General features: G+C 43.5%; 1 protein-coding gene across 1 annotated transcript; it reads right to left on the bottom strand.

The window, feature by feature from the left end:
* Nucleotides 1-51,965: 51,965 nt before the first annotated feature.
* On the bottom strand, nt 51,966-113,780 carry LMBR1L (limb development membrane protein 1 like). The gene is made up of 17 exons (XM_073663776.1): nt 113,539-113,780; nt 93,169-93,253; nt 90,844-90,877; nt 71,452-71,591; nt 69,498-69,601; nt 69,200-69,326; nt 67,899-67,967; nt 67,587-67,651; nt 67,378-67,450; nt 67,209-67,292; nt 65,695-65,771; nt 64,988-65,065; nt 64,826-64,899; nt 64,555-64,645; nt 63,267-63,333; nt 60,065-60,226; nt 51,966-57,858 (listed from the first exon to the last, which is right to left on the bottom strand). The coding sequence occupies exons 1-17, from the start codon at nt 113,602-113,604 to the stop codon at nt 57,803-57,805; spliced, it is 1,452 nt and encodes a 483-aa protein (XP_073519877.1). The 5' UTR covers nt 113,605-113,780; the 3' UTR covers nt 51,966-57,802.
* Nucleotides 113,781-144,179: the final 30,399 nt, after the last annotated feature.

Below are 144,179 nucleotides of genomic sequence, written 5' to 3'. Positions count from 1 at the left end.
AAATTTTTCAAAAAAATTTTTTCATTTATTTCTATTTTCTACAGCAGTTAAGCTATTCATATTTCATATTTCATATCTATATACTCAGTGTTACAGTGTGCTACTTTATTTGTTCATTATATATGGAGGTAGCTGCTCTTAGTAAGCACCTGTTCACACCTAGTTTTTGTAGTGGAAGTGCCGTCATTTTCTTTGTTACTAGATTTAGCGTTGACTGAGCACTCCACCCCCACCCCCATGCCGCAGGTGGTTTTAAATGCATCAGGATCTGTCTTTCCCATACATAAGCAGACGGAGGTCTCTTAGAGAGGTATTCACATTATAGGTCCTGACATCGAGAAACGCCTTACCGCGGCTGTCAGGTACACATGAATTGGCCAATTTATGCGCTAAGATTTCTCATTTATTTACAGCAGTAATGCTATTCATTTTCCATACTTCATATTTACATGCGCAAAAAAATTTTTCAAAAAAATTTTTCCATTTATTTCTATTTTCTACAGCAGTTAAGCTATTCATATTTCATATTTCATATCTATATACTCAGTGTTACAGTGTGCTACTTTATTTGTTCATTATATATGGAGGTAGCTGCTCTTAGTAAGCACCTGTTCACACCTAGTTTTTGTAGTGGAAGTGCCGTCATTTTCTTTGTTACTAGATTTAGCGTTGACTGAGCACTCCACCCCCACCCCCATGCCGCAGGTGGTTTTAAATGCATCAGGATCTGTCTTTCCCATACATAAGCAGACGGAGGTCTCTTAGAGAGGTATTCACATTATAGGTCCTGACATCGAGAAACGCCTTACCGCGGCTGTCAGGTACACATGAATTGGCCAATTTATGCGCTAAGATTTCTCATTTATTTACAGCAGTAATGCTATTCATTTTCCATACTTCATATTTACATGCGCAAAAAAATTTTTCAAAAAAATTTTTTCATTTATTTCTATTTTCTACAGCAGTTAAGCTATTCATATTTCATATTTCATATCTATATACTCAGTGTTACAGTGTGCTACTTTATTTGTTCATTATATATGGAGGTAGCTGCTCTTAGTAAGCACCTGTTCACACCTAGTTTTTGTAGTGGAAGTGCCGTCATTTTCTTTGTTACTAGATTTAGCGTTGACTGAGCACTCCACCCCCACCCCCATGCCGCAGGTGGTTTTAAATGCATCAGGATCTGTCTTTCCCATACATAAGCAGACGGAGGTCTCTTAGAGAGGTATTCACATTATAGGTCCTGACATCGAGAAACGCCTTACCGCGGCTGTCAGGTACACATGAATTGGCCAATTTATGCGCTAAGATTTCTCATTTATTTACAGCAGTAATGCTATTCATTTTCCATACTTCATATTTACATGCGCAAAAAAATTTTTCAAAAAAATTTTTTCATTTATTTCTATTTTCTACAGCAGTTAAGTTATTCATATTTCATATTTCATATCTATATACTCAGTGTTACAGTGTGCTACTTTATTTGTTCATTATATATGGAGGTAGCTGCTCTTAGTAAGCACCTGTTCACACCTAGTTTTTGTAGTGGAAGTGCCGTCATTTTCTTTGTTACTAGATTTAGCGTTGACTGAGCACTCCACCCCCACCCCCATGCCGCAGGTGGTTTTAAATGCATCAGGATCTGTCTTTCCCATACATAAGCAGACGGAGGTCTCTTAGAGAGGTATTCACATTATAGGTCCTGACATCGAGAAACGCCTTACCGCGGCTGTCAGGTACACATGAATTGGCCAATTTATGCGCTAAGATTTCTCATTTATTTACAGCAGTAATGCTATTCATTTTCCATACTTCATATTTACATGCGCAAAAAAATTTTTCAAAAAAATTTTTTCATTTATTTCTATTTTCTACAGCAGTTAAGCTATTCATATTTCATATTTCATATCTATATACTCAGTGTTACAGTGTGCTACTTTATTTGTTCATTATATATGGAGGTAGCTGCTCTTAGTAAGCACCTGTTCACACCTAGTTTTTGTAGTGGAAGTGCCGTCATTTTCTTTGTTACTAGATTTAGCGTTGACTGAGCACTCCACCCCCACCCCCATGCCGCAGGTGGTTTTAAATGCATCAGGATCTGTCTTTCCCATACATAAGCAGACGGAGGTCTCTTAGAGAGGTATTCACATTATAGGTCCTGACATCGAGAAACGCCTTACCGCGGCTGTCAGGTACACATGAATTGGCCAATTTATGCGCTAAGATTTCTCATTTATTTACAGCAGTAATGCTATTCATTTTCCATACTTCATATTTACATGCGCAAAAAAATTTTTCAAAAAAATTTTTTCATTTATTTCTATTTTCTACAGCAGTTAAGCTATTCATATTTCATATCTATATACTCAGTGTTACAGTGTGCTACTTTATTTGTTCACTAAAAAGAGATGCTGTGATAAGGCCACAGACTTTCGTGGGACCTTGGGTGTTTTAAAAAATGGTGGTGGGGGAAAAAAAAAAAAATAATAATATAAAAAACTAGAAAAAAAAGGTTTGCTGTGTATTAAGTTTTGTTTCGGCCAGGTGGCCTATTTCTTTGTTTTTGGCAGTGGGCCAGTTTGTTGTTTTGTTTTTGGGGTTTAGGTATGAATGTGGAGTGAATGTTGGAAGGGGATATTTTTGGAAAAAAAGGTTTAAGGTCTTCCCTTGCTGGGGGGGTTTTGGGAAATGGACTTTATGTTATGAACATTGTAGGACATTTTTGCTTTGCTTTATAATTTATACTGGACATTATAATTTTGGATTTGTTTGTGTTTCGTTGGGGTTTGTGTCTTGGTTATTTGTGTAGTGTGTTTTTATGGTTTGTTTTATATTTTTATAATAAAAGAGCTCCAGTTTCAGCCTGTTGCAGCTTCATTCAGGAAGTGGTGGAGGTGGAGCCTGCAGCGAGCTGTGCTGAGTGTGCTGTCTGGACTGAGTGCTGCTGTGGAGAGAGCTCCTGGGAAGGGAGGTTTTTTTTTTTTCCATCTGGGACTTTTTGTCTGCCCCCTTCCCAGGAAACAAGGCTCAGAGTGGGACTGGCCTCCGGGGCTGGGCCCCCGGCTCCCACCTCCCGGTCCAAGCTGGCGGGGGGTGGGAGAAACACCAAGCCGGCTAAGGCGACAAGATCTGGCCAAGGCAGCAGGGGTTCCAGCATGAGGACCCGGAGGACCCCCGAGGCTGCGACCGCGGCGGCTCCTCCCTCCGGAGGTAGGTCGAGTACGAGCGGAGGTGCTGCAGCGGTGCCCCCTGATTGGGGTACCAAGGCGTCGAGGGAGGCAACCGTCACCTATGCCTCCCGTATACATGCGCACCTCTGCGAGTATGAGGACGCCACAAAGAAGCTAAGTTCCCTCTGGGGGTAGTTGAGGGTGGCTCAGGAGAGGTCCGTGAGGGCCTCTGGCAGTAAGAAGCCTGAGCTATCCGCCGCGGTCCGGAAGATCAAGCGGGCCATTCAAGACCTGGAAGACCGCAGGAGCACCATCTTGGCGGGCAGTGGACCCTTCATGGAGAAGCTGCTTAATGATGACCGGTTCAGAGCCATGACCGGTGGGGCTCTGGAGGGGTCGCAGGGCCCTAGCCAGGCGGTGGAGGAGGAGGAAGAAGAGGTATGCGTGGAGGAGGTCGCACCCTACCCACCGCCTGGTGGCCTGGTAAGTGATCTCCAGGCATCGCATAGCGGGATAGCCCCTGAGCAGATGGCTCTCCCGTCTGATTCTAGCCCTTCAGAGGGCAGCGGGAGCGAGGGGGAGGATGAGGAGGATGGGAGCAGTAGCAGTGAGGGGGGCTGCCTTATCATGCAGCAGATCCAGCAGATCGAGTCCCCGGTACGTTTTGGTCAGCTTACGTTCGGGGATGAGATCTGCGAGGATGAGGCACCCGTGAGGGGGATGAAGAGAAAAGCAAAAAAAAAGAGAAAAACAACTGTTGCGCACAAATTTGTGTATGTCCCCCTCTCTGGGGCCCCCCTGTCCCGTTGTGCGGCACCCGCTACCCACCCCGGCTTGGACTCTGTTGTGGGTCCACAGCGAGGGAGCGGGGAGAATATAGGCCATGGCACGCAGAGCGCTGCCTCTGTTTGTGGTAATGGAGGCAGTGGGTCCAAGGTGTCTGATATGGAGCATGGCGCGGAGGGCGGCCCGACGGTGGGTGTGATCTGTGGTGGTGCTCAGGCTGGATCCCCTGTAAAAGGGAGGTCTGGCCTGGCACCTGGTGCGCCTGCTGGCGTGCAGGGGGCGGCTTGTACATCTGCCGCTGCCTCCTGCTCTGCTGGCGGCGCACCGACAGCCGGGGCCGCATCTCCGGCGGCGTGTGCTGGGGTGTCTGGGTCCCTCACGCACGGATCCACTAAATCTGGATCACTTTCAGGGACCCAGAGACCTGGTAAGGTGAAGGGCGCGGGGCCTGCGGCTTTGGCAGAGCCGGCTCATAAAGGAAAGGTGGGGCTTGCTCCCCTGGCAAAATCCGTGGCGAGGTCGGGGCCCCCTGCGCAGGGGCCCAGTAATGGGTCAGCGCGGGGGGCTCCACCGCCGCTGGGTGCCGAGAGGGAGTGGCCTAGCCTGGGGCCGGCCGCCGGAGCTGGGGTGGCCAGGCTTTTTGTCGTAAAGGGTGTGACGGTAGGGGGTGCTATGCCCCTGAGAGCTGGTGTCGCTGGTCCAGGGGCCCCTGTGAGTAGACCCGGTTCCGGGTCGGCTTCGGGGGTCCCTGCGCGGCCAGCTTCGGGGGGCGTGGCCTCCCAGCCGTCCACGGCACCAGTGGGAGTGGCCTCTGGGGCCCCCACCGTGCTGCTTGGTGCGGGGGGCGTGGCCTCCCTGTCACCAAAGGCGCCGGTGGGAGTGGCCTCTGGGGCCCCCGGCGTGCGGCCTGGTGTGGGGGGCGTGGCCTCCCTGTCATCCACGGCACCGGTGGGAGTGGCCTCTGGGGCCCCCACTGTGCTGCCTGGTGCGGGGGGCGTGGCCTCCCTGTCACCCACGGCGCCGGTGGGAGTGGCCTCCGGGGCCCCCACCGTGCTGCCTGGTGCAGGGGGCGTGTCCTCGCGGGTAAATCCCGCACAAGTGGGCGTGGCTTCACCCAAAAAGGGGCGGGGCTTAGCGCCGGCAGCTGCTGGGAGCAGTAGTGCTACAGCTGTGGCTAAAAATGGAGGTGGTGCCTGCCTGCCGGTGTCCTCTGTGCCCACGGGCTTATCTGGGGCAGGGGTGCCGGCAAAAATAGCTGCAGCACCAGGCTCCCAAAACCCCCCGGCAGGGAAGGTGCTGCCAGCAGGTGGCAGCAGTGGTAATGCTGTTGAAAAACCTGCTGGCAGAAAGTGTGTGGAGAAAAAAAACAACTGTGACCCCAGTGTGCATGTGAGTGGGAGTGGGGCAAGTGGGGTGACTGTCGGTATGGATGTGTCTGTGGTGGAGGAAGCGAGTGCTGGTGTGTCTGTTGCTAGTGGTGGGGGTGGGGGTGGGGCTGGTCCATCTGCCCCCCCGGCTGCTGGTCCCCGGAGTTTTGCGGGGGTAGTAGCCGGGGCCTCGGGGTCTTCTCGGGGGGCTTCCTCACCTCTGGACCTCAGGGATGGTGACTTGCGACGCCGTTTCCTGGAGGCCCTCAAGAAGGGAGAACGGACGATCCAGGTAGAGGGAAGAGAGGTGGACCTGGCCTTTTGGCTAGATAGACATGGCCTGGCCGCCTTCCAAGATAAAAAGGAGGGGGAGACAGCGTGGTCCCTCCCGACAGCCGGGCAGGGGGTGGCTAGGAGGAATGTAGTTCGTCTTCGGTGGAGGGGCAGTAAAGCGTGCCCGCCAAGAGCAAGGGTCGTGGAGCTCCTCCTGAAGATGAACTTCAGGGCGACTGACATCTTTGCCCTGATCCATCCTTTTGGTACCCCCATCTTCGACATCAGTTTTGTTCGGCCGGAGGGCCTAGAGCTTTTTTGGTCGAATTTTGAACTGGTGAAGGGGGAGCCCGGCTGGCGAGACTTTGCCGTGCAGGCGGTGTCTCGCCAAAATGGAGTAAAGAGAGTGACCGTTCTAACTAATAACGAGTCACTCTCTGGGGTCGATATTATGACGTGGCTTTCCCGCTATGGGGAGGTCACGGACGTCCCAAAAAAGAACAGGGACGAGTTTGGCATCTGGTCAGGGGGCTGGACCTTCATGATGAGGTTGAAGGTCTCAGGCGGTACTGTCACCCACATCCCCTCCTCAGCATTCCTGGGGAGGGACAGGATCCTGATCTTCTACCAGGGGCAACCAAAGGTCTGCCACAGGTGCGGTGATCCCCGCCACTTCAGCGCGGGCTGCAAGGTGCAGAAATGTGCCTTGTGTGGCGGGGTAGGTCATCTTGCCGCGGCCTGTGGTGACATTAGGTGTCACCTGTGTGGTGACCTAGGTCACCCGTACAGCCGCTGCCCCCGCTCCTTTTCTAACACCATCTCTGGTCAGGCGGGGGAGAGCCATGGGGGGGTACCCAGCGGTGCATCCTCTGCTGGAGCCGGAGGTGGGGGCGGGAAAGGAGCTGAGGGGCCGGTGAAGGAAGGCGTGGCCAGTACATCTGCCCACCAGTGGCATCAGGTGAGGCGCCGTGGGGGTAGGGGGCAGGATAAGCCCCAGGCGACTGGGGTGATGTCTGTACCCTCCTCGGAAGCGGCAGCCGGTGCCCCTGAGGCCCTGGGGGAGGAGGCGGTGAGCGAGGAGATCAGGAGGATGGAGAGGGAGGAGGTGGCTGCTTCTGATGACTCCTCCCAGTATGAAAGTCTGGACGAGGAGGTGGTGGAGCAGCCTAAAACAAAAGGTGACAGTAAGACCAGTAAGAGTCGGAGGAGGAACCGAAAAGGGGCAAAAACATCTAAGGCCCCCCCCCTGGCCACTAAGGTGCCTACGGAAGGGCTCACCGGCTCCCCTCTGATCCCCCTCTCCAACCGGTTCCATGCCCTCGATGACTCTGCTGTGTCGGAGGTCGGGGGTGAGGGACCGGCGGTAACATCTGAGGTGCCTTCAGGGAGCGGCGGGGTCCGTCCTCCGGAGGGCTCACTTTCCTCTGGGGGGGGGACTGCCCTGGTGTCCAGGGGTGAGGAACCCGGTACTGGGAAGGTGGTGACGGGTGCTATGGACACCTCGGTGTCACTAAAGAGGAGGGGAGAGTCTGGCTCCTCCTCTGAGGGTGAAAAAAGTAAATTGAGGGGTGCGGTTAAAAAGAAGGCCGTCTAACTCAATCACCCATGATGGCGGAACCTACCCCGTTGACTCTGGCGTCGATTAATGTCGCCAGTATAAAGTCAGATGCGGCCAGATTTATGGCCTTTGATTTTTTCAACCGAGTTGAGGCTGACATTTTATTTTTGCAGGAGACCAGACTAACGGACATGGGGGCCATTTACAAAGCAAGGAGGGAGTGGAGGTGCGGGCCCTCATACTGGTCTCTTGCGGCCGAGCCGTATAGCGGGGTAGCGGTCCTTTTTAAGGCCGCTTCGGTGGAATGCAGACGGGTGATCGAGGTAGAAATGGGGAGGTGCTTGGTCCTTGACGTCTTCATGGGGGGACAGGAGCTCCGGCTCATTAACATCTATGGTCCACAGTCAGAGTGGGACCGTAAATGTCTCTTCCTGAAGATCAAGCCCTATCTTTTTACCAGCCGGCAGGTGGTCTTCGGTGGGGACTTTAATACTATAACCAGATCCCGTGATAGGGGAGGCCCCGGAGACCGAAGGCTGGCTTTTGATAGTAATACCCTTAACAGCATAGCAAGCGAAGCTCGCCTGGTGGATGTCCACATCCGGCACACCCCAGGTCACGGGGGTTTCACCTTTCATAGGGGTAGTTGTAGGTCTAGGATAGATAGGTTTTTTTTAAAGGAGGAAGCCGTCTCTTCTGCAGTGTCCGCTGTTGAGGTGGAATTCTCCGATCACTGTTTCATTTCCTTTTCTTTGAATGTTGCAGAGACTCCCCGGATAGGGAGAGGCCTATGGAAGCTGAATTCGTCCCTGTTGGAAGAAGCGGATGTGAGACAATCCTTTGAGGAATTTCTTCAGAGCCAGGTGCCTCTCTTGGGTCTCTGTAGCAGTAAGTCTGAGTGGTGGGAGATCTTCAAAACAAGGGTTGCGGGGTTCTTCCGTCAGCTTTCGAGCCTCAGAGGCCTGAACAGGTACCGCCTGTATCGGGAGCTGGGGAGGAAACTCGAGCAGCTCGTCTCGACTGGAGGGGACCGTGAGGAAATCTCCAGGGTGAAGGCCTTGCTCAAGGGGTGCCAGTATGATAGGCACACATCCTTAGTTTTTGAGAGGGATTTCGGGAGGTACCGCTCGCCCGACCCCTACAGGAACTGCAGGATGTCAGTGAGTTGCAAGATGGTAGCAGGACTGATCGACAGTACGGGTTCCCTGAACAGATCCAAATCAGGGATCCTGGAGGTGGTCAGATCCTTCTACTCGCATCTCTTGGGAAGGAGGGATCCAGATCGGGATGAGATGTCGGCTTTCCTGGCTGAAACCATCCCTGAACCAGGGGATGACCCCTCTCTTCATGGTTTGGCAGAAGCAATCAGGGAAGAGGAAGTGAGACGGGCCATTGATGGGCTCCGGCCCAAAAAATCGCCCGGTCCGGATGGCTTAACATCCGAGTTTTACAGGATTTTTAGGGACTCTTTGGTCCCCCTCATGACTGAGGTTTTTAATGAATGTCTCTCCTCGGACATTCTTCCCGGTTCAATGAGGAAGTCCGCCCTGATTATCCTGTCAAAGGGTAAAGACTCGTCCCGTATTGAGAATTGGCGTCCCATAGCGCTTCTCAATATGGACCGAAAGGTTCTGGCAAAGGTGCTTTTCAATCGGTTGGTGAAGTTTGCACCCCGGCTCCTTTCGGGGGCCCAGCACTGCTCTGTTCCAGGCCGCAGTACTTTTAGTGCTGTGCTCGGTGTCCGAGAGGCAGTGGAGCAGGGCAGGGCAGGTCTCTGGAAGGGGTACTTGCTGTCCTTAGACCAGGCGAAGGCCTTTGACCGGGTTAACCATGAGTACCTCTGGTCCGTCCTTCTGAGGTACGGTCTGCCCGGGAGGTTTGTTGATTGGTTGAGAGTATTATACAATGGGGCAGAGACTTTTCCGCTTGTGAACGGTTGGGTCGGACCCCCTTTTGAGGTGAGGTCTGGTGTCCGCCAGGGCTGTCCTCTGAGCCCACTGTTATACGTGTTCGCGATCGACCCCTTTTTAAGGAGAGTGGAACGCGGACCGTTGGTGGGAGTCGGGATGGACCGGGCGGAGCCAGAGGCCACCTTGAGGGTAGTGGCGTACGCCGACGACGTTTCCCTCTTTGTATCCTCGAGAGAGGAGGCGGACTGGGTCATGTCTGAAGTTGAGCGCTACTCGGTGGCTTCTGGGTCCATGATCAACCGGGATAAGTGTGAGAGTCTCTGGCTGGGAGGGGGAGATCCAAGTTTCGATCTCCCGGACACCCTCCCAGGGCCTCAGGCCACAGCAAAAATTTTAGGCATCAGTTTCGGCCCGGGGGACTATCCCCAGCAAAACTGGGAGGGCAGACTTAAGATTGCCGCCCAGAAGGTGGATCAGTGGAAGGGTTGGTCCTTGACCCTGAGGGAAAGGGTTAACCTGGCCAAGGGGTATTTGCTCCCTTTATTAATATACCTGGGCAGCGTCTGCATCTTGCCAGAACCTCTTTGGACACGGGTCTACAGCCTGTTCTTCCAACTATTATGGGGGAATAGGCTGAACCTGATCAAGAGGGAGGTCACGTACCGCACGAGGAGACTAGGAGGGTTGGGTATGGTCAACCCGGTGGTGTTTCTAGTAAACACCTTTCTTAAGGCAAACATCGCCAACCTCTGGTTAGAGAGGGCTCCTCCGTGGGTATTCTCCTGTAGGGGGTGGTTTCGGCCTTTCTTCCAGGAATGGGAGACAGGAGGGCGGGTGAAGGAATCGCACGCCTCATGGGCATCTTCAGGCTTATGCTACCCTGGTTGTGAAGGCGATCCGCCGGTGGGGTCTGGGAGTGTGGGAGATCAGGACCTTGTCAAGGAGGTTACTTGACAATAGGGTTCTGTTGACCCACTTCCAGAAGCCCCTGGCCCTCAAGGATTGCCCAAGCCGGGATCTGGAGGTGGGGCTCGGGTTATTAAACTCTAAGCGGATCCCCTTGAAGTTTTGGGACTTGACTTGGCGCTGCTTCCATGGGAGACTGTATGTGAGGGGCAACCTGAAGTACAGGAACTCTGATGACCGGGATTGTCCCCGCGAGGAGTGTGGCGGCATGCTTGAAAGCATGGAGCACTTCCTGCTTCAATGTCCCTTTAATACAGAGGTCTACAGTAGGGTGGGTGCTTCCATTGGCTGGCCTAGGCTGGCAGGCCTTTCCTATGCGGAGTGGGCCTATGGGGCATTCAGGTCCCTTGGTGGCCGAGATCGGGGCACTGTCTTCTTAGTTAGTTTAGTGACTAGGTTTTACACGTGGAATGCACGGTGTTTAGTGTCCACCCAGCATAAAGTCCTCCCCCGGGAAGAGGTGATTAGGAACATCCTGGGTGACCTGGCAAAAGTGCGCTCGCTGGAGTATGAGAGGCTGGGTGCAGGGAGGGCTTCCCTTCTATGGAGGGGGTTCTCATTTAATGTGCCCTAGGGAGAGTTAGGGTATGTGTGTCTGTGATAGGGTTAGTTTAGTCCTTTCTATATTTTATATTTATTTGTAGGGTCAGGTGGATGTGTAGGGTCAGGGAGGGACAGGTAGGGATAGTCTTTAGGGATAGGTAGTTAGCATTAGGTTGGTAGTGAGGGTCAGAGAGGGACAGGTAGGGACAGGTAGGGATAGATTGGTAGGGCGGTAGGGACAGGTTTTTCTTTTTCTTTAATAGGGAGGGACAGGGTGTTTGTGTGCTAGATTAGGGTGAGAACCTCGGTAGTCTCCAGTTTCCTGGTGGTGGGCTGCTCCCCTCACATTATAGTTTTTTGTTTTACGGTATTGGAAACCCGAATATAGGGCTTGCAAGTACTGAACTTGGGTCTGACTTTTGTTCATGGTTATGGTCATTTGTTTATATTGTGCTATTGTTATGTTGTGTTTGCTTTGGTTATGTTGAGTACTGTATATACATGTATAGTTTTGTGTATTGTATGTATGTGTAATTTGCGCACGGGGGGGTTTAGTGTAGGTTGGGTGGGGGGTTTCAGGGGGGGGGAGGGGTTTTTGGGAGAATGGACGTCCTACGGGATGCGGGAAAAAGGACCCGTTATTTGTGGGCCACAAACTTTCGTGGGACCTAAAAAGAGATGCTGTGATAAGGCCACAGACTTTCGTGGGACCTTGGGTGTTTTAAAAAATGGTGGTGGGGAAAAAAAAAAATAATAATAATAATAATAATATAAAAAACTACAAAAAAAAGGTTTGCTGTGTATTAAGTTTTGGCGGCCAGGTGGCCTATTTCTTTGTTTTTGGCAGTGGGCCAGTTTGTTGTTTTGTTTTGGGGGTTTAGGTATGAATGTGGAGTGAATGTTGGAAGGGGATATTTTTGGAAAAAAAGGTTTAAGGTCTTCCCTTGCTGGGGGGATTTTGGGAAATGGACTTTATGTTATGAACATTGTAGGACATTTTTGCTTTGCTTTATAATTTATACTGGACATTATAATTTTGGATTTGTTTGTGTTTCGTTGGGGTTTGTGTCTTGGTTCTTTGTGTAGTGTGTTTTTATGGTTTGTTTTATATTTTTATAATAAAAGAGCTCCAGTTCAGTCAGCTTCTTTCAGGAAGTGGTGGAGGCGGAGCCTGCAGTGAGCTGTGTGCCGTGTGCTGTCTGGACTGTTTGGCTGTGTTTGGAGAGAGCTCCTGGGAAGGGAGGTAATCTTTTCCATCTGGGACTTTTTGTCTGCTCCCTTCCCAGGAAAGAAGGCTCATAGTGGGACTGGCCTCCGGGGCTGGGCCCCCGGCTCCCACCTCCCGGTCCAAGCTGGCGGGGGGTGGGAGGAACACCAAGCCGGCTAAGGCTACAAGATCTGGCCAAGACAGCAGGGGTTCCAGCATGAGGACCCGGAGGACCCCCAAGGCTACGACCGCGGCGGCTCCTCCCTCCGGAGGTAGGTCGAGTACGAGCGGAGGTGCTGCAGCGGTGCCCCCTGATTGGGGTACCAAGGCGTCGAGGGAGGCAACCGTCACCTATGCCTCCCGTATACATGCGCACCTCTGCGAGTATGAGGACGCCACAAAGAAGCTAAGTTCCCTCTGGGGGGAGTTGAGGGTGGCTCAGGAGAGGTCCGTGAGGGCCTCTGGCAGTAAGAAGCCTGAGCTATCCGCCGCGGTCCGGAAGATCAAGCGGGCAATTCAAGAGCTGGAGGACCGCAGGAGCACCATCTTGGCGGGCAGTGGACCCTTTCGGGAGAAACTGGAAAACGATAACCGGTTCAGAGCTATGACCGGTGGGGCTCTGGAGGGGTCGCAGGGCCCCAGCCAGGCGGTGGAGGAGGAGGAAGAGGTATGCGTGGAGGAGGCTGCACCCTACCCACCACCTGGTGGCCTGGTAAGTGATCTCCAGGCATCGCATAGCGGGATAGCCCCTGAGCAGATGGCTCTCCCGTCCGATTCTAGCCCTTCAGAGGGCAGCGGGAGCGAGGGGGAGGATGAGGAGGATGGGAGCAGTAGCAGTGAGGGGGGCTGCCTTATCATGCAGCAGATCCAGCAGATCGAGTCCCCGATACGTTTTGGTCAGCTTACGTTCGGGGATGAGATCTGCGAGGATGAGGCACCCGTGAGGGGGATGAAGAGGAAAGCAAAAAAAAAGAGGAGGAAAACAACTGTTGCACACAAGTTTGTGTATGTCCCCTCTCTGGGGCCCCCCTGTCCCGTTGTGGTGAAGGGTGTGACGGTAGGGGGTGCTATGCCCCTGAGAGCTGGTGCCGCTGGTCCAGGGGCCCCTGTGAGTAGACCCAGTTCCGGGTCGGCTTCGGGGGTCCCGGCGCGGCCGGCTTCGGGGGGCGTGGCCTCCCAGCCGTCCACGGCACCAGTGGGAGTGGCCTCTGGGGCCCCCACCGTGCTGCCTGGTGTGGGGGGTGTGGCCTCCCTGTCATCCACGGCACCGGTGGGAGTGGCCTCTGGGGCCCCACTGTGCTGCCTGGTGCGGGGAGCGTGGCCTCCCTGTCATCCACGGCACCGGTGGGAGTGGCCTATGGGGCCCCACTGTGCTGCCTGGTGCGGGGAGCGTGGCCTCCCTGTCATCCAAGGCACCGGTGGGAGTGGCCTCTGAAGCCCCCACTGTGCTGCCTGGTGCGGGGGGCTTGGTCTCCCTGTCACCCACGGCACCGGTGGGAGTGGCCTCTGGGCCCCCCACCGTGCTGCCTGGTGCGGGGGCGTGGCCTCGCGGGCAAACCCCACCCAAGTGGGCGTGGCTCCACCCAAAAGGGGCGGGGCTTAGCGCCGGCAGCTGCTACTGCTGGGAGCAGTGGTGCCACGGCTGCGGCAGACAACGGAGGAGGTGCCTGCCTGTCGGTGTCCTCTGTGCCCACGGGCTTATCTGGGGCAGGGGCGCCGGCAAAAATGGCAGCAGCACCAGGTTCCCAAAACCCCCCGGCAGGGAAGGTGCTGCCAGCAGGTGGCGGCAGTGCTGCTGCAGGGAAAAAATGTTTACAGAAAAAAAAAAAACTGTGACCCCAGTGTGCATGTGAGTGAGAGTGGGGCGAGGGGTGTGACTATTGACGTGGATGGGGATAGCGTGGGTATGGATGTGGCTGTGATTGAAGATACAAGTGTTGAGGTGTCTGTGGAAGAGAGTAAGAATGGTGTGTCTGTTGGTAGTGGGGGTGGGGCTGGTCCATCTGCCCCCCCAGTTGCTGGTCCCCGGAGTTTTGCGGGGGTAGTAGCTGGGGGCTCGGGATCTTCAGGGCGGGCTTCCTCACCTCTGGACCTCAGGGATGGTGACTTGCGGCGCCGTTTCCTCGAGGCCCTCAAAAAGGGAGAACGGACGATCGAGGTAGAGGGAAGAGCGGTAGACTTGGCCTTTTGGCTGGATAGACATGGCCTGGCCGCCTTCCAAGATAAAAGGGAGGGGGAGACAGTGTGGTCCCTCCCGACAGCCGGGCAGGGGGTGGCCAGGAGGAATGTGGTCCGTCTTCGGTGGAGGGGCAGTGAAGCGTGCCCGCCAAGATCGAGGGTCGTGGAGCTCCTCCTGAAGATGAGCTTCAGGGCGACTGACATCTTTGCCCTGATTCATCATTTTGGTACCCCCATCTTCGACATCAGTTTTGTTCGGCCGGAGGGCCTAGAACTTTACTGGTCGAATTTTGAACTGGTGAAGGGGGAGCCCGGCTGGCGAGACTTTGCCGTGCAGGCGGTGTCTCGCCAAAATGGCGTAAAGAGGGTGACCGTTCTAACCAATAACGAGTCACTCTCTGGGGTCGATATTATGACGTGGCTTTCCCGCTATGGGGAGGTCACGGACGTCCCAAAAAAGAACAGGGACGAGTTTGGCATTTGGTCAGGGGGCTGGACCTTCATGATGAGGTTGAAGGTCTCAGGCGGTACTGTCACCCACATCCCCTCCTCAGCATTTCTGGGGAGGGACAGGATCCTGATCTTTTACCAGGGGCAGCCGAAGGTCTGCCACAGGTGCGGTGATCCCCGCCACTTCAGCGCGGGCTGCAAGGTACAGAAATGTGCCTTGTGTGGCGGGGTAGGTCATCTTGCCGCGGCCTGTGGTGACATTAGGTGTCACCTGTGTGGTGACCTAGGTCACCCGTACAGCCGCTGCCCCCGCTCCTTTTCTAACGCCATCTCTGGTCAGGCAGGGGTGAGCCATGGGGGAGTCCCTGGCGGTTCATCTTCTGCTGATGCTGGAGGTGGGGGCGGGAGAGGGGCTGAGGGGCCAGTGAAGGAAGGCGTGGCCAATACATCTGCCCGCCAGTGGCATCAGGTGAGGCGCCGTAGGGGTAGGGGGCAGGATAAGCCCCAGGCGACTGGGGTGATGTCTGTACCCTCCTCGGAAGCGGAGGAGGCCCTGGGGGAGGAGGCGGTTAACGAGGAGATCAGGAGGATGGAGAGGGAGGAGGTGGCTGCTTCTGATGACTCCTCCCAGTATGAAAGTCTGGACGAGGAGGTGGTGGAGCAGCCTAAAACAAAAGGTGACAGTAAGAGTCGGAGGAGGAACCGAAAGGGGGCAAAAACATCTAAGGCGCCCCCCCCCTGGCCACTAAGGTGCCTACGGAAGGGCTCACCGGCTCCCCTCTGATACCCCTCTCCAACCGGTTCCATGCCCTCGATGACTCTGCTGTGTCGGAGGTCGGGGGTGAGGGACCGGCGGTAACATCTGAGGTGCCTTCAGGGAGCGGCGGGGTCCGTCCTCCGGAGGGCTCACTTTCCTCTGGGGGGGGGACTGATCTGGGGTCCAGGGGTGAGGAACCCGGTACTGGAAAGGTGGTGACGGGTGCTATGGACACCTCGGTGTCACTAAAGAGGAGGGGAGAGTCTGGCTCCTCCTCTGAGGGTGAAAAAGTAAATCGAGGGGTGCGGTGAAAAAGAAGGCCGTCTAACTCAATCACCCATGATGGCGGAACCTACCCCGTTGACTCTGGCGTCGATTAATGTCGCCAGTATAAAGTCAGATGCGGCCAGATTTATGGCCTTTGATTTTTTCAACCGAGTTGAGGCTGACATTTTATTTTTGCAGGAGACCAGACTAACGGACATGGGGGCCATTTACAAAGCAAGGAGGGAGTGGAGGTGCGGGCCCTCATACTGGTCTCTTGCGGCCGAGCCGTATAGCGGGGTAGCGGTCCTTTTTAAGGCCGCTTCGGTGGAATGCAGACGGGTGATCGAGGTAGAAATGGGGAGGTGCTTGGTCCTTGACGTCTTCATTGGGGGGACAGGAGCTCCGGCTCATTAACATCTATGGTCCACAGTCAAAGTGGGACCGTAAATGTCTCTTCCTGAAGATCAAGCCCTATCTTTTTACCAGCCGGCAGGTGGTCTTCGGTGGGGACTTTAATACTATAACTAGATCCCGTGATAGGGGAGGCCCCGGAGACCGAAGGCTGGCTTTTGATAGTAATACCCTTAACAGCATAGCAAGCGAAGCTCGCCTGGTGGATGTCCACATCCGGCACACCCCAGGTCACGGGGGTTTCACCTTTCATAGGGGTAGTTGTAGGTCTAGGATAGATAGGTTTTTTTTAAAGGAGGAAGCCGTCTCTTCTGCAGTGTCCGCTGTTGAGGTGGAATTCTCCGATCACTGTTTCATTTCCTTTTCCTTGAATGTTGCAGAGACTCCCCGGATAGGGAGAGGCCTATGGAAGCTGAATTCGTCCCTGTTGGAAGAAGCGGATGTGAGACAATCCTTTGAGGAATTTCTTCAGAGCCAGGTGCCTCTCTTGGGTCTCTATAGCAGTAAGTCTGAGTGGTGGGAGATCTTCAAAACAAGGGTTGCGGGGTTCTTCCGTCAGCTTTCGAGCCTCAGAGGCCTGAACAGGTACCGCCTGTACCGGGAGCTGGGGAGGAAACTCGAGCAGCTCGTCTCGACTGGAGGGGACCGTGAGGAAATCTCCAGGGTGAAGGCCTTGCTCAAGGGGTGCCAGTATGATAGGCACACATCCTTAGTTTTTGAGAGGGATTTCGGGAGGTACCGCTCGCCCGACCCCTACAGGAACTGCAGGATGTCAGTGAGTTGCAAGATGGTAACAGTACTGATCGACAGTACGGGTTCCCTGAACAGATCCAAATCAGGGATCCTGGAGGTGGTCAGATCCTTCTACTCGCACCTCTTGGGAAGGAGGGATCCAGATCGGGATGAAATGTCGGCTTTCCTGGCTGAAACCATCCCTGAGCCAGGGGATGACCCCTTTCTTCATGTTTTGGCAGAAGCAATCAGGGAAGAGGAAGTGAGACGGGCCATTGATGGGCTCCGGCCCAAAAAATCGCCCGGTCCGGATGGCTTAACATCCGAGTTTTACAGGACTTTTAGGGACTCTTTGGTCATGACTGAGATTTTTAATGAATGTCTCTCCTCGGACTTTCTGCCCGGTTCAATGAGGAAGTCCGCCCTGATTATCCTGTCAAAGGGTAAAGACTCGTCCCGTATTGAGAATTGGCGTCCCATAGCGCTTCTCAATACGGACCGAAAGGTTCTGGCAAAGGTGCTTTTTAATCGGTTGGTGAAGTTTGCACCCCGGCTCCTTTCGGGGGCCCAGCACTGCTCTGTTCCAGGCCGCAGTACTTTTAGTGCTGTGCTCGGTGTCCGAGAGGCAGTGGAGCAGGGCAGGGCAGGTCACTGGAAGGGGTACTTGCTGTCCTTAGACCAGGCGAAGGCCTTTGACCGGGTTAACCATGAGTACCTCTGGTCCGTCCTTCTGAGGTACGGTCTGCCCGGGAGGTTTGTTGATTGGTTGAGAGTATTATACAATGGGGCAGAGACTTTTCCGCTTGTGAACGGTTGGGTCGGACCCCCTTTTGAGGTGAGGTCTGGTGTCCGCCAGGGCTGTCGTCTGAGCCCACTGTTATACGTGTTCGCGATCGACCCCTTTTTAAGGAGAGTGGAGCGCGGACCGTTGGTGGGAGTCGGGATGGACCGGGCGGAGCCAGAGGCCACCTTGAGGGTAGTGGCGTACGCCGACGACGTTTCCCTCTTTGTATCCTCGAGAGAGGAGGCGGACTGGGTCATGTCTGAAGTTGAGCGCTACTCGGTGGCTTCTGGGTCCATGATCAACCGGGATAAGTGTGAGAGTCTCTGGCTGGGAGGGGGAGATCCAAGTTTCGATCTCCCGGACACCCTTCCAGGGCCTCAGGCCACAGCAAAAATTTTAGGCATCAGTTTCGGCCCGGGGGACTATCCCCAGCAAAACTAGGAGGGCAGACTTAAGATTGCCGCCCAGAAGGTGGATCAGTGGAAGGGTTGGTCCTTGACCCTGAGGGAAAGGGTTAACCTGGCCAAGGGGTATTTGCTCCCTTTATTAATATACCTGGGCAGCGTCTGCATCTTGCCAGAACCTCTTTGGACACGGGTCTACAGCCTGTTCTTCCAACTATTATGGGGGAATAGGCTGAACCTGATCAAGAGGGAGGTCACGTACTGCACGAGGAGACTAGGAGGGTTGGGTATGGTCAACCCGGTGGTGTTTCTAGTAAACACCTTTCTTAAGGCAAACATCGCCAACCTCTGGTTAGAGAGGGCTCCTCCGTGGGTATTCTCCTGTAGGGGGTGGTTTCGGCCTTTCTTCCAGGAATGGGAGACAGGAGGGCGGGTGAAGGACCTTCGCACGCCTCATGGGCATCTTCCGGCTTATGCTACCCTGGTTGTGAAGGCGATCCGCCGGTGGGGTCTGGGAGTGTGGGAGATCAGGACCTTGTCAAGGAGGTTACTTGACAATAGGGTTCTGTTGACCCACTTCCAGAAGCCCCTGGCCCTCAAGGATTGCCCAAGCCGGGATCTGGAGGTGGGGCTCGGGTTATTAAACTCTAAGCGGATCCCCTTGAAGTTTTGGGACTTGACTTGGCGCTGCTTCCATGGGAGACTGTATGTGAGGGGCAACCTGAAGTACAGGAACTCTGATGACCGGGATTGTCCCCGCGAGGAGTGTGGCGGCATGCTTGAAAGCATGGAGCACTTCCTGCTTCAATGTCCCTTTAATACAGAGGTCTACAGTAGGGTGGGTGCTTCCATTGGCTGGCCTAGGCTGGCAGGCCTTTCCTATGCGGAGTGGGCCTATGGGGCATTCAGGTCCCTTGGTGGCCGAGATCGGGGCACTGTCTTCTTAGTTAGTTTAGTGACTAGGTTTTACACGTGGAATGCACGGTGTTTAGTGTCCACCCAGCAGAAAGTCCTCCCCCGGGAAGAGGTGATTAGGAACATCCTGGGTGACCTGGCAAAAGTGCGCTCGCTGGAGTATGAGAGGCTGGGTGCAGGGAGGGCTTCCCTTCTATGGAGGGGGTTCTCATTTAATGTGCCCTAGGGAGAGTTAGGGTATGTGTGTCTGTGATAGGGTTAGTTTAGTCCCTTTCTATATTTTATATTTATATTTATTTGTAGGGTCAGATAGATGTGTAGGGACAGGGAGGGACAGTCTTAGGGACAGGTAGTTAGTATTAGGTTGGTAGTGAGGGTCAGAGAGGGACAGGTAGGGACAGGTAGGGAAAGATTGGTAGGGTGGTAGGGACAGGTTTTTCTTTTTCTTTAATAGGGAGGGACAGGATGTTGTGTGTTAGATTAGGGTGAGAGCCTCTGTAGTCTCCAGTTTCCTGGTGGTGGGCTGTTACCCTCACGTGTAGTTTTTTGTTTTTGAGATATTGGAAACCGGAGTATGGGGCTTGAAAGCACCAAACTTGGGTCTGATTTTGGTTTGATTGTTATGTTGCGTAGATATATTGTTATGTTGTGTATTGTACTGTTATGTAAAAAAAAATGCATTTCGTTTATTGTATGTATATTATGTGGTATGTGTATTATGATGTGTGTGTGTGGGGGTTAGTTTAGGTTGGGTGGGGGGCTTTAGGGGGGAGGGGGGAGGGGTTGTGGTGGTTTCTTTGTGTATGAAATTTTGGACGTCCTGCGGGATGCCAGTAAAGGCAAAAGGACCTTTTTGATGTGTAAAAAGGCCACAAACTTTAGTGGGACCTTGGGTGTTAAAATGGTGGTGGGAAAGGAAAGGGGAAAAAAGGGGAAGAAGGAAAGGGAAAAAAGGAAAAAGGGGAAAAAAGGGGAAAAAGGGAGAAAAAGGAAAAAAAAAAAAAAAAAAATTAAAAATATTTTGGAAAAAAAAAATAGTTTGCTGTGTTGCTGTGTATTACGTTTTTGGCCAGGTGGCCTATTTCTTTAGTTTATGGCAGTGGGCCAGTTTTTTTTTTTTTGAGGGTTAAGTATAAATGTATGGGTATGAATGTGAGTGAATGTTGGAAGGGGATATTTTGCTTGTTTAAAAAAAAGGTTAAGGTCTTCCCTTGCTGGGGGGATTTTGGGAAATGGACTTTATGTTCTATGAACATTGTAGGACATTTTTGCTTTGCTTTATAAGTTATACTGGACATTATAATTTTGGACTTGTTTGTGTTTCGTTGGGGTTTGTGTCTTGGTTCTTTGTGTAGTGTGTTTTTATGGTTTGTTTTATATTTTTATAATAAAAGAGCTCCAGTTCTGTCTGCTGGTGCTTTTACAGATATTAGATTTGTAGAAATAGCCCCAGGTATCAGGGGCCATGAATATATTTTTTTTTACCTTAATCCTGATTATTTGCTTAAAAAGCAATCCAGAGAACACCGTTTTTCTGCACCATTTGATTGTTGGCACTGCAAAATACAGCCATGCCCTTTCCATATTACAGCACTAAAAATCCAGCTATTTAAAACTGTAGTTTGTCCGTCACACAGATCACATATAATTGCACTGAAAATTCTGCCATTTCTGGCTTCCATTAAAATTTTGTTTCAGTGTGTCAGTGAAGTTATCGACACCAGTTTGCTAACTGTAGCATGGGAGATCGGTGGTCTCGTAGGGTGTCTTGCATTGAAATCTGCTGCAATGACCCGGGTACTGCGTTCACCAAACATCAACACAATTTCTATCCGCTCCTCACGTTTTAACCTCTGAGACGTGTTAATGGCTGTAAACAAAGAGAAACTTGTAAATAACTCATGAAAGAATAAAGTTACGTTAAAACCAAGCACACCATTGTTTTTCTTATGAAATTCTCAATAAGTTTGATGTGTCACATGACCCTCTTTTCATTGAAAAAAATAAAGTTGGATCCAAAATGGTCGACTTCAAAATGGTTGCCATGGACACCACCCATCTGGAAAAGTTTTCCCCCTCCCATATACTAATTTGCCACAAACAGGAAGTTGATATCACCAACCATTCCCATTTTATTTAGGTGTATCCATATAAATGGCCCACCCTGTATATCATCCACCACCTCGTCTTCCATTTCCGCACCCTGGTCCTCCTCCTGACTTTCTGGTAATTGTGTCTCATCATCGTCCACCTCTTGTGACACTTTCCCACCGTCACCTTCGTATGACCCTGGCCTACCCTGTAGTAACTGACCCAAGCTGGCAGGAGGACATGCAGAGGGAAGACAGCAGCACACAGGGAGAGGGAGGCAGAGCACCAAAACAGGCAGGAAGAAGTAGTGTGGTGGCCGCAGACAGAAGATGGCCAAGTGTTCCCCGTAACACCAACACGACGGAAGTTTCCAGTACAACTATTAGGTCTTCCTGAGTCTGGTTGTTTTTAAAAGACTCTGCCGATTACTCGAAAAAGGCCATTTGCACCACCTGCCAGGCCAGCATCAGCAAGGGTAGCAAAACTACCAGCCTGACCACCACCAGCATGATCAGGCACATGGCAGCAAAGCACCCGACTTTGTGGGCCGAACCCCAGGGTCCAGGAACATTGTCTGCTGGTGACACCACTGCTTCTTCCGCTGTTGTGCATGAAAGCCAATCTCCTGTCCATAGTGCATGCGAAGATGCCTCCTGCCCTGCACCTGTCGTTGCACACTCTCAACTAGCACCATCAGCAAGCACATGCTTGTCCCAGCGAAGCGTTCAGTTGTCCATACCCCAGTCCTTGGAAGGCAAGCGCAAATACGCAGCAAACGCATCACAGGCCACACTACTAAATTGTCACATTTCGTTACTGCTTGCGCTTGAAATGTTGTGTTGTAGGCTTGTGGACTCGACTGACTTCCTTTATATATAAAATGCACACAGCAATAGTAGCTTATATGTAATACCTGAAGAAGGCTCATATAGCGTCGAAACGCGTTGTATGCTAATAACCAAATTTTATTTAATATATCTTTGCATCCTACCTACTGTGTTCCCGGAGCGCATACCACCTGGAGAATAATTACATATGTGGTTTCTTATTGAAACACCTCGAGTGCTTTCACAAGTGTCCAGGATTGTGCTGCAAACCGTGAACAGAAGGAACTCACTACTAACCCACCCCGTGGAATTACAGACAAGTTTATAATGACATCAAAAAGGTGAGTGCAATCGTCACTTATTTAATATATATTTGAATCCTGTTACTGCACTTATATTTTACGCTCTCTCCCCTCTTTCCATTTTTCTTATTTTATATTCAGGCTCGTGGAGACGCAAGCTTTCCGCAACCTGATGGCGGCGGCCGTCCCTCGGTACTTGGTCCCCAGCTGCCACTATTTCTCCCGGTCAGGGGTGAATTAAGAGTAGCAAGGGCCCCGGGCAGTTTAGAAGGCGCGGGCCCCCACCCCCACCCCCCACACCTGATGTATCACATGTCACATGATCCCCTGTGATAGATCATGTGATAGTTCATGTGAAATTAATTTGGCACAATATTAATCATAATAATTTTTTTTAGGCTGTGTGCCCACTATGCGTTTTTTAAGCGTTTCCACAGCGGCAATTCAGCTTGGTAGAAGGTCTGCCATGTTCCCCAATGATAATCTGCATGTGCGGAAAAATCCGCAGCATTATCAATTATTTTGCGGAAGCACTGCGTTTTCGCCGCCATTGACTTGCATTGGAACGCATGGAATCCGCATCACTGCATCTGTACATGCAGAATCCATGCGTTTCAATGTGTGGATGTTACCCGGGTTTGGAGAAGAGGAGACTCTCCTCTGGACCCGGGTGCCATAGAACCTGTAAAAAAAAAGAATAAAATAAAAATAAATATTATACTTACCTTCTGATGACCCCCGGTGTCTTTATCTGATGTGTCCTGGCTTGCCGGCAGCTCGCGATGGTTTGAAAAGGATCTGCCGTGACGTCATTTAGTCATGTGACGGGTCACGCGACCGCTGACGTCGGCAAGCCATCAGAAGGTAAGTATATATTTTTTATTTTTTACCATTCTTTTACGGTCACACTATATAAATCCATGCTGGTTGCATGGATTTATATAGTGTGACCAAGTTGCAAGCACTTTCCAAGTGATGCTAAAATCGCTTGGAAATCGCTTGACCCGCATGCAGAAATGCATGTGAAGAACGCTTCACATCCGCTTGTCCCTGGCAGGAAAAACGCATGTACAATCCACATGCGTTTTTTCTGCCAGGGAGATGCAGAAACGCTCAAAAAAAAATCCGAATCATTTCTGCATCGTGGGCACATAGCCTTACATTAATTGTATGACTCAATATGGAGCACACGTAGCCATCTATACACAGCGGGAGGCCGCACGGTGCCATCTATACACAGCGGGAGGCCGCACGGTGCCATCTATACACAGCGGGAGGCCGCACGGTGCCATCTATACACAGCGGGAGACCACACGGTGCCATCTATACACAGCGGGGGGCCGCATGGTGCCATCTATACACAGCGGGGGGCCGCACGGTGCCATCTATACACAGCGGGGGGGGCTCACGGTGCCATCTATACACAGCGGGGGGCCGCACGGTGCCATCAATACACAGCGGGGGGCCGCACGGTGCCATCTATACACAGCAGGGGGCCGCACGGTGCCATCTATACACAGCAGGGGGCCGCATGGTGCCATCTATACACAGCAGGGGGCCGCACGGCACCATCTATACACAGCAAGAGGCCGCACGGCACCATCTATACACAGCAGGGGGCCACACGTAGCCATCTATACACAGCGGGAGGCCGCACGTAGCCATCTATTCACAGCGGAAGGCCGCATGGCACCATCTATACACAGCAGGAGGCCGCACGGCGCCATCTGTACACAGCAGGAGGCCGCACGGCACCATCTATACACAGCAGGAGTCCGCACGGCGCCATCTATACACAGCAGGAGGCCACACGGCACCATCTATATACAGCAGGAGGCCGCACGGCGCCATCTATACACAGCAGGAGGCCGCACGTAGCTATCTATACACAGCAGGAGGCCGCACGGCGCCATCTATACACAGCTGGAGGCCGCACGTAGCCTTCTTTACACTGCGGGAGGCCGCACAGCGCCAACTATACACAGCGGGAGGCCGCACAGCGCCATCTATACACAGCGGGAGGCTGCACGGTGCCCCCCCAAAGACAGCAGGAGGCCGCACGGCACCATCTATACTCAGCAGAAGGCTGTATGCAGTCACACACACACACAAACATATACAGACATACACATACATACACGCATAAACACATTTGAAACACAAAAACACATATAAACAGACATCATACAATTATGTCTGCCTGCACACACACACGCACACACACTCACTCTCACTCACTTTCACACACTCTCACACACTCACCATCCCCCGGCTCGGCTTCAGCCCTCCTGATCCTCTCCGCTCCAGTCCTCTTGCTCCTCTCCGATGCAGGCTGCAGCAGTGCAGGCCGGCGCGCACTGCGTAACGTCAAAGCTAGGAGACACGGCCGCACACAGGGCCGTGTCTCCTAGCTGTGACGCGGCCGGGCCAGCACAGGGAAGTTAACTGCTGCAGTGCAGGCCCGGCAGAAGAAGAAGTAGCGGCCGTGCGCCGCTGCTGGGGGAGCGGTCCGGGGGCCCCCCCACCACTGTCTGCCTGTATGCCGTGCCCCTGTGTATGCTGGGCGCTGCCTGACGTCATGTGGCAGGGCGGTCCAAGCATTATTCAAACTGCCCGTCCCCGTGGATCTGCAGCTGGCCGGATGGGAGCGGCTGCGTGATGCAGCCAGCGTGTCTGTGAGTGGCTGCTTTGAACTTTGGGACCGCCCTGCTTGATGTCATGTGGCAGGGCAGTCCCAAAGTTCAAAGCAGCCACTCACAGAGATGCTGGCTGCATCACGCAGCCCTGTATATGTGTAGCGCCCCGAGGGCTCGGACGCTACAGAGGTATTGCACCTCTGCCAGAGGTGTGATATTCCACTCCCGGGTAAGGATGGAGTATGGACCAGGGCTCAGGTAGCTGCATGCAGCACACACACCCCATTTCCGAGGGACAGCTCAACGGTGCTCCCATTAGACAGTAATGCAGGCACGACAGACCATGTCCCTGGCTGGAGTGGGGAGGGGGGAGAAAAACCCGGTGATGTAGGAGCAGGAGGGGACGGTTCCTGAATGTAGGTAGGAGCTCATTGGTTGCTGGTCACCTAGGCTCATGTTCTAGAGGGAAGTATAAAAGGTGGGCACCATCTTAGATCGAGGGTCAGTTCAGGTTCAGTCTGTTCGGTGGAGAACGCAGAGGAGAAGACAGGGAGCAGAGGCTCTGTAGGAGCTCTGCTCAGAGGCAGGCCTAGAGAAAAGGCCGGGGCCTGAGAGGAGGAGGAACTGAGGAGAAGAGAAGGAACAGGAAAGGGAAAGAAGTGGCCCAGAAACAGAAGGGCTCAGGAACAAGAAGGTGGAAGGGACCCTAAGGACCAACGTGAATCGGGTGACGGGTCAGGCAAGAAGAGGGTACCGGATCCCAATTTGGTGGAAGCTAATAATCTTCAGCCAAGAACCGGAGGTCGCGACCATCACTTGGTGTGACCCCTTGCTAAACCTTGCTAGGAAGGCATACCATATAGGGTAGCGGGAAACGGGGCCCACGTTTGCCCGCATAGACCCGCGGGAGCTGGACAAAAGCTTGGTCACTGGCGGGGCATGAGCCGAAGGAAGGATAGGAAGGAGCTCTGAACCATACTCCTGAAGTGCCTGGGGGTTGACCGAGTCCCTCACCTGGTGGACACCGCACGGCTTGGGTGGTCACTGCTTGCGCCGAAGTGACCCGGAGCATATGAACTGTGAGTAAAAGACATTGGACTGCAGTACGTTGTCTGTGTACTCCTTGCTCCTCCAGCACTAACGGCACTGGGACTCTCTGCACCATCATCCCCACCATCCTCTACACTGCCCTGGGGCGGCACTCTTCCCGTGGGGAGTAACACTACCTCAGCTGCAAACACCATCAGCCTCAGCGGTCTGCCTTGCAGCGGCGATTCATAATAGCCGCAATCCACGGGTGGCGTAGTCGGACATTACCTACAGCACATAGCAGACTACCACTGGTCTGACCACCCTGAGTCACGGGACCGGGTCGCCACCACTACTCCCAGCATTGCCCTGAAGCTCAGTCCCGAGTGCCCCACGGCCCAGGGGGCGAGTCATATGCACTAGCGCCGGTGGGAAATTTAAATGATGTTGGGACCGCCCTGCCACATGACTTCAGGCAGGGCAGTACCAACAGCATTTAAACTGCACGCCAGTGCTAGTGAATATACAGCCGCGGTGGCCAGATGGGAGTGTCATGTGGCACTGGCAGGGCGGGGCGACAGTACACAGTATGATTCAAACCGCCTACAGCTGCAGGCTCGCAGCGGTGATCATCTAAACCTTCGGCCAGCGCGGCAGTGACCGAAAAAAAATGCGCATTATAATGGGAGCAATTCATGGGCCCCCTGGAGCCTCAGGGCCCCAGGCGGTAGCCCATATTGCCCTCATTATCATCCGCCTATGCTCCCGGTGTGCCGTCCCTGCATTACACAAGCACAGATCCCACATTAGCCGTGCCCTCAACAATGCAGTTACTGGGAAAGTCCACCTGACCACGGACACGTGGACAAGTGCTTGTGGTCAGGGACGGTACATTTCACTGACGGCACACTGGGTTAACATAGTGGAAGCCGGGACCCAGTCGGACCTTGGGACGGAACACATCCTCCCGACGCCGAGGATTGCGGGACCTAGGTCAATAAGGGTTGCCCCCACAGTCTACAGCTCCTGCACCTCATCCTCCTCAGCCTCCTTCTCCTCTTCAGCCTCTATCTCCGAAATTACCACATCAGTCACAAGCTGGAAGCACTGCAGCACTGCCTCAGCTAAGCGGCAACAGGCTATGCTGAAGCTAATATGCTTAGGTGACAAACCGCACAATGCTGAAGAGTTGTGGACAGCTCTGAAAGAGCAGGCAGATCTGTGGCTGACATCGCTGAACCTACAGCCAGGCATGGTCGTGTGTGACAATGGCCGGAACTGGGTGGCGGCTCTGAGGCGAGCTCACACATGCCTGGCCCATGTGCTTAACCTCGTAGTTCAACAATTTCTCAAAACCTACCCAGATCTGCCAGAACTGCTTGTCAAAGTACGCCGCCGCCCTTGCCGTGCTTCAGCAGTGTTTGCAGCTTCCGGCTCACCGACTGGTGTATGATGTCCCCACGTGTTGGAACTCTACACTGCAGATGTTGGGAAGGATTTGTGAGCAGAAGAGTGCAGTTGTTGACTACCAGCATCAACAAGGCCATCCGTTTTCAGTTAAGACTCCACACATAAGACCTCAGGAGTGGACATGGATGTCAGACATATGTACCATCCTCCAAAGCTTTGAGGACTCCACCAAGATGGTGAGCGGTGATGATGCCATAATTAGCGTCACCATCCTGCTTCTCTGTCTTATGAAACGCTCTCGGCTCACAATCAAAGAGGATGCATTGCAGGCGGAGCAGGATGAGATGGAGCAAGTAACCATACAGGGTGATTACACACAGCCCAGCCTCATCTCATCCCAACGTGGATTGGGTGACAATGAGGAAGAGGAGGAAGAACAGGAGCTAGTTTCATGCGCTATAGACGGTACTATCTGCACAACTGTCATACCGTCTGTTCAGCGTGGATGGCCTGATTACAGGGAGGAGGAGGAGGAGAGCATGGTCAGTCTTCCTCTTGGTGAGGACATGGAAGTCTTGCCTGTTACTAGTCTGGCATGCATGGCTGAGTTCATGTTACGCTGCCTTTCCCGTGACCCTCGCGTTCTCCAAATTTTGGGTGACAGTCATTACTGGTTGGTGACACTTCTTGACCCACGCTACAAGGAGAACTTTCTATCTCTTATTCCTGAGGCAGACAGGTCTACAAAAATGGGGCAGTACCTGAAGGCCCTTGTTGCGGAACTATTAAAAAAATTCCCATCTGAAAAAGCTGGCGGCAGAAGTCACAGTTCGTTGGACAACCAAGGAGTACAGGCGAGAGAGACAACTGCAATCCAGCAGAGGCAGCGGAACACTGTCAAAGTTCTACGAGAGTTTTCTTAACCCCTCCCATTGCACAGGCCGTGAGGTGCGGGGTACTCTCACAAGGAGTGCAAAGTTTGGGAAGATGCTGAGGGAGTACCTTGCCAACCATACCAACGTCCTCCGTGATTCCTCTGTGCCTTATAATTATTAGGTATACAAGCTGGACACATGGAATGAACTGGCTCTCTTCGCCTTGGAGGTCCTGGCCTGCCCTGCCGCTAGCGTTTTATCAGAGCGGGTTTTTAGTGCTGCTGGTGGAATTATAACTGATAAGTGCATCCGCCTGTCAACTGAAAATGCTGACAGGCTGACTCTTATAAAAATGAACAAGGGCTGGATTGGGCCAGACTTCTCAACACCACCGAATGATAGCAGCGTAACATAAACTCAAATCCAGTGTCTTTTTTGGGAGGTGTATTCCCATGCACCTTTTCCTTCCCACACATGTGTATACGCTTTCTGATTTTGGCTATTTGCTCTTGTCCTCCTCCTTCTCCTCATCCTCCACCACCATATCACCAGGGTGACCGTGGTCTGTGATGCAACACCCACATAATTTTTTTAAAGGGTGTTTATGATGCCCGTAAAAAAAAAAATGTATACAGTATGTTCATGTATACCCCCGAGGGGTAAATGTTTGTCAGCCCATACACTTAGTGTATGGGCATTACAAGTGTAAGAGACCCGCTCCTTTCTAATAAGAACATTTTTTTATGAGGCCCTCCTCCACATCTTTTCCAAGGGGCATTGGAGTGTCTCCCAGTTTTTGGCAGCTCTTGCATTCACTGCCTAGCCCAACACTTTGGGAGACCCACTTCCTAATAATGGGAACATTTTATTTTCAGGAGGCCCTCCTCTACGTCTCTTCCAAGGGGCATTGGAGTAGGTCCAAATTTTTGGCAGCCCTGCCACTCACTGCATACGCAATAACAGTATAGGAGACCCACTCTTTAGTAATGGGAACAAAGCATAGCCGGCTGATGGCTCTCTAAGAAAAGGGCCAACTGTTGGCCCTTTATGGCCCTTTAAGAATAGGAAAGGCCACCTGATGGCCCTATAAAAATAGGCTTTGTGACTTTCAGAGTCCCTCCTTCATAAATTAAACAGGATGTGTCTGATCATGTCTCACACACCACATGGCCAGATAAGGTTGTAAAATGTTAAATTGATGGTTGAAAGCAATGCAAAAGTGAAAAAATGAATCAAAAATGCTACTTGCGAACATAGCCCAAGATGACGAGGAGTATTTTTGTTTTTGGTTAATTATTTTGCCTTATATACAAGTCATTACCCTGGAAAGGATGTTTCTTAATATATTTCCCAGGAAAATCCATTTTGTTTTTGTTTCTGTATGTTTTATTGTGAGTCCGTAAAAGTGGCGTAATACCTCTGATAACATTGTTGACAGTAGTGACCTGGGAGTCAGAAATGCTTCCAGGGGTCTTCCCCATGCTGTACCCATGTCATTTGAGCACTGTTCCCATCGATTTTGGCAATATTTAGGCCCTCTGCAGACCGCCAGGAGGAGCCGCCTGAAAAATGCTCTAGTTCCCCATAGACTTACTGTTAGAACCCTCCTGTTAGTTTTTTCTATCTTGTGTTTTGCGGTCACGTGACCATCTGTCTAAATATCCCAGCTCCGCCCTTCTGGCTTTGCTGGACTTCAGTGTTGTTTGACTGTTTTGCTAGCCTGCTGCTTCGGTGCCTATCTCTGTCAGTTTTCTTGGTCCTCTGGGACCTCTAGTACTTTTTGTCAGTTTGTCTTTTGTGTTCTACAACAATTTCTGTTAAGGAGGTGTCCCATTTTTGTCCCAGTCCTTAGTTCTTTTAGGGACCCCTCCGTTAATTCTATAGGTCTTCGTTCAGGCTCGCCGAGGACGAAGGCGGGTCTGTTCACTAGGAACAGGCAGCCCGCTACATCGTAGGGATTCAGCTTAGTCTTACTGTAGGGTCAGCTTTCCCCTATCTTTCCTTAGTTCTTGTTGCAGATCATGACAGTAAGTCCAGCCCAAAAAAACTAAAAGGAAAGAAATTCGGGGATCAGTATGGTTTCCGTCCAGGAGTTGGCTCAACGCCTGTAGGGATTGTCTCTGGAGGTGGCCGAGCTTCAGCAGCACGTGAGTAGCTGTCCTGGAGCGCATTTTGTCGAACCCAAGGTAGGACTGCCTGATGTTTTTTATGGTAAACAGCAAGATTTTTTTTCCTTTAAAAATGCTTGTTTGTTTTATTTTTGTTTGAGACCAAGATCCTCTGGGAATGAATCACAGCGCATTGGTTTTATTATGTCACTTTTGCGCAAAGAACCACAGGGTTGGGCCTTTTCTCTCCAGCCTAATGATCCTTGTTTAAGTTCTGTTGAAGAATTTTTTTCTGCTATGGGGCTATTATATGACGATCCTGATCGAATCTCATCTGCTGAATCAGAACTTAGACATTTGAATCAGGGGTCAGATGATGTTGAAAATTATTGCACACACTTCAGGAGATGGGCTTCAGAAGTTAAGTGGAATGATTCGACGCTGAGATGTTTATTTCTTGCTCGTCTGAGTGAAAGGGTTAAGGATTTGCTAATTGCATTCCCTGCACCTGAGACTCTGCAGGAAGCTATGCAGTTAGCTGTTCGTATAGACAGGAGACTGAGGAGCAGGCTCAATGAGGTAAAGACTCCTGTAATGTCAGGTCCTAGTCCCCAGAAAATCTGCTCTGACGGTAGGGAACCGATGGAGGTTGGGGGGATGTCACTCCGCTCTCAGGAAAAAGACCGGAGATTCGCCGAGGGATTGTGTCTTTATTGTGGTAAAGGTGACCATTTGATTAAGTATTGTGAGCGTCGTTTAAGTAAAGAAAAAAAAAAGGTCAGTTACGCCCGTATAGCTTGTTTACGCTCTGCAGGAGTATTTCTTTCTGGGAGTACTACTCTGCAGTGAGATTTGATTGAATTTCAGGTATTTGTGGATTGTGGTTCAACACTTAATGTGATTGATAAAGGGTTTTTGGAAAACCTTAAATTGAAATCCAAACCTTTGTCATCACCTATTTCTGTGGTTGCAATTGATAACAGTCCCTTGAAATGTATTACTCACAAGACTGCTGCATTTCCTCTCACTATCAATGGAGTTCACCAAGAAATTTTGGACTTGGTTGTTTTGGATAATTTACCCTCTCCAGTTGTTCTAGGATTGCCTTGGTTAAAACTGCACAATCCTTTATTGGACTGGTCTACTAATGTGATTAAGTCTTGGAGTCCGAAGTGCTATGATAAATGTTGTAATGGTCGCATTGCGGCTGTAGAAAAAGTGGAATTACCTGTACCTATTCAAGATTTTTGGAGGTTTTTTTCGGAGGAGGAGTTGCAAGTTTTACTTCCTCATAGGGATTATGATTGCGCCATTGAGTTTGTTCCAGGTGCTACTCTTCCCAAAAGTCGCTTGTTTAATCTGACTATCCCTGAAAGAAAGGCTTTGGAGGAGTACATAGAGACTAGCCTGGCTGCTGGTCACATTAGACCTTCTAAGTCGCATGTGGCAGTTGGATTCTTCTTTGTTAAAAAAAAAGACAGCGGTTTACGTCCATGTCTGGATTTTCGTGAAATTAATAAGATTACCGTATGCAATTCCTACCCATTGCCGTTAATTCCTGACTTGTTTAACCAGTTAGTGGGAGCCAAGTGGTTCTCTAAAATTGATCTCCGGGGGGCATACAATTTGTTACGTGTGAAAGAGGGTGATGAATGGAAAACTGCTTTTAACACTCCAGTAGGTCATTTTGAGAATCTGGTGATGCCTTTTGGTCTTACCAATGCACCTGCATTTTTTCAGAACCTTATTAATGACATCCTGAGACCTCTGATTGGTAAGAATGTGGTTGTGTATTTGGATCACATTTTGATTTATTCACCAGATCTGGAGTCCCATTGGCAGAAGTTTTGCAGTTATTGGGTGATAATTCACTCTTTGCTATGCTGGAGAAATGTGAGTTTGTTGTGCGGAAAATTAGTTTTTTGGGCTGCATTGTCTCCAGCGAGGGCTTTGAGATGGACCCTGTGAAGGTTCAGGCTGTGCAGGAATGGCCTAGGCCTATTGGTTTGAAATCTATACAGAGATTTTTGGGTTTTGCCAATTATTACAGGAAATTCATTAAGAATTTTTCTGTAATTGTTAAACCTCTAACCGATCTCACCAGGAAAGGTGCGAATACGGCCCAGTGGACTACTGAGGCCATTGAAGCGTTTGAGTATCTCAAAGAGAGGTTCAGTTCTGCCCCTATCCTTATGCAGCCTGATGAGACCAAGCCTTTTTTGGTCGAGGTCGATGCTTCATCGGTGGGGGTCGGAGCAGTTTTGTCTCAGGAGAACAAGGGTGGAGTACATCCTTGTGCCTTCTTTTCGAAAAAATTTTCGCAAACCGAACTGAATTATGATGTTGGAAATAGGGAGTTGCAGGCTATTAATCTTGCGTTTGAACATTGGCGTCATTTTTTGGAAGGCTCTAGATTTCCTATTCAGATTTTCACAGATCATAAGAATTTGATCTATCTGGATGCTGCCAAGCGCTTGAATGCCCATCAAGCTAGGTGGGCACTTTTTTTTTCTCGGTTTCATTTTTCTGTTACCTATATCCCTGGTACTAAGAATGTTAAAGCCGATGCTTTATCTCGCAGCTTCTCTCCTACGGTCAGTGCCGAGGAGGAGGAGAGCATTTTACAGAAAGGAGTTGTGGTGGCGGCTTTGGACTCCATTTTGGAGAATGGGATTCTGAAAGCTCAAGATGATGCTCCATCTAACACTCCCCATGGGAGGTTGTTCATGCCTAGTGCCTTTAGGAGAGATTTGTTTGTGGAGTGTCATGAGTCTCTGTTGGCAGGTCATCCAGGAATTTCGGAGACTAAGAGACTGATCAGTCGCAGTTTTTGGTGGCCTGGATGGTAGAAGGAAGTCATCAAGTGGGTGCGTCAGTGTACTGTGTGCGCTAGGTCAAAGACTTCACATACTCCTGCTGCGGGGTTGCTTTGCCCTCTGGAGGTTCCTAGTGCGCCTTGGACGCATCTCACAATGGATTTTATTACTGATCTTCCTGTGTCCGAGGGTTTTACTGTCATCTGGGTGGTTGTGGACCGTTTTAGTAAGATGTGTCATTTGGTTCCATTCATTAAGTTGCCCTGCGCCAAGACACTCGCTAAGGCGTTTGTTAAGGAGATTGTCAAGCTCCATGGCGTTCCCACGGATATTGTTTCTGATAGAGGACCTCAGTTTGTGGCTCGCTTTTGCCGTGCTTTTTGTGACAGGTTGGGAGTCCATTTGTCATTTTCGTCTGGTCATCATCCTGAGTCTAATGGACAGACTGAAAGAAAGAACCAGGTTGAACAGTTTTTGCTTTGTTTTGTGGCGGACAATCAAGAGGTGTGGTCAGAGTTTCTGCCTTTCACAGAATTTGCTCTTAACAATCATACATCCTCCTCTTTTGGTTCGTTCTCTAAATTGGGATTGGCGGTGCCGGAGGAGGAGAATTTTTCCGGTGATTTGGAGAGAGTTTGGACTAATGTACGTTATAACCTTCAAGAGGCTAACAAAAAGTCCAAGAAGTATTTTGACAGGAAACGTAAAGAGGTTTTGTTTACTGTGGGTGACATGGTTTGGTTGTCCTCGAAGAACCTGCGGTTGAGGATTCCCTCTAAAAAACTGGGTCCTAAGTTTGTGGGTCCATTTAAAGTGCTTCAGGTTGTTAACCAGTCTGCTGTTAGGTTGGATGTCCCTACTTCCTGAAAGATTAATCCTGTGTTTCATGTTTCCTTGTTGAAAAAGGCTGACGTATCTGATAGGGACATCACAGTCACAGTTCCTCCTGTGGTGGAAGACGGCGAATATGAAATTTTGCATATCTTGAATTCTAGATGGCATAGAGGGAGATTACAGTATCTTGTCTCCTGGAAGGGTTTCGGTCCCGAAGACAGCTCCTGGGTAAGGATGGATGATGTCTCTGCTCCTAGGCTTGTTAAAGCTTTCCACAGGAGGTTTCCGGATAGGCCTGGGCCTGGAGGATCCAGAGGATCCTCATAAAAGAGGGGGTACTGTTAGAACCCTCCTGTTACTTTTTTCTATCTTGTGTTTTGCGGTCACGTGACCATCTGCCTATATATTCCAGCTCTGCCCTTCGGCTTTGCTGGACTTCAGTGTTGTTTGACTGTTTTGCTAGCCTGGTGCTTCGGTGCCTATCTCTGTCAGTTTGCTTGGTCCTCTGGGACCTCTAGTACTTTTTGTCAGTTTGTCTTTTGTGTTCTACAACAATTTCTGTTTAGGAGGTGTCCCATTTTTGTCCCAGTCCTGAGTTCTTTTAGGGACCCCTCCCTTAATTCTATAGGTCTTCGTTCAGACTAGCCGAGGACGAAGGCGGGTCTGTTCACTAGGAACAGGCAGCCCGCTACATCGTAGGGATTCAGCTTAGTTTTACTGTAGGGACAGCTTTCCCCTATCTTTCCTTAGTTCTTGTTGCAGATCATAACACTTACATTGGGCTCGTTGCTCGAGTCGAGCACCCGAGAATTCCAATGTGCTTGACCCGAGCATCGAGCACCCGAGCATTTTAGTGCTCACCCATGACTACTTCCTACAAATCTATCAGTTCACGAAAATCAGACCGCACTCGGATGTCATTCTAGTGCGGTCTGACTTTTTCCATGGACACATAGATATGAATGGCCGAGTGCTATCCGATAATTGGATGTAACTCAAAAGTTTTTTTTTTGTTTTTTTTTTTAAATAGGACATGTGCACAGCCTACTACAGGACCTACTATAGGACTTCACTCTTGGAAAGCCCATGGTAGCAGAGTGCACTACTACCTGAATACTCTGGCGGCACACAGCTGCCTGAGACAGGCTTAAAAAAAGTTGGATGAGGACACTCAGTTGTGCAGGCCAGTTTAAAATAGTGTGGACTAGCACAGAGGGAGCCAGCTGCAGGGAAAGGAAGCCTGAAGATGATGCCTGAACTCTAAACAGTATGGGTAACACTGAAAAGAATTCCACCGTTGCCACAAGTCAGTTTGTGAAACTACCTTCCACCAATCCATTATTGATTACCTATCCTTTTGAAACCTGGCATCCACTCCAATCAGCTGCTTCTAACTGTGGCAGGAGCCGATGTTACCAGTGTATGGAGTGGAACACTGTACTTCTGTCATACCACTTAGTGGACACTCTGGGTACTGCCGATCTGTTCCTATTCATTTGGTCATTTTTTCAATTTGTAGGAAAAGTTTAGGGAAAGACTTAACGAGTAAGTAAACATTTAACATATTTTTAAAGATTTTTCATCCACTTTAATGGCCTGTAAATTGGTGGGAGTCAGGGTCATAAGACAACCACAATTCACTCAAAACAGAGCTTAGAAGTACTCAGCTCACGAGACAGAAGTAGACAGCATCTACTGAATAAGCACACATGGCAGAGTATGGATGTAATGGAAAGCCTTTCTTTTTCTATTGCATCCATACTCCGCGCTGTGCTCACGTTCTGGCAGGAGCTCTGCACTTCTATTTCTTGAGCTGAGAACTTTTCAGCGATCTTTAAAGCAATCTATGGGGGTCTCAGGACCCGGATTCCTACCAATCCACAGCCAATTTAAGTGTTTGAAAAAATATATATAAAATATATGTTAAATGTTTACTTACTCCAACTGTTCTATTATCATTGTGCCCTAAAGCGAGGTCCAGAAAGACATCAGGGCTGATTCTTCAACCAGTTTATGCAAATTGTTTGGCGTAAAACTGATTGAAATGTCACTAAATGTTTGCTCAACTCATATTTGTGCATAATTTTTGCGTCTTTTATCATTTTTAAGTTTTAGCCAGCTATGAAAAATTTTTGAAGTAGGCAGCGCTAGGCTGAGAGGGGGCTTGTCCAAGCACGCCCAACAAATTCAGCATAACTTATAACACAAATGTGGCATAAAATTAATACAGAAATGTACTCCAGTCTCTTACAGCAGCTAAAAGATGTGCTAAGTACATTAAGAGGTACTAACGTCAATAAATTTGGCGCATCTTACTCAATTGCACACTTAATCAAGACATACGAAATGCCATTCTTGATGAATCGGGGTCGTGGTTTGAAGAGTTTAGTTTTGCAGAGTTTGAGTGACCTGAACGGAGACCTGGCTTCAACCCTGTAGAAAACCACTGGCATGCTGATCCTGAGCCACACGCGCAACTACATTGCCTGAACTCAATAATGCTCTTGGCACAAACTCCCACCGACACACTCCAAAATCTTATGGAAAGCCTTCCTAGAAGATTGGAGGCCGCTATGCCGCAAGAGGAAGCTGAACTGCATATGTTATTGCGCTTGGTTTTGGAATGGGATACACAGCATATCTATGGCATCTCACACTACATGTCATCATATCTTGCCAAGTGAAAAGATTCTTACACGTGTTTGCTCGAAAATGTTAAAAAAAACAACTGCATCCTATTTTTTTTTCTTTTAATACTTTGTGTTTTAGTCTCCACTGAAAATTTGTGTTAAAGGGGTTATCCAACCAAAATCATAAAATATTCACCCCATTGAATGCTGCACTGTGGACCCCTGTCACCAGAGGCAATGGCTTGCCATACTTGAACTTGCTGATCACTGGCCACAGCTGTGACGCTAGGGCGTAAAAGCCACGTGACCACTAGGGGTCGTGCTGAGCTGCTGCAGCCATGTGCCAGTACAACTTCATCACTGGTATGTAATCAAAGCCTAAGGGTTCAAGTCACCATTTGTAATACCAGGGGACTTAACAGGTCATTTGTTTTCATTTATTATTTTTTGCTGCCAGCTTTTTTTTTGCACCATTGTATTTTTTCTGTAGGTTTCAAAACCAAAATACACAATAGCAATCTGTGTTTTTTGTTGAGTATTTTTTGTGTTGTTCTCATTTTATATAGCCATTTTTAGTGCAGATTTGATGCAGCATATTTTTAATGCATTTTTAGTGAAAAAACACTGGGATCCTGTCCTCACTAAGACATCTGTGAGTTGCATATGTATTTTCCACGGCTAGAACATACAGTATACCCATTATAGTATTGGACTGGATAGAAGAAGCTCTGCAATTTATTTATTCGTGCAAAAAAATAATTGATGAAACACTGATGGCAAAAATTGACACTGACCAAGCTCTTCTGAAAATCAGACCATATTTTTACATACAAGAGAAATCACAGATATTTTCAGTCTCCCCATAGAAGTTGTAGGCAAAAAAAAAAGCCCCCAAAAATGCACAGTTCAGCAGCATTTTTTAAACGCACACTTTCATAACCTTACAACCACTTTGCTTGAACTACTAAACAAAGCAATTAATAGTGCAAATGCCTCAAGAATTCACGTTGCTTTTTTCCACGCTGAAATAAACCCACCATGTGCACTATTGGTGTGTATTCTCGTAGAGATCAATAGGAAACTAATTTAAAGAGTATTCTAGGTGACTGTTGGTGTGCATTTTGGAGAAGCATACGTTCAAGATAAAAAAAAAGTGTGAACCCACCCTTGATGCAAATGACTTAGTCGCTATTCTTTTTTTTCTTTAGTAAATTGCTCCAATGAACTGGATTAGAACAATGATCAAAAACAGAGATAGAAACAAAGACCTTGTCCATACGTCACTATGGCTGTGAGTCCCGGGTACGCAGGGACACACTTACAAACATAGTAGAAAGTTCGGTCTGTTTCCATTTATCCCCTTCTGGCCACCTCCCATGTTTAGAGAAGGGCAATTGCAGGTCTGCTATTTCCTCACATATAACTTTGTTTCCTGCTTTTCATGATTACAGGAGGCGCACAGAGAGGCTGCTTGGGTGTAAGGAGATTTTATTAGTTTAGTGGGATGGAGCAGTCACAGTGAAGAACTGAAGGATTAAATCCTAACGCTAGTTAACTCCTCTCTGACTTTTCATGTAAGGAATACAGGTCATATCCTTCTCACCTATCGTGGGTCACCTGCTCACATCCATCCACCTGCTTTGTGACAAGTTTCTAGCAGCAGTTATAACACTGACAGATCCATCCAATGAATCCAACTGGCCACCTTTAAACCACTAATTACACCTACAATAATCTGCACAAAATCCTACAATTTTAAAAAAAACATAGCTACATTTTTTTAAACCTGGAAAAAAGTTTTTTCTTTTTACAGCCATCCAGGAATGGTTAACTGTACAATCAACGTGCCCCATTGACCTTAACGGTGTCTGATAAGGTCCCATAAGATTACAGTTTGTAATTTCTTTTTTAAGCAAGAATACTACTACAGTCTGCATTATTAATTCTTTCAAAAATACTGAAAAAAATTCTGATGGCCCACACTTGAAGTGTGAACAGAATCCTAGGGAAAAGTCAGTGTTATCTTTTATTAGGTTTCAGTGCGCTAACGTGTGAAACAATGCACCCATTACATAACAGGCTTTTTATGATGGGGCATCTGAAATAATGGAGTATTGCACTGTGAGGACTCATCACAGGTCAGTTTTTCTCATACGAATGCTATCCATTTGTTAGCACCCGTACCTATGATATTCTATGAGGTTGTTCATATGTAAGATTTTTGTCTCAGACAGAGTGGTCTGGGGAAAATATTGGAAACCTGTCCGATTTTAATCCGAGCGTCAGATCAAAATCGACAATGCAAGTCTATGGGTCTGTGAAAAAAACTTCTATGCGAATCGAATGTCCCTGATGAAGTTGCGTGATTTGCTGAATTTGAATCTGCTCATCTCCAGTCCTACAATTATTTAGCGAAGTACATAATGGGTAAAGGGACTAGTCCGGGACCTTTACATTGATGGCCTATAGTCTGAGTGCTGGGGGTACGACACCGGGCACCTCCACCGATCAGCCATTTCCGGTGCTGACCGGAAGTGCTCAATTGCGGAGCAGCTCTGTCATCTGCATAGTGGCCAATGCTGAGTACTGCATATCCGCCCCCTATTGATTCGAATAGGGGACAGATGTGCCATACCCGGCCCCAACCACTATGCAGTTGACTGACTACCCCATAGATCAGATATTGATAACCTTTGCTAAGGATAGGCCATCAATGTAAAAGTCCTGGACAACCCCTTTAAGTATTGCACTATTTGACACATAAGATTGAAGTAGGAAAGTAACCAGTTTCTTACTGTCAATCTAAAGGAGAAGCTGCTGAATGATTACCTGGAAACTACAGAGGTGAGGCAGATAAAATGGAGTAAGCTGATTGCAGGAAAAGACTACACACTGCTTTTGTTTGTAGTCTGTAACTATAGTGACACATAGATCAACTTAGGAGCTGTATACACAAAACAGTAAGATTTTATTAATGACGACTAAATGAAACCATATTTATTTTAGATGCATTGGAATAATGAACTAAATTGGCAGCAAATATTTATATATTGTTTATTCCATACTTTTCTACATTTTTACAGAATTAAGCCATTATGTAGTGTATATGAAGTGGCATTTATGATCTTCCAGGTGATAACCAAGTCTCTTTCCCACACATTTTCCACTTCCAGTCTGATGGTATGAGTGGCAGTCAGACGCTAGAGAACAGCTGCAGAGGTGTAACACAGCTTTCAGGGTTTCCTGACTCGTGCCAGGGGCTGCCAGGCGGACGGACAAAGCTGTCAGTGCTGCATACCGCACCCTCCCTAGACAATGTAATCAGCGGCAGGAAATATATGAGTACCCCCATCGCAGAGGCTGTGTGACATAAAGGACAAGGAAACAATCACTTATGGATTTCCACTTCAGAGTAACTTCAGCGGCATAAAGACACATGTACAAATGCCAAGCTGGAAATAAGGAAACTTAAAGGTAAAAATAAGAACAAATAATTTAAGGCAAGGTTATTATTGTTTAGTAGATCACTTGACGCAGGGCCTCGCCCTCAGTCGCTTCACAATAGGATTTAGTGAGGTTCTCTCTAATTCTAGAGGAAATGCCGACATGACAGCATACTACTAATTTTTATCTTGCATTTTAAAACGTGAGAAAGAAAATTGGATGTAAATCAGAAGTATAGAGTGGTACCAGATGGGCCCATAGCAAGCGGGCTGTGCCCTACTAGGGGTTCGTACAATGGCAGTGTGTCCCTAAAGTTTGTATGCGGCTTGCACAGTGTTCCTTAAAAAGGGAATATGTCAATCGGTTTTTACCACCTAAACTAAGAGCAGCATAACAAAAGAGACCCTGATATGTGCTGCTTGCTGTTTTGATAAAATCCCTGATTTATCAGCAGGAGATTAGCACTAGAGGACTAATAAACCTGTTGCCATGTAGTCCTCCATATTAATGAGCTCTACTTAACCTTGCTAAATGATTGGCAGTTTTCTGCCTATGCACAGTGTACACAGAAAGCTTCCAATCAGTGGTATGGGCGAGGTTATATAGAACTCCGTATTCAAAGAACTGGTAGATCTGCAGCAAAGAAAATGGTAACGTTATAAAAAAATACAACATGCAGCCCATTAAAGTTTGGGCAACATGTCAACTTTGGATGTCGAGCAACTAAATTTTGCTAGGTGTTGTTGCTACATTGCTGTGCAATATAAGTAAATGGGGTCACATTGCACCCCTGAGAGTACTGCGACAAGCAAGTAGCAAGAAGTTCAACATTGTCTTATTTTTTGCTACTTGATGTTGCAGTACCCCAAGGGTTACCATGCGACCCCATTCACTTGTATTGCACTGCGATGTAACAGTGACACCTATCAAAAATTTGATCGCATGACAGGTTTTGCAGCCAAAGTCGCCATATAGCCCTAGTCTTAGTGATACATAGCTGGAATCAGGGTCTCTGCCCCTTGTTCTCAGATGGGGCAGCAAAAACCTGATCAGATTCCCTTTATTCTGCATTTCTCCTAAATAAACTGCTGAAACTGAAACCTTCAGTATGGCCTTAAGGTGTCCACACACTTTAGATAGATGTCCATTCTACTATTGTCTGAGAATAGCAGAATACAACATAGTGGATGTAAACTACATCAGTAAAGGTGTACCATAGGTTTCATTATTTTGTGCATATTCTACATACTTTGGGAAGACAACTCTTTGAGCTGATTAAACTAGAAAGGAAAGGGTTACACTGACTAGAGTAACCTGCTATACAAAAGAATTCACTATCTTAATCCAGATCTAGAAAACAATTGCAACCAAGTTTATTATGACCATTGGTCAAAGTCCAGCTAGATAAGTGTTGGTTCTGTGTACTGACTGAAGAAAAAGCCCAGTTCTTTCTGAAGGCAAGTAGGTCACAATGTCACAGGTCACCAAAACTAGCTGCTATGTACTAAGAGGTCACTAAAGCTGGCTGTTATGTACTAAGCGCTCTGCTCACTTATTCAGCTCATTATGAAGACATAACTTTACTGCAGAGTAGAAAAATGTATAATATAAGTTATAGAAGAAAAAAGAAAACTATTTGAGGTTACAATAAAAGCCCCAATTTGACGGAGCAGAACCATGCTGATTATTTCCAGTTTTTTGTTGGTGGAGCTGGCTGTATTGCTGCAGCCTAAATTTATCCAAGGTAGGATCTATGTTACAGGAAAAGTGAACAAACGATGGTGCCAGTCGGTGAGGGGGATGCGGCTGGCATTTACAATTATTACGGCTGGTGAACAAACGAGGAGACCCTGCCAGGAGATTTCCACCAGAGGGAGGAATAAGACGCAAGGTCTGAGAGCGAGGCAAGACATTTTTCCCATTACATATGGTGCATGCAGTCAGGAAGGGGTGTAAATGATGCAAAGTACAATACAGTATAACTCGCGGGGAGTCGGATAATTCACGTATTCCTTTGTCCTAAGCGCTGCCACGTAACCAGTTATGTAGTGTGGTTTTCTCTAGACGAAGACAATAACAAGTCAGGGGCCAACCCTGATATTATTTTAAAAAAATGGCTACAATTGAGAACATTTTTCCTTATCAACAAATATAACGATTAACTTTTTCATATGGAAAGAAACTTAAAGAGGTTGCCTAGATATTTGAATAAAATAAAAACAATCACAAATGGGGCATACTGAAATAATAGAAAAAAGGGGGTTTATCCAGATCACCGTGAGGTTGTTCCCATGCAGCCAGAGCATGGATGGTGGGTCTGCCTAGGCACGAGAAGACTGTAGTAAAGGAAGAATAATCCAGACCAACGGACTTACAATCGTCTTTATTAAGGGTGCTGTGGCACCTGAAACATGTAAATGCCGTCTGTGATTTTAACATGAATGCTTTACCAGTCATCCTTTGCAAAATACTTATTTGAATAAAGAAGATTGCAACTCCATTGGGCTGGATTATCCTTCCTATACTGGAATGATATAATGTTATTTAAAAGCAGTAAAAAGCATATGGCACAATGGCCTAATTTAAATATGTAGTTACAAAGTATAAAAAACCTTGAATTAATAAATAATACAGATAAAGTATGATGCTAACAAAAGTGCACAGTATGATACCCCCACACACCTGTTATAATGACCCTACTGTACCCCTCCCAGCGAACTATGGTGACTCAAACACAGTATAATGCCTCAACTGCGATCCCCGCCGCACAGCCCTCCATACAGAATAACGGGCCCCACATAGTCCTCCATACAGAATAACGGGCCCCACATATTCCTCCATACAGAATAACGGGCCCCACATAGTCCTCCATACAGAATAACGGGCCCCACATAGCCCTCCATACAGAATAATGGGCCCCCACATAGTCCTCCATACAGAATAATGGGCCCCCACATAGTCCTCCATACAGAATAATGGGCCCCCACATAGTCCTCCATACAGAATAATGGGCCCCCACATAGTCCTCCATACAGAATAATGGGCCCCCACATAGTCCTCCATACAGAATAATGGGCCCCCACATAGTCCTCCATACAGAATAATGGGCCCCCACATAGTCCTCCATACAGAATAATGGGCCCCCACATAGTCCTCCATACAGAATAATGGGCCCCCACATAGTCCTCCATACAGAATAATGGGCCCCCACATAGTCCTCCATATAGAATAATGGGCCCCCACATAGTCCTCCATACAGAATAATGGGCCCCCACATAGTCCTCCATACAGAATAATGGGCCCCACATATTCCTCCATACAGTATAATGGGCCCCACATAGTCCTCCATACAGACTAATGGCCCCACATAGTCCTCTATACATAATAATGGGCCCCCACATAGTCCTCCATACAGAAAAATGGGCCCCACATAGTCCTTCATATAGAATAATGGCCCCACATAGTCCTCCATACAGAATAATGGGCCCCCACATAGTCCTCCATACAGACTAATGGGCCCCACATATTCCTCCATACATAATAATGGGCCCCCACATAGTCCTCCATACAGAATAATGGGCCCCACATATTCCTCCATACAGTATAATGGGCCCCACATAGTCCTCCATACAGACTAATGGCCCCACATAGTCCTCTATACATAATAATGGGCCCCCACATAGTCCTTCATACAGAATAATGGGCCCCACCTAGTGCTCCATACAGCATACTTGGGCGCACATAGTCCTCCATATAGAATGATGGGACCCACATTATAAAAAAAAAATAAAAAATTTGCCTCTCCCTGGTCCCTTGCTGCTCTGGCCTCGGGAGCGATGGCACTGTAGCTCTTCACTTCTCGGCACAGTGGTCGCGAAATAGCGATGTCATCGCGCCCACTGCGCTGAGACGTCAGATGCACAGGAAGAATGATGGAGGAGGGAACGTCAGCTGATGGCTCCCTTCTTCCATCATTGCTTTCAACTATATCGGCAGCCAGGATACTGATACAGTTGAAAGTGCAATACCTGGTGGGGATAGGGGGCGGGCCAAATAGACACATATGCATGCTTTTCTCAATATCTCACATGAAATCAGAGTAAACCTTTCCCGTTTTAGGTCAATTAGGATTACCATAATTTTTAATATTTGCCAAATGCCAGAATAATGAGAGAGAATGTTTTAAGGCATTTTTATTACTTACTGCATATGTGTCTCTTTATATAGTGTATGTAAATTTCTGGTTGTTCAACCATAATAATAATATATATATATATATATATATACACACACACACACACATACATATACACATATATATATATATATATATGTGTATATGTGTATGTATATATATATGTATATATATATATATATATATATATATATATATATATATATATATATATATATATATATATATATATATATATATATATATACACATACATACATACATACATACATACATACATACATACATACACAGACAGCTCTGGCAAAAATTAAGAGACCGCTGCAGTTTTCTAATCCCCATCTCTACATGTCTGACAGCCATTCCATTCCAGTGTCAGTTGAATTCCAACCAAAGTCCACCTCATTCTACTTAATGTGCTTCTTATTAGGTGATCACCTGAACCAAATCTTATGTCACGAGGGAAAGTATAAAAAACACTGCTGTGGTCTTCACAATACTCTTGCAATAGGACAAGCTGGATGGCAAAACAAGTGGTAGGAATAGCCCAAAAGTAATTTGAATGAAAAATTACTTTTAACCATTCCAAAGGAGTTGAAAAGAAAAGTCTTGAGTGAGGAAAAGAATTCTGGCTTTACTAGCAGAGGGATACAGTGAGCGTCATGTTGCCTCCATCCATAAAATTTAGAAGACGGCAGTCCATTACAACAAGGTCAAGCAGCAGACATTGGGGACAACAATGCTACAGACCGGCAGAGGGCGAAAGCGACTCTCCACTGACCGGGATGACCGTCATCTTATTCGAATGTCACTCAGCAACTGCAGGATGATATCAAGTGACCTACAAAAGGAATGGCAAATGGCAGCTGGGGTGAAGTGCACGGCAAAAACAGTTCGGAACAGGCTCCTAGAGGCAGCTCTCAAGTCATGTAAAGCTAGAAAAAAGCCTTTCATGAATGAGAAGCAAAGGAGAGTCAGGCTGAAGTTTGCCAAAGACCATAAGGATTGGACCATAGAGGACTGGAGTAAGGGTAATCTTCTCTGATGAGTCTAATTTTCAGCTTTGCCCAGCACCTGGTCGTCCAATGGTTAGACGGAGACCTGGAGAGGCATACAAGCCACAGTGTCTTGCACCCACTGTGAAATTTGGTGGAGGATCGGTGATGATCGGGGGATGCTTCAGCAAGGCTGGAATTGGGCAGGTTAATCTTAGCAAAGGACGTATGAATCAAGCCGCATACAAGGTTATCCTTGAAATACACTTGCTTCCTTCTGCTCAGGCAATGTTCCCCAACTCTGAGGACTGTTTTTTTCCATCAGGACAATACGCCATGCCACACAGCTAGGTCAATCAATGTGTGGATGAAGGAGCACCACATCAAGACCATGTAATGGCCAGCCCAATCTCCAGACCTGAACCCCATTGAAAACCTCTGAAATGTAATCAAGAGGAAGATGGATAGTCACAAGCCATCAAACAAAGGAGAACTGCTTACATTTTTGTGCCAGGAGTGGCATAAGGTCACCCAAAAAGCAGTGTGAAAGACTGATGGAAAGCATGCCAAGACGCATGAAAGCTGTGATTAAAAATCATGGTTATTCCACAAAATATTGATTTCTGAACTCTTGCTGAGTTAAAACGTGAGTATTGTTGTTTGTAAATGAATAAGAACTTGTTTTCTTTGCATTATTTGAGGTCTGAAAGCACTGTTTCTTTTTGATTATCTTGAAGATTTCTCATTTGCTGCAAATAAATACAAAATTTGAATTTCAAAGACATGTTGTCAGTAGTTAATAGAATAAAACAACAAAGTACACACACACATATATATATATATATATATATATATATATATATATATATATATATATATATATATATATATATATATATATATATATATATATATATATATATATATTTATACACATACATACATGGTGGTCCAAAAGTAGGTGGACAGAAAGTGTAATAAGGTTATGAAGGGGGAGAATTAGCAAACACTAAATTGCAGCCGTCTGCCTGGATCATCCTCCAATAAACCATGAATTAGACATGGACGATAAGCTTTCCACCCAATAGATTTCAGGATTTGCATGATAGAAGCTCGTGAAATTCCCAATTCCAAAAAGGCTCTTCTGGTGGACTTTTTTGGACTCTGAACAAATATTTCAGCAACAAGTTGTTTATTATCTTCTGTACAGACTGTTTTGGGTCGACCAGTTTTAGGAGCATTAAGGATTGAGCCAGTGGCATTGAATTTGTCACGAATGCGGTAAATGGTTTGTCTCTTTGGGGCTTGAGTACCAAATGTTTCAACCCAATTTGCTCTAACGGTTTCAGCATTTTGAGATTTCCAATAATCTGTTAAAATCCATTTTCTTTGATCTGTATTTAAATTATTTGCCATTATGTCTTATCTGAAAAGAAAGCAGATTTGGGGGAGATCTATCTGTGAAAACTAGATCTGTGAAACTGGCTCAGTTGCCTTTGGCAACCAATCAGATTCCACCTTTCATTTTCCAAAGAGTCTGTGAGGAATGAAAAGTGGAATCTGATTGGTTGCTAAGGGCAACTGAGCCAGTTTCACTTTACACCATGTTTGATAAATCTCCCCCTTCATAACCTTATTACACTTTCTGTCCACCTACTTTTGGACCACCCTGTGTATATATATATATATATATATATATATATATATATATATATATATATATATATATATATATATATATATATATATATATATATATATATATATATATATATATATACATATATACACACACACATACACAGTCATGCTCATCGTTGTTGCCACCCATGAAGTTTAAGTACCTAATATGGAATATCTCCTGAAAAAAGTGAATCAAGTGAAACAGTTTTTTTGTATAGAGAACTCATGTTAAATAAAGAATAGCAAATTCTAAGCAATAATTTCAAACAAAAAACAATGGAAGGGAAAATAGAAAAACCTAAAGCTTGCTGTGTCACTGATATTGGCGCCCTTTACATTAATTTAGTATGGAAACATTTTGACTCGCCTGTGGTAAATCACAAAAGAGATTCACCTGTGATTGTCAGTGCCCATTTGACATGAAATAGCCAATGAATGATGACTTTATTGTTTTAAAAAGCCACATGGTAGGCCCTGTTCCTTTGTCACAATGGTGAAGACAAAGGAGCTGTCTGAGGACATCAGAACTGCTATTATTAGCAAACACAAGACTTCCAAAGGGTATGAGGCCATCTCCAGAGACCTTGGTATCAACAGTGCGCAATGTTATTAAGAAGTTTGCCAAGCATGGAACCCTCAAGAACCTCCCTGGATGTGGGAGAAAGAGGAAAATTGACAAGCAATGTCTTTGAAGGTTGGTGCAAATTGTGGAAAAAACACCACGTCAAACACCCAAAGACATGAAGGCCAACCTGGAACAGTCTGGGGTCATGGTTTCAACAAGTTCCATACGCCGCACACTAAACCAAGCTTTATGGGTGAAGGCCAAGCAACAAACCATTGCTGAAGAAAAGACATAAAAAGGAACGACTGATCTTTGCCAAAGAGTACCTTGACAAACCACAATCCTCCTGGGAAAATGTTCTGTGGACAGATGAAACAAAAATAGAGCTTTTTGCCAATGCAAAGCAACAGTTTGTTTACAGATGGTACAATGAAGCTTATAAGGAAAAGAACACCTTACCAACAGTTAAGCATGGTGGAGGATCCATAATGCTGTGCGGTTGCTTTGCTGCGTCTGGTACTGGGGGCCTTGACCGTATCACAGGAATCATGAAATCAGAGAATTATCAAGAGATTTTAGAGCGAAATGTCCTACCCAGTGTAAGAAAACTTGGTTCGAGTCGAAGATCATGGGTCCCCCAGCAAGACAATGACCCAAAGCACACATCCAAAAGTACATAGGAATGGTTGAAAAATAAAACACGGACTGTTTTAAACTGGCCAGCAATGAGTCCTGACCTCAATCCCATTGAAAATCTTTGGGGTGAGTTGAAATCTGCCATTGGAAAAAAAAACCCTGCAAACATTCAAGAGCTTGAACAAATTGCAAAAGAGTAGAAGAAAATTTCAGCTGAGCAGTGCAAGAAGCTTATAGATGGCTACAAGAAACATTTGGAGGCTGTCATCAGTGCCAAAGGGTGTGCAACCAAGTATTAGGGGTGCCTTTATTGCTGCACATGCTGTTTATTTTGTTTCTTCTTTGAAATTGCAACATGGACGTTGAAAAACAATGTTGTATTGTTGTATTACTTTGGACCACAAATTTAAAAAAAACACGAGGATATAACTTTGGTACATTTTCATTTATTTCTGAAGATATTGTAGTCTATGAAAAAGATGAAACAGGGCCAATAATGGTGAGCAACACTGTATACAGTGGTGTAAAAAAGTGTTTGCCCTGTTCTTGATTTCTTATTCTTATGCATGTTTGTCACACTTAAATGTTTCAGATCACAAATATTAGACAAAGATAACACAAGTAAACACAACATGCAGTTTTTAAATGAAGATCTTTATTATTAAGGGAAAGAGAAATCTAAACCTACAGGGTCCTGTGTGAAAAAGTGATTTCCCCCTAAACCTGCTAGCTGGTTGGGCCACCTTTAGCAGCAACAACTGCAATCAAGTGTTTGCGATAACTGGCAATGAGTCTTTTTCAACACACTGGAGGAATTTTGGCCCACTCATCTTTGCAAAATTGTTGTAATTCAGCCACAATGGAGGGTTTCCGAGCATGAACCGCCTTTTTAAAGGTCATGCCACAGCATCTCAATTGGACTAAGTTCAGGACTGGAAGTATGGAATCCTTTTTACTGGAATAAACTTTTTGCAGATTTATGAAGCTGGTTTTCCTCATGCAATGGCAGAGTTCTGGTATCTGCTCCATGCTCTTGAGACTGTGCTGGGAGACGCAACAAACCTTCATGCAAGGGACACATGGATTAGCCATCCTGGTAGGGCTGAACTACCTGCAAAACTAGAGAAAAATCAGTCAGGAAGGATAAGGAGAGAGTAACTGTGGCCAGCACCTGCAAAATCATTCTACAGGCTGGGCAATTTATATGGATACACCTAAATTAAATGGGAATGGTTGGTGATATCAACTTCCTGTTTGTGGCACATTAGTATATGGGAGGGGGAAAACTTTTCCAGATGGGTGGTGCCCATGGCAGCCATTTTGAAGTCAGCCATTTTGGATCCAACTTTATTTTCTTCAATGGGAAGAGGGTCATGTGACATCAATCTTATTGGGAATTTCATAAGAAAAACAATGGTGTGCTTGGTTTTAACAGAACTTTATTCTTTCAGGAGTTTTTTACAAGTTTATGACCACTTATAAAATGTGTTCAAAGTGCTGCCCATTGTGTTGGATTGTCAATGCAACCCTCTTCTCCCACTCTTGACACACTGATAGCAACACCGCAGAAGAAATGCTAGCACAGGCTTCCATTTTCCGTTGTTTCAGATGCTGAAGATGAAAAAAATAAAGTTGGGTCCAAAATGGCCACCATGGTCACCACCCATCTGGAAAAGTTTTCCCCCTCCCATATACTAATGTGCCACAAACAGGAAGTTGATATCACCAACCATTCCCATTTAATTTAGGTGTATCCATATAAATGGCCCACCCTGTATTTTGCGGGGGTTCGTCTTGCTGTTAACTCTCCATACAGCAAGTGACGGGACATTGACTCACAATGGCTTGTTTCCTAACTTGATAGATTGATATCCCTGAAGTTTACTTGATTTAGGACAGATTCATACGTATTTCATGGTCTGATACACGGGCAGGCTACAGATCTCCTGACCCAAACGCAACAACCTTATATAGGCCTATGAGGCTGTTGCGTTCAAGTCAGGAGGCCGGCGGGTGGTCTGTACATCGCATTCCGTACTTGGAAGTGCGATTCTGGCTTACGCATTATACTGTGATGTTTAAGTGTTCCCTTAAGTTTTTTGAGCAGCATCTTCTGTATGTGCAACACATGTAGTAGTAACCCACCATCAAACAAGCGCCATTACAGCAATGGCAAAAATCACAAAAATTTGGATTTCACACAGTTGACTTTTTGGAGGGAAGCAGCTGTCAGAATTGTCTGGAAGGTGAGTATAGTGTGAGTGTTTTTTATTTAAACATATGCTGTTCCGCAGCAGTGAATCTTTAAGATCTGCATGATTTTGTGTAGGATTGAAGTTGAAGAATTAGCAGTTTCTTGATTGTTGCATAGATTTTCTGTAGAAAAGCCACCGCACGTGTGGATGTAACCTAATGGTTTGGCACTAGATCTTGCCTCATGCATACACCATATTATGTCCAACCTCTAGAGTTGTACAGCGCTGTACCATGGCACTGATACAACTGTATGAGCCCTTCCGTTATCGTCATATGACTCAAATTTCATTTGTAGGTGTATTAAGTTTCCCCCCTCCCCCATCAGAAAAAAAAAAAAAAAAAAAAGGATTGTGCTTTAAACCTATTGGGACTGTGTACGCATGCGGCAATGCTTCTGGTGAGAATATCACTGTACATATAGCAGAACAGAGAGGCCATTTGGCTTCATGCGGCCATAACTCCTCTCTTAGATAACTTGGTTGAGCGCATCAACGGTTAAAATGATCTAAAGCATGTGCTAAACAATCTTCTCATATAGACATGGGATGGTATCATACAGGCTCATGAATAAAGTGTGTGTGCAGACAACATAATTAACTGATAACTTGGATGCACCCATGTTATCATTTCTTCTCCCTTAAATATTTATTCATTATTTATCCAGATCGTGTTTCATTTCATCTATGGAATACTTAATTTTTAAGTAAGAGGTTTGGCAGCAGCTGGGGCATACTATATATTAGACTTATCAACCTTTACTGCACAACTTTATGAAAAGAAACAATCCTCTTGTGGTCATGCAAGAGAAATCAATATTTGGAGTGGCCACAGGCAGATAATGCAATATCCTCAGGGAGAGGATTGGCTCCAACTACCAAAACATACAGTCAATGCCATTAAGAACTTTTTTCAAGTAAAAACAAAGTGTTGGAAGTGATCATAAGGCCCCCACAGACCCTGATCTTAACCCTCAACTGGTGAGGTGGGGTTTGCCACACCCAAGGGAATTTTTGTTCGGCTGCCATTCATTGAAAAATGCTGGTATGAGGATACGTGTCTCACCAGCTTCCATCCATTTGTGGGTGTCAAAAATTTGTTATACTCATGTGTAATCAATCGCCAATAAGAAAACGATTAAAACAAACGTGATCTTTGCATTTTCTGTAAAAATAAGAGATTTCTAAACACTGGGGTATAGGAAACCCCACATCACCAGTTGCGTGACAAAAACCCCACCTCACCAGCTGAGGGTCAACATCATCAAATCTGTCTAGGAAGACATGAAGGAAGAATTTGACAAGCCTACATCCACAGGAGATCTGTGGTTAGTTCTCCAAGATGTTTGGAACAACCTCCTTGTCGAGTTCCTCTGAATACTTTGTGCAAGTTTACCTAGAAGACTTGATGCTGTTCTGATGGCAAAGGGCGGTCCCACCAAATATGGATTGGATTTAGATATCGCTTTTGTTCATTCAATTAGCATTTTCTGAAGTGATAAATAAAAAAATATTTAAAGGGGTTGTCCACTACTAGGACAACCCCTTCTTGATCTAAATGTTTGGGCTCGATAAAATAAAATATAAAAAAAAAAAGCTTATACTCACCTCCCGTGCTATTGCCGTTTGAAAGGTGTCTGCATTGGGCACCATGCTCATGTGACATAACCACACCAGAGCTCTGGGACCGCAAGTGCTGACACCGCTGGAACAGCGCCGGCTCGGGAGGAGAGTATAGGCATTTTTATTTTATCATGGACAAACATTTAGATCAAGAAGGGGTTGTCCTACTAGTGGACAACCCCTTTAAAACACTTTTTTTTTTTTTTAAGCATTCTTACTTTGCAGCATTTTTTCCACACTTGCCGAAAAAGTTTGAACAGTAAAGTATAGCTCATTGACCACTTTTTTGATACTGCACAGACATAAAAAAAAATGAGCAACACCACCATGTACAAAAAAGGAGGAGATTTTAATTGGTTGAAAATAGTGTTTTATGCTTTTACCAAAACAAAAATATACATAGATGAATACACACCCATACCATTTTTAGTATTCTCTACCTTAGGCATTTCCCGTGCAGCTCCTGGTGACTACAAATCCCAGCATGCTTTTCACATCACGTCTCTGTATAACAATTGTATCGGTGTTAACATGTTTTGCACTTCAGCTGTATTTAATGCAACTTATTGCATCATGAAGGGAATCCTCAATGACTTTGCTTCTGGTCGTGCACCCGCCCCTGCAAGAATCGGATATCCTTAGGACATCTCTAAACCTGGATATGAAGTAGACTAACGTGACTGCAATATTCAGGTTTGGATTTTAACTTGTGACTTATTTTAGGAAACCCCAATTGTATAAGATAGGTGCACAGCAGAAGGAAGTACTAATGGAAACCCATTTAAGGTCTGGTACTATGCAATAAATACACTGCAGCTAAAAAAGGATCGACCCCAAGAGCCGGATAATAGTCTGCGGTCAGAGCATTGCATATATCCAGATGGCAGATTCAACCATTTAAATATCCCATAGGCACACATTGTTACATTGAGGAGCAAATAAGCTCTCTTTTCATTTTATCAGACTTTGGTGCATAAAGGCACTAAATCTGGATATATCCAAAGCTAGCAGAGGAGTCATTTCTTATACAGCAATTTTTAAGCAAACATTCTTCACATTTAACTGTACAGGAATATACATTCACCACTACCTTATATTATCCAGACCAAACAGACTTGTCACGGAAGAGCTTTCCGAGAATGGTAATACTAATGTCACGTTCATCCTTTCTGATTTTAGATTCTTTCTATTAAAAATAACAATTCTGTATAACTAAAAGATTAAAAAACAATAGTTAATAAGTCCACAGATTTGTCAAACAATCATATTTCCAAAGATGAATACACATACCACTGGTGGCAGGAAAACATTACATGGACAGAAGACAAGCCAGGAAAAATGGGTAGAGTGGCAGGAGATCATGTCTGATTGGCAGTTAAAGGGACAGCAATATGGAATCATAAGATGCTTTTGGTAAGGGAAAACATTTCTGACACTAATACAGGTGGAGCATTTAGTTACTTTTTGCACTTAAATCTGAATTTATCACAGTAATGACGGGAACTGAATTTAAGTTTACGCAACAGATTGCAGTTAGCTCAAACCTCCACTAGGGGGCTGTAAGTGATCTTAAATTTAAACAGTGCATTTCTGCTTTGCATTAAAGCAATATGTTATACACTTCCATTGTTAAATAGAGTTGTCCACTACTGGACAACTGCTGCTTAATCAATTCAGGATCTCAATTAAAATAAGCAATACTCGGCTCAGCTAGCAGCGCCATTCCAGTGATGTCTGCAACGCTATTCCGGGCAGGTGACGTGACATTGTTGTGTCATGTTCCCAATGTAGCCAATGAGCAGCGGCTGTTGGGCTGCAGCCTTTATTATTTTGTTGGTGTGGACGTCCGCCCTGATGGGATATTGATGAGCTGCAGCAAAACCGCATCCGCTCATTGGCTCTAGTGGACACATAACACAATAATGTCACATCACCTGCCGGGAATAGCGGCGCAGACATTGCTGGAACAGCACCATTGTAGAAGGTGGGGATCAACTGTTTTCATTTGAATTGTGGACTTGAAATTATATGAAACTTTTCAAAACACTTTATTAAAAGGAATTTGTTTTCACTCCTGTAAAAAGAAAAACTGCATGAAAGAGGCGTCCAAACATCTGCTTTCACCTAATCTTTGTCTGCCTTTTAGCTGCATTGATATCTGAGCGTACTCATTTGGAGTACAGATGATGGAAGTGAAAGTCCTGCTGTGGAAGATTGGTCTGAAAAGCACAAGAAGAGGTCAAAGGTGCGGACCCTTTCACTGCCATCATCGGTACTCCAAATGAGTATGTCCTGATATCACTGCAGCTAAGGACAGGAAAATAGAATGGGGAAATGCAGGGGTTTGGAAGCCACTTATATGCAACATTTTTTTCCTTTTACAGGAAAGACGACAAATCCCTAATAAAGGGATTTGCAAAGTTTCATAACTTTCCATGCTGGACAATATGATAGTATAATTACGCTTTAACGAATAAAAAAATAAGCAAGAAATATATCGATATCGTATTGGATAGATAACAGTAAGTAAGCTACAGACAGGGGATGTAATCTGTTCTATATATAAGAATTAGTTGTTTCTGCAGCACAATTTCTGTGAGCCCCATTGTGATGAATGGAACAGAGGCAAACTATTCAGCAATGATCTGCTATGTGTAAACATAATGAAGAAGGAGCTGGACTCCATAGATGCCGCTTATCAAATATAACACGGTAAAGGACTATTGGCAATGTAAAATGACAACTAAAATGTCACCAGACAGAGCTGTCCATTTTAGGACATCTGCTAAAGGGAAGATAGTGGGTATACCTGCACTAGATGGGCAGAGGAATGACACTCCTCAGGAGTTAGTAACACTTCTCTTTCCCTCCCCTGACAGGTTTTAGTAATTCCTTGTATTATTCTGAGAGATAATCTTTTCCTGTTATTCCTCCCAGAAATTTAGGAAGAAAGTGAGGGCTGGGTGCTATAATTGTGCCACTACAGAGTCAGCACTGATAGGACAATGTTGAGTGTAGTGACACCCCCAACAACGACCATCCAGTTTATTCCTAAATCCCGGGCTAACAGAGGAACGACACAGTTATTGGGGAAGCAGCTCCTAAATTGTCACATTATGGGAATACAAGCAGTTGTTAAAACGGACAAGTCAGGAGAGCGGTCAGATCCAATTTAAAGTGCTTTTAGGAAATCTACAAAGAATGGTAAAATTACTGATAAAATGACTGAACACTCCCACATTTATTAAAACAGACTAAACATTTGACATACAACTGCAAAAGAAATGGATAGTCAATGGATAGAACACGGTGTTTCATTTCCATTTCCATAAGTTTTAAACTTTACCAGATCAATATACAGGGAGCAGTTTTATCAGGTACATTTACCAATCTAATGCCATTTACAAGCAAAACTAGAGCTTAAAGGAGTTTTCTCAACCTGTGTTCAGGAGCGCATCTCTCTCCTGCCTCTCGGCTTCCCGCTTGCTCTTGAATGATACAGTCCAGACCAGCGGCACCAGACTGTGCACTCCGTGATGCTGCTAGCAGAGGCAGCTTGGCATCTTCAGCATTGGAGAAGCTGCACTCCTTGCCTAGAAAACTGGCCACCACTGATAAGAACGAAGAAGTGGCCAGTAATCTAGGCAGAGAGCAGTAAACAAAAGAATTAAAAATCCCTCAGTTTTGGGGAACGAAGAGGATTTTTAATAAGCGGTAAATAGCAAAGTTGCTTGTTATTACAATTTTTCCAATTTGTGAAGAGGAGATAACCCCTTTAATAAAGTTATATTTGTAATAAAAAAGGTATTGAATAGCATAGTAAACTGCTTTGCATCAAAAGAAAAATCAATGGCTTGAAAGAAATAATATTATAAAAGTAAATATTAAACTTATCCGGTCTTCTGCCACCTTGTGGTGGAATGTGCAATGGTTTGATGAAAAAAAAAAAAATTGTTACAGGGATTAGTTAAAAGGGAACCTGACAGCTGATACATGCTCCCCAATCCACAGAGAAAAACAGTTTAAAATTGGTCCGACTGACCAATCCATATAGGAGACTAATTGGACAGACGGGTTCCCGAAGGCTTCTCCTCGCCCACTGCCTTGGAGTGACAGTGCGCTCTCTGCGTGCGTGTATAGCGAGTGATCTGTCACGCCAGGGCAGCAGGCAGGGAGAAAGCCGCTGTGGACCCGCCTGTCAGACTGGCCTCCTGTGCGTCTGGGTTCCCCGTGGCTTTTAAACTGTTCTTCTATGCGACACTGTAGCATATCAGAATTAAACATATATGGCCGAAATCATACTGCTTGTAGATCAGGTAACATGCATCACTTACCAAACGTTCTGCTTTAAAAAAGGTAGATGCAATAATAAAGAGAAAATACTACACTGTTTGCTAATAAAAAGTTGCCTTGTAACATTGACTATATAGAAGTCTCATCTCACAATGGCTTTTAGTTTATATGTCTATTATTGCCCTAACACATATGTTTTATGCATAAGGCAACTTTTATTTAAGCTTTGTTTTTCCAGTAAACATTCATATATCGTAAACTTAAAATCTGACCTGAAAAGACAGACTAAACTAATACAATAAAATGAGAATAGTGGATTTACCCATAAAGCACTGTATGCCTATTGTGGCACCTTCCCCCTGCTAACAAATAATATTGTGACAAGTGATGGGTACAGACGTCAGAGTGTGAACTACAGTCACTGATCGTTTTCATGGGTTGCAGTCTATCTCCAGCTACAGAAAGTGGACATTGTGACCTCCAGAAGTATGATCTTCTTTAAGGTGATTAAAGGGGCTGTCCGGTTTAAGAAGAAAAATCTGCAGTCACTTTACGTGACTGCAGACCGATGTATTGTGACAGTGTGTAATCGTATACTGTCACGGATCCCCTGTATGCCCAGTGCGAGGGGGGAGTCACGTGAACACGTCATTTGTGCTTCTCTCCATTCTCTTCTATTGAGAGAAGCTGGATAAGAGTAGTCGGTACATGTCTATGTAAATCTCATACATGCGGTCACGTGACCACCCGATCCCACGGTGTGTAAAAGGAAATCTCGGCAGTGTGTGGTCACACAGTCATGATTTAGAGTGCTTGTCTTTTGACACTGGACAACCCATCTAAGTATCTAAATGAGGGTAAGAGGTGGAAGGCAGCGATTTTAGGTACTTTTTATGAGTTACTGTGCATCAAGTATTTCATAAATTCCTCCTTAACAACATGGAGCAGAGGCGGAAAATACTGCAAGTCTAGAACATTCTAAGAGAGGGATTGTGGAACTAATAAATAGAGAAGGACGCAGCATGGGAAATATTCACACTAACACAGCTATAGACAGAGGAGACAAGCTCCCTGGCATATTACACACATTCAAGAACTGACGAGACCCAGGTACAAACACATAAAAATCTCAATGAAATGAGTCGAAAAGACACAGAAGACATAAAGGAGCTGATCCCTCTTCACATGAGGGACAAGAGTTTCTCGGTTTATGGGCTTCATAAAAAGCTGGTGAACTCTTATTAGTGAGTGGCACCTGCATCTGATGAGATGGCAACAAGACCCTTATGGGCAGGAGTGGCGTCCATGTAAACAAGCACAAGTAGAGCGAAGGAGACTTGTGGAAGCTTCCTCCATCCGAGATGATATCATCCGTGTGCGAAACGTTCCAGCGATTATTCGTCTTACAGAATAAACCCTCCAAGTCTCTTACTACAACCAAACAAAGGTGGTCCATGGCATAATGCTGGGGTTGCATGTATCCCATCAATGAACATACCCTGATAAGAAAATTAGATCTCTAATGATAAAAAAAAAAAAGGAAAACCAACACAAAAAGTCTATCTCTACTCCTTTCCTACTCTTTAGCAGCAGAAATCATATTCAAGCAACGTAAAGGGGGAACCTTCACCCCTGCACGAACTGGCTCAGATTACTGTGGAACATTAGTTCTTTATCCTGATCCGGAGCTGGCAAGAAACCGCCAACCATTTCCTCCTGATAAATCCATTGCTCCTGTCCCATGAAGTCCGTTCACGAGACGTAGTCCATCAAAGCTAGAATCACCATCTGAGCGGATTGTCTGACCATCCATGGATGCAAGGACCTGGATACCAGGTGCTCGTCATACTGTAAGACAATTCCTTGGAGGTAAATCAGGCCTTTCCTTGACTGCGAATTCTGTTCACAGGCAGAGATAATCTGTCTAGTCCTAAAAGGCGAACAAATAGGGGAATCAAACAACAGCGTATATATCAGGGCCATTTTCCATATTATATATAAATAAGTCATTTATTTTTCCTAAACATTTGCATATAAGGTTAAATGGCTGCTGTTTACACAGGGTCTTTATATCTGTCTGATCTCTTGTTATGAAAGGTGTATGTTAATGGGAATCAGTCACGTTGTACATGCGGTCCGATCTGAGGACAGCACAGTATACAGAAGCGGAGCAGAATGGTATATAGGTTTGTTAGAAATAGATTCAGTACAACTTGCATTTTAGTCATTGAAATCCCTGGTTTTTGTATGTAAATTAGTCCAGTGGGCAGTCCTACTAGTGACTGAGCTATACCTGCATGCACAGTCATACAGGGAAGGCTGTCAATCACTGGGCAGGACCGCCCCCTGGACTCATGCATACAAGAACTGGGGATTTCATAGCATAAAATGCAAGGTCTATAGAAACTAAGCTGCTTGGTGAGACCTCTGGAGAAGGATCATCTCCCATGATAATAAATTATAGGGCATATGCTCTCCTGTACTCTGATAGTGCTGCTGTGGACAAGTCAGGACAGCCTTTATACACATTAGATGAAGGGCTGATCATGCCAAAATTGCAAATTTAACTTATATTATATAAATAAATGCTAAATATATAGTGATTTGTCCAAATTGAGGTTCCCTGTTGTTTTTATTCAATTACTAAGAAACAGAGGTATAACGTTGTAGTACTTTATCATTGAAACAAGTGGCTTCAAAAGAATATTGTAGCAGTAAAGAACTTCAGCAGTTAAATGGCGATTAGGCAGGACAAGGCACTGCACAAAATGTGCTTAGTAGTGATGAGCGAGCGTGCTCGTTTAACCCCTTAAATGAGCACGCTCTGGTGCTCACCGAGTATTTGCGGCATGCTCGGCATCTATGTTTGAGCTGCCGCGGCTGCATGTGTCATGGCTGTCAGACAGCTGTGACACATGCAGGGATTGCCTAACAAACAAGCAAACTCGGCGAGCACCGCAGCGTGCTCATTTAAAGGGTTAAACGAGCATGCTCGCTCATCAATAGTGCTTCGCACATATCTGACAAATTACATACAGTTGCCCTTCAACTTATCAGGTAGCTCCAGAGATAAATACAATTAACAAAATGCTTTTAAGAAATGCCCGATATTCTTGCAGAATATAAACGTTAATAAGCCGCAATGGTGATTAAAGTGTTATTTGCATCTGCATAGCTGGATATTGTTGGATAGTATATATTCTTCACAGATGGGAATATTGAGCAGTGTTTGCAAAGACAAGCACTTTTGCAATTTACTACATATTAAAATTTGCAGACGTTCTTGAGATAATTTATTTCGCTTATAACTTGTTGTCTATGATAACGTTCACTGCTGATATCTAACGTGTATTCACTGGGCTGAGGCTGACCGGCATTTAGCAGCAACAGCATGCTTGAGTGTTCCTGGCCAGCTTCATAATAGTTACAAGCTCAATAAAAAAAAAAAAAAAGCTTGTAAGCACTGTGCACGTTCCGCTGTCTAGCGGCAGTGGTCGGTCTCCAAGGCAACAGGCTATAACAAAAAAGAAAAACTTTTAAATATCTCAAGAACGGATGAAAATTTTAACATGCAGTAAATTGCAAAATTGATTGTATTTGCAAACACTGCCCAGTATTCCCATCTATGAAGATTGGAATAACCCTTTTAAGGGAAAGTGCAGGCAAAAAAAGAAATAAATTCTGAGTAATTTCCAGATGTATGCAATTGGCCACAGATATTTTAACGATTACTCTGCATTAAAGGGGTTGTCCGGTCTAAATTGATAAGTCTGCAGTCACTCTGTTTGACTGCAGACTTATGAATCCCCCCAGTGCATGCACTGTGCGCTGCAACGATTTGCCGGTTCTGAGTTCGGACTGGCAGATACGTATGCGTTATGTATACTCCTGGCCACTCGCTCCATATACTTGGCCGGGAGTAGGCATAACGTATACATAAACGCCATTACTGGCTCAGAAACCATCAAAACCTTGCAGCGCACAGTGCGTGCGCTGGGGGGGGGATTCATAAGTCTGAGTCACATAGAGTGACTGCAGACATCAATTTAGACTGGCCAACCCCTTTAAAATGTATTTCTAATAGCTATAAAATGGACCTATTTCAAATCCAGTTCTTTTCCAGACAACGCTCTTACCGAATGCACGGATAAGCTCAGCTTGCATGGCCCAGGTAAACTTCTTTACTAGGCAAAGTGTGGTGAGACCGGCAAACAAGATGTTGTACAGGAAGATCAGGTAAAAATTTCCCAGCCAGTTGGAACGCCCAAAGTCTCCCAGAAGGTCAAATCTGGTGATACCTAAATGTTAATGGCAGGAAAAAAAATCATAGACATAAGAAATCGAATAATAATGACAGAAGGATGTTACATATCAAACAGTGAATAGTCTAGCCACAGTATGTTCTTTTAGTATCCAATATTAAGCATCCTCTATAATCTCTTATGTCCAGCTAGCTGTCCATTTGTGATTTTATTACAGGAGCATTCTTTTAAACCAGTGATCTTGCCATCTGGTCCCATGAATAAAACAAATCCCAGGTCACCCTGCAAAACATGCAGTGATAAGCCACAATCAAACAGATGTGGAAAGCCAAAGCAGAATTACAATATTTTGTTAGGGAATTGATTCCTTGCTTCATCTGTACAGGAGCCTACCCTATTCTTGTAAAATAAAATAATATTATATATATATCAAGAGAATGCCAAGAGTGTGCAAAGCAGTCATCAAAGCAAAAGGTGGCTACTTTGAAGGACCTAGAATATAAGACAAATTTTCAGTAGTTTCACACTTTTTTGTTAAGTATATAATTCCACATGTGTTAATTCATAGTTTTGATGCCTTCAGTGTGAATGTACAATTTTCATAGTCATGAAAATACAGAAAAATCTTTAAATGAGAAGGTGTGTCCAAACTTTTGGTCTGTACTGTGTATATATATATATATACACACACACACACATATATGTATATGTATGTATATATATATGTGTATGTATATGTATGTATATATATATGTGTATGTATATGTATGTATATATATATGTGTATGTATATGTATGTATATATATATGTGTGTATGTATATATATATATATATATATATATATATATATATATATACAAATGTATATATGACTACAACATAGAGCTGTGTTGCAGGAATCTGACCACTGCCTTATACACTGGATATAAAAAATCCACACACCCCTATTTTTCATTTAAAAAAATAATCACACCAAGAATCATTTCAGAACTTTTTCCACCTTCATTGTCTCTCATAATCTCAATCACAAATACATTGAGAAAAAGTGAAATAATTTTTAGGAGGAAAATAAAAAGTAACAAAACTAAAATAGTGTGGTTGCATAAGTGTGAACCCCCTCTTGTAATTGGGGATGTGGTTGTGTTCAGAATTACCACATTTAAACTGATGGTAAATCGTATTCAGTACACAGCTGCCATCATTTACAGGGTTTCTGATTAACCCCATACAAAATTTAGCTGTTCTAGTGTGGTTTTCCTGACAACTTCCTAGTTACATTTTACAGCAAAAGCTGTAAACCGCTTAGACCACAACAAAGGGATCTAATTGTTGAAAGTTATTAGTCAGGAGAAGGCTACAAAAAAATTCCAAGGCATTAGATAGACCATGGAAAAGTGTGAAGACAGTCATCAAGTGGCCTAAATTTGGCACAAAAGTGACATTACCTAGAACCGGACATCCTTCAAAAATTGATGGAAAGACCAGATGATGTTGCTGTAGGCCTATTTACAGCCTCCTTGACAAATTTTCAAAGGATCTTTAGGAATTTCTGGCAAGTACTGGTTGTGTACTGCATGTGACAACAATCTCCCATATTCTTCATATTTATGGCGGGTGGGGTGGCAACACGGCAGCCCTTTTTTACAAACAAACAAAAAATTCAAGCCCAGCTATGCTTTGTCAAAACCTACATCAAAGTCTGCAAAAATTATGTGGGAAAATCTGTTATGGTCTGATAAATCAAAGATTGAACTTTTTGGCCATGATTCCAAAAGGTTCGTGTAGCGCAAAGCTAACACTGTGCATCATCAATAGATCGCCATACCCACAGTGAGGCACAGTGGAGGCAGCATTAAAGGGGTACTCCAGGAAGATCAAACATTTTTGTACTGTCCCTGCATTTATAAACTATAAAGATGAGATGCTGCAAAATACGCAGCAAAACACAACGAGTGTGAACATAGCCTAAGGGTGTGCATATTTATGCACCCACATTATTTTAGTTCTTTATTTTCCCACCCAAAAAGATTTCAGTTTATTTTTCAATTGATTTGTACCGAATATGGGTGACATTAAAGGTGGAAAAAGTTATGAAATTATTCTTCTTGGTATAATATAAATATATATATTTTTTATTTTACATTAAATGTTTTTTTTTTTAATTTAAACAGAATAGGGGGGGTGTAGACTTATTCACGGTATACATCAAACATTTAATTTGTGACAAGAGTCTAACCTTACTCAAGTAAAGATCACAACAATTAAGAGTGAATTAAACTAAATTGTTGATAGGCAATTTTAGTAAAACTAACCGTCACATCAAAAAGGTCAGCCTGCTTAGTATTCAGTAGAACGAGCCCTTAAATCAGAATGGACACTCAGTTTTCTGTAACTGAATGACCATGCATTTCTGGCCTCTTACCACAAAACAATTACCTCCAATCTCTTATAATATATGTAGTTCCCACTAAGTTATAGAAGGCTGGAATTGATTTCCTGTGTCCATTTTGCTATACTGGTAGATCTGGATTTCCAGTGCAAGATAATCAGTTTCTATCAAAGAACAAGACAAAGGAATTGTCTTTTGGAGGTTATTAGCAATCAGCCTCTCACATCGTTCTTAAAAAACGCAAATTCCAGAGTGGAAACTGCAGTGGGTACTGTACCATGTTAATCCCCTTTAGATAACTTATTGATAGATAGTCCACCAGCTGAGACCCCCATTGATCCCGAGAATGGAACTCTGGAGAGCCCATCTGAATGAAGCAGAGGTCAAACATGCACATTTCCAATTCATTCATTGTCTACAAGACGGCCTTACTCTAGAAGCACAGGGCTCAGCTATCTCCCATTTCTCCGCATCGGTGAGGGCCCCAGTGGTTGAAACCAGAGATTAATAAAGTATCACCTATCCCATTTGTAGGGAATAACATATTAACTTGATACAACCCTTTTATAGCAGAATGTATATTCAGTTGTTAAATTATAAAAGTCTAATCTATGTTCCTGTGAAAAAATGTCCTACAAGGATGGACGATACTTTAGATAAAATCCATTTGTAATTATAAGCCTTACCCAACGTTCTTGAGAAGACTGGGAGGGCAGAGCTGAGAACTAGCAAGGACACACAGTTTCCAATGATCTAGGAGAGAAAGCAAAGGTTATTTGCCATGTAAATAATGGTCTTCACCTTTTTTTTTGTTACAATGTTATATCAATTATTAGCAATTATATCAGAGGTAACCATGAGACTAATGTAAAGTGACCCTGTAGTGTCACAGCTGGAGATAGGAAGCATTACATAAGTAATAAAATCAATAAGATCACCCGGAGTAAGAGAAACTCTTTGTGGCCGCTCCAGAGTATACAAGAGGGGGGAAAGGGGATTCTCTTCTGCCAACTCAAAAAAAGGGTTTAAAATTGTGTTTCTAGACTAATGATCCCCTTTTAAGTACTAGATCAATCCACTAGTAGAATGAAGATTTATCATTACTTGAAAAAGCTGAGCACACTTTTTCCGTTGATGACATGATGTACACACTAAGGCCCCGATTCTTTAAGGCCAGCCTTGTTCACGCCAGGCTTGACAAGGCAGAGGGGTGTAGTGTGAAGCACACACCTCAAAATTAATCCAAACTAAGCGCAAAGCGGTGCGCGCCTCTGTGTTAGTCTTGCCACAAATCTTACTCCAGTCACGGACTGATGTAAGAATTGTGGCGCAAGGAACACAACTGCTCATCTTGAATTTAATGAGCAGGAATCGCCATACTCATACACGCCCCTGTCTCAGGCACTCAGTAAGAGCTAGGTGCAAATGGAATAAAAATACCAAAACTCGCTAAATATTTGCACAGCTTCACATTTGCAGATTTTTTGCGCACTTTTCAAAGCTTTCACACTAGTTTTCTGGCGAAAAAACTTTGATGAATTGGGGCCTAATGGAAGAACTGCACCCATCCTTTCCCCCCTCGGATGTCAACATTAATATATTATCAACTTGAAACAGTTACACAACCCGTGCACCCATAGGTGATAATCGTACTACTATAGAAAATAGGATTACTGTAAAAACTGGCAGAGTAATTCTGCATTCACAACACAAAGTCTTCAGAACATCATTTCTATGCAGTCCATTAATAATCATCCCTTGTTTGTATACAACGGGCCCACACTGATTTCAGTTTGCACTGTGTGATGCTTTATTAACCCCAATGCTAATTACAGCTGATCAGGATGGGTTTTCCATTTTTGGCCAGGCCATTTTTTACAGACTGCAGTTACAAGAGAGTTATGGCTACTTTATAGTTGCTCTGCACTTTCCAAGTTACATCACCACAGATAAAGACAAGTAATAACGTCATACTTTGGTCATGGTTGTGTTATGTTTCTGGGGCAGGAGTCGTATGAAGAACGGAGAGCTGTAAAACCCAACGACTGATGCGGCCATCAAGTAGCTGGTGTGAAGTTAAGGATTCATATCCATTAACACTGCAATTGTGTACATACTAATACCCCAGGAGCCGAGAATATTCATATTCAGTTTTGTGGTTTTTCCTAGTTGGCCTCTTACGATGGCATGGATTCATGGAACCATCTATACATCTTCACAAATTTTACTTTCAAGCAAAGGATACAATATGAGGACGACTTGCACGGCTGCTCCAAAAGGCCCAAAGACGGAGAAAGAAACCTTCCCAAGGCGTGAGTCCTGCGAAACAATGCCAATTGCTTCAGTTAATAAAATCCAGGGAGATAATAGTAACATTTTAGCTGTATTTTGTATAAATGCTAAGTACCTGCATCCCTTTTGGCATGGCGGAATCATCGATGAGAAGCTCCAAGATGTGGAAGCAGACGATCAGCACAGAGATGCCCTTCAGGAAAATAAATAGTCAATGTCACAGCAAGGCGGCATTTATACTGAAATGTATGTAATAGTAGTTTAAACAATGGCAATTTTGTGTTCAGCTTTGGCTTGTAAAAAAACTTGCACAATAAAAAAAAAAGAAAAGAAAAACCTTAAACAAAAAAAAGTATTGTTTCAGGTTCAACACCATCAGTTAAAGGGGTTGACCAGCCCATTGCAAATTTCTGGCAGGCCCTGCACATTGCTGTATCATAACATGGTGTGTAATATTTTCTCTGGACTGGACAAACCCTTTTATCCCCTTTTCTGCCAGGACAATTTTCAAATTTGACATATACCAGTAAAATCTGACTTCCAAGATAATATGATTTTGGTTTAGGTCTCCTTATAACCATACATTTTCTAGCACATCATGAAAATGCCACCCAGCACTTTATAGTCCTATATGTAGCCCTTCCATTATATTCTCATTGTTTTACAATTACGGTGTAATTAGCTAGTAAAACATCTTTGAGGTGACTGCACAATACAAGGGCATGTATTTTGCTAGTAACTAATATAAGATAACCAGGTCAGAGTTATTTTACTGTATATAATGTCTGATTTGCAGTATCTTCTGATTTACCAGTCACCTACCGTGAGTGCGAGGAGCAGCAACATGGCCAAGGGGTAGACCAAATTACGTTGCCATGGTGAGGCTTTCCTTCTCATCTCTAAAATAAATAAAATTGCTATTATTTAAAGAAAAACAAATTTTAGTCTGTGAAAATTACATTGAGTGATCTTGACTACTTAAAAGCTTATTATAATTTCCTTTGACATTTTTTTCCACTTCAGACATATAAAGGGATGCCACTAGATGGCGGCGTTTCATTATAACTCCTTGGACTACTTGGCTTTATTAGTGTCTTTTTTGCAGTTTCTGCCTATTTTAGAAGATAATAAAAGGAGGAGAACAACTCAGCATATAATGCAAAAAATTAATTTATTAGTGAAATATACACATAAAAAGTATAAATAGAAAAAGAAGAAACCAATAGATACCTGGAAGGTAGCTTTTCAAGCCAGGTACATTATTAATAGTAAGATCATAATAGACCCATGAATCTATAGGATTGCACATTTGCCCAAAATAGTAAAAGATAACAGAATGGTGAACATTCAATACCATAAGTGGCTATGGGCAAAGACACAGAAATCAGCCCAAATACATATAAATGCACTAGTACTAGCAAGAAACACCCTTGCTATGTTATGGGAGAATCTGTGTCAGAATCAAAGTGCTCACACATTATAGTTTCATGAGCTCATTACCTGGCAGAAAAGCACAGCCCAAAAAGAGGGGGAGAGGAGGGTGGTCAGAAGAGCCCAACGAGCGTCTCGCAGTGTATCTAACCGCTTTCTCAAGGACATCACGTGCTTTTGAGAAAGCGGTTAGATACAAAGCTATAAATACTCGGTGCTCGGCCGAGTATACTCGGCGAAAGGGTTAACAAAACATACTCGCTCATCATTAGTAACAATCTGTTTTCAATAAATACAGATTTTACTCATGAAATGAAAACGTTGATAATGAAAGATCAGTACATGAGGAGAAAGAAGCAGATCTCTCTAATAAGGTATATTACGAAGTTTCTCATTTTCATGTGTATTATGTGATATAAATTAAAACAGTTACGCTTTAAGTGAACAGACCCTGGATTACGTCACCTTTACAAGCAATATAAATGCAATTCCCCTTAGTTTTGTGACCTGTAGTACATGAAAATATTTACTCTAAATAAGTGTGCACAGTCCTTCCAGTGATACAATAATGACCCATTTAGAAATTGCATCCTTAAACTGGCCATGAACATGAGATAACTGTCAGACAGCCATTTCTCCAAACTTTCCCCATACACAGCCAAGTGTTCAAGTGTTTTCAATGGCCAAAGTGGAGAAAGACGCTGCCAGACACATCTGGCAGTGACTTATTGCCCCTAAAAACAAAAGAATCAGACGGTAAAATTTCAAATGTCCGATGTTTCTCTTTCCCGACCATCATCTGTCAGGGGAGAGTCAGGGGTCCCCATTGAAACTGGTGGGTCCAGATGTGCATATAATGTGTAGTGGGGTCTTTTGACAATTCACACAAACTAATAAAAACTCACCTAATGTAATTCTGTGGCTCTTTATAGCCAATAGTCTTTTCTGTAGAGCCTCCATGTTTAGGTTCAGCCAACAAGATGCCTTAGCTGTAAAGTAAAATCCCAAAAAGAAGATGAGACAGAAAACCCAAGAGTCTGTAAACCAGGAATCCTATCCTAATCAGGTACCTACTTGAGATCTTACGGGATATAGCCGCTTCTTCAAATGCCGTACAGCTCAGGTGTTCCTCTAAGTTCTCCAAGAGCTGTGAGATCAAAAGGTACACAGCGTTAAGACAGATCATTTTCTTTCCAATTGAAATAAATTATTTTGGGAATGTCAATACAAATACAGCCAAATATATATGAAAAAGACTAGATGTGATCTGAATATATACCCACCCGAGGTTTGACAAGCAGCTTTCCAGTAACTGAGAACATCCGAGACAGTCCTAATGGAGTGCAAACTGTATGGAAAAAAGAAAAAAAAAAAGTGACCAAAACAAATACTCCATTCAATAGATTACCGGGAGAAAGTCCATAAATACAGCAAGACAGAAAAGCTTCATGTGACACCAATCTAGCAATACAAAGGACATGGTTGTGCTGAACTATGGCTGCTATGTAGCTGGTAAGTACAACTACAGTGTCAGTGCTGCAGAATGCCACCAACTCCTTCCCTAGAGGAAACATGTACATTCATGTCATACTTACATAATAGAAGCAGGACACCCAGCAGAGAGATGCCAGAGTACAGGTACGGGAGGTAGTATTCCCACAGGTCTGAAAGAGAAGAGGAGACCTGTCAGCTGTCCATTAGGTCATAACTTACATCACAGTATTTGACAGCTGGGTCCAAATCATGGAAAGACCTTAAAGCCGCAAGTGCCTTTCCCATCAATGCAGCAGCTTTGTGGTGCACTTATTAGCCGTGAGGTTTTTACAGGTGAAATGGTGATTACTAGAACTTAAGGCCAGCATTTAGAGGGTTTCCACATGAAAATGATATTTTTCTGCTTAGTTGCAATGGAGCCATTAATCTGATTGTCTAGCTGCTGTCTGTGTAAAAGACAACACACGGACACCGCTGATAATCCAGGTGCTAGTTCACACGAACATTTATTTCACAAGGACCAAGTGAAGAAATCTGCACAAGTCTCATCCGTTTTTCAAAAGCGATTCAGTCTATGAAATCAATCAATGGATGCATTTAAATAATGCCGATATACTGACACCATTGCTATGGGATCTGTTTCTAATGGAGTGATTGAAAAATTTTACATTACAAAACTAATTGGGCCCTTAATAAAAAAAAAAATTTAACGGAAAATAAAATAAAAAAAACTTTAGATGTCAAAAACACACATATGGACCACAATACAGATGAAAAAGCGTCCGTTTTTTTCTCTGGATAAAAATAAAAGATTTTTTTTTCAGATGCTCATCTGCACCTATCCTAAATTAAATATATTTCAAGCTTTGGTGATCATTCTAGCTTCTAATTTACTATTTTATGGACAATTTATTGTTGTATGTAGAAATGGAAATCCTCTATAGAGGAGGCTACACTAATGTTATGCAGCACATCCATGTGTCACAGTCGGTGATTAGCCGTGGGTCTCCTGACCAGGACCGAACATCCTGATAGGCATATATGGCGCTGTCAAGCTCAAGTCAGGTGAACCACAACCCACGAGTGTCCGAATATCTAGTAATTACACCGTATCAGGAAACACGACAAATAAGGCTGTACTAATAGACCAAAATACATAGTGGCTGTTAGGTAACAAACTATTGTTCATGTATAAGAATCTATTGTAGGGGGGAGAGGAACTGTTTAATTATACTATCAGACTGGATTCATAAGGGTGAACATAATAAAACCCCTAACCCTCCAGATACCATCTAACTAAAAGACACAAGTCGCCCCTAAAATTGTAAAGTGTTGCCGAATATGTTGGCACTATATTATAAAAATAATAATTAGTATTTTTAAAAGACAAAAAAACACATACCATAGAGAGATTCCCTCCCAGCAGCGTCATCATCTACAATTGCAGATGCCACCCACAGAATGCCGAAGACCAGGAGGGTGAGAAGCAGAAGAACTACAGAGGTCTCATATACTCTGGACATCACTCCCTGGGAGCAAGAAAGTAAGAAAAAAACAACTGTTATAATGAAAAAAAGCTCCCACATCACATATAATTAGACACAAAATGGCCGGCATCCACATCACATCACTCTCCCTGGTTCACATTTACTGTAAGGGACATAGATGAAAAGAGAAGACCAACAAAACTACAGTTTTACCTTTTTTGATCCTGCAAATCCTTCTGCCTCAGTGAAGAAATATGCAAAAGGCATCAGAAAGACTAGAGAGAGATTTGAAAATAGAAACACCAAGTTCCAAAGGCCTGTAAGTAGAGAATAAAGGGTTAACCGGGGACGGACAATGCATATGATTTATGACCAAAGTCTGAGCATTTATGTGTAGGACTACTAATTCTTCCAGGGGTGTTATCGCACATTTCCCAGTAAATCTACAACCACAACATGTAATCAGTTATGGGTTTATCTGCAATGACAGGAATGAGTTTCCTTGGAAGACGACTTGTATCTGTAGGCATAGGTACAACCTGTGACCGTGGGACCAGACAAGCAGGCTGATTTGCATGATTTAGGCCAAAACACAAGATATTTTCTGCTACAAAAGATAAAGCGCTAGGGATCTCAACTTGGCATATTAATATATAACACCCGCAGCACAGCAGTGAGCTGGTATAAAGGCTAGAGAAGAAAAATACCTACAGTACACTATAACAGCCAGTATTAAAGGGGTTGTCTGGTCACAAGATCCTGATCACCCATCCTTAATAGGTCATAAATATCAGATCAATGGGAGTCCAAAACCCTGCACCCCCCAAGATCAGCTGTTAGAAGCTCCGGCAATGGAGTGATGTAATCACTGAGCAGAGTTTACATCCATCCGCGATCAGAGTTGCCAGCAGCTCATCAGTGGGTTTAGGTTTGCCTGCTGTCAAACCCCCAATATTCTGCTATTGATGATCTACCTTAAAGAGAAGTCATCAACATTATATACCCAAATAACCCCTGTAAGTGACTGCCACCTATAAAAGGCATGTACTGTATCTAACCCAATCAGGCTGTATGACTCTTAGCGAATAAATAAAAGGCACACTAAACACCGCATTTTTTGGACAACAACGACTACACAGCTCTGCTACAACACGCATACAGAAGTTCCTCCCAGGCATGTGACTGATTACATGACCTGAAAGGGTCTTCAGCTAGTCAGGACCTGCAGAATTTGTGCGGTTTTAGAGATGAGCAGGCTTTGGTAGCTTTCTCTCGTGCCCTACACTTATCAGATACTTCAGTGTCGGGCAAGAGCAGAGAGCGCATTTCTCTCAAAAAGGACGCTTTGTCAGTGTTGTCCTCAAAGGAAGCTGCCTCCAGACTGGTAAACACACATACTTTTTAGCAAGATTTTTCTCTTGCTGAAAAGTGCTTCTTATAGTTTAAGAACTGTGGCATGTACTTGCTCTCCCATTGTTAATATCTGATACATCTGTGTATATCATCACAACAATGCTGCAAAACTATAAGACTATAGCTGTAAGCAGTGAAACTAATTTTTACCACAACTACTATCAAGACTAGTGCCCTATTACCACCCCAAAATGCTCCCCTAACAACTCTGAACCAGTGATTAGAAGAAAGTCATTATGCAAGCTGGAAAATGGCTTGTCTCACGTGGTCTTTCACTTGGAATCCTATGACAACTATTCATTAGAACTGAATGAAATCATGTGTACTTTCCTTATTTTTTCTTATGACAAGGAAGATTTTTCTTAGGCTTGCTGACTAATACTGTTGTTGGTCCATACTTGCAGTTTAGTTTAGATGGGGCACTGTATGGACGCTCTAACAGGAGTCTGCCTGGGTGACTGGTAATCTTAAAATGTAGCGCAGAACAAATGATACAAGAAAAATGTAAAACTAAAATAAGACTCATAAAACAGGTTGTGTTGTAGAAAGGTGCTGCTGGATATTTCATTACACACATTCCTCTGAGGATGGCATTCGGATGATTTCTGGTATGGAAATAGAGATGGAAATTGTAAGCTACTCATTAAAGCATTTCGCTCTAAGCCATATGCAGGCGTCATTTACATTCCTCCTGCCTTTCTTATTTTGATGAGCCAGAGTGTGGCAGGTCCAAGAAGTTTTTGCTTGTACTCACCATGGATGAGGGATCCATTCAGCCACTGGATGTAGTAATTGTGTGGCATAGAGAGTAGCACCTCATTACTGATGATGGAGAAGGGCAGCAGGAGGACAGCCCCCACAGACACAGCGAGCGTAAATGTGCACATCCATAGCCTGTACAGAAACACAACAATATCTATTAGCACCATTACTATATAAATGGATGTTGTTCACTGGCAAATCATCTACAATAAGTCTACACTTCCGAGGTAACGACTACAAGTGCGATCCCATTACCAGTGTTTTGTTTCAGTGATATATGTAATGAGGACAATAATTATAACCACAGTGTGGTAACAATAAAGGTTTAAATGTTCCTTTAAAGCTATGAAAACTTTCCAACCTCTTAATGAGTAATGTGATGATCACTCATATAAAGTGCTCGTTTGTTATGATCCAGCATGCGGCCATGTCTCCACTCTCGGACATAAAACTGGAACAGAAGGAGCACGTGAAAAACAAACCTCCGAACGAGGCATCACTGAGTCTTCTGCCTTTTCCAAGGACAGTACCTGTGCCTATTATAGTCTATGGGGCTATTTACAAGTCTGTTTAAACATGGAAAGTGTGTCTGCAATTAAATCAACTTTTATTGGAGTCACAGAATAAAATCACCCACACACCAATGGATCTGTGAAAATCACAGACAGTACATGAATGCCATCAGTCTGCCATCGGTGTGCTGGCCGTGATTAACACTGCAATGGACAGGAGAAGCTTTGCAAATTAGTTTTTTTTTTTCCATACAAGAAAAAACAGATTGTAAAAACAAACGCTGACCAAAGAAGCAAAATCAGATCTGAATGAGGCTTAGAGATACTTTACCAGAGAGACCATAGATTCTATTTTTTTCTCTTTATCAGCACATCTTGGGCACCAATATTAGGACATCTTTTCCCCTGGTAGATTTATTCTGTGACTGCCCCATACATGTGAATGGATCTTGCAGAAATTCAAGTACATAATGCAGAACCAACTGCATTCACATGTATGGAACAGAATTTCAGTTGCAGAAATTACTGCCACGACCCTGTTGTGTGTGAACATACCCTTAATGGCAATTTACATCACTTCTGAAAATCATACAAGGGGTCACTGAAAGTGGCAACACATAGTATATACACACACCACTAGCCATGACAGGATTGTATACAGAGATGCCACTGTATACAGGTCAGCACCATGAACACAGCTTTTCATGTCTATAAAAATACAGAGTTCATTCTCTACTAGTAAAACAGGAACGGGGATTGTGGATTAGAGGATGAGCGTCTGACTCAGCTCTAATCCTTCTTTCAGCATCCGGCAATAGAGGGTGTAGCCATTTTTAGATCACCCTAGTCATTTATTAGAATTACTATTAACGTCTTCACACCACTATACAGACGATTACTGTTGATAACACTGTAGTAAATGACAAACATTGGATATGCACCCAATAGGTGTCTTTCCTTCTCGCATAGCTCATATTGGCTTTATAATAGGAGTACTCCTATAATTGTGATAATCTGCTGATCGTATAGAGCAAAACACAGAACTAATGTCGACTGATACAATGTCTGACGTAAAGGCTAAAATCCATGAAGTGACTAAAGGAGACGAGCACAGTCATGAGCATTCAGACAACTGGGAAACCAAAAGTTTATTATTTTCATGGCTAAACATCAAAATTGTGCTTGAAGTAAAGAAAGCGCACACAATAGTGTACACGTCATGCCCACATCAGGTCACTGATGTAATATAACTCCAGCATCGACTATAGTGGGATGTCGTAGATGATCTATGTGCAATCCTGTGGGAAGTATATAGATTGTATGCTTGTGAAAATATTTCTGTACAGTTATTACTGCTTTGATTTCCCTGCCTTGTGGCCATTAAGAGAGTAATATTGGGCATCTCATGGGAATACATTCTGGATATTAGAGTATGGCTCATGGTATGTAACAAGGGAGCACGTGTCACCGAGGAGAGTGATGATATGTGAACAATGTAAGCGCAAACATAACAGGAAATGGCGGCACATGGCAGGTTCACGCTGGGTGCGATCTGTGGCCCCAGGGACATCAGGAATCAGGATATTTTCAGTATTACGTAGTCAGTGCAAGTTCAAGTTAAACTAGTAAAAGCAGTTCTGGGGATATGTAATAACTCCAGAACACTACATTTCTAACAAAGACCTTTTAAAACCTAAAAAGCTACATTTTACCAATTAGTCATGGCTGTGCGCAAGGTCTCTGAATACAATGTCTGGATTCCCATTTATTGGCCAATATAGGTGCGGAGAGACCAACTCTGCTGTTCTGCAATGGGATTAAAGGGACTGTCAGCACTAAATGACTGTTCAAACAAAGCACAGGAACTTAGTTCATCCTTGGCGTGGCTGAGCAGTTCCGTACACCTCCACACATACTTATTTTGTATCCATCTACTCCCAATTTCTTGATTGACAGCTCAGGCCTTACAGGAGCCAGGGGAGGGAAAGAAGAAAAAAAATAAGTCATCAAGGGGACACTGAGCGCCTGTGCTTGGTTTAAATAGTCCACCACTTCACCTTCCAAATATCCAGTTGTACAAACTTAGAGACAATTTTCAGTATGCTGTGGGGTTATGTGGTCAGTTTATATTAAATGCGCTCACATTTGACATTCATCATTAGCAGAATTCCCTGGACTCCGGGGAATGAATGCAAGTTTTAATTTAAAAAATTAAAGACATTTCTTCTATCATCGCTCTTCAATGGTAGTTCTTAAGTAGCTATTACCTATATTGGTGGCTTGTTGCTTATGGTAATAATTCCATAAGGCACTATGGTGGTTGAGTTATAGCCGCTCATGCACAATATTCTACTATATATAAAAAAGGGGACCATTGAGGTCATGGTTAGGTCTCTCTCAGTTTAAGAACATATTCCCCACATTATCGCACATATACATACACACCTCATGGCAGAGGATCACACCTGGATTTGGGGATCCCCTGCCATTCTTCCATGCAAATCCTCTCCAGGTCCATCAGGTTGGATGGTGAATGTTGGTGGACAGCCATTTTCAGGTCTCTCCAGAGATGCTCAATTGGGTTTAGGTCAGGGCTCTGGCTGGGCCAGTCAAGAATGGTCATAGAGTTGTTCTGAAGCCACTCCTTTGTTATTTTAGCTGTGTGCTTAGGGTCATTGTCTTGTTGGAAGGTGAACCTTCGGCCAAGTCTGAGGTCCAGAGCACTCTGGAAGAGGTTTTCATCTAGGATATCTCGGTACGTGGCCACGTTCATGTTTCCTTCATTTGCAACCAGTCGTCCTGTCCCTGCAGCTGAAAAACACCCCCATAGCATGATGCTGACACCACCATGTTTCACTGTTGGGATTGTATTGGGCAGGTGATGAGCAGTGCCTGGTTTTCTCCACACATACCGCTTAGAATTATCACAAAAAAGTTCTATCTTAGTCTCATCAGACCAAATAATCTTATTTCCCATAGTCTGGGAGTCCTTCATGTGTTTTTGAGCAAACGCTATGCAGGCTTTCATATGTCTTGCACTGAGGAGAGGCTTCCGTTGGGCCACTCTGCCATAAAGGCCCGACTGGTAGAGGGCAGCAGTGATATTTGACTTTGTGGAACTTTCTTCCATCTCCTTACTGCATCTCTGGAGCTCAGCCACAGTGATCTTGGGGTTCTTCTTTACCTCTCTCACCATGACTCTTCTCCCACGATTGCTCAGTTTGGCTGGACGGCCAGGTCTAGGAAGACTTCTGGTGGTCCCAAACTTCCTCCATTTAAGGATTATGGAGGCCACTATGCCTTGCCACAATTCAGTCTCTGAGCTCCTTGGGCAGTTCCTTTGAGCTCATGATTCTCATTTGGTTTGACATGCACTGTGAGCTGTGGGGTCTTATATAGACAGGTGTGTGCCTTTCCAAATCAAGTTCAATCAGTTTAATTAAACACAGCTGGACTCCAATGAAGGAGTAGAACCATCTCAAGGAGGATCACAAGGAAATGGGCAGCATGTGACTTAAATATGAGTGTCTGAGCAAAGTGTCTGAATACTTATGACAATGTGATATTTCAGTTTTTCTTTAATAAATTTGGAAAAATTTCTACATTTCTGTTTTTTTCAGTCAAGATGGGGTGCAGAGTGTACATTAATGAGAAAAAAATGAACTTTTTAGAATTTACCAATTGCTGCAATGAAAAAGTGAAAAATTTAAAAGGGGTCTGAATACTTTCCGTACCCAGTGTGTGTGTTGTGTTGTGTATGGATGGACATGTTAATAGACAAATAATGAAAAAAAATTGGTAAAAAATATACTGAATAAATTCGCATGTTTTGAATGAGTGCCAAAACACGGAAATACAGACACACATTTGGCTGCCAACAATGAGGTTATTAATGGATGTCTGAGGACCGTTCTGCCACGCTGAGTGCACTGCATAGTGTCCATTCATATTTTTTTACTATTATAAGTGAATAGGTAGACGAGACCAAGTTGAATGGCCACTGGGGTCACCAGAACTCACCCAGAATGACTTTTTCTTTGGGGAGTTATCAAAGATTAGGTACAATTAAACAAAACCATGAACAGTTCGCAATAGGATTATAATTCAACCATTACATAAACTATATACCTATTTCTGCACCGCCTGTATACTGCATATTATATTATACACATACTCATAGGTGTACAACCCCTGGCAAAAATTATGGAATCACCGGGCTCGGAGGATGTTCATTCAGTTGTTTAATGTTGAAAAAAAGCAGATCACAGACATGGCACAAAACTAAAGTCATTTCAAATGGCAACTTTATGACTTTAAGAAACACTAAAAGAAACCAAGATTAAAAATGTGGTACTCAGTAAGGGTAATTTTTTTAAGACCAAGCAGAGGAAAAAAATCATGGAATCACTCAATTCTGAGGAAAAAATGATGGAATCACCCTGTAAATTTTCATTTCCAAAACGAACACCTGCATCAAATTAGATCTGCTCGTTAGTCTGCATCTAAAAAGGAGTTATCACATCTTGGAGAGCTGTTGCACCAAGTGGACTGACATGAATCTTGGCTCCAACACGAGAGATGTCAATTGAAACAAAGGAGAGGATTATCAAACTCTTAAAAGAAGGTAAATCATCACGAAATGTTGCAAAAGATGTTGGTTGTTCACAGTCAGCTGTGTCTAAAATCTGGACCAAATACAAACAACATGGGAAGGTTGTTAAAGGCAAACATACTGGTAGACGAAGGTAGACATCAAAGCGTCAAGACCGGAAACTTAAAGCAATATGTCTCCAAAACAGGAAATGCACAACAAAACAAATGAGGAACGAATAGGAGGAAACTGGAGTCAATGTCTGTGACCGAACTGTAAGAAACCGCCTAAAAGGAAATGGGATTTACATACAGAAAAGCTAAACAAAAGCTATCATTAACACCTAAACAGAAAAAAAACAAGTTTACAATGGGCTAAGGAAGAGCAATCGTGGACTGTGGATGACTGGATGAAAGTCATATTCAGTGATGAATCGCGAATCTGCACTGGGCAAGGTGATGATGCTGGAACTTTTGTTTGGTGCCGTTCCAATGAGATTTATAAAGATGACTGCATGAAGAGAACATGCAAATTTCCACAGTCATTGATGATATGGGGCTGCATGTCAGGTAAAGGCACTGGGGAGATGGCTGTCATTATATCTTCAATAAATGCCCAAGTGTACATTGATATTTTGGACAGTTTTCTTATCCCATCAATTGAAAGGATGTTTGGGGATGATGACATCATTTTCCAAGATGATAATGCATCCTGCCATAGAGCAAAAACTGTGAAAACATTCCATGAAAGAAGACACATAAGGTCAGTGTCATGGCCTGCAAATAGTCCAGATCTCAATCCAATTGAAAATCCTTGGTGGAAGTTGAAGAAAATGGTCCATGACCACTCTCCAACCTGCAAAGCTGATCTGGCAACAGCAATCAGAGAAAGTTGGAGCCAGAATGATTTAGAGTACCGTTTGTCACTCATTAAGTCCATGCCTCAGAGACTGCAAGCTGTTATTAAAGCCAGAGGTGGTGCAACAAAATACTAGTGATGTATTGGAGTGTTCTTTTGTGTGCTTGTTTGTCATGATTCCATAATTTTTTCCTCAGAATTGAGTGATTCCATAATTTTTTCCCTCTGCTTGGTCTGAAAAAAAATTACCCTTACTGAGTACCACATTTTTTATCGTGATTTCTTTTAGTATTTCTTAAAGCCATAAAGTTGCCATTTGAAAGGACTTTAGTTTTGTGCCATGCCTGTGATCTGCTTTTTTTCAACAACATTAAACAACTGAATGAACATCCTCCGAGCCCCGTGATTCCATAATTTTTGCCAGGGGTTGTAGATATCCTTGATTTTTGCCTTTAGTAACTTCCTTACCCAATTTGCTTTTTTGATGAAGGTAATAGACTATAGTACAGATGATTTTTAATGAAATACATCAAATAGAGGAATTGAAGTCTAGATATTGAGGCAAAGAATAGAGGACAGTAACAATTCATCAGGTCATTACTATGTGGAAAGAACAAGCTGCAAAGATATCATGTTTCCAATCCTCCTGTCACTCATCAGTGCCAACAGCTGGACAGTAGTTTGGCAATGCCGCCTGGCTTACACAGTATTATTCAGTAAACAATTAAAGGGCTATTTCCAACTCAGACATTCTTTGGCATAAATTACCATACCCATGACTAGAACGGAAGTGAGGAACAGAGTGGAGTAGTGTACAGTAATGGGAGAACTGTAGAGATTGCACACTGGCCAAAACGCTTTCTTAAGGAGGACTTGTCACTCACCATAAATACAGCGGGCCTGATGCATTAAAATTACCATATTTTGCGGATTATAAAACGCACCCCAAATTTTGGGGAGGAAAATAGGAAAAAAATGTTTTTTAATAAATCGGTGCGTATCATAATCAGCTTACCTGAGGCAGGAGATGCTGCAGGTCCTGGAGATGTTGGTGAGGCAGGACGGGGTGTTCAGAAGCGGCTGGGGGCCCCATGCTGCCTCAGAACACCGCGTCCTGCCTCCGCAGCATCTCCTGCCTCCTCATCTCTGGGACACCGCTCCACCGCAGCTAGTAAGGTGATTTCGCTTTGTAAGACACACCCCTATTTTCCCCTCAAATCTGGGGGAAAAAAGGGCATCTCATAAAGAGAAAAATACAGTATGTAGTTACATGGGTTGAAAAAAGTCCATCAAGTTCAACCTTTCTCCACCAATTCTGGCATTAAAAGCTTTCAAAAGTCACAATAGCATCACGTTGTGCTAAACTTTAGCAACTTTTGGCATTCTCATGCCATCTTATTAGAGCTCTGACAAAGTGGGCGGAATTGGGGCTTGGTGGGGACGTGGTTAACACCGCTCAAATTCATGATTAGTGGCTGCATTCCTTACATCACAAAATTTATTCCAATCCCTGACTAGAGTAAAATTTGGGGCGAGGCGCACGTCACTTTTCAGACATACTGGCTTTATTAATGATTGAGGAGCGTCGGACTCCTGCACAGCTTCTCAAGACCAGTGTGAAAAACACCGGTCTTGACGAGTCTGAGGTATATTAGCTTTTCCTTTTATAACTTACTGTAAAAGCTGCTGTTCTTCTAAATCTGGTGCGGTTTCTCTATTATTCCTGTGCCACGCCATTACAGGGATATGGCCTTCTCTTCACTGTATGCAAATCTAATGTTTTTAGCCAAGTAGGCTTGGTCCTTCACTCTTTTCTATTAGGCTGTGTGTTCACAATGAGTTTTTGACGCTGCGTATTTTCGTTGTGTCAAAAATGCAGTATCTTACAGTTTCAGTGGATGGGATTTATAGAAGCTGATCTACGGTGCGTGTTTCAAATTCACATCATGTCAATTCCTCTTGTGGGTATGCTGCGTTTTATGTGCAGATTTTTCCCAAACAATTGCATTAGAAGCAGAAAATCCACATGTAAACCATGCACATCTGTTTTAGTGTTTTCCGCGGCGGAAACATACCAAAAAATGTAATCCGCACATGACTATCAATAAATTTGTCAAAGCCACATACCAAAAATTACTAAAAACAAGGCAGCTTTATTTAAAAAAAAAAACAAACAAAAAAAAAACCCCGTAACATCAGAAATGCAATTAAAAAGAGCTCTTGAAATCGCAATGAAAAAACACAAAGCACGATAACTTAATTTACACATTAGGTGCAGAAATTCTGCAACAAATTTCGGCCTAAAAACTGGGCAAAAATATTCATAGCGGGAACGTAGCCCAAGAGACTTTTTAAGGACCATGTCCAGTTGGATAAAATAACTAGATTAACATACAGGGAACAGAGGGCCATATCTCAAGAATGGACAGGCATAGGAAGAAATTAATAATACCAAATTCAGGAGAAATTTACACCAGTAAAAAAATAAAAACTTTTTTTTTTTTTTTTTGCAAGTGAAACATTCTATTTGATGGAGATCCCAAGTAATGTTAGGTGAATTATTATTATTTTTTTTAATATGAGCATAATAATATGGAACAAACCATATCAGCATCATACTTCAAACTCAAGTGTATAAAACTTTAATGTCATTATTATTATTATTATTATTATGCTTTGCTTATATTGCACCTTCATATTTTACAGCACTTTACAGACATTTGACAATCTAAATCCCTTATCTGATTGTCTTTGGAGTGTAGGAGGAAACCCAAGCAAAACACGGGGAGAACATACAGATTCCTTGCAGATGTTGTCCTTGGTGGGAATTGAACCCAGGACCCCAGCACTGCAAATCAACAATGCTAACCACTGAGCCACCATGCTGCCCATAAATCATCTATTTGCTACAGATAGATCATCTATTTCAAAATTGATTAGCGCCAATTTATCTCCATGGAAGAAAGATCCAGAGATGGGTTCGTACGAATGAGCGTTTATGCAATTTACATTTTTAGCGGCAGCACAACCTGATTATATGAGGGGATGTGCTGCTGATAAACAATGTTACATAAAGGCAGGTGATCAAGGGCTGGCAAGTGTTTGTCGTTTGATTGCTGGGCATGTATGTGAGTGTATAGTGAGTGATCAGAAACAAATGTCCATACTGATGATCATTCAATCATCAGTATAGACATCGCATGGCATGGCTGGACCATCATTGTGATGGCTGGACCATCATTGTAAATAAGCCCCTGTACTCCCACCTCATTGTAGATTGTAAGCGCTTAAGAGCAGGGTCGTCATTAGTTTTGCTTTAAATATTGTATTATCTTTAGCCATGTTACTTATGACTGTTGTATATGAACCTCTGAATTGTAAAGCGCTGAGGCGCTACATAAATAAAGATTATTATTATTATCATCATCATGTAGAAGGTAACGTTTCCCATTTTTCCTTCGAGCAGCACTCAGGTAGGTGGTTTGAGTCACCAACAAATCAACACAGCACGACGGTGACATATGGCAGTCAGTAGCCCCATATGGCAGCCTTATGGCTCGTAAACAACAGATGTCTGACTTAATGGTGTCAAAGAAATATTTTTTGGAGTCCTCGGCTCTGCTAAATATCCAGTAAGACAATTTTGGATGCCTCCTCCACAGAGCCACACTGGCCTCCTCTGTGCAGCTATTATTGTGGAGTGGGTGACAGGGCAGCGATCACATTTCATCACAGTCTTGTACATACTAAGGAAATGTATCAGCACAATTACACCACTTTTATGGTGTAACCTGACTGAAATATACATAAAAATATGTAAGAATACATATTCTTCTATTCCTGAACATTATGGGGATCAATCACCTATGAGGTTGTGTTCAACTCAGGCTATGTTCACACATTGTGGGTTTTTTTCAGCATTTTTTGATGGTTTTTTTACGCAAAATTTCAGCTGCGTTTTGCAGTACCAGCAAAGTCTAGGAGATTCCAGAAATCTCATGCGCACATCATGGTTTTATTTTGGTCAGGATTTTGAGCGTTGCATTGTTTTTTTAAAGATAGAGCATGTAACTTCTTTCAGCGTTTTTTCACCCATTGGAAGTAATGGGTGGTGAAAAAAACGCAGGAGTCAAGTTTTCAGCATTCTTTCAGCATTTTTTGTACATAAACCAGAATGAGCTTTTTTTTCTCACTGAACTTTGCTGAAAAATGCACCAAAAAAAAAACAAAAAAGCAAGAAAACAGCAATAAAAATCCAGAACAACCTCCTGGGCAAGAGATCATGTTTTGCTGCAGATAATGAACGCAGAAAAAAAACATGATGTGTGAACATAGCCTAAGACATGCCAGAAATATGTGCATAACCTATAACATATCCAGCCCATTAACTTTTCCATTTTTTAACTTCCAACATTTTGTTCCTTGCAGGGTGAAGTGTAGAAGATGCAGGAAGAGATCAGATTTCAAAGGCATCATAAAAGGCTGAGAGCCAGTGAAAAGGATTCACATAGGAGGATAGGGACAATGACAACTCAAGACAGGGTCACGGATCAGAAAGAACGGGAACAAAGCAGAAGTGCCCTTTATATAAGTGACTAATAAATCCAGAAATAAATAGTCATCTAGTGCTGGAAAAGGCCAAAGGCATTCTAAAAAACACACACAAAAAAGTCATAATTTCATAAGGGCTCGTGCATAATATAGTCTTCCTATGTGCAATATTGAAGAGCGATTCTTCATTGTACCATCAGGTATTTCTACCTTTCAGTATTGTTTCTAGAGAACACAGTTTCTCACATGTTGTGAACATTGACCTCTAAAGGTATGTTCACAAGTGACAGAAGAAAACCTGGAGCTTCTGTCACAGATGTAAATCAAAAATATGTAAGTAATGCATGTGGCTTTCACCTTATGTAATGCCACAGTAACATTCTGCACAAAGGATGGTCATTCTGCAGATTTAAAGAGGACCTGCCACCAGGTCAAAAGTGGCCAGTTTCTGCCCTTGTTTTATTATGATGCTCCCCCTAGTATGCAGCTTTTTAAATCCGCCATACAGTTCCAAAGACATGGACTTTTTTAAAATTATTGCTACTTTTTATGGTCTTTACTAAGTGGCAATTGCTCATAGGGTAATAATGTAGAGTTACCAAAAGAGACATCCCCAGAGAACCCTCCCTGTAAGCAGCACCCATTGGTAAAGATCTTAAAAAGTACCACTAAATAAAGAGACATTTCTGGGATCACATTGCAGATTTTAAAATAACAAAAAAACAACAAGAGCAAAAACGGTCCACTTCTGACCTGATGACAGGCCCTCTTTGAGGACCACAGTGCAGGTCAATTTCTGTAGATGAGATTTTTTTTTTTTTTTTTTTTTTTTTTTTTTTTTTTTTTTTAAATCTTGTTCTCTGTTGGTACTGTAATCCACTGCATATCTTATGCCCTAAATCCTGGCGGAAAATCTACACTATATGAGCAAGCCCCTAGGGTGAGGCCACATGTACTGGCTGATGGCTGAAGCCCTGACTACGTGCGGAGTACACCTCAGCAACATGCAGGTTTATACAGATCAGAATCATTTTCAATGCTCGTTTTATGGATAAACTGCTTCTGCAAAGACTTAATTGTCACATGCAGCATTTTTTGCAGCTTTTTTATGCGGAAAACCAGCCTTTTACAGTATCAGCAAATGCAAACAGTTCAGAAATCTCATACACTTTATGCGTGAATGTGAGAACTGCAGCAAGTCACTTCTTTCAGTGTTTTTCCACCCATAGAAAGCAATGAGAAAGTGCAAAAACGGCGAAAAAAATGTAAAAAACATTTTTTTGCTGCAGTTTTGATGAATAAAACTAACTTTATTAAGCCTATACTGTAGACAGATGACATTTAATCAGCACCAAAAAGACAGCTAAAAAAACTACAAAAAGGAGCCAAACCTGTCAAGAGAGCAGGTTTGGGCTACAGAAAAAAAACACCAGAAAAATGCTGCATGTTAACATATACTAAGAGGCAACCAATACTAGAAATGTATTCAATACTCCGGTTTCATTAATCTCTCGAAAACATCAGTATGTCAAATAGCAAGTCAAGCAGTGTGGAACACACAGAGGCACATATATCATTGGGGCAACCGCTGCAGCTGCACAGGGGCCCAGAAGGTAAAGGAGCCCAATTCCACCTCCAAAGCAGGCATAATTGTGCATTTTGATGCGTTATTATTCTGCAAAGGGCCCATATACTGTTCTTGCACAGGGCCCTTTTCATATAGCAAAACATCACTACTGTGTGTTAGTTAGAAGAGAAAAAACAGGGTATTTATAGTATTCATGTCAGGAGGTACACTCAGGGTTAATGTGACATCAGCTGGCTCAGGAGTGAAGAGGGAAGTCAAGCACAGCATAGCATTGCAGCCAGATGAAAGTCTAATCCCCAAGCCAGCAAGGGATGGGCTTGGGTCCTAGGACAGCGTGGCAGAGCAAAGGCCAGTCACACAGGAGAAAATCACCAACATAACACAGCAATTACCAAATCTACGCCTCAAGATGAAAATTCACACAAGAGTGAGAACAGTCCATGATTGTATTGTAATACATATTACTGTGATCTTTTGGATTTAAATCTGATGTATTCTTGAGCAGAGTTCAATAAATAGAGTTTAAAGAAGAAAAAAAAAAAAAGTGAGCAGTGTACATCCTCTTCCCAAGACTTATAAAAACATTACAAAAGCAAATAGCTATGGAACCAAAAGAACAGGATATAGGACTTGTGTTTACGTCTATTGTGCATCATGGACAATGATAGAAGCAATGATTATTGCCGCCCACACAACGAGCAGGATACCACAAGCTGCTCATAATATTACCTGTCATAATAACTATCCAACAACAGACATGGCAAACTGCAAAGGACAAGGCTGACATGACGGACAACACTTATTCCCAAAATAGTAGCATAGTTGATTTGGTGAGAATTTACTAAACGCTGTTGGTCCGACCACTGGGACACCCAGCAATAGAGAACATGGCTCTGGAATCCAGTAAGGGGAGCACAGCACAGCACAGCACAGCACAGATTCAATGGAGTGAAGGCACTATCAGACTGCTGGAGAAAGCACAGAACGGCACCTGGCTATTTCTGGCAGTCCCACCGACAGAGAATAAAATTATTCCAAAAACAATCCTTTCAACATCTTTAATCTTCCAGAAATCCAAAACGTCAGTCTTTATGCGCCTAGTAAAGAAAGATTTCTTCTTGTGTCTCCTATGTAATGTATATACATCAGTATCAGTGTCTCCTATGTGAGATCTATCTCTCATCCATCCATCTACCTACCTACCTCTGGCTCAGTGTCTACTATGTTATGTATACAGCAGGCTCAGTGTCTTATTTGTGATGGAAAAGCAGTATCGAGTAGTAACATTATCAATACCATATTTATTTAATTATTTATTTTACTCACTTATATTGCACCATTAATACCACAGAACCTTCACAGACATTATCATCACTGCCCCCATTGGGGCTCACAATCTAAATTCCCTATTAGTAGGTCTTTGAATGTGGGAGGAAACTGGAGAACCCAGAGGAAACCCACGTAAACACGGGGAGAACATACAAACTCCTTGCAGATGTTGTGCTTGGTGGGATTTGAACCCAGGACCCCAGCACTGCAAAGCAACAATGCTAACCACTGAGCCACCGTGCTGCCCTCATAACATCACACACCTCACCAAAGCAATTCTAACCATATTAGGGACGAGTTATTTAAATGTTTGACCATACATAGCAGGGTAAATGTGGCGCCCCTGTGGGTCCAGTCGCCACAGAGGTACTGCCTCTCAGCCAGAGGTGTGGTACCCCACTCTCGGGTAAGGAGGGAGCACTACCCAGGACCCACACACCCACATCCAACACCACATCACTCCAGTAGGGAAGGGCAAGATTGCTCCTGGGGGAGAGCACAGTCCCTGTCCCTGTCTGGAGGAGGGAACTAGGTAGAGGAGGTGCATGGAGGAAGTAGTTTAGTTTAGAGGAGCACTGAAGGAAGGATTGAAGGTAGAGGGGACCACGTAGAGTAACAGTTGGTGACATGGGTCACATGACAGGTAACAAAAGGAAAGGTAGAAAGATCTAGAAGGGTCCTAGGAGCAAGAGCGCAGTGAGAGGACCGTTGAGGAGTGGGGTCCAGTCAGAGGGGCCCAGTACGAGAAAGAAAGAGAGGAGCGAGGGAGTCAGAGATAAGGGCTCCAGAGACAGAAAGGATCTTAGGGGCACGGGAAGTGCGGAGTCCACCTGTGCGCCTAAGTTCACGCCGACCGTGAAGGGATCAGGTCGCAGCAGGGGACCGGCCCCAGATTAGTGGAGGACTGCAGGACTCCGCTAGCAAACCGGAGGCTGCGGTATCTCTAAGTGCCGTAGCCAAAACCACACACATTCGCTGAAAAGGTGGCCATATAGGACCAAGGGGACAGAGAGGACATCGCCCAACACTTGGGTGTCCCAATATGGCGGTTGACGAACTTCCGCCGCTTGGAATTCTGGGATCCAGGTACATCTGGACGGAACAGGATGTGAAGACATTACAAGGCAAGTACACTGCTCAAAAAAATAAAGGGAACACTTAAACAACAGAATATAACTCCAAGTAAATCAAACTTCTGTGAAATCAAACTGTCCACTTAGGAAGCAACACTGAATGACAATCAATCAATTTCACATGCTGTTGTGCAAATGGAATAGACAATAGATGGAAATTATTCGCAATTATCAAGACACACTCAATAAAGGAGTGGTTCTGCAGGTGGGGATCACAGACCACATCTCAGTACCAATGCTTTCTGGCTCATGTTTTGGTCACTTTTGAATGTTGGTTGTGCTTTCACACTCATGGTAGCATGAGACGGACTCTACAACCCACAGAAGTTGCTCAGGTAGTGCAGCTCATCCAGGATGGCACATCAATGCGAGCTATGGTAAGAAGGTTTACTGTGTCTGTCAGCGTAGTGTCCAGAGGCTGGAGGCGCTACCAGGAGACAGGCCAGTACACCAGGAGACGTGGAGGGGGCCGTAGGAGGGCAACAACCCAGCAGCAGGACCGATACCTCCGCTTTTGTGCAAGGAGGAACAGGAGGAGCGCTGCCAGAGCCCTGCAAAATGACCTCCAGCAGGCCACAAATGTGCATGTGTCTGCACAAACGGTTAGAAACCGACTCCATGAGGGTGGTATGAGGGCCCGACGTCCACAGATGGGGATTGTGCTCACAGCCCAACACCGTGCAGGATGCTTGGCATTTGCCACAGAACACCAGGATTGGCAAAGTCGCCACTGGCGCCCTGTGCTCTTCACAGATGAAAGCAGGTTCACACTGAGCACATGTGACAGAAGTGACAGAGTCTGGAGACGCCGTGGAGAGCGATCTGCTGCCTACAACATCCTTCAGCATGACCAGTTTGGCAGTGGGTCAGTAATGGTGTGGGGTGGCATTTCTTTGGAGGGCCGCACAGCCCTCCATATGCTCGCCAGAGGTAGCCTGACTGCCATTAGGTACTGAGATGAGATCCTCAGACCCCTTGTGAGACCATATGCTGGTGCGGTTGGCCCTGGGTTCCTACTAATGGAGGACAATGCCAGACCTCATGTGGCTGGAGTGTGTCAGCAGTTCCTGCAAGATGAAGGCATTGAAGCCCGTTCCCCAGACCTGAATCCGATTGAGCACATCTGGGACATCATGTCTCACTCCATCCACCAACGTCACGTTGCACCACAGACTGTCCAGGAGTTGGCGGATGCTTTAGTCCAGGTCTGGGAGGAGATCCCACAGGAGACCATCCGCAACCACATCAGGAGCATGCCCAGGCGTTGTAGGGAGGTCATACAGGCACGTGGAGGCCACATGCAATACTGAGCCTCATTTTGACTTGTTTGAAAGACATTATATCAAAGTTGGATCAGCCTGTAGTGTGTTTTTCCACTTTAATTTTGGGGGTGACTCCAAATACAGGCCTCCATTGGTTAATAAATTTGATTTCCATTGATGATTTTTTTGTGATTTTGTTGTCAGCACATTCAACTTTGTTCTGTACAAAGTATTCAATGAGAATATTTCATTCATTCAGATCTTGGAAAAGTTATTTGAGTGTTCCCTTTATTTTTCTGAGCAGTGTATATTATAGATGAAGTGATATACAGTACAGACCAAAAGTTTGGACACACTTTCTCATTTAAAGATTTTTTTTTTTTGTATTTTCATGACTATGAAAATTGTACATTCACACTGAAGGCATCAAAACTATGAATCAACACATATGGAATTATATACTTAACAAAAAAGTGTGAAACAACTGAAAATATGTCTTATATTCTAGGTTCTTCAAAGTAGCCACCTTTTGCTTTGATGACTACTTTGCACAATCTTGGCATTCTCTTGATGAGCTTCAAGTGGTAGTCACCGGAAATGGTCTTCCAACAATCTTGAAGGAGTTCCCAGAGATGCTTAGCACTTGTTGGCCCTTTTGCCTTCACTCTGCGGTCCAGCTCACCCCAAACCATCTCAATTGGGTTCAGGTCTGGTGACTGTGGAGGCCAGGTCATCTGGCGTAGCACCCCATCACTCTCCATCTTGGTCAAATAGCCCTTACACAGCCTGGAGTTGTGTTTGGGGTCATTGTTCTGTTGAAAAATAAATGATGATCCAACTAAACGCAAACCGGGTGGAATAGCATGCCGCTGCGAGATGCTGTGGTAGCCATGCTGGTTCAGTATGCCTTCAATTTTGAATAAATCCTCAACAGTGTCACCAGCAAAGCACCCCCACACCATCACACCTCCTCCTCCTCCATGCTTCACGGTGGGAACCAGGTATGTAGAGTCCATCCGTTCACCTTTTCTGCGTCGCACAAAGACACGGTGGTTGAAACCAAAGATCTCAAATTTGGACTCATCAGACCAAAGCACAGATTTCCACTGGTCTAATGTCCATTCATTGTGTTCTTTAGCCCAAACAAGTCTCTTCTGCTTGTTGCCTGTCCTTAGCAGTGGTTTCCTAGCAGCTATTTTACCATGAAGGCCTGCTGCACAAAGTCTCCTCTTAACAGTTGTTGTAGAGATGTGTCTGCTGCTAGAACTGTGTGGCAATGACCTGGTCTCTAATCTGAGCTGCTGTTAACCTGCGATTTCTGAGGCTGGTGACTCGGATAAACTTATCCTCAGAAGCAGAGGTGACTCTTGGTCTTCCTTTCCTGGGGCGGTCCTCATGTGAGCCAGTTTCTTTGTAGCGCTTGATGGTTTTTGCAACTGCACTTGGGGACACTTTCAAAGTTTGCCCAATTTTTTGCACTTCATTTCTTAAAGTAATGATGGCCACTCGTTTTTCTTTACTTAGCTGCTTTTTTCTTGCCATGATACAAATTCTAACAGTCTATTCAGTAGGACTATCAGCTGTGTATCCACCTGACTTCTGCACAACACAACTGATGGTCCCAACCCCATTTATAAGCCAAGAAATCCCACTTATTAAACCTGACAAGGCACACCTGTGAAGTGAAAACCATTTCCGGTGACTACCTCTTGAAGCTCATCAAGAGAATGCCAAGATTGTGCAAAGCAGTCATCAAAGCAAAAGGTGGGTACTTTGAAGAACCTAGCATATAAGACATATTTTCAGTTATTTCACACTTTTTTGTTAAGTATATAATTCCACATGTGTTAATTCATAGTTTTGATGCCTTCAGTGTGAATGTACAATTTTCAAAGTCATGAAAATACAAAAAAAATCTTTAAATGAGAAGGTGTGCCCAAACTTTCGGTCTGTACTGTGTGTGTGTGTGTGTGTGTGTGTGTGTGTGTGTGTGTGTGTGTGTGTGTGTGTGTGTGTGTGTGTGTGTGTGTGTGTGTGTGTGTGTGTATATATGTATATATATTATATAGTCTGTGGAGAGTGAGTGGGCTAAAATGAAGGTGGACAGAAAATAATAACATTTGAATTAGGCTGTTGCTTTAACTGGGGAACAACTTGATTCATTAGAGTTTTGAGATATTTATCTCCTGTGACTGTTCCATCAAAAAATATTGGTCCTAAAACACCAAAACTTGAAATACCACCCCAAACATTGACACCAGGTTCATTTAGTTGTTGCTCTAATGTTAAATGCATGTTCTAATTATACCAGTAAATACAATTATGTCTGTTAATATGGCCGGATAATTTGAAAGAAGCTTCATCACTCTACATAGTTATCTAAAATTACTGGATTTTCTTCAATTACGTTAAGCATAATCTCACTAAATTGCAGCCGCCTGTCTAGATCATCCTCCAATACCCCATGAATTAGAAGTGGACGATAAGCTTTCCACTTCTAAGCTTTCCACTTCTTTCCATTTCAGGATTCACATGATAGAAGCTCGTGAAATTCCCAATTCCAAAAAGGCTCTTCTGGTGGACTTTTTTGGACTCTGAACAAATGTTTCAGCAACAAGTTGTTTATTATCTTCTGTACAGACTGTTTTGGGTCAACCAGTTTTTGGAGCATTAAGGATTGAGCCAGTGGCATTGAATTTGTCACGAATGCGATAAATGGTTTGTCTCTTTGGGGCTTGAGTACCAAATGTTTCAACCCAATTTGCTCTAACGGTTTCAGCATTTTGAGATTTCCAATACTCTGTTAAAATCCATTTTCTTTGATCTGTATTTAAATTATTTGCCATTATGTGTTATCTGAATTATCTGAAAAGAAAACAGATTTGGGGGAGATCTATCTGTGAAAACTAGATCTGTGAAACTGGCTCAGTTGCCATTAGCAACCAATCAGATTCCACCTTTCATTTTCCAAAGAGTTTGTGAGGAATGAAAAGTGGAATCTGATTGGTTGCCAAGGGCAACTGAGCCAGTTTCACTTTACACCATGTTTGATAAATCTCCCCCTTCATAACTTTATTACACTTTCTGTCCACCTACTTTTGGACCACCCTATATATTCTTGTTGATCAGATAGAATGCATTGTGTCACTTCTACCTGGCATTTGTAAGAAAAGGATTATCAATGTTTTATTATGCTTAGTACTAGTCCAGGTTGCCATGCTGGCAGCACACTAGCCTTAGTAGTTTAGTATTTTTATTTGGTGGCTCAAGGGTCTGATAACAGCCCTCCAACACACAGGTCATTCTTTCTTATGGTCTGAAAAGTGCAATATACAATACATACACACACAGATACTGGAGGCATTAGAATAACGCTGTGCCAATTATGTGTTATTGAGAATCATGCTAAAACAAAGAAAAAGTGTCACAGATACTTCTCTAGAAAGGGCAGACATTCATTAAACCACAGAAGACACTTTGGTAAATATTTGATCTGAGTGAACATCACACATTAACCATTATAGCAAACTCTTTTTTAGGGCGTAAAGAAAAGCACTTACGCAATTCTGTTAACGGCAGCATCTTCGAGGTCCACTGTAAGAGCAGAAAGCACTGATTAGCCATAATGAAGCACAGACAGTCATAGACACAGCTGACACTGAAAGGTCAGTGCTCTCCAGGAGGCAGATGTTTCCTGGTGAGGCTGAAACAAGCATCGATGTGAAATATGTCTCTGGTAATGGGATGCATTTTTTTTTATTTCAGTCCACTTTAGGCCGTCTATATAGAGTGAAACCCACCCCAAAAAACATGTTGATAAAATAGAGTAGTCCAAGTGACTAACACCGAGCACAGACATAATGACAACTAAATGTTTTCTGTGTGACCAGTTCCAAAATATGGAAAATGGTTCACATCCGGTATATGGACATTACAAATTAAAATACTACAATTGTGAAGGAGGATGTATAAAGGGCTAGATTTCTGTCCATTATCAGGTGTTATTGTGTCTACATGTAATATACTCTATAGTTATATGACACTCACGCTGTCAGATCTGACTCACTGCTGATCTATAATAAGAAATGCTGAGCAAAACAATACCAGCTCCAAGTGGAGCCCCGCATTACTGACTGAAGGTAGAAGCATCTCAGAACCAAGAACATGACTAATATAATGGACTGCAATTAATAAGTGAATAGGATTTTTACCTAGAGTCTAATGGTTAAAGAGAACCGGCCTCCTACATAAAGGTGCTCCCCACTGAGCAGCACGGAGTAGTATAGACACTGATTTCTACAGTAAGTCTATTATGTGTGGATATGCTGTGGTTTTGACAAACTTACATTTTATAAATTGCAGCACACACAAGAGCCAGAAATATTTATAACCTGTGAGCTCCTGACCCTACTTTGACAGATTTCTGGTACTATGCATGAGAAAGAATCAATCAAAAGCAGGGCTCTAGGAAGCCCGCAGCTCATGAATACACTGGACTCCTGGTTCATAGCATGCTGCAATATAGAAGTTGTAAATTTTCCAAAACTATAGTATAGTCACACATAACCGGAACAAGCATGAAATCCACGACACCAACTACGCCATGCTGATTGCAGAGGGTGCACCAAAAGTAGCAGACAGCAACCTCCTTAAAATGGACCAGTCACCGGGTTTCAGAATGGTAAACTGGCCAAATATGGAATAGAGGATGTAAAGCTGAATAAAACTTTTTTTATTTTGTAATTTCATCTCTCATTTACAGAGATATTACCTTGCAAAATTTAGGTTATAATTTATGATAAGCCCAACAGTGCGTTACCAGAGATTTTCCTATTAGGCCGATGCCTCTCCTTCTTGGTGTTGTTTAATCATAAGCAGACAGCATCATGCAGGGGGGAAAAACAACACCCCCTATAATAGCTTAGAGCAGGTTTCTCAGTGAGAGCCATGTAACAGACATTCTGTTATCCTTCCCAAACTTACTACAGAGCTGTATGTGATTACAAAGTGCCAAAAGTGTGTGTGAGTGTGTGTGAGTGTGGTACAGCAGAGGTGAGCTTTGTCTCATTACAGACTGCTGCGGCCCTCCTCTCACAGCTGGGGTCAGCTCTGCTATACTGCCCACCCCCACAATGACTGCAGAGAGATGACAACTGAAGTATTAGTAATCACAGACACACACATCTGCTCCCAGCACTCTGTAATCATACTGAGCTGTGTAGCGAGATCTTTGAGGATAGCAGACTGTATGTCATTATGTCTCCAAGATACTGTGGGGACATGATCTCCCCCCACCCCCTGTATGTTGCTGCCTGCTTATGATTGGTTAATGTCATACAGGGGCAGAAGTACATACTCCCAAGGAAAATCACTGGTATCACCCCTTTGTACCGCATGGGTCCCGGCTGCCATCTTGTGACCGCAACTTCTGACTGGCCGGAAGTAAACTTGCATTGAGAACTGATCTCCGGCTCGTACAGCAAACACTAGAGTGATCAGGCAGGTCACAAACTGCAGGAGACAGACGGGATCAGTGCCAATAGATGATGAAGACAGTGGCTAGTAAGTATAAGACTAGGAGCAGGGACCTTAGATTAGAAGCACCACTCCAGCGCAGCAATAAAAAAAATAACGCTGGAGTGGTGCTTTAACAAAAAGGGCAAAATTTACTTTCTTACACATGTTGAATAAGGCCGCTCTTCAATTACACAAGATTTTGTAAGTGTACGAATGTCAGTGATAATACTATATACTTTGAAGACAGTTTTAAATTAGAATCTATTATTATTATATTAATAGATAATATTTATTGTCAGCCTTATTTCCCTACAGAGATACAGAAACTAAACTCAATTTTGCACTTATACCATGAGATGGTCACTCACCAGTGGTGAAATCAGCATGTTTCTTGAACTTGGTGATAATCATGTATGAGATGAGGTAGAGGGTGGAGAAAAGCAGGGTGCAGATCTGAAAAAGAACAGGAACAGGCTGTTAAACTGTTTTCCTATTACAGAGGGTAACTAAACACCATTAGTGCAAAACAGGATGCAGACGAACATATAGAACTGTAAAAGATATTCATCAGGAAGGCAGTCGCCTAGTTATTTATTTAGTATGCTAGCTTGTACAGCGTCCACATGCTCTGCAGTGCCAAACAGACATTGTAATCACCGTCCCCATTGGGGCTCACAATCGAAATTCTCTTTAAGAAGGTCTTTGGAGTGTGGAAGTAAACCCACGCAAACATGGGGACAACATACAAACTCCACGCAGATATTGCCTGTGGTAGCCATCGTGCTGGTTGATAAGGCAGTAATCTGTGCTCTTAGGATGTTGTGCACAGGAACAATGACAAATATAACCAAATCATTCAACAGCATTGCAAACATACATGTCCAGGAGTGCTGTGTTTCAAAGAAGGCGACGGTCCTTAGCTATTTTTAGGATGCTAAAAGGAAAATACAGAATCATATTTTCTCATAGCAGTAGGTAGCGAGGAAAGCATCGGGAGCGAAAAACAACAGAAAGCAAACACTACGCCTTGGTCCAACTTGATCTTTCCTTCCATTTAATGATGTATTTTAGCCAGGTTTGTTTCCCACAGAGAATGTATTAAGACTATATTTTGGGCTTCAAGTTAACTTTTTGACCTAAAACTAGCTACATATCTTAAACAGCTGAAAGCCTGTTTATCTGACAGCTATTCCGCCTACCCCCCCCCACACCCAATATATGCGTTCTCTGCCGAGCCTACGTGTGTCTCTAAGGGTATGTGGCCACGATCAGACAATAGCAGTGCTTTGGACGCAGTGTATTTTCAAAGTGCTGCGTACGATCACATTCAGAGTTACCGCACCCTATTCTATTGGGGAAATTTCTGTTGGGGAATATAGCGTCTCCGCAGCAGAAATTAACATGCTGCGGCTCATAAAGCCGCGCCGCATGCGAGTTTACGCGGTGTCAAATAGAAGCACATTGGGTGTGGGATTTCTATAAATCAAGTCTACTGTGCTTTTAATGTAGACCGCAGTGTTTTGGACGCAGCGCAGGTGTGCTGCGTCCAAAACGCTATTACGGATCATGGACATGCAGTCTCACTAGGGAGAGTGGAGAAAGCCACTGCCAGACAAATATGGTTGCTAGTATAACTGGAGAACAAAAGGATCAGGCACTGAAATATAACATGACTGATCCGTCTATCTTCTGACACTACTGGTTGGCAAAGTCAGGAGGCCACGATAAGCATGAGATACTTTGCTCTAATGGGTATGGGTATAGTTGGGGTACGTGCCCACGATGAGGAGCAGCTGCAGCCCCGACATTGCTGAACAGCCACGCGGCTTTCGCCCTCATTATGCAAATGAGTGGACGCAATTTTTTTTTTCCCATGGGGACTTTCCTGATTGACGTTAGTCTATGGGGAAAGTCCACATGCAGACCCACAGAAGAAATTGACATGCTGCGGGTCTGAAAGAAGCGCCACATGTCCGTTTCTGCGGGTGATTCGCTGGTGCACGCACAGAGACGCATAGTGGACGTGGGATTTCTAGAAATCCCATCCACTATGCTGTAACCTCTGGACGCTGCGGGTTTGAAGCTGCACAAACACGCAGCGACTCTTGACCGTGGGCACATACCCTTAGAGTATATGCACAAGGAATTTTCCCCACATTTCACCCTTTGCACAGCAAAATATGGAGTCTGCGCCATGCATTTACATGCGCAGATTTATCATGCACAATGTTGCTTCTGTAATACACAGCAGATTTCAGTCTAAAGATCATCAAGATGGCCTCGGATGTCCAGCACACAAGATGCAGGATCGCAGGGAACTACATATATACAACATAGGTACAGAATCTGATGGACACCAAGGCGGATGGGCATAAAATGATGAAAATTGTGTTGGACCCTGCATTGGATCAGTGACTGTTGTTTTCTATTCATGCTACTAATAATTATTTTTAACTTCTATAGCACCAACATATTCCGCAACACTTTACATTACAGAGGGGACTTGTATAGACAATAAAGACATAACAGAGTAACACATAATTCAACAGATATCAAACGGAGTGAGGGCCCTGCTGACAAGCTTACATTCTATGCTAATAAACCGCAGTAAAATTATGAAATGTGAACTGGAATTTAGCCAAGATACACGAGGACCCTATTCCCAGCATAGTGTGTATAGCATCCTGTACAACGTAATACTGGAGGTACGTGCAGCACAAAGTATTGGTGAAGTTCCACAAGAAGTTTCCTTTTCCTGGTACAGATGTGGAAACGTGTTTTCCTGTGGGAACAAAGCTTTTGTGTCATTGTTCTTACAAAAGACTCCAACACCAACACCATGTTATTATCAGAAACAGCATCAAAGAAAACGGGCAGAAAATAATAATAATAAAATAATTTTTATTTCTATAGCGCCAACATATTCCGCAGCACTTTATATTTTAGAGGGGACATGTACAGACAATAAAAGACATTACAGAATAACAATTACATAAATCAACAGATACCAAGAGGAGTGAGGGCCCTGCTCATAAGCTTACAATCTATGAGAAATTCTAAAATCGGTTTCTAATTGGATTTCTGCAATAATAGAACTACCTCTTGCAGTAACGAAGGCGTTTCTGGATTTATCCATTTTTTTGTAGATTTCCTCTTTCACGCTTAAATACTGACTTTATGAAGATACATGGTATCCTCTGCAATATTCTAACATGAGGGTTGTGAACAGGGAATCAATATTTTCCTGTTTAGTTCCATATAGAACATTCACATATAGATTTGTACAAAAATTACTTGTTACCCAAAAGTATTATAAAGTTTGTAACCCGTAATTAAAAAAAATAAAATCCATCGATTCTCACAAACGTTCCATGAGCCTAATAACTAATCTACGAATTGTGGAGGATCACAGAAATCAGACATTTATCACATATACTGAAGATTGATAATGAATGTCCAATCTGATACAACCCCTTTAAAATAGGTTTTACAGTACTCTGATACAGGGGCAAACATAGAAATCACAGGGCCCCATAGCAAAATTTCTATTTGGGCCTCCCCACACCTCTAAAAAATATTTATATTTTTTCACTGAGATACATACACATACCGTACATGCACATATACAGTACACACACACACATACTGTACATACACCGTACATACTGTATATATACATACCGTACATACACAGATACAAACACACATATACCATACATACATACACACACTACTCTTCTATATCAGGTGTTCAGATGAGCTATGGAGGAGGTCTACCACGTAGTGAAGAGATCAGCTAAAGAGGGCTGCAAAAACCACTGTGGAGGATGGGGGCACAGCAGACAGGATTGACAGGCCCCTGCTGCTGCCCTGTGCAGTGAGCCCTCCTCCCCCGACCTCTTCTTTATGAAATGCTGCTGGCAATGGAACAGTGGAGGGAGCAGAGGAGGAGCTGTAACTCCTGCTCTTCCTCCACTTTTGTCCCCAGTGTACTGTGCGGCCAGGGTCCCTGACTCTACAGGTGAGGTGAACACTCACCATTGGGATGCGCCATGCAGGAGGACAGAAGCTTCAGCCAGTGAAGGGGCTCACCAGTCTGGTGGGAAAAGTGTTCATTGGACAGGGCCTCTCTCCCTGCATGACACATCCCCTTTTTGAAGTCCTGCACTCTGCGCAATGCTCCCTCCCTGGCTCTAGGTAATTGGTAAGGTATCAGAATGATTACAGATGGGAGTGAGAGGGGCTCTTGTGCTGCTTGACACCGGGCCCCTTTCACTTCCGCCCGTAGATCTTGACTGAGTGTCTCCATAGCGGATGTGTAGGCTGCTGCTATAGGGCAGTATGCTCCTGCCAGCAAGGACTCTGGAGCAGTTGCTCCTACTCGGATAATACTAGGGATACTATTATATACTATCTATACTAGGGATAGGTCATCAATATCAGATCAGTGGGGCCCAACACCCAGCAACTCCCAACAGGTAGATGTTCCAGATTTGGCAGCCGTCAGATGTAAACAGTCAATGTCGTAGAACAGCACAGCTCTGCACCTGTGTAGCCACCGCTCCTGGGTCCTGCAGATCACCTCCTATTGAAAAAATAGGAGCTGAACTACAGTTAATGGAGTTATGCTGATTCACTCCATACACTAAGGCTATGTGCCCACGATGCAGAAATGCTCAGGAAATGCACTTGAAAAGTGCTTGACAACTCGGTCACACTATATAAATCCATGCAACCGGCATGGATTTATATAGTGTGACCGAGAGAATGTCAAGAAAATAAATAAACCTATACTTACCTTCCGATGGCCCCTGCAGTCTTGCTGCAATCCTGTGCTGGCTGCCGGCAGATCGCGGTACGCTGTACTGAAGGACCTGCCGTCACATGACTGTGACGTCACCGCAGGTCCTTCAGTCCTGCGCGATCTATCGGCAAGCAGAGAGAAGGAGTCTGGGGGCCGTCGGAAGGTGAATATAATCTTTATTTTTTATTTTATTTTTTTTACAGCTTTTAATGGTACCTGGGTGTGGAGGAGAGTCTCCTGTCCTCCACACCCGGGTACCATCCGCACATTAGAACGCGCCAATTACGCAAGTACAGATGCAGTCTTGCAGAATTGGCACGTTCTAATGCAAGTCAATGGCGGCGAAAACGCAGCACGTCCGCAAAATAATTGGTAGTGCTGCGTTTTTTTCCGCAATGATAATCTGCAGCGGAAATTTCCGCAGCATGTGCACAGCACATGCGGATTATCATTGGGGGATATGGCAGGCCTTCTACCATGCGTTTTTTAAGCGTTTCTGCAGCGTTTTTGCCGCTGCGAAAACGCTTAAAAAACGCATTGTGGGCACACAGCCTAACAGAACCTCAATAACCTTATATTGATGACCCATCCTAAGGATAGGTCATCAATATAAGTACTGGAAAACCACTTTAAATTGCAGTAGTGTGTATGTGTGTTGATGTCCGATCCTTGGGATGGGTCAATATAAGGTTGTTGAGGGTCCGATAGTATACGTAGTGAAACAGTATAACTCCATTCACCGCTTAATTCCAGCTGCCTGATACTGTAGTTCAGCTCCTAATAAATACATATAAAGTACACATGTTTTGAGAAACAAAACGCTGAATACTATAGGATTATGGATACATTGCTCAATCTGATGATGAACTGAAATTCTTGTTGGTTCACACTGATGCCAGGATTACAACACAGAGAAAAAAGATATACGTCAGCTCTTCTCATTAAGACGACAAGAGAGACATGGAAACATATGTACTTGCAAATCTGACAAATGGTAACAAAGATGTGTAATAACCACCACTTGTCAATAAGCTGATGGGAATGTATCAGTGGTTTGTGAATGATCTCTCTACAAAAGAATACAGACTATACAGAACTATGGAAAAGTTTTAGTAAGGTGAGGAAAATAATGCTGCACAGAAAAACTGCTCATCAGGGAGGTTGTTACAAACATCTTGGAGAAGTAAACCACAAACCGAGCAGGGCCTTCTCTCCTCCTAGTATTTGTTAATTTATGTGACAATTGTTATTCTGTAATGTCTTTTATTGTCTGTACAATTCACCTCTAAAATGTAAAGTTCTACGGAATATGTTGGAGCTATAGAAATAAAAATTATTATTATTCTGTCTCTTCATGTAATCCCAGACAAACTCAATGATGCCAAGATTGGGGCTCTGCGGGGCCATATGCTCACTTTCAGAACTCCTTGTTCCACTTTATAATGAAGATAGCCATAAACATACATCCAATGTTAAGAACTACTGCAGAATAAATTTGGAGCCAACCCGCGCCTCCCTCATGGTACTGCATGATGGATAAGTATCTGCCTGTATTTCTCAGCAATGAGAACACAAATAAATACTTACCAAATCACCAACTCCTTTTGCTACAATGCAACCTCTAAAATTGCAAGAACCTCCAACCATACTTCACTGTGGCCTTCCCACTGGTTGCTTCCAGTTCTGAATTGATGGCACTGCTGAAGATCTTCTGCTTTCGAAGGAAAGTAAGCACAAAGTGTCTTTCATCTGCTGCAACACGTTTACTTAGCCGAGCGCTGTGTCTACAGCCTTGAACATGGTTTATTTCTTCATACTTCTTCACATCAGCTTGAACAGAATATCTTGAAAACCCAGTCAGCTTTGAAATCTTTGCCTGGGAAAGACTTTGCTGATGCAGTATAACTACCTTGTGTCATTTTGCTGTGCTCAGTCTTACCATGGCAAATACGACCTTCAATATGAAACTGCCTTCCACAACCTCCCCTTTGCAGTAGAGTATGGCTGTTCCTCACCCAGCTTTAAAGGGAACCTGTCACATCCTAGCTGCCCTCTAGACTGCCACCATAGCGTTGTTAGTGATGCAATGTGCATCACTAACAAGCGGTTTTCATGAAAATTGGTGCAGCTATAATGATTTTATAACGTTTAATATACTTAGATCCTACCTGCCTTTTCAGTCATAGGGGCGTGCATGTCATATTCAGTCATGGGCGGGCACAGCATTCACTCACTGCTGGCGCCACCCATGTATTTGAATCCTGCTCCTGGCAAGCGCTGACATTGTGAGGTGCATGCACACTTGTATATGTCTGGCCGCCTGCGCAGTAAGGCTGTGTGATTACCAGCTTCACGGCACACACGTGGGGAACATAGAGCATGTGCAGTGAAGCTTGTAATCACACATCCTCACTGCGCAGGCGGTCGGACATATACAAGTGCACATGAGTGAATGCTGTGCCCGCACATGACTGAATAAGACAAGCATGCCCCTATGACTGAAAAGGCAGGTAGGATCTAAGTATATTAAACATTATAAAATCATTATAGCTGCACCAATTTTCATGAAAACAGCTTGTTAGTGATGAACATTGCATCACGAACAAAGCTATGAGGGCAGCCTAGAGGGCAGCTAGGACATGACAGGTTCCCTTTAACCTTCCTAAACAGTACTTTCAGTTAATGGCTGTGTTTCAACCTATATATGAAAATGATGATCATTATCTCCTGTTTGGTATATTTGGCTACGCATACATACAACTATAATCATACAAAATCCCTAACTGTGCAAGAGTACCTATAATATTTGATGCTGATTTGAAGGCAAAGACCAGTAACATCAAATATTAATTACATAAACCACTATATTATATTACACTGACATCTAAAAAACTCTATTGAAAGGCACAATAGTAAGAATTTCATCAGCCAAAAAATGTTAGGCTGCACAATGCATGATCTATTATTGCTCAGAGAGGTGATATAGTGATTGAAATTCAGGCCCATCACAGGCTGTCTTGGACTGTGAACACATCAGAGGATTACAGCCAGGGAAGGAAAGTAGCTGATATGTGATGACCTCCAGCTGCCTGATAACGGACACAGCAATGCAGCACGGCACAGACCAATCGGAAAATATACAGCTCTCGACTCCTTGACTGCATCTCTCCCTTCCCTATTCTGCTTACACATAATTCAGAAGGTTTTATAAAGCATTAATACTAGGGTGTTTCCTGTTATTACATAAAGGGGTGTTCATGTCTCCAACATCCTATCCAAATATGTATTAGGTATAATAATAATTATTATATTAGCAAATACCTCCAATTAGAAATGTAGTATAGTTCTTCTGATTTGCTATGCCCATCTACAGGGCATTACTCTAGCATAGGTATCCAGTGTTATGACCACTAACATCATCTTCACCCACCTCTGTTCCCTATCTAATCTCTCTAACTCTCCTCTCCCTCTGTCTGACCACAACCTACTTACATTCTCTTCCTCTCCAGGTGCACAATCCCCACTTCACAAACTTGCATACCCTCGCAGAAATCTCAAACACCTCAACCTACACTCACTCTCCGAATCTCTCCTCCCTCTTACAGACACAAGTTCCTTACACGATGCAGATGCTGCTGCTACTTTATATAACACCACAACAGCTGCAGCTCTTGATTTGGTTACCCCTCTCACACATTCCAAAGCTCGCACAATCAATAGGCAACCCTGGCACACCAACCTGACTAAAGAACTGCGACGGGCCTCCGGGGTTGCTGAGCAGAGATGGAAAAGGTCCCACTCCAACGAGCATTTCATCGCATTAAAACAGTCCCCCAATACTTTCAAGTCCACACTCACTGCAGCAAAACAAACCTACTTCTCATCTCTCATATTCTCCCTGTCTCACAACTCTAAACAGCTATTCAACTCTTTCAATTCTCTCCTTCATCCCCTAGCGCCTCCTCCCTCTCCTCTCATCTCAGCTGAAGACTTGGCCTCATTCTTCAAGCAAAAGATTGATAACATCAGAGAAAGCTTTTGCCTAAAGTTCCCACAGCCCCTCCGCATATCTACTCAACCTTCCACCTCCAAAAGCAACTTATCCACCATTACAGAAGATCAAGTTTCTTCCAAATCACACCTCATCACCTGTGAACTTGACCCAATCCCGTCCCATCCCTAACCTTACCACAGTCTTCATTCCAACCCTAACCCACCTCTTCAACCTGTTCCTAACAACTGGTGTCTTCGTCTTCCCCTCATGTTTCAAACATGCCTCAATCACACCCATCCCCAAAAAGCCCTCCCTTGACCCATCCTATCGTCCCATATCACTTCTCCACTACGCCTCTAAACTAGTGTAACACGTCCATCTTCAATTGTCCTTCCACCTCTCCTATTGCTCCCTTTGACCACTTACAATCTAGCTTCCGACCGCATCATTCCACTGAAACTGCCCTGACTAAAGTCACCAACGACCTACTAACTGTCAAATCCAAGTGACACTACTCTGTCCTCCTCCTCCTAGACCTGTCATCTGCCTTCGACACAGTGGACCATTCCCTCTTACTACAGACTCTCTCCATTTCTGGGCAGCACAGACAGACTTGGCGCTATCTTGGATCTCTTCATATCTAACAGACCGGACATTCAGTGTCTCCCACTCACACCACCTCATCTCACCCACTATTTGTCGGTATACCCCAAGGTTCAGTTCTAGGACCCCTGCTCTTCTCCATCTACACTTTGGGCCTAGGAAAGCTCAGAGTCTCACAGTTTCCAGTATCACCTATATGCTGATGACACGCAGATGATCTACCTCTCTGTACCCGATAGCACCTCCTTACTAATCACAATGTCTGCCTGCTATTTCATCCTTCTTCTCTGCTAGATTTCTAAAACTTAACATGGATAAAACAGAATTCATCATCTTTCCACCATCTCACTCAACCCCCCCCCCCCTCCATCTGACCTATCCATCAAAGTCAATCGCTGCCCACTCTCCCCAGTCCCACAAGCTCGCTGCCTCCGGCAGGGCTGTGGAGTCGGAGTCAGAGTCGGTATAAAATGGACCTACTCCGACCCCTAAAATATATAGTAAATTGGGTACAGTAGTTCAATGCAGCTTGTGGGGAATATTTTTCATAAGAATTTGGGAAAGTTATGAAATGTCCTATAAATGTCTGTCCTATTCCTGATCTAAGGGTCTAGACTTTTAGCGGAGATGAATCTGTGCTACAGTAAATGTATCACTTTAAAATGAGCCAAGTATGAGGGAGTGGGAGTCGGTGTCATGGAAATTGAGGAGTCGGAAATTTGGCTTACCGACTCCACAGCCCTGGCCTCGGGGTAACCCTGGACTCTAACCTCACCTTCAAACCACATATCCATGCCTTTTGCACTTCCTACCGACTCCAACTCAAAATTTATCTCCCAGATCCGCACATTCCTCAACCAAGAATCTGCAAAAACCCTAGTCCATGCACTCATCATCTCCCGCCTCGACTACTGCAACTTTCTGCCCTGTGGCCTCCCTTCTATCACTCTTGCACCCCTCCAATCTATCCTAAACTCTGCTGCCCATCTAATTCACCTGTCCCACCACTACTCCCCGGCCTGTCCCCATCCCTTCACTGGCTCCCCATTACCCAGAGACTCCAGTTCAAAACCCGAACATTGGCATAAAAAGCCGTCCACAACAGGATTGCAGCTTCCAATAGGTGGCGCTATATAGTACAAGACCTCTTTTTCTCTGAAGAGGCAATTTGCATATTAAATTTCCCAGAGGAGCATTGCATGGCGAATAAGCCTCCTTACCTTGACGTGCCAGAGCTGGTATGTCACTCTCCATAAGGAGAAATGTTACCCCTTAGACCTCAGTCCAGAGCCTCTCACCTAGCCAAATCAGTTCTCATACTTTGCACTGACGAGGGCCAACAGCCCGAAACACCGTGTCTGCAAACTGAGATTCTGATTTGGCTTTTATCCCAAGTCATATTGCACGACTCGTTAAAGGGTTGATTGTGACTTGTAGGATTGCTGCTTCCAATAGGTGGCGCTATAGAGTACAAGTCCTCTTTTTCTCTCAAGAGGCAATTTGCATATTAAGTTTCCCAGAGGAGCCATGTATGATCTGATACAACAGGTTGGAGCTGGTGCAGGGCTTTTAAGATAGTCTTTAGTATACCGGCTCTTGTACTCAACTAAAACATGGTACCATACAATCTCTACATTTAGATACAGCCCTATTGTTTGCAATCTTATGCATAACAATCTAAGGTTTAAAACATTTGTTTATGGATTCATTCATTTCAATGTGTTGTAAATGCATGTTTGTATACGTTCAGCATACACTTTCAATATGCGCTAAACACAACATATAAACTAATATTGGATGGCAGACACTACATAGCACGACAAGTTTGTGCTTGGATTGCATTGGCATATGTACACCGTACTTTTTCTAATAAAGCAAAGCTGAACCTTAACCTTTATAAAAGAAAAAATACACCACTCAAACTAGTGCTCTTTTTCACATGAGATGTGATAGGCACAGAAAACAGGCACGATCAATTACAAAACTTAGACAAGGATTCAGGACTGAGACAGCACAAATGTGAAATCCAGAAAGAAAACACAGTGTAACATAAAAAGGTATGTTGAGAATTTGACGATTCAGCATATATTATCCCACCAGTAATCAGATCTTCATGTCTGAACTACTGCCCATTACTTCATCACTGAAAAACAACTTAAGCAGACGGAACAAGAGAGAAAGCAAAGCTTGTAGGAACGAGCAGGTGAGCTTCAACGCCCACACGCACGCCAAAGCAGCGTGCGCGGACCCTCTATGGAATCCTTATCAATCTCGCATATTCTGCTGTGGATGGACCATGATTTTCCCCATGCACTCCATAATAATGTCTAATTTTCCCTTACTGGTTTATAAATAACGAATGCAAAAAAATATATATATATATTCCAACAACCATCTAGTACCAGCCTCATAATAATAAAACACGTATAAATGTTCTGTGGTGTCTCGTAAACAGGGCTGTGGAGTCGGTAAGCCAAACCTCCGAATCCTCAATTTCCATGACAGACTCCAACTCCACGACTCTGATTCCCTCATACATGGCTCATGTTTAAGTGATAAATTTCCTGTAGCACAGATTCATCTCAGCTAAAAGTCTAGACCCTCAGATCAGGAATAGGACAGACATTTATAGGACATTTCATAACTTTCCCAAATTCTTATGAAAAATATTCCCCACAAACTGCATTGAACTACTGTACCCAATTTATTACATATTTTAGGAGTCGGAGTTGGTCCATTTTATACGGACTCCACAGCCCTGCTTTTAAACAAGACTCAATAGTAGGGGAGGTGGGGTCACTGATACACAAGTTTGTACGAGGTCAATTACTATACAGTTCACAGGGTTTTTACAACAACTCATCAATGTAAGTATCCATAATGTTATGTATTTTTCTGATGTCATCACTCTGGATCATAAATATAAGAGCTATCATTACAGGCACAAGACTCACAGCCAACAAAAAACCTGGCCACTTCCTCATCTGCCGAGCGCCAATATACAACATTACAGGGCGTATAGAGCTTGTGTACCACCACCAGAGCCAACAAAAATGCCACCTTGCAGCCATCACAGAAGTGAGTGCCCACAGTGAAACTGTCGAAGATACTCTAGGGAATTCTCATTTTTGCAGCAAGTTACGATAAGGATTAAGACTTGTGTGTAGAGGTTTTTTTCCTACACATTAGTAAAAACTAATTTTCCTTTAGATGAGCAGTCTACTCTTCTATTAATGGCTACTCTAAGCAGGATGACACCATGTCAGAGCTCACATCATCTCAAGCAAGTTATAAGAATGTAGCAATGAGTAAGACCCAGGATGTGGAAGGTAAATTGCAGTAGGAACGTGTAGTCAACAAATCTGAAGCAACTACCTGATGGCAAGTCAAGATAGTCTATCTCTAGGAATATTTCCAGTGTCTTAGTTAAATCAATGCCCCAAAGAACTGCCTTGTGAGCAGAGTGCTCAAAACTTGAAAGGAAACCTTCAGCTACGTGCACACATTGAGTGATTGGTGAGGTTTTTTACATCAGTATCCGTAAGCCAAAACCAGGAGTCGGTGAAAAATGTAGAAGTGGTGACGTGATTCTATTATACTTTTCCTCTGATTGTTCCTCTCCTGGTTTTGGCTTACAAATACTGATGTAAAATACTGACCAAATGCTGAACATGTGAACATGGCCTAAAGATCTTCAGCCACTTAAATTTACCACAAGTGATGCTTCTTTTGTTATGCTAAAAGGGTTGTTCATCCCCAAACCCTGCTCTCTTTTGTGGTGCTAATGATATGTTGTATCCACAGGTATGCACCATACGGAAGTGAGCGGCCCCAGCCAACCATAGCTTTACATGATTGTCCACCAAAGTTTCTTCAAAACTGAGAACTCCTTAAAAGGGGTTGTCCACTACTTATTATGCCCTCCCCAATGTATCCCCCCGGGGCCCATAAGTGTTTTTATAATTGCCTTCTGTTGCAGTTACTGCCTGTGAGCGGCGCTATCACTGGCCGCCCACAGGCATCACCTGACCCCCCCAGCTGCAGCCGACTCTTGACATCCGCTGATGTCACAAGTCCAGGCTGCAGCCGATGGTCCCTCTTCAGCGTTCCACCGGTGGATGATGGGTTGTGGGAGGAGTTACCCCGCACATCACACCCAGCATCCACAGCGCTCTCCCTCTCCTCATTCATCGGGAAACGCGCGGTGGATGCTGGGTGTGACGCGCGGTGGATGCTGGGTGTGACGCGCGGTGGATGCTGGGTGTGACGCGCGGTGGATGCTGGGTGTGACGCGCGGTGGATGCTGGGTGTGACGCGCGGTGGATGCTGGGTGTGACGCGCGGTGGATGCTGGGTGTGACGCACCCCGCCCACAACCCAGCAGACACCACGGTGACTGCATCACCGATGTCACGCCTCACTTGACGTGACATCAGTGGCGTGTCACATGATGCCTGTGAGCGGCCAGCAATAGCGCCGCTCACAGGCAGAACCTGCAACAGAAGATAATTACAAAGACACTTATGGGCCCTGGGGGAACACATTGGGGGCATAATAAAAAGTTGAGGCCAACTTCTTTAAAAAGACTGCTCGGAGAACAGAAATCCAATAAGCCTGAGGCCTCATTCAGACCTCCATTAAAATTGATTAAAATTGCAGTGAATAGGAGAAACTTTGCAACGTACTTATTTTTTCCATACAAGAAAATTAGTGATGAAACACTGATGGTAAAAACTGAAACACTGATAAAAATCTGATACAAATCACTTATGTAACTCAGACTGTTATTTTGCATAGAAGAAAAATCACTTGATGCCTGAATGAGGACTACAACTGGGTTAGCAGTAAGGCCTCATTCAGACGCCAGTGATTTTTGTGGTCTGAGTTTTACCAGTGTTTATGATCTCATTTTCTTCAGTATTTGATATTTTGCCTTCAGTGTTTTTTTGATATGAAAAAATAAATGACAAAGCTTCTCCTGTACATTACAAGGTTAATCACAGAGCACACGGATGGCAATGTGTGGTGTTGATCATGTCTCAGATAAAAACAAGGACAAGTCCTCCAGATTTTTTGAGAACAGATTGGCAGTAAAAATAGAGACGTTTGAACATCCTCATACATTATATGGGGTACCTGTGCTATGTGAGAAAACACATAGAACACTTATGTGAAAAATGGATGTTTGAATGAGGCCTCAGTGCTATACAAAATGCCCAAGATCATGATACCTTTTTCACAGAATAAGCAAGTTTCAAAGGTCGAGCTAACAGAGCACCCTGACCAGTGAAGGATTTCTTTGAAAATCATTAAAACTCAGTTTGCCAATAGATTATAATAAGCTGATGCTAGTGGGTAAAAGTTCAATCCAATAAACCACACTGCACCCACCAAGATGTGGAGGCCAATGTGCAGAGCACTGAGGATACGGTGTTGTGCAACCTCACCTCCTCCTATATATAGAACTGCATGTAAACACAAGTATTGCTGTATCCTGGGCCCGGCATTCCAGGATAATTTGTCTGCAATTTACAAAAATACTATATATTTTACATGGCCAGTTCTTGCTCTCATTTTATTCTCACTGCTCTTCTAATTATTCTTTTTTTTTTTTTTTTAAAAAAAAAAATCCACAAAATGGTTTCAGAGATATGGGCCTTTTTATACAATGCTAATTTTTATAGTCTATCAAAAGAGCGCTGCTCAGAGCATTCTCAGTGGACATGTCTCCTCATTATTACCCTGTGAGCCATGATGATTCATTGCTAAAGACCATAAACATTAGCACTCAATAAAAAGTCCCATATCACTAGAATCATATCATGGATTTAACAAATAAAAAAATGCATCCTCAGGGGAGCAGCAGGAATAAAACTGAAGCAAAATCCGGCCACTTTGGGGCTGGTGAGAGGTCCTAATAGGCTATGTTCACAAATTGCGTTTTTTTCTGCAGGCAAAAACTGCTCTTTTGATTCCGCAGCACTTTACAAATTTTAGGGGGGACTTATACAGACAATACAGAATAAGCATATCTCAATATGCTGTAAAGAAGGCAGTAAAGAAGCAGTGTAAAAAAAAGCAGGTTTTGCTGAGTTTTTCCTGCGTTTTCGTCAAGGTACATTTGTCTCTGGTGCATGCTGATAAAGTTTAGTGCATAAAAAAAACAAAACAAAACAAAAAAAACACGATTCATCTTCCTAAGGTTTTTTCACCAAAAACGCAGCAAAACCTGATACCTCCATTTTTTTCCTGCGTTTTTGCACTAACCATTGCTTTCTATTAGTGAAAAACGCTGCAAAAACGCTGAAAGAAGTGACATGCTGCATTTTGCAAAAACGCAGCAGTTTGCCAAATCAGTCAAGTAAAAAAAAAATAATGTGTGTGCATGAGATTTATGAAATCTCAGACTTCACTGATACTGTAAAATGCAGCTTTAAATTTGCATAAAAAAGCAGCAAAAAATGCTGCAAAAAAGCAGTGTGTGAACATAGCCAAACGCTATTTTCTTTTTAAAAAATAAGAAAATATAAAAAAAAAAAAATCGTGTGCACACATTTCAAAGAAGTTGTTATTGAAGCTGTTCGTCCTTCTCCAATGACAAGATACAAGCATTTTGTAATCATTCATCTTCCACTGATGGCAAAGGAAGATAGTGGGAACCTGACTTTCCAGTGTCTATTCTATGAGAGGAAATGTAGAAGAAATTTAGTGTGCAGGTTCCCATACAAAGAGGTCAGGGATGTTCATTGTGTTAAAAAAGGATCAAAGGATGCCCATCCCATCAATTGTCCGCATCCTGGATTATAGGAGAGCTGCTGACAGATTAGGCTTTCCAATTACTGTCCTTCTCAGCCACCCCTCCAATTCATAAGGATGAGAGTCAGTGTTAAACTCCTAGAACCCTATAAGAAGCTTATAAATTATTCCAAATCCAGAATTCCTCATTAATATAAATGTAAATACTTTTATGTCCAAAAATGATAAAAGTATTCTAGGAGTGATACCTTTATTGGCAAACCAGAAGAATTATTTTTGCAAGCTTTCAGAGCACAGAGGCAGTGTGAACATCCTGGATGTTCAACTCTTTGACAATGGGACTCAATACCTGGATTTATGACTCACTACATGGACACAGTTCACACCTCCACCACAAGGACTACACCACTAAGCTATCACTACCACCACCTCCCCATTTGCTCTATTTGTAACAAAAACCTTCATTTGATTTCCTTTGCTTATCTTTGGGAAGCATCACCCCCATCCACCCAATGCACAAATGTCCTATTATAATATCTCTTAAATTTCGTGCTCTTGTCTCAGTAATTCACTTGTAAACCAGCCTGAAGAAGGAGCCCCTGTTCTCTGAAAGCTCGCAAACATAATTCTTCTGATTAGCCAATAAAGGTATCAGTCCTAGAATATTTTTGTCATTTTTGGGCATAAAAATATTTACATTGATTTTTCTGGTTAATACGGTACCACAATATAACTTTTTATTGCACGTCCTTCAAATGTAAAGCAATTTAACAATGATTTTCTGGACTACCCAAACTGGCTACGGAGATGCCTAGTGATGCAGATGGTGTTCGATTTATAAGGTGTTATACCTCCACCACTGCTAAAAATAAATACTTTATCCCTGCATTTACATAGACAAGACAATAAACTGAAGAGCAGGCAGACGACCCTACCCTGAAGTTATGAGGCTGAGTGACGTCTGTGGAACATTCCCAGCTGCCCGCTGACACCTTCTGAGTGCAGCAAAAGTACAAGCATCCCACCAGCACCGAGGACTCAGATAAGATCCAGGATACTGTAAGGTCACAAGCAAAAATTCAACAACACACACATATATAACACACAAATAAATAAGAGGAGGTGACAACATACTCCAGAGACAATCAGGGCTCTTTATCAAGATATATAGAGATTACAGGGCTGCGGAGTTGGAGTCCATTTTGGTGGAGTCAGAGTAAAATGGACCAACTGCTAAAATATATAATAAATTGGGTTCATTAGTACAATGCAGGATGTGCTGTAAATGTTTTCATAAGAATTAGGGAAAGTTATGAAATGTCCTCTAAGGCTGTGTGCCCATGATGCGTTTAAGCGTTTTTGCAGCAGCAATTCTGCTGCAGAAACACTTAAAAATCGCTTGGTAGAAGGCCTGCCATGTTCACCAATGATAATCTGCATGTGCTGTGTACATGCTGCAGAAATTTCCATTGCGGGTTATCATTGCAGAAGAAAACGCAGCACTACCAATTATTTTGAGGAAGCGCTGCGTTTTCGCCGCCATTGACTTGCATTGGAACGCATGGATTACGCATCACTGCATCTGTAGATGCTCATTCCATGCGTTTCAATGTGCAGATGGTACCCGGGTCTGGAGGAGAGGAGACTCTCCTCCGGACCCGGGTACCATAGTACCTGTAAAAAAAAGAATAAAATAAAAAATAAGTATGATACTTACCTTCTGATGGCCCGCGGTGCGCTTGTCTTCACTTGCCGGCAGATCGCGGTGGACTGAAGGACCTGCGCTGACGTCATTTAGTCATGTGACGGCAGGTCCTTCAGTGTAGTGTACCGCGAGCTGCCGGAAAGCCGAGACGCAGGGGACTATCAGAAGGTAAGTATATATTTATTTTTTACCATTCTTTACGGTCACACTACATAAATCCATGCTGGTTACATGGATTTTTATAGTGTGACCAAGTTGTCAAGCACTTTCCAAGTGATGCTAAAACCGCTTGGAAAGTGCTTTTCAAGCCGCATGCGGAAATTCATGTGCAGAACGCTTCACTTCCGCTTGTCCCTGGCAGGAAAAACGCATGTACAATCCGCATGCGTTTTTTCTGCCAGGGAGATGCAGAAACGCTCAGGAAAAAATCCATTTCTGCATCATGGGCACATAGCCTAAATGTCTCTTCTGATCCTGATCTAAGGATCTCGGCTTTTAGTTGAGATGAGTCTGTGCTGCACTTTATGTACACGCTCAGTAGTGAGGCAGAGCTGTGGAGTCGAGAGTCAGGGAAATGCCTGCTTGATAGGCAATCCCCGCATGTGTAGCGTCTGTCTTCCGCCTGAAAACAAGCAACCGCAGGGAGGAAAAACATATTAGATGAGCACGCCGAAAATACTCAGACAACACATTATCCGAGCATGTTCGCTCAACATTAATGAAAACTCATGTTCACTTCGCATTTAAAGAGGACTTGTCACCAGGTCAAACCTGATCAGCTTTTGCTCTTATTTTATTCCAGCTGCTCCTGAAAAATTCATTTTTTTTTATCTTTAAGTTAGTGAAAATATTTATAGTTTTTATCAAGAAGGCATTGCTCACTGGGTAGTAACGTACAGAAGCCTAAAGACATGTCCGCAGATAATGTTGTGAGTCACGTCCAATTGGTAAAGGCCATAAAAATTATGGAACCATATGGGGAGGGGTGTTAAACAAATTGGACACTGTTGACCAGGTGACAGGTCCTCTTTTAAAGATGCTGATGAACTGAGTTTTTTTGTGTGAATTTTTTCCATATAGGCTTCTATGGGCAGCCTGGATAAATGTAATTGAGTTTTGTAGAATGAAAGATACCAGTGTTTCTATACAAAAGAAAAAAACCTGCACCGAAAATGCATTTAAGAGAAAAAAATGATAGGGGAGATTGCATAAATTTGCTGTAAAAATGTAATAAGAAAAGAAAACAGTATTGAAGCACGTGGGAACATGGCCTAAAATGCAGTTAATTTTCTGAATTAAAAATACGCAGTGTTTACTCCATGTGGGAACATGTCCTTAGGATATGTTACACGTATGTGGTCATAAACTGACAGCATTTTGAAAATAGTGAATACAGATCTTACAACAAAAAAAAAATTGCAGATCATTATTGAGCAGTAATTACATAAAATGTACATAAAGCCAGAAAACTGAGTTAATGTGATTACCAGGTACCTACATGCACAGAACTTATTTCTGCACACAAAAATGCATATACTGCTCTGTGTACGGCGCTAAAAAGCCTGAAAATGGGAAAAAAATACAATTGATTCCAGACTCTCCCAGTTATCTGACCTACTTTAACATCTCTCCAGACCAATCATAGCAGGTCAATGTAATCAGTGGGGAAGACTCCATACGTGGCGTCTTTCCGGGGTTAATAGGAAAGATGATTTTCTGCAACCATCATTTCGATAATATCTCTAAGTGTAAAAGCGACAGTTCAGCCCATGAATAACACCACAGAATAAGAAGCTCCTGGGCTTTGGTCTCCTTGTCCTCCCTGCATATCTCAGGGCGGCGTGCAGCCTTGCCTTCCTTTGTCAGCGTCAGAGATATTTGCCCAAGTCGAATTACGTCTACAGGAGGACAGAGCTGTCAAAGTAACTTGTCACACGTAACAGCGGCGTGGCACAACACTGACGGGTGGTAAATGAGCCAGCAACAAGTGGAAGTAAACAGGATGACAGAAGAAAGGAGTGTAGACATAGAAGTGACTGACAATGGCATGGACCCTGCAGGTTATAGGTGCAGGGTATATTGTACCTTAGGAATATTATCCTGTTCCTACAAACACTACAGTATTAGGCCCCATTCACACTATCAGTATTTGTAAGCTAAAACCAGGAGTGGGTGACAAATACAGAAGTGGCAAAGAGTTTCTATAATACTATTCCTCTGATTGTTCCTCACCTGGTTTTAGCTAACAAATACTGATGTAAAATACTGGACGTGTGAACGAGGCCTTACACTCTCTGCTCCTGCAGGATGATCGGCTAAGGTAACTGTATTAGTAAATACCCTCCTAACCACCTATAGGGCCCCTCTATAACGGAACAGACATCACTGCTGCACAATATTACCAATAATGGGCAGCCAGGACATTTTGGGGGTTGTCATTTGCAAGAAAACATTCCCTGCACATCAGATGAACTTCATGATCACAGGGGATCCATCCTCACAGATGACTGTGGGATTTATAACAGATCAGCAGATATTATTACTACTACTACTACTACACAACAGGGCAGATTCGCACTCCCCCATTGCCAATTCTGCAGGAACTCAATAGGGCAACCCCTGCAGAGCCTCATCAGTCACTGGCTGACACAGTCCCTACCTGCTTACACCTATAGATCTTAGGCTAATACCATGGAGAACTACAAGTCCCAGCATGCACTGGGTCGTGGGTCTGAGGCTCCATGGAAAGGCAGCCACAGGTAGTGGCCGCTGCAGGGTGATAAAGCCTCAGTGACCCCTCTGCACTCACACACTGGGAACTGAATGGGTTAACACTGACCCCTTCCCCCCGTTTAACCGTTCAGAGCCCGCACTTACGATGCATTCCCGGACCCACTCGTGGAAAAGCTGCTCTCTAAGCGACACATCTTGATCAGCTTCCATCCTCCGGCAGCATGGCGCCCACCCAAGCTGGTTCCACACCCTAAGGAGAATGACTAGAGGGAGGCCGGTGGCCGCACTTTGCCTCGGCGTCTCCGTCTAGCTGTGGCCGCAGCTCAGGGCTAGTATCTGGTTACATTGGGTCTCCTGGAGGCTTCGCACGCCCCGCCCATTTCTCCACCTATGGGATTGCCCGGAGACTGGGAACTTCACTGTGATTGGTGGAGACGAGCTGTGACGCAGTCAGTAACGGCTGAATCGCGAACATTCAGGACGCCTCAAAACCTGACAGGAATTTCAGTCGTCGTGAGGTAACCTCACGTAATGGTGTGCGGGCAGAAGTGATGTGCTGGGGCCAGCATGGCGGAACCGGACTGAACCCGACAGAACGGGCCGCCAATGCCTCCAATACCTACCACTTGTTACAGGGCTTCTGTCCGGCTATGAGGACCCGAAATATTCTCCGAAATCAATAAGTGGCCGAGTGACTGTAATGGGTCTCTGTACTGCAGCAGAATAGTCCCAGCAATGGCCTCCCATTATCATTGCTGGAAGTCACTTGTTTGTCTTGTGGTATTCCTCTCTTTTTTTGTGACAAATTCTTAAAAATCTATACGTGTTTCATAAATTTTGAACAAAATCTAACATTTTTTAGTTTTTTCCCTTTAGGCTGTGTGCCCACGATGCGTATTTCATGCGTTTTTTGGTGCGGAAATTTCCGCAGCGTAAACGCATGATCAACGCATGGTAAGCCTTCTGCCATGGTCCCCTATGCAATTCCGCACTTTAATGCCCATGCTGCGGATGTTTCTGCAGCGCTCAAAAATCCGCAGCATGTCCATTAATTCATTGACTTGCATTGAGATGCACATAATCCGTGTCAGTACATTTGTACTCACGGATTATATGCGTTTCAATGTGCGGATGGTACCCAAGTCTGGAGGAGAGGAGACTCTCATCCAGACCTGGGTACCACTGTACCTATAAAAAAAATAATAAAATAAAAAATAAAGATTATATTCACTTTCCGACGGCCCCCGGTCTCCTTCCCTGTGCTTGTGGGCAGGACTGAAGGACCTGCGGTGACGTCACAGTCATGTGACCGCAGGCCCTTCAGTGCAGTGTCCCGCGATCAGCTGGCAGCCAGGAACGAGCTCAGCAACACACGCTGGGCCATCGGAAGGTAAGTATAGGTTTATTTTTTTATTTTTAAACATTCTTTTAAGGTCACACTATATAAATCCATGCTGTTTGCATGGATTTATATAGTGTGACCTAGTTGTCAAGCACTTTCCAAGTGATGCTAAAATCGCCTGGAAAGCGCTTGTCAATCCGCATGTGAATAACGCTTCAAATCCGCATGTATTTGACAGGAAAAACGCATGCACAATCTGCATGCTTTTTTTCTGCCAGGGAAATGCAGAAATGCTGCAGAAATTTTCTGCATCGTGGGCACATAGCCTATATCTGTTTCTTGCGCGGCTTTAGCATGGAAAGGCACATGTTTTGCAAAAAGTCAAAAAAGAAACCTTGCATGCAGAAAATTTAGCATCAATTTTTCTGACTTTTTGAAAAGTTGTAAATGATGAATCAGGTGATAACATCTGAAAACCATAAACTCTGCCCACAGTAGTGAATACACATAAAATGGACTTTAAAGGGACATACTAAAAAGAATTCAGAAAAGGAATAAATAAAAAGAATGAATCTATTAACTTATTGATCCAAAAATATGCTGAGGAATATAGAATAGGTTTCTTGGGCATTTTAGATATGGAATATATGTAGATTACAGGGGAATAAATAAGTATTCCGTATAAACTGCTGTATATTGTATTCCCTGTGCTTCTTAGGAGGGGAATTAACATGGAATATATGTAGATTACAGGGAAATGAACATATATCCCATATAAACAGGTGTATATTATATTCCCTGTGCTTGTTAGGTGGGGAATGAACATGTAATATATGTAGATTGCAGGGGAATGAAAACATAACCCATATAAGCAGGAGTATATTATACCCCCTGTGCTTGTTAGGTGGGAAATGAACATGGAATATATGTAGATAATAGTAGAATTAACACATATCCCATATAAACCAGTGTATATTATGGACGCTGTGATTGTAAGGCCTCTTTCACACATCTGTTTCCAGTGCGTGTGGTGACCGTTTTCACTCATATTGGAGACACTTACACACGTAGACCCATTCAAATCAAGGGGTCTGTGCACATGTCAGTGCGTTCACACAGACCATGTGTCCGTGTGCAAAACACATTGACATGTCCGTTTTTTCCGGCAGCACGGTCCGCAATATGTCCTGCACATGTGCACACTGATGACACAGCGATGACATCCATGTGCCATCAGCAGGTCTGTGGAGTCGGTATAAAATGGACCAACTCCTAAAATATATAATAAATTGGGTACAGTAGTTCAGTGCAGTTTGTGGGGAATATTTTTTTCATAAGAATTTGGGAAAGTTATGAAATGTCCTATAAATGTCAGTCCTATTCCTGATCTAAGGGTCTAGACTTTTATCTGAGATGAATCTGCTACAGTAAATTTATCCATTAAACATGAGCCATGTATGAGGGAGTCTGAGTTGGAGTCGGTGTCATGGAAATTGAGGAGTCGGAGGCTTGGCTTACCGACTCCACAGCCCTGGTCATCAGTGTGACGCATACAGACACCTGGGAAAAGCAGTAAATTTAGTGCTGTTCCCAGGCGCTGGGTGCTGAATCCTACTCTCATCATTGTCGCCTGGTCTCCCTGCGTTCTGCGAGACCAGGCGACACTCATGAGAGGTGGAGCCAGCGTATTAAATACATAAATTTAAAAAAAATTCAGTGGGATCCCCATAATTTTTACTAACCAGCTGAGGGAAAGCTGATAGATGGGGGCTGGTATTATTATTCTGGGAAAGGGCCTATAGCATTAAAGGTTCCCAGACTATTAATAACAGCTCACAGCTGTTTGTTTAGCCTTTACTGGTTATTGAAAAGGGGATACCTCCCAAAAAAAAGGCGTGGGATCCCCCTAATTTTATTAACCAGCAAAGGCTAAACAGACAGTTGTGGGCTGATATTAATAGGCTGGGAAGGCGGGCCATGAATATTGGCCCCCTCCCAGACTAATAACATCAGCCACCCCAGAAATAGCGTATCCATTAGAGGCGCCAATTCTGATGCTTAGCCTCGGCTCTTCCCACTTGACATGGTGCGTTGGCAAGTGGGGTAATAGTTTTGGGGTTGATGTCAGCTTTGTAATGGCTGCTGACATCAAGCCCAGGGGTTAGTAATGGAGAGGTGTCTATCAGACACCCCTATTACTAACCCCGTAGTTAAAATACATAAACAAAAATAAATAAATACACAGAGAAAAGTCCTTTAATTGAAAAAATAACTCCCCGACAATTCCCCTAATTTTCCCATTTATTACCATAGAAATCAAAGATATGCCCACCTGTCTACCATAATTCCATAATAAAGAGATCCCAAAGTTATACTCACCTGTCTCACTGAGAGCGGTGACATCAGTAAGATTACCGCAGTTCATAGGCTGGCTCACACAGAGGTTACCGTGAGAACCACTGCCTGTGCCCGGTGATGACCTTAATGACATCACCGCTCGTCACTGCAGCCGGGTTCTCACTGTACCTTCATTGTGTTCCGGCTGGCGTGGTGAGCAGTCGCATTGCTCATGTCACCGCTTACCACACCATCCGGATGTAGCTGAGTTGGGGATCGTTGTGGGACCTCCTTATTATGGCTTTACGGCGGCCACGTGATACAGACAGCGGTGACTACATTGGTGGAGGAGGGGCCAGCAGCCCCTTCTTTCACCAATCAGCTTGTGAGACAGCTGACGAGATGACGTTATTTCATTTCGTCAGCTGTGCACAGTGCAGCAGAGAACCAGGGGAACGGAAGCAAGGCGAGTATATGATGAGTTTTTTTTTTTTTCATGTGTATGCAGGGGCGTACATAGAAATCATGTGACCCCATAGTAGAAGTTCTGGTTGGGCCCCCCACCCAAAAAAAAAAAATTAAATAATTGTCGGGGTCACAGAAGAGCATATCTCACAACTTTCCAGCCTTTACATAGTAATTTTCCTCCTGCTAAAGTCCTAGATTCCTCTTTCATTGCCCCCATAAAGTATTATGCAAACAAACGTACCCGCCAAACACAGTATGATACCCCCATGCTGAATTCCTCCACATGCACAGTATAATGACCCTACTGTGCCCCACCTCAACTCCCAAGGCAAAGAGTGGTGACCCCAACACAGCTCTCCATGCACTATAATGGGCCTACATACAGTCTAATGGCCCGCTCTAGCCCTCCAAACAGTATAGTGGCCCCCACACAGTATGATGGACCGCACACAAACCTTCACACTGTATAATTGCACTATAATGGACCCCCACATATTATAATGGCCCCAAAAAGCCTTCGATATAGTATAATGCACTTCCCCTGGTCCTCCATAGAATATAATGCTCTCCCCATGGTCCTCCATAAAATAAAGTGTACTCCTCATGGTCCTCCATAAAATATAGTGCACTCCCCATGGTCCTCCGTAAAATATAGTGCACTCCGCATGGTCCTCCATAGAATATAATGCACCCTCTATTGTCCTCCATATAAAGAATTGCTCTCCCCATGTTCCTCCATATAATAAAATGCTCTCCCCATGGTCCTCCATATAATAAAATGCTTTCCACATGGTCTTCCATATAATAAAATGCTCTCCCCATGGTCCTCCATACAACATAATGCACCCCCCCATAGTCCTCCATACAATATAATGCACCCCCATGGTCCTCCATACAATATAATGCATTCCCCCCATGGTCCTCCATGCAATATAATGCATTCCCCACATGGTCCTCCATGCAATATAATGAAGCCCCATGGTCCTCCTCCATACAATATAATGCACCCCTCATTGTCCTCCATACAATATAATGCATCCCCATGGTCCTGCATACAATATAATGCACCCCATGGTCCTCCACACAATATAATGCGCCCCATGGTCCTCCACAAAATATAATGCACCCTCTGTGGTTCTCTATACAAATATAATGAACCCCCCATGATCCTCCATTCAGGTTAATGCACCCACACGGTCCTCCACACAATATAATGCGCCCACCATGATCTTCCATACAGTATAATGCACCCCCATGGTCCTCCATACAGTATTATGCATCCCCATGGTCCTCCACACAGTATAATGCACTCCCCATGGTCCTCCACACGATATAATGCACCCCCATGGTCCTACACAATATATAATGCACTCCCATGATCCTCTATACAAGTATAATGCACCCCCATAGACCTCCATATAGTTTAATGTACCCCCATGGTCCTCCACACAATAAAATATGCCCACCATGATCCTCCATACAGTACAATGCACCCCCATGGTCGTCCATACAGTATAATGCACCCCCATGGTCCTCCACACAATATAATGCATCCCCCATTGTCCTCTACACAATATAATGCACCCCCCGTGGTCATTCACACAATATAATGTACTCCCCACATGGTCCTCCATACAAAATAATGCACCCCCATGGTCCTCCACACAATATAATGCACCCCCATACTGTATTATTGTCACACAAGGTGTGGGAAAGACTAAGTGCAACTCAAAGAGAAGAGGGGAAGGGAGCCCAGACTCTATGGAAAGGGAGAAGTGGAGACCTCCTAGGCTGATCTGATATCACCCTGTTCGTCCCCTTCTCTGATTCTAACCAGATTGGCGGTACGTCACTGTGTGTATGGGATGTTTGGCTGGAGATGGGGAGGCTATGGGGCACTCATGCTGAGCATGGGGAGGCTATGGGAGTCTCATACTGTACATGGGGAGGCTATGGGGGTCTCATGCTGGACATGGGGAGGCTATGGGAGTCTCATGCTGGACATGGGGAGGCTATGGGGTCTCATGCTGGACATGTGGAGGCTATGGGAGTCTCATGCTGGACATGAGAAGGCTATGGGGTTCTCATGCTGGACATGGGGAGGCTATGGGGGTCTCATGCTGGACATGGGGAGGCTATGGGGGTCTCATGCTGGACATGGGGAGGCTATGGGGGTCTCATGCTGGACATGGGGAGGCTGTGGGGGTCTCATGCTGGACATGGGGAGGCTGTGGGGGTCTCATGCTGGACATGGGGAGGCTGTGGGGGTCTCATGCTGGACATTGAGAGGTTATGGGGGTCTCATGCTGGACATGGGAAGGCTATGGGGGTCTCATGCTGGACATTGAGAAGCTATGGGGGTCTCATGCTGGACATTGGGAGGGTATGGGGGTTTCATGCTGGACATGGGGTAGCTATGGGGGTCTTATGCTGGACATGGGGAGGCTATGGGGGTCTAATGCTGGACATTGGGAGGGTATGGGGGTTTCATGCTGGACAAAACTATATGCCAAAAGGAAAGATAAAGAAGGTGGGGTATACTCATCAACCAGTAACCAAAGCAAAACAAAGAAAAAACCCTTAAAAATAACTTTTAATAGATAAATCTAAAAGTACCCTTATCAATATACATAAAGACACAACCCATTAAAAATAAGTACATGTGTATTGGGGTAAGAGTAAAGGGACAAATAAGGAGCAATTAACATGCAGGCTAGCCCTATAAATCCCTATGGCCTGCCTAGCAGCAGAGGTTGACAGTCTCGCAAATCCATTTGGTGCCCCCTCTCCACGTCGGCTCTCCCTTACAGGTAACCTGTCACGTCCTAGCTGCCCTCTAGACCCCATAGCGTTGTTAGTGATGCAATGTGAATTACTAACGAGCTGTTTTCATGAACATTGGTGCAGCTATGATGATTTTATATCGTTTAATATTCTTAGATCCTACCTGCGTTTTCAGTCATAGGGGCGTGCTTGTCATATTCAGTCATGGGCGGGCACAGCATTTACTCACTGCTGGCGCTGCCCATGTATTTGAATCCTGCTCCTGGCAAGCGCTGATATTGTGGGGCGCATGCACACTTGTATATGTCCGGCTGCCTGCGCAGTGAGGCTGTGTGATTACTAGCTTCACTGCGCATGCGCGGGGAACATAGCGCGTCATAGCGCATGCGCAGTGAAGCTGGTAATCACACAGCCTCACTGCGCATGCGCGGGGAATAGAGCGTCATAGCGTAGTGCAGCTACGAACTACATAGCTTCACTGCGCATGCGCTATGACGCGCTATGTTCTCCTCACTGCCAGGCGGCCGGACATATACAAGTGCGCCTGCGCCCCACAATATCAGTGCTTGCCGGGAGCAGGATTCAAATAGAAGGGCATCGCCAGCAGTGAGTGAATGCTGCACCCGCCCATGACTGAATATGACATGCACGCCCCTATGACTGACAATGCAGGTAGGATCTAATTATATTAAACGTTATAAAATCATTATAGCTGCACCAATTTTCATGAAAACAGCTTGTTTCCTGTATATAGGAAGGCTATGTGTGGCTCCTACGGTATATAGTGGCTTTGTGTGGGCTTTTACGGTATATAGGGGAAATATGCATATTTAATTCTGCTCAATATTAAGTGTCCTCATTATTTTATATTAATATTAATTGTAGTTAATATTATTATTTATCAAAATCAATTATAAACCCTCCATAGACTTTATTATACATGATTATATTGGATATCATTGGCTGCAGGGCTTGTCCTAAGCACATTATAGAATGTTGTTGTGACATGACAGGATCTGCACCATGGTCACCTCTACCTGGATATTATGACATCATGAGGAATATATAAAAACTGCTCACCTGGAACAACTTTGAGGGTTATAGTAGGTGTTCAGTAGTCTGTTCATATTATTTCCCATTTCATTTCCTGTATATATATGTTTCTGATTTCTTATGACAATCTTCCTCTACTTGCCAATTCTCATACCCCATACATTTTTAATGAGAAAACCTTATATTTATTAATTAGCTCATTATGGCAATGTTTACTATTGATACAATTGGCTATTTATAAGGAAACCTCTCTATTTGTTCAATTCAGTATTTTTCAGTTATTTAGAAAAATATCAAGCAGAAATCGAAGACCAATTTATGTAAGTCATAAATAAGAAAAGTAATGTAATTCAAAATAGTGATTGTAATGCTGTCTCTTTACGTATATATAATAATGAATTTATGTTGTCTGATGTACGTTCTTTACGCACGGACAAATGCCCGGACCAATCAGGTCAATACAATTACGACGATACCAAGCTTGTATTTCTTCATTTAAGTGGTGGAAAAAAAAAAATTAGCTTGAGTCTGCATTTTTGAATACCTGTAACATTTTTATATTTTGTCAATGGAGCTGTGTGAGGGCTTGTGTTTTGCATGGTGACCTGATGTTTTTATTGATACTATTTTGGGGTAGTTTCAATGCTGCGATCACTTCTTAATGCATTTTTTGTGGAGTTGTAGCAATCAAAAACCTGCAATTTTGCCATTTTGATTTCTTCTTTGCTGTACAGTTTTTACAGATTGGGTCAATTAATTGTATATTTTCATAGATTGGACTTTTCTGAACACGTTGATACCAAATATGTGTATTTTTTTCCTTTCTTTAATGTAAACTGGAGAAGAGGGGGTGTGATTTGAATTTTTTAAACTTTTTTTTAAAAGCTTTTTTCTTCTCTTCTTTTTCTGTTTGTTAGTCCCCTTAGGGGACTTCAATCTGTGATTGTCTGATCTCTTATGCTACATACAGCAGTATTGCGTTATACAGTACAGACCAAAAGTTTGGACACACCTTCTCATTTAAAGATTTTTCTGTATTTTCATGACTATGAAAATTGTACATTCACACTGAAGGCATCAAAACTATGAATTAACACATGTGGAATTATGTACTTAACAAAAAAGTGTGAAACAACTGAAAATATGTCTTATATTCTAGGTTCTTCAAAGTACCTCTTGAAGCTCATCAAGAGAATGCCAAGAGTGTGCAAAGCAGTCATCAAAGCAAAAGGTGGCTACTTTGAAGAACCTAGAATATAAGACATATTTTCAGTTGTTTCACACTTTTTTGTTAAGTATATAATTCCACATGTGTTAATTCATAGTTTTGATGCCTTCAGTGTGAATGTACAATTTTCATAGTCATGAAAATACAGAAAAATCTTTAAATGAGAAGGTGTGTCCAAACTTTTGGTCTGTACTGTATAGTAAAAATCACTGTCTTCTATGACGCCCAACCACAGGCAGAACGTCACAGGAGAGATGTCTTTTTCTGTTAATAATATTGGTATCCCCACTCAGAAATGCCTTCTATTGGCAGCTGCTGGCAGACAGAACTTTAGCATTTAGAGCTTGCTCGCACCGCCGTATACATCGGACAATTGCTATATGATTTTTATTGGATAGCACTCGGACCAATGTTATTCGAAGGGGCAGTGCTGGTGACCGATTTTTTTTCACTGGCAGAATCTGTAAGTGAAAAAAATCACAGCAGGCTGCAATTTCACTCTGAAATCAGATGCCACTCACCCATTCAAGTCTATGGGTGCGTGGAAAATACCAGACTGCACTCGGATGACACCTGATTTCACACAATAGAAATGATGTAGAAATTGTGTTCTCCATCTTCTGCTCACAGTATGCTCCTACTCTCACACTATGCTGACATTTGGATCAGAGTTTAATCAGAGTCATTAGCATAATCAGCTTGATTCTCTTGGATGGGAGAATCAACTGTCGTGTGACCCTGGCATTAAAGAGAATCTATCACCAGGTTTTTGCTACCCAATCTAAAAGCAATGATTCCGGCAATGTGTCACTTACTGGGCTGCTTGCTGAAATTTTATTAAAATCCCTGTTTTCTCTGCTGTAGATCTATCAGTTCTCTGAATGCTGAGCCCTGTATAACCCACTCACACCACTAATTCACAGCTTTCTGTGAGCACTTTGCATAGGCAGAAACCTGTCAAACGGGGGTGGATGCAGAGTTACACAGAGCTCATGAGTGTGGAGGACTACATGGCAGTAGGTTTACTAGTTCTCTAATGATGAGCTCCTGCTGATAAAAGATTGATTTTATTGAACCTACAGCAAGCAGGCCGGTAAGTTACATCTTTGGAGTCAGGGGCTCTGACCCTATATCATGCTGCTCCCATATTAAATTGCAAACAACCTGCCGACAGATTCCCTTTAACAGTGGAATATAGTAAATGTAAAATTGTTGGCAAAAAGGTACCGAGAATGGAGGGAGAAGGGGCGGAATTTAGCCACATTTGTCATGGTCACTAAGGCTATGTGCCCACGATGCAGAAATGAAGCAGAAATTTCTTGAGCATTTCTGCATCTCCTTGGCAAAAAAAAACGCATGCAGATTTTACATGCGTTTTTTCTGCCAGGGATAAGGGTTTTTTAAGCGTTTTTGCATGCATTTCTGCATGCATTTTTTCAAGCGCTTTTCCAAGCGATTTTGAGCATCACTTGGAAAAGTGCTTGACAAGTTGGTCACACAATATAAATCCATGCAACCGGCATGGATTTATATTGTGTGACCAACTTATGCTGCTTTAAATGCAGCATCAATAGTTAAAAAAAAAGAATTAAAATGTAAAAAATAAAAAAAAATATTATACTTACCTCTCCGGCGACCTTGCGTGCATTGAACCGCATAACATCCGCATGCATACATGTATACATGCAGATGTTATGCGGTTCAATGCAAGTCAATGGCAGCGATTTCACCACGATTACGCACAAGAAATGGCTGTGCGGCGGATTTTTCCGCAATGATAATCCACAGCGGAAATTTCTGCAGCATGTGCACAGCTCATGCGGATTGTCATTGGGAAACATGGCAGACAACTTAACAATAATTTTTAATGCGTTTTCGCGGCGGAAATGGCGCTGCGGAAACGCATTAAATCCGCATCGTGGGCACTCAGCCTTTTACTGCTGAACATCTTAATAATTACTGGCATTTGTAGATTTCAATATGAGATGTATTTTCCACCTACAATACTGAGAAGTACATAAACTTCATGAAAAAAGACATTCAAGAGAAGAAAAACATGCTTGAGAAAATACAAGTGACTTTGTACAGTGGGGAAAAAAAGTATTTAGTCAGCCACCAATTGTGCAAGTTCTCCCACTTAAAAAGATAAGAGTGGGCTGTAATTAACATCATAGGTAGACCTCAGCTATGAGAGACAAAATGAGAAAACAAATCCTGAAAATCACATTGTCTGATTTGGAAAGAAACTTTTTTTCAAATTTTGGTGGAAAATAAGTATTTGGTCAATTACAAACAAGCAAGATTTCTGGCTCTGACAGACCTGTAACGTCTTCTTTAAGAGGCTCCTCTGTCTCCCACTCATTACTAAATACTTTTTATTCCCCACTGTAAATGCTGAGATTTATTAATAATAATATTTTTATTTATATAGCTCCAACATATTCCGCAGCGCTTTACAATTCAGACAATTTACTGACATTATTGGCACTGTCCCCATTGGGCCTCACAATCTACATTTTATTGCGCTAATTAAAGCAAATGTTCTAGATGGTAAATGATATATATTCTTACAATTTCTCCACTCCCACCCCCACTGTGGACTGTAGGGCTTAGTTACATTGTACCCTGAGTTACAGGGAGCCCAGGAGAATCTGACTGGGTAGAACAAGTGTTACCTGCAAGAGTCAATGAAACTTCCCCTACTATGCATGTGGCTACAATCCAGCTCCATGTAGGTGACTGAGGCAGTGATCCCCCAATACAGACATGACTGAGAGCCCAGTGGGACCTGGAATAATAGAGGGGCACTAAACCAGCACTGCGGACCCTCCACTCTCAGGATCTGTGGGGGGAGTACTGGTAGTTGGACCCCCACGACCATACATTGTACAGATATATGCTAATTAGTGGTGAGGGCGAGGTTATACAGAGCAGTAGACCCCATAAAACAAGATAACGAATTTTCTAGTGATACCTAAAAGCGGAGATGTCCTCAGATCTGGCTCATAGCGTCTGTATGTAATACTGAATATTAATATTATATACGGTGGTTATAAGACACACACAGGAATGGTGAATGCCGAGTTTTAAACACAGTAAAGGGAATCTGTCTCCAAAAAAAAACCTTGTAAACTGAAGAAAATATGCATTGTCTGGAGGAGTTTAATATGTACATATTGGCTCATTTCCCTATTTACCTAAAATGTAAGAATTATCCATGTGTGAATGTGGTTGTAGGATTTATGACGATCACTGCTGCCTTCCCATCTATCTGAGGCTGGTCTAATAGGACCTTCCATGACGTCATTTAGTCATGTGTCAGGTCACGCGACCGCCGACGTCAGCGGTGGTGTGACCTGTCACATGACTAAATGACGTCTTGGCAGGTCCTTTTAGACCATCGCGAGCCGCCGGGAAGCCAGGATGCATCGTTATGGAGACCGGTCGGCCATCAGAAGGTGAGTATAATGTATTTTTTAATTTTAAATTCTTTTTTTTTACAGGTACTATGGTACCCGGGTGTGGAGGAGAGTCTCCTCTTCTCCAGACCCGGGTACCATCCGCACATTGAATCACTTAATATCCGCATGTGCACATGTAGTCATGCGGATATTAAGCGATTCAATGGAAGTCAATGGGGGCGAAAACGCCGCGATTACGCAAATTAATTGGTAGTGCTGCGGATTTTTCCGCAATGATAATCCGCAGCGGAAATTTCCGCAGCATGTGCACAGCAAATGCGGATTATCATTGGGGAGCACAGAAGACCTTCTACCAAGCGTTTTTTAAGCGTTTCTGCGGCGGAATTGCCGCTGCCGAAATGCTTAAAAAACGCATAGTGGGCACACAGCCTTATACTAAGCCAACATCTTACATGTAACACATCACAGAATGGAAGGAATAACCATTGTTTAGTTTTCTCTCATGAATCAATAGTACACGTGAAAATAAGAAACTTTGTAATATTTATTATCAGAGAAATCTGAACAGAGAGATCCATCCAGGAGGAGAAAGAAGCAGATTTTACCGATAGGACAGAATAGAAAGTTGCTTATTTAGATGTGAACTATTGATTTACAAAAATTGCATTTTTTCTGAAAAAGTCTGTGTGACGGAATTTAGAGCAGTATTCCCATCTTGGCGATTTCTTGTGAATCCCATTGAGGTGAATAGAGCTGTGAACAGTTCCCCTGCACCCAGAATCAGCAGTCTGTACTCTGCATTCTCAGTATTGGCGAGGGTCCCAGAGTTCACTCTCCACCAATCATAAAGTAACGGAATACCCTAAAAATATCAATATCCTTTAACCCCTTAAGGACGGAGTCAATTATGTACTTAAGGACCAAGCCAAATTTTACAATTCTGACTATTGTCACTTTATGCGGTAATACCTCTGGAACTCTTCAACGGATCCCACTGATTCCAAGATTACATCAGCACAATTTTGGAACCAAATTTTTTTCTTCTTAGGACGTTATAAGGGTTAAAAGTTGACCAGCGATTTCTCATTTTTCCAACAAAATTTGCAAAACCCTTTTTTTAGGGACCACATCACATTTGAAGTGACTTAGGGGGGTCTACATGACAGAATATACCCAAAAGTGACACCATTCTAAAAACTGCACCCCTCAAGTTGCTCAAAACCACATTCAAAAAGTTTATTAACCTTTCGCGTGCTTCACAGGAACTGAAGCAACGTGGAAGGAAAAAATGAACATTTAACTTTTTTTTCACACAAATTTTACTTCAGGCCCCAAATTTTTAATGTTCCCAAGGGTAACAAGAGGAAATGGGCCACAAAATTTGTGGCCCATCAAATTTTTTCACATTTCTCCCACAAAAATGTTTTTCAGCCTCCAATTTTGTGTTTTCATAAGGGTAACAGGTGAAATTTTCAGTGTAAAATTTGCTTGAATAATTAGGCGACGCCATATTGCATTTGGGGAGCCCCTGATGTGCCTAAACAGTGGAAACTAGAGGGACACAAGTGACACCATTTTGGAAACTAGACCCCTCAGGGAACTTATCTAGATGTGTGGTGAGCACCTTAAACCCCCAGGTGCTTCACAGAAGTTTAATATTGAGCCGTAAAAATAAAAAAATCTAATTTTTTCACATTTCTCCCACAAAAATGTTTTTCAGCCTCCAATTTTGTGTTTTCATAAGGGTAACAGGTGAAATTGCACATAAAATTTGTTGTGCAATTTCTCCTGAGTAAGCCGATGCCTCATATGTGAGGGAAAACCACTGTTTGGGCGCACGGCAGGGTTCGGAAGGGAAAAAGCGCCATTTGACTTATTGAATGTAAAATTTGCTTGAATAATTAGAGGACGCCATGTCGCGTTTGTAAAGCCCCTGATGTACCTAAACAGTGGAAACCCCCCACAAGTGACCCCATTTTTGAAACTTGACCCCTCAAGGATTTCATCAAGGGGTATAGTGAACATTTTGAACCCAGAGGTACGACACAGAATTTGATAACATTAGGTCATCATATTGAATAAGTTGTCATAAGTCTTGAGCGCAAGTGCTCGCTACTTGAGTTTGTATCGTGTCCTCGGGTATGCACCCTGTATCGCGGATACTCGAGTCCCTGCCCCATATGTTTCACGGTTGTTAGACACCCAAAAAAAACATACGGGAATCGCTTGTGTATGGCAGGCAATCCCCGTGTGTTTTTTTGGCTGTGTAACAACCGCAAAACATGCAGGTTGAGGACTCGAGCATGTCATTCGAGCACCCGCGATACTCGGTGCATACCCGAGCACCCGATGCAAACTCAAGTAGCGAGCACTTGCGCTCAACACTGGTCGCCATATCGTCATCATTTTTTTTCCTTACTTTTGAAAAACTCCCAACCCTAACCCTAGCACAACCCTAACCCTAGCCATAAGGGTAGCCCTTACCCTTACCCTGGGCTAACCCTAGCCCTAGGCTAACTCCAACCATAACCCTAGGCTAACCCTAACCCTAGGCTAACCCTAACCCTGACAAAACATATATATTTTTTTATTTTAGAATTTTTATTTAGCTAAGGTGGGTACAAGAGGTGGTTTGCCTTATTTTTTTTTATTTTGATCACTGTGATATGGTTTATCACAGTGATGAAAATGAACCAAGGAAAATTCCCTGTTGTTCCCAGGCAGATCTCGGCAGGCGCACTTGCGCCTGCGCCCGCCATTTTTTTTTACCAGAAGATGTCAGGGAGCAGGGGGACCATCAGGGGGAGATCGGAGGATGGCAGAGGTACCGGAGGGCTTCATTTCTCCCTCCTCTGACATGTATATCATGTTAGAGGAGAGAGAAATCATTGGATACTGCGGGCACACTTCTTTTTGTGATCGCCGCTATTCGGTGAATAGCAGCGATCACGTGACAAGGGATTGGAAAAACCGGCCCTGATCATATTCTCCAGGGTCTCAGCTACCTCTGACTTTCTGACTCTGGGGGGCGCTACAGCTCAGCGTCGCATTTTCACGGTGCTGAGGAATAAGTACCCTTAACTGCCGCCGTGAACATGCTTTACGGCGGTCATTAAGGAGTTAAACCTTTATGTTTCATGTTTTTGGTTACCTTCTATACCTCCCACTTATTTTGAGTATTTGGGGAGGAAGATAAGAAGCAACGTTAGAAAATATTCTACTCAATATTCTACTCAAGGTAAATACTGTAGATGCTTGAAACAAACTTCCAGCAGATGTGGTTGAAAAATCAAAAGTGAATATAAAGAAGACAAAAATAACTAGAAATTAATAAAACGGCAGACAAGATGGGCCCTGGGGTCTTCTCCGAACACCAATCTTCTAGGTTTCTTCTATCCCCTTATGAGTTCCCTCTATTGGCAGCTGCAGGCAGACGGAACGTTACCTTTAAAGAGTAAAAGTCGTATTGATTTTTATATCAGAAATCAATAGTTCACATCAAATGATGCATCTTTATATTATGTATTATCAGCAGAATCTAGTGAACAGTGGACGGTGAGTTTAGGATGCTGGGGGAGTAGAAGTGGCTCATAAGTGGAGAAGGAAGCAGATTTCTCTGATAAAATAGATTACAAAGCTTCTTATATTTGCTTGTTCTATTGAGTTTCTGACCATTTATCACAAGTTAATGTACCTTCCTTGTACGATAGTGATGTCACTGAGAACACAGAATTTGTGTCGCATGAAGAATTGATGTCAGAATTGATCTGATATAAGTAAACCTTATAGATGTCATCATGATATAGACTTTTTGACAGATTTAATACATGTGAGGAATGCTGGAAAAACAGGCATTCCTCACATGTATTAAATCTGTCAAACCGTCGCAAATCATGTTCACGGAGCCGAGGAAAACTTAAAGCCTGAGCACACTATAAATACTCGGTGCTCGACCGAGCATACTCTGCGAAAGGGTTAGCAAAACATATTCGCTCATCACTAGTTATTTGACTTAAATACAAGTGAGAAAAAAAGAAAAATTAAACAATATCTTAATGGGAACCTGTCACCTGAAAAAACGCTATTAACCTGCAGATATGGGGTTAATCTGCAGATTAATAGCGTTATGAACCTGCCTGGCACCCGCACTTGGGGCATCGCTGCTGGGAAGAAATTAACTTTATTCCCCTGCAACATTCGGATTCCAGTCATAGAAGCGGTTCTGTCACAGTTCAAGTCACCCCTTTGTGTATAGAGAGCAGCGCCTGTAACTGTGCCCCCAGCCCTGACTGACAGCTGGTCCCAATCTTGAGCCAGTGTCAGTCAGTGCCGGGGGCGCGGTTACAGCTGCTGCTCTCTGTACACAGAGTGGTGACTGAACCCCCAGCCGGCCGCCCCTATCACTGGAAGCTGCCGGGGCAATAAAGTTTGTTTCCTCTCGGCAGCGGAGCTCTAAGTGCCGGTGCCAGGCAGGTTTAGAACATTATTAACCTGCAGATTAACCCCATATCTGCAAGCTAATAGCATTTTTTCAGGTGACAGGTTCCCTTTAATGTGGCTTCTGTAGAAATATATATACTTATTATTAAGCATATACAAAAAGTCATCTCATCGCTGGTGTGTTGAGGACTCCAAAATTGCATGGACATCTGCCAGGAGCCACATACTGTTCAATCCAAGATTTCAATCCAGCAAAGCAAAAATAATCCCATAAAACATAATATTTATTCCACCATGGATAAAATATGATAATGATAAACATCCAGGAGATAAATGGTTATTTCAGGGGATAGGTGATGACTTCTCACTACCCCTGACCATCACTGATGTACAGCATGTTTACACAGGTATACAATATATTTGAAAATAAATAAATTTTCCACCTGTGGAAACAATTTTTTTTTTTTTACTTGCGTATATTTAGTTGCTAAACACCATTTTTATAATTTGGTTTCAATACAAATTTTGCACCATTTGGCTTTTACAAGATTTGTTTCCTTGTGCATTCAACTTTCATGTGGTCTGTGATCATAAATTGACTGATAGGAGCTGAAAAAAGACATTATAAAGTTACAACTCTTTCATTGGACCATTAGGCGTTCACTGACAGATTTTCAGTTAACTCATTATGCAGCCACTAATTCATATTGCAACACATAACCTATAGAAGGCAAACAGTGCAAACATTTTAATGAAACACAATTAGGCTGAGTTCACACGATGCGTTTTTCATGCGTTTCCGCGGCGTTTTTGCAGTTGCGGAAACGCCGCGGAAACGCATGAAAAACGCATGGTAGAAGGGCAGCAATGTTCCCCAATTGAAATCCGCATGTGCTGTGCCCATGATGCGGATTTTTCCGCAGCGTAAACGCTGCGCTCAAAATCCGCAGCATGTCAATTAATTTTGCGGAAATGCTGCTTTTTGGGCGCCATTGACTTGCATTAGACCCCATGGAATCCGCATCACTGTATATGTTGATGTGCTTTTCATGCGGTCTAATGTGCGGATGGTACCCGGGTCTGGATGAGAGGACTCTCATCCAGACCCAGGTACCATTTAAAAAAAAAGAATAAAATAAAAAATATATATATACTCACCTTCTGACGGCCCGCGCAGCGCTCCTGCTTGGTTCCCCGCACTTCGCGGTTAAATGAAGAAGGACCTTCGCTGACGTCAGAGTCATGTGACGGGTCACGTGACGCTGACGTCGGCAGGTCCTTCAGTCTTCACTGCCGGTAGCCGGGACCGAGCGAAGCAGGACACCGGGGGCCATCAGAGGGTAAAGTATATATTTATTTTTTATTTTTTGACATTCACACACTATATAAATCCATGCCGGTTGCATGGATTTATATAGTGTGAAGTTGACAAGCACTTTCCAAGTGATGCTAAAATCGCTTGCGAAGCGCTTGTCAACCCGCATGCGGAAATGAAAGTGAAGACCGCTTCATTTCCGCATGTCCCTGGCAGGAAACCGCATGTACAATCCACATGCGTTTTTTCCTGCCAGGGTGATGCAGAAATGCTCAGGAAAAAATCCTGAGCATTTCTGCATCGTGTGCACATACCCTTAGAAAAATTATTTTTCACCAAAAATAGACGCATTCAAGTAGAAAAAATATGTCCCCAGAGATGGACAACCCCTTTAAGGACAAGATCATACAAATAACTCTAAAGACCACAGTAATTGAATGACACTTAGCTAAATATGCAATAAATCACAACCCAAGTGTAAGTATATAATCCCAGGATAATAAGAATGCATGAGAAGCACAATATTTAAAGTTATATTTTACTAAAAGATATTAAATAACAGGGATTGCATCATAAACGGGACACATACATTGCCTGGAGGAATCAAATATGGCATAAGGCTCAAGCAGCTAAGCATGATGTAGAAGGTAAGTAAAAAACACAAGTGGCAAAATGGCAAATGGGGTTCAATGCCGATAAATGTAAGGTCATGCACATGGGAAAGAAAAACAGCAGTCACCCATACATATTAAATGGGAAACCGTTGGGGAAATCTGACATGGAGAAGGACCTGGGCGTCTTGGTTAACAGCAAATTAAATTGGAGTGCCCAGTGTCAGGCAGCAGCTGCGAAGGCAAATAGAGTCATGGCATGCATCAGAAGAGGAATAGGGGCATATGATGAGAACATTGTTCTTCCTCTGTATAAAGCGCTGGTAAGGCCGCACTTAGAATATTGTGCACAGTTCTGGGCTCCGGTGCTCAGGAAAGACATATTGGAGCTAGAGAGGGTACAAAGGAGGGCGACTAAGGTAATAAAGGGAATGGAGGGACTAGAATACCCAGAGAGGTTGTCAAAATTAGGCCTATTTACGTTGGAAAAGAGAAGGCTTAGGGGAGACCTCATAAACATGTATAAATACATCAGGGGGCAGTACAGAGATCTCTCCCATGACCTGTTTATACCAAGGATGGTGACAAAGATGAGGGGGCACACTATGCGTCTGGAGGAAAGGAGGTTCCTGCACCAGCATAGAAGGGGATTCTTTACGGTCAGAGCCTTGAGACTCTGGAACTCTCTGGGAGAGGAAGTGGTGATGTCCAACTCACTTAATGAGTTCAAGAGAGGCCTGGACGCCTTTCTTGAGAACAATAAAATTACATTTTATGCTTAGTGATAGTTAATTAATCCAGGGATTTAATCTGACTGCCAGATTGGAGTCGGGAAGTGAATTTTTCCTCAATGATGTAAATTGGCCTATACCGCATGGGTTTTTTTTTTGCCTTCCCCTGGATCAACGCTGCGGAATAGCTGCAGTGCACAAGAAATAGGCTGAACTGGATGGACGCTTGTCTTTTTTCGGCCTTATAAACTATGACTATGACTAAGTGCTGATAATAGAGGACACATATCTCCACCCTCAGTACTAAGCGAATGTGATCACCAACAATTCCAAAACCCCAATAGCAGTGAGTATAGACAAGACAGTGCGACTAGCTGGCATTACCTTAAAAAAGCTCCCCTCCTCCTCCACCTACTGCTCCCATCAAGGTTTTTATCTTCTTACTATATTGCAGGCATCATAGTATATAGAACTGTGTACTTACAATTGCTCATTTTGCCTTTCTACCCAGTTAATCATCCCCCCACCCCACGGCTCCCTCTTCCCCCTTGCCAGGATCTTTTGCAGTGACCTATGAGTCATACAGGGAAAGTTGACCTCCTGTTTCTACATAGAGCTTAGAAGGATTCAGCTAGTCAGTTTTAATCATGTGATGTCATAGCACTAATGGAAAACATGAATTAGCTGGGGAGAAAGGCAAAATGAGCAATTGTAAGTACACACTGCTATATAATATGATGATTGCTATATATTAATAGGATAACCATTTTGATGGGAGTGCTTCTGTAATAATTAGTATTGCTGCCTATGGAACCCAGGTAGGGTGTCCTTCCACCCACACGTGCGTTTCGCCTCGCTTCTTCCAGAGGTGATGTAGCTGTATGCAGCATTGTATTATGCTGGACAAGTTTTATTTTCTATAGGAACCATGTTAGGGCGCATATAAAAAATATACAATTTTTTTCTTGCAGTTTATTTTTAGGACATTTAGTGTGCGATATGTGGTTAGAAAATCAACAGTAAATGAAGTTATAGCAGCCCTCTACCTCACAATAAAAACATTAGAAATACATGCCTGACAGATTAAATCTCTAGTGCTCTCCTTTTTGTTGTTTCTGGTGCTGTTCTTCTGATCCCCAGACCTCTCTACATGTATGTAAAATGACTGGCAGCCTCCTCTCTGCACCATGCACTTGGGAAGTCTGAGACACTCCCCCTGCTGTGGGCGGGTCTATCTATGAGCAGGAGGGGAGGTATCAGGCTGGATTATGCACACTGCTCTATGGTAGACTGAGATAATACCCCCCTGCTCCAGCAGCCCAGAGCAGGGGGCGTGTCTCAGACTTCTCAACACACGGTGCATTGAGAATCCTGGCAATCATATGTGAAGAGTAGGTCTAGAAATCAGAGGAATAGTGACAGGTTATAAAGGAGAGCGTCGGGTCCTGTAAATATACATTATGCATGTGTTGGGATTGTTCTAATGTGAGTTAGATTGTCAACCAGATGACGACGGCGTGTGGTCGCACCATGCCAGGTGGAGACACATCAGTCATCTGCCTGTAACAGCTGCGGCAGGAGTCAGCTCCACCTGCAGCTGGTTACCTATTTAACCCCTTACCAACACAGTGATTTTATGTTTTTGTGTTTTTAGATTTCTCTCCCCTTCTTCCAAGAGCCATCATCTTTTTACTTTTCCATCAACATAGACATATGAAAGTTGTTTTTGTGGCACGAGTTGTATTTTTGAATGACTCTAATTAGTTTATCATGTGATGTATTAGAAAGCAGGAAAAAAGTTCCAAGTGTGCCAAAATTGCAAAACAAATGCAATCCTGCAATTATTTTGGGAATTTTTTTACTTAGTTTATGATTCTCCAGGTCATTATGATTATGGAGATAACAAAACATGCTGAGTTTCTTTTTTATTTAAGTGGTGAAAATTCACAAATTTGTAAAAAAAAATTTCCTCTTGTCACCATTTTCCGAGAGCTGTTTTTAAAAATATACACACATGGTCAAAATTGTTGTTACCCCTCATTTAATGAAAGAAAAACCCACAGTGGTCACAGAAATAAGTTGAATCTGACAAAAGTAATAATAAATTAAAAATCTATGAAAATGAACAAATGAAAGTCAGACATTGCTTTTCAACCCTGCTTCTACAGAATTTAAAAAAAAATTAAACTCATGAAATAGGCCTGGACAGAAATGATGGTACCCCTGAAAATAATGTGACAAAAGGGACATGTTAAATCAAGTTGTGTCCACTAATTAGCATCACAGGTGTCTACAATCTTGTAATCAGTAAATGGACCTGTATATAGGGCTAGAGATACTCACTGTGCTGTTTGGTGACATGGTGTGTACCACACTCAACATGGTCCAGAGGAAGCAAAGGAATAAGTTGTCTCAGGAGATTAGAAAGAAAATTATAGACAAGCATGTTAAAGGTAAAGGTTATAAAACCGTCTCCAAGCAGCTTGATGTTCCTGTGACTACAGTTGCACATATTATTCAGAAATTTAAGATCCATGGGACTGTAGCCAATCTCCAAATTCTGTGGAAGCAGGGTTGAAAAGCAATGTCTGACTATTGTGGGTTTTTCTTTCACTAAACGAGGGGTACCAACAATTTTGACCACATGTGTATTCGTATTAAAAAATAAAAAGTTTCAATCATCCCCCTTTTCATATTTAAAAAAAAAAAAAAATTGATATCACTGAGTCCATAAAAGTCCGATCTATCAAGATATAAAATTATTTTAACCAGACTTAAAACCAAAAAATAAAAAAGTCGAAACACAAGAATATGATTTATTTCGTGTGTTGTACCACCAATAAAAAAGGCAGTAAAAATAAATTGAAATGTCGTATATGCGCCAAAATGGTATCCATAGAAAATAATACAGTTACAGGCTTCAGAAAATGGTGTCACAAACCAAGCTTTTTATTTACAAAGTTTTAAATTATTTTTAACCCCTTAAATTCTAAAAAAAAATCCTTATAAGTTTATTATTAATACTGTATTCTAACTGACGTACAGAATAATACTGCCAGGCCATTTTACCAAATAATGAATGCTGCAATGAGCCGCGTTTTTTTTATAAGTTTTCCACTTTTGGATTTTTTTCCCGTTTTTCAAAACATTATATGATAAAGTGACTGGTTTAATTCAAAACTACTCAATCTGCAAAAAATCAAGTCCTCAAATGACTATGTAGACCAAAAAGTATAAGGATATAGCTCTTGGAAGACGGGCAGTAAAAAATGAAGGCTCAAAAAATTAAAATTTCACAGTCATTATATCATTAAATAAGTTTGGGATAAACATATAAGAAAAGTAAATAATTCGGGCAGATGGACCATGAGGTCTATTTATGCTGCCAGCCTTCTAAGTTTCTTATGTCCATATACAGTGAGCACCCTCTAGTGGTAGCTTCACATAGACAAAATTGTATCATTTGTGTGATGTAGATGGAAAATGTTGGCAAAGTATTTTGGATGGAGGCCAAAAGGGTGGAATTTGTTCACTAATGCTCTTCAAATTACTGATATTTATACATTTACATATGAGATGATGATATATGTTCCATGTACAACAGATGGGATATCAAAAAACTGATAGCAGAGAAAATACAAAAAGAAGAGAAACAGCTAAACATAATGGAGGAAACTTTGTAAGTGCCTTTTTTTCAGGTAGAGATGATATAAAACCTGTCTACACATACTATATATCTGTCTACGTTGATAGTTGTCACTCAGTGTGTGAAAGTCATTTCTCAGTCTAAGAGATTTATAGGACACATGGTTTTGATGAATTTTATTTATTTGACTATTTAATATAAGTACCAGGAAAAATAAAACATGACCCAGCATTTTTATATGGCTCCTTCAGAAAGACACAAATTATAATTATAAGAATGTATACTTTCTATAGCATTCCTCCTGTCCAGGATTCTGGATTTGGGAAGCTGTCTCAGGAAGTGGGCATATGTCCAATCTGTATCCTCATAGATATGGTTGAATAGTGGAGCAGAGAGCCGTCAGCTTCCTGCACCACCACACAGCCTGTGCTCTCTGCGCTGTCTAAGGTCTGGTGCAGCAGACATAATGGTGTCACTAGATCATGCTTGTAGCGCCCAGCCACACACAGCATAGAACAGAGCAAGCTTGTAGATTCAACTTGTTTATTAGCCCATGTGGCTGTGGCGACGTTTCGCTCCAATGCCGCAGACCTTTCTCAAGCAAAGTGCAAGATATTTAAGGCTGCTTAATCACAAGAAGTATTAGCAGCAATTTACATAAACATTCATTTTTATACATGATTTAAATTACCGTACATTAACATAATTATACCATATATTACTGTGTAAACAATGATTAAAGTGCCATAGTGCAATAAAGTGACCAATATCTATATCAAAACAGTAAAATTTCATGAATCAGCGTAATTGATCATTTTCACCAGCTGTGTAAATCTAATTAATAACATGACCCACCCCACATGTAAATCACGACATAATTCGGCGTCTGTATCGATCCTAATGCGCATGTCCAGAAGGAGTATATCACTTCTGGAGCGCACTTGCGCTCCAGCAGCCGGAAAGACCGGCGCCATATTATAGATGTCTCATTTGGAACGCACATGCGTTCCAGCGGCCAAGAAATACCGGCTCCATGTTAAATGTCAGCAACTGTGCATGCGTGAAGATGGCGACAGCACAGTCCTCATAGAGAAGATGCCGATCTTAAATTAAGGCAATTTGCCAGGAATATAAAAATAGAACATGTAGCGCATATATAGATTATAGGGAGATATCTCCAAACATAGATTCAGTTTTGGGGTGCATCTAAGATAGAAGATCCATCATTTTAACTCTATAGATTGACATAAATCAAAGGGGGTAACAGCTGTCAAAACCTATGAGGCACAAGAACACCCTCCATTAGCTGAAGATGACAAGCCAGTGGCCTAAAAGGGATGGGAGACGCGTACTTCATGGCACTAATCTCTACCTTCCCACATACCAAGGCTGAATTACAGCACATTTACCCACAAGAACTGTAGTTTAGCAACCCCATTATCATTTTCTTAAATCGGTATATTTTAATTAAACAATGTTCTATAATAATATTCATAAACAAACATTGTGCCATATTGATAACAAAAAAAGAGTTATATATTAAAACATTTCAGATGGGGATGAATCATGTCTTCAAAGATCCAACAGTGGTGATTGATCTATAAAAGAAAAAAGAGAACATCATTAAAAGTCTAACTGATAATCACATCACAGAGGATAGGAAGATAACCACAAGCAAGGAACGGGCAAACAGCCAAACCTAAAGGGTAATACTCAATTTATAATCCACATTTAGTCCAAATGGTCTTAGGGTATTAAGACGCCTAATCCATTCTAATTCTCTGATTTTCAGCAGACATACTCTATCCCCCCCATGTCTCAAAGGTGGTATGTGGTCAATAATTCTAAATCTCAATTGTTTTCCCAAATGTTTCATCTCAGTAAAGTGTTTGGGAACAGGTAGGTCAAGCCTTTTCTTCCTAATCGTGTACCTGTGTTGATTGATTCTAGTCCTAAAATTCAACGTCATCTCTCCAACATAGAGAAGATTACACGGGCACTGCAATAAATATATTACATGATGTGATGTACATGTAAGGAACTGATTAATAAATCTCACCATTACCAGAATTTTGAAATTTATTTCCCTTCTGTATGTAAGCACAGTTAACAAAATTAAGACAGGGGAAACAGCCCATCCTTCGTTGTCCTGTCAATGTATTCTGAACTCCGCTTTTTTGAGGACCAATGTCCGCCCGGATCAGTCTGTCTTTAATATTTTTGGCACGTTTATAAGATATCAGGGGAGGGGCTTTAAATTCTTTAATGTCAGGTAAGCATCTATAACATTGGCCAATGGAGTTTTACAATACTTGCCACCATCTTACTCTCCTCACAAAATGAGGTAACCAATGGTATTCTCTCCAAAGTTGCAGATTTTTTAGTCGTTTTTTGAAGAAGGACATTTTGATTCACTTCCTTCACTTTCTCCTTACATTTGTTTAGAAGTTTTCTTGGATAATTCCTTATACCAAATTTATCTACCATGGAATTCAAAGAAGTCTCCAACATACCATCATCGCTAACAATTCGCCTAACACGTAACATCTGACTATAAGGTAATTATTCCACCGTTCTTCATGGATGATGACTATCAAATTTTAAAAAAATATTTCTGTCTGTCGGTTTTACAAACAATTCCGTGCTTAATATGCCATTATTGTACTTGATCAATATATCCAAAAACTGTATCTCTGTCTCAGAATGCACTAGAGTAAAACCAATGCCATCTCAAAGGTTATTCATGAATACATGAAAGTCAAATAACTCCTCTAAGGATCCAGACCATAGGAGGAGGACATCATGTATGTACCTTCACCATCCCTGAACATGTTGGAAATGGTGGGATACATAGACGAGGTCCTCCTCCATAACTCTTATTGTCAAATTTGCATATGCGGGCGCCATATTGGCGCCCATCGCTGTCCCTCTACGTTGCATATAATATTTGTCCCCAAACAAAAAATAGTTGTTCCTCAGTACTATTTCAAGTAAATTAGCAATAAAGTCTATTTTACTGGGTGTGAGATTAGTCTCACAGAGTATTTTATTCACAACAGGAAGTCCCACTTCATGACTGATGGACGTATATAAAGATATTACATCAAATGATGCCAAGATAATCCTCTTATCTTGCTGCCATGCTGCCAACTTGCATAGGAAGTCCGTAGTGTCTAATGTAAAAGATTTTGCCTCTCAGGCTAATGGACCCAATATTTTATTAAGGAAGATTCCAATAGGACTAAATAGGGAATCACTCCCAGATATAATAGGGCGTCCTTGTGGATCTATAAGGGTTTTGTGTATCTTGGGCAAGGCATATATGACCGGTATAGGAGATAGAGTACATCTGCTGAAAATCAGAGAATTAGAATGGATGCACTTGATAAAGACTCCTTGAAGTCGAAACGTTGTGTGGTCTTTTTGACATGACGGAATAAAAAGGTTTACATCCGTATGACACCCTGAAGTGGACTCTGTCTGTTTTTACTGCTCTTCTGCTGTTGTTTACCCAGTGGGTTCCTTGGACTATGGAAACGTGCGTCCCATGTGTGGAGTGCTGCCAGCTATAACTTTTAACTAGGCCACTCCATGACCTTAAAATGCTTCTTATGGAGCCACTCCTTAGTTTCCTTGGCTGTGTGTTTCAGATCATTGTCATTCTGGAAGACACAGCCATGACCCATCTTCAATGCACTTAGTAAGGGAAGGAGGTTGTTGGCCAAAATCTTGCAATTCATGACCCCATCCATCCTCCCTTCAATACTATGCAGTCATTGGGACAGTGTTCTTGGGATTGTACCCATCCTTCTTTTTCCTCCAAACACAGCGAGTGAAGTAGATACCAAAAAGTTATATTTTGGTCTCTACTGACCACATGACCTTCTCGCATGCCTCCTCTGGATCATCCAGATGGTCATTGATGAACTTCAAACGGGCCTGGACATGTGCTGGCATGAGCAGGGGGACCTTGCGTGCTCAGTGCGTGAAAGGACACTGCTCCTGAACTCAGCTCTGGGGCCCACTCTCTGGACCGGCTCATTCTCCCCGGCTCCCAGGCATCAGCGGTAAGAGGATTACAGCTGGGGACATCTCTGGATAGGTGAGTATAAGGATTTTATTATTTTATTCTTATTTTTTACACAGGGACACTGCGTGAGCAGACTGTTACTACCCTCATCATTGTCCCTGCTGGTGCTGATCGCAGCACCGGCAGGAAACCATGATGAGGGCAGTGTTCAGCACCCGGCGCTTGAGAACAGCTCTAACTGTAGCGCTGATTCCCAGGCTCTGGTACGTGTGATGTTGATGCGGGACAAGGACATAGATATCTCTGGTACCGTTTTTTCCGGTACCGGAAATATACGGACATGTGAAACCAGCCCAACAGTCAGTGTCAGCTAATCAGTGGGGTCTCCATCTGGATTCGGACGTCTGCTTCCCTGGTATTGGGGGCAGATCCTAACGTTTGGTCATCAGTATTCTAATCCTGGGAGACCCCTTTATCTGTGTGATGGAGGAAATGGATAAATTGTGTTGTGCTAAGAAAGTGTTTGGGTTGGATTGAGAAACTGGGGGATTGACTCTGTTGCTCATGAGATCGAACCTGTTACAGATCCTAATCCCCACTGTTACTGCACATTTCCATGAAATGATATATCTTTCATGTACTGTAGAGACGAGAACATCAAAATTAAAGAGAAGAAGACCACCATCAAGAGCAGGTAAGAGCAGAGACTACTGAGCAAACCTTCTAGATGACATAATGATAGAGATGATTCCTGACTACTGTATATACCTGATTGCGCAGACAGCGGACATTTATTGTTACCACTTAGGCATCTTATTTACCTGATTTTTAAGAGGTTTTGGAACAGTTTATTTTCCTGAAGGGTTCTTTGCTGCCTTCTGATTGGATACTGCGATGTCTTCAAAGATTTCCTTTTGGATCCTCTTCAAAGAAATGACATATAATTTATATTTTTCCACCAGATGTTTTCTAAACTTCTTCAAGGAAGAAAAAGAAAGCTTAAAAAAACCTCATTTAAACAACAAAGTGGATTTCCCATAGGAATGAACAGGAATTGCTTTCCAAGAGTTATTTTAGAAATTTTTGAGGTGGATTTTGGAGAGGATTTGCTCAAAAAACTAATAAAAAAATTCTATGTGCACATACTCTTCGTGATGAAACCAAGTTTTAGCTTTAGGGTGTGTTCGCAATAAGTTTTTCTGCTGAGTTTTTAAAGCAAAAACTCCGAAATCCCCTTCAAAAATTCAAAACTCCTCAAAAAGTAGGAATTTCTGCTCGGTTCCCACTCCAAAGACTGAGGGAAAAAACTCAGTGTGAGCACAATATTAACACTATTAAGGTCATTGTATTTTGCGAGATGCATTTTAGTTTTTATAAACACCATAAAAACATAAACAGTGTTAAAAACTTGAAGTTTTTTAGGGAATAAAATTAAATCAGCAGTAATTTCACCATTGCTTATTGGGATTTACAGTCGCAGCATTCACCGTTCAGTATATATTACATGATAACGTTATTCTACAAGCCAAGAGCAATTACACTAACAAGACGATTTTCTTTTTTTTTTTACAAACTAATATACTTTTCTAAAGCCACATGATAAGTATTTTTTTTATAATTCATATAAGACATATACTGTATTTTCTGGACTATAAGACGCAATGTATTAGCAAGAAAAAAATCATACTTAAAAATGTGTGTGTGTCTTGTAGTCCCGAAGCAGGAGAGCGCTGACACAGCATCATTTCCGGGTACTGAGAAAACTATGCAGCGGCACAACTCTTTCTCCTCCAGCCCAACACTGAGCAGTCTGATCTGTGCAGGGCAGGAAAGGAAGGTACCGGGACCTGCACATCACTAACGCTGCACAGATGCTGCAGAGCCTGACCATCTGAACAACCTCCCAGGTTACTTATGTGCATAGAAGGAACTTCATATTGTGCTAGCATATACAGTGTGCCGCAGAGGTGTGTTTGGTGATGTACCAGAACATACTAATGAAAGATATGAAGTGCGACAAAGAAGGTCCAAGACAAGATACTTGGAAGGGAGGTAAGAAAATTTCTAATACAATCCACAGGGAGAAGATTGGAACAAAACAAAATCGTGTAAACTGCGTGCTAGCAAATGCCAGAAGCCTGACAAACAAGATGGATGAACTGGAAGCAGAAATATCTACAGGTAACTATGACATAGTGGGAATAACAGAGACATGGTTAGATGAAAGCTATGACTGGGCAGTTAACTTACAGGGTTACAGTCTGTTTAGAAGGGATCGAAGAAATCGGAAAGGGGGTGGAGTCTGTCTATGTAAAGACGTGTCTAAAGCCTACAATACGGGAGGATGTATGGGAGGGAAATGAGGAGGTCGAGTCCTTATGGGTGGAGATACATGGGGCAAAAAACAATAATAAAATTATCATAGGAGTCTGTTATAAACCACCAAATATAGCAGAAGCCACGGAAAGTCTATTAATGAGACAAATTGACGAAGTAGCAAAAAATAACGAGGTGATTATTATGGGGGACTTCAACTACCCCGATATAGACTGGGAAACCGAAAGCTGTAGATCTCAGAAAGGAAACAGGTTTCTGTCAATTATCAAAGACAATTATTTGTCACAACGTGTGCAGGAACCAACTAGAGGGACGGCCCTTTTAGACTTAATATTAACTAACAGGCCATACAGAATAACTGAGGTGCAGGTCGGGGGGCACCTGGGAAATAGTGACCACAACATTATACAGTTCCACATGTGCTTCAGTAGGGTGCCCAGCAAGGGAGTCACAAAAACACTGAACTTCAGGAGGGCAAAGTTTGATCAGCTAAGAGATGCCCTTCACCTTATAGACTGGGATAGTATCTTCAGTAATAGGAGCACGGATAGAAAATGGGAAATTTTCAAAACAGTCCTACATAGTCACTGTAGAAGGTACATACCTTATGGGAATAAAAGGGCTAGGAATAGGAGGAAGCCAATGTGGCTAAATAAGGAAGTCAAGAGGGCAATGAAAAACAAAAAAAGGGCTTTCGGTAAACTTAAACAAGAAGGCAGCGAGGAAGCGCTAATATCTTATAGGGAAAAAAAACAAAATCTGTAAGAAACAAATAAGAATAGCAAAAGAGGAGACTGAGAGACTAATTGCCAAGGAAAGTAAAATGAATCCCAAACTGTTCTTTAACTATATAAACAGTAAAAGGATTAAAACTGATGGAGTTGGCCCATTGAAAAATAACCTGGGTAAAATCATAGAGGTCGATGAGGGTAAAGCAAACCTACTCAATAGCTTCTCCACTGTTTTCACAAAAGAAAACAATTTATCGGAGGAAATGCAGAGTGATAAAGTAAACCCTCCGCTAAATATCACCCAACTAAC

Source organism: Phyllobates terribilis, unplaced genomic scaffold (assembly GCF_046119375.1).
Source record: "Phyllobates terribilis strain yellow unplaced genomic scaffold, ASM4611937v1 Scaffold_2__4_contigs__length_985480577, whole genome shotgun sequence".
NCBI classification, from domain to species: domain Eukaryota; kingdom Metazoa; phylum Chordata; class Amphibia; order Anura; family Dendrobatidae; genus Phyllobates; species Phyllobates terribilis.
The sequence above is the reverse complement of the archived record's forward strand: the minus strand, read 5'-3'. Positions and strand labels throughout refer to the sequence as shown.

Bases quoted from the DNA above. Each gene is read 5' to 3' on its own strand.
- LMBR1L (XM_073663776.1), bottom strand. From the start codon at position 113,604: ATGGAAGCTGATCAAGATGTGTCGCTTAGAGAGCAGCTTTTCCACGAG. The intron at 60,227-63,266 runs GTAAGGCTTATA...ATTAACATTTAG, and splicing joins AGTCTTCTCAAGAACGTTGG to GTATCACCAGATTTGACCTT. The intron at 57,859-60,064 runs GTAAGAGCGTTG...TTCGCCTTTTAG, and splicing joins TGAGCTTATCCGTGCATTCG to GACTAGACAGATTATCTCTG.